Source organism: Pungitius pungitius, chromosome 2, assembly GCF_949316345.1.
Source record: "Pungitius pungitius chromosome 2, fPunPun2.1, whole genome shotgun sequence".
In the NCBI taxonomy this organism is placed as follows: Eukaryota; Metazoa; Chordata; class Actinopteri; order Perciformes; family Gasterosteidae; genus Pungitius; species Pungitius pungitius.
Window position 1 is genome coordinate 32750221 of NC_084901.1, and position 121913 is coordinate 32872133.

Below are 121913 nucleotides of genomic sequence, written 5' to 3' on the forward strand. Positions count from 1 at the left end.
CCCTTTTTGCTGGGTGTCTGGACTGAGCGTGTGGGTTTCCCTGCTTCGGAGGCAGAAGTGAAACTTGAAGCGTTATCCGAACAGACAGGATGTTTGTGAAGGCTCCCGGAGACAAATGGCGTAACCGTAGCAACAGTCGACCCAGTGGATAGTGAAGATGTAGAACCGTGGACTGCCGAGACCAGATGTGGCAGGTCGGCAGGAGTACGCCACACTCCTGCCGTAACATGTTTGAATTCATCAACAACGACGAAAAGGAGCCGTGTATATAATTCATTCAAAATGTAACTTTATTTATGTACAATCAAATGTTTATTTCTAAAAAAAAAACATGAACATTTATACACTAGAAATGATACTGATTCACACAGCAGATCAGAGCCCCATAGAATCCGTTTGAAATCAACAATTTAAAAGTGGCAACAAAAAAAAAGTGGACAGATGGAAGCATCGTGTGGTTTATGGAACATGTCACACATCACGGATTTGACGCTGCAGGGATATGGTCCCGCCGGCTGGACGCAGCGTCCCTCAGGGGGGTCGGAGGGTGTTCTTGCATTTTTGGAACGGAGTGCCCTTTTAATTTCTAGTGTTAACCTTTTCCCCCGGAGCAGCCAGGGGAGCATTCGCTCCGTCAGATCCGCTCTGGTGTAGACCTGCCTGTCTGCTCTGCAATAGCCATCCGTGTCGCCCGTGGCCTCTTTCTCCCTCCTCTACGCGGCCCGCTTTCTCTTTCTGTTCACATCTCTGCAAAAGAGAAGCAAAAAGAGAGAGAGCTCAACAAAAAAAACAAAAAAAAGCCTTTGTAAAGGTGCAGCAGTGGGTTACAATTCATTTGCAGCGTTGTTTCACTGTATTAAGACCCGATAGCAGCGGATGTGTGTGTGTGTGGGGGGAGGGGGGGGGGGTTTGTGGTCTGGGCGCATTGCACCACGCGTGTGTTCACAGGCCTCAGAGACAACACTGCTTTAGTGCTGATAGCAGAATCATGGTGCTCATGCAGTCAAGTACGTTATTATCACAAAAAGGTCGCGCAGATAGTCCACCTGAGTCCCCAGACATGGCATTTACACAACAAGAGGTGCTCAGAGATAAATGGGAGGGGTGTGGTGGTGGTGCAGGGTGGCTGCTGCTAGGGACTGCTTTTTAATGTGTAACAGAACATGCACTCCATTTGGGTCTCTGCTGCCTGCTACAAACTGCTGCCTGCTGGCTCGTCAGCTTACTCGCTCGCTAAAGGAATAAAGAAAAGACTGATTGGGGGGGGGGGGGGGGGTGTAATTTTATTTAATACGCACCTGCAAGTTCCCGGTCCAACATGTCAATAAAGCTCTCAAGTTCCCGTGTGTCTCCCAGCTTGGCTGCAGAAAGGAGACAAAAAGAAATGGAAGCTATGAAATTATAGAAAAGCAGAGGAACGTTTTTGTGGAGAAACACGGCTTAGTTTAATAGTAGACTTCTTTTGGACCAACAGCTGAAAACTAATCTAAATCACAGAATTATGGAAATGCTTTTTTTTTTTAGATTATTTGGTTCAATCTGAGATGAAGCTGGGAAACCCACTCTGGTAAATATATCCAGGTATTCTGCATAAACAGTGAATTCTGGTTTCGCAGTGAGATTTAACAGCAGTCTTCTGTGCATCTGCATGCAACAAAATGCAAAAGCTCTCATCGCACAAATAAGCCCTGAAAGAGTGTGGGGGGCCGGGGCTGCAGATTTTGGGGGGGGGGGGCGTCTGAGAATTCACAGTCGCAGGGGCAAGTGCTTTGTTGTGTAAAAACAAAAGAGCTCCCGGCGTAATGTTAAAGGGTTTTTTTTTGTGCGTGTGTGATAGTGATCTCAGCCAGAGTGATAGTGATCGATGTAAGAACGAGGGCTATCTGGATGGAGATTGGCCGATGGCTGCCTCTGGTACCTTTCGGTGCCAGCTTGGTGCCTGCTGTGTGAAGCTCTTCTTCGCTTGTTGTCAAACTGTTTCCCAAAGAAGCTTCGCTGCCTGAGGGGGGGGGGGGGGGGAGAAGGGGGGGAGGGAGGCGCGGTGAGGTTGAGCGGAGATAATAAACAGAAGACAGGCACTAAGGCCATGCAAATGAACATCGACAACAACTATAAAACAATACAGGAGCTGCACCTAATGATGATAATAACGTGCAGTAAAATTATAATCGCGTGTTCTCTGTTAGAGGCTCCCATGTGTCAGCTTTTGAAACGTTAGGGGGGCCAAAATGCTCTCAATAATGACAACGCATGGGAATAGAGATGCACATTTTCTTCTTTTATCTCATAGCCGTTGAAAAAAACGGCAGCAGCAGCAACACACAAATAAATTTCAGACTATTCCAGAAGATTGGTCATGCATAATTGCAGCTCCTTCTGGTACAACGCTATTCTCATGAGCAAAACAGCCACTTTAATAGAAGTGTACAGTGATGTGTCCTCTTGTAACACTAATTTCATGCAAATTAAAAGTGTCAAGCTGCAGTTGTTGGGGCTGATAAAGGGGCTCAACGTGCACCCTTGGGAGCTCGCTACAACCTCACTCTCGAGCATATGATTCACTAAATAACGGCCTTCCTTCGCGAGGTAAGAAAACCATCGTCCCGATGGCGGTAACTTTGTTTTAGTGTGGTGACTGTGTCGCTCACTGCAATCAGAGTCCTCGACGCCGCTGTCGTCGGCGCGTCCCGAGCGACCCTTGGCCTCCTGCAGCACGTGGTGGTATGCGTGAGGTTTGCTTTGCAGCGGCGCCTTCAGCTCCTCCACCACATCCTGGAACTCCTGCAGCAACTCGCCCAGCTCCAGCTCCAAGTCTGCGGAAAATGTGACGGCATTATTCCACTGACAGAAAATGTTCTCAATGTTTCTTCCGTTTGTTTTTTTCAGAAATCAAAAAAGTACAAAAAATGAAGTACATTTAAATGCATTTTAACTGCAGTGGAAGTTTGTTTGTCGGTTGAATCAGATAAGTTGTGTGTGTGCAAATAAACAGCCCATAAGGCACATGAACATCTGACACCCTGTAAAACACCTGGACTGCTCACCGTAATAGATCATGATTACATTTTAAATCCGAGCTGTAGGTTTTGGACGACAATTAAACATCCCTTTTGTCCATTTCCTGAAAGAACGTCATTAAATAACGGATGGTTACACCTTTGTTTAACTGGATAACACGATGTTATAGCTTTAACAGTCCTCTCTAGGGTAAAACGCAAGGGGAATAGTGAATGTTTGAAGCAGCAGGAAAAGTTCAGACACTAAAAAATGTTAATGTCTGGGTACGTTCTGAAAGAGGACAGCCTGACTTGGTGTTTTTAACGTGTAATGAAGTCCGTTCAAAATACATCAACAATCAGCAGAAAACATTGCGGGCTACAAAACCATAATTTGTATGAACTTTAAAAAAAAGGCATTTTAAAGAGGTTAAAATATAGTGCCCTTGATAAAGATATGACACAGGTCACTATCAACTTGATAGATACTTCAAACCAAAGGCCCAAGTAGCAGGACTCACCTGTGGTCACATGCGCGGTCATGCTGGAGCAGAGAAAGGAAAAACCGAGCAGCACAACAGTCAATGCGCTACTTATATTATGGAGCCCTCCACTACCACGAGCACACACACACACACACACACACACACACGCATGCTCAGCCAGCCGACACAGCTGACCAATCACGTCGCAGCAAAACTTCCGCGGTTTACTGTGGAAAAAGTGGGCGGAAAGTTAAAGAGGAAAATCTATCGCCAATAAGGCCGACTGACGAGAAAGAAGAAGTTGTTACGTGGGTTTTTGTTTTATTTCCCTTCATTGAAATTGAGAAGGAAGCTGTGTCCATAAATGCCAGCATTCGTTTAGTGTTTATAAAAGATGTCACGCTTGAGTCAGCCAATCCTATTATTGTTTATGGTGTACATTTTGATGAGGTAACGTTGTGCTTGTTTCTCTTTACTTGACTCTAAAATGGACTGAATTACCTTTGTGTTCAGTGCCATGAACGATTGTCTGGACATGTTTGTGCTGTGAGCGCTGCAGTGTTCTGCTCCATCAACAGAGGCCCCTCAAGTCTGCTCAAACTCCCACAGGAGTGGGACACAGTTGATTCACTTTGTGGGGGAAATGTATCATATTGTACTTATTAGATACAACTTGCATTGCGGGACAAATGAGTGTGAATATACAGAATACTCTATTCGAACTTTGATTGTGGGTAGACCTCCAAACCATCCAAGGTGAAAAAGCTGAATTATGTCCTTATATTTGTTTTAATCATCGCTATTTCGCAGAGCGAGTTTAAAAATATTCATTTCCACCACAAACTTATACAGCAAAGTAAAGGGTTACATTTTAAAAGGTTGTGAATATGCTTGGAGTAGGCGATACTACTTTTCTTTAGTGACTGTATTTTTTATAATAGCACACACACACACACACACACACACACTCAAGAGCATGTCTTAGCCTCAGAGAAGAGAAGCCACACAGACGCAAGGAGGACCAGGACCTTCTCAACCACCACACACCACCGTGCCACCCTCAACCGGTATATGGAATATTCAATATAAATATGATATGAATTATGTTTTGTGTCCATAACTCAGGAACAGACTGAAGAACCATAAGTCATGGTACAGTGTAGTATGTTAAAAATAAATCACAGGGTATCGGAAGGTTACAAAGATGAATAGTAATGTGTGTCTGACTAAACACTAAATGACTAAACAATTATATTTTGAACTATTTATATATATATATATATACATATTTATATATATACACACACCATACTTTGACTTGTTTTGTTACAATTAAACTTTAGAGACACAGATACTGTGCAGTGTGATTTTGACGGATTATCTTTCATATCCATTATCACATTTTTATGGCCTTCTAAACAATGATTATATTATTGAAATGTAATATTACACTATACTACTGACATTTATTTGTTATTGCAATAATACATCCTGTCATTAACCATTTACTCTACAATCTGTCTGTTATACAATATTTTTGCTTTTAATAAAACCCTTCATTGCATACTACAATATGATATTTTTTAGTTAAAATCTTCTTGCTCACTGAGATTTTATAACAACATACATTATGTTATTTTACTGTGGCATACGACACGTATTTTGTTGATACTATTCAATGACACTTCTGCTACCATCTGTCTGGCTTTTTAAATTGTGAAATTTCTCTTGACATACTATATTTACAATGATATTTGTTATGACAAATTAGATCAAAAAAATGATAACTTCCTTCCATAGGATGAATGCAGGTATATTGGGACATCAGGTAATTTGGGACAGCATAAGGAAAAAGCATTTTACTTCTGCCTTGAAAAGGCTCTGGTAAAGTTAGGGGTGCTGATACATTGCTTAGGACTAAAGTCACATGACATAACGTAGGTGACAGCACACAGGAGAAGTAAGATGCTTTTTCCTCATGCTGTTCCAAATTACCTGATTTACCCTACTCTTCATATTTTTCAGATTTTAATAGGCCATTCTATACTTCATCATACTTCATTCACTATAATAATTCAATGATAAAAGTAAAGAGTTCCTGCAGCATCCTCTGCTTGTCTTAGATCTCGTCTCCACTGAGTCCACCGAAGTGCTTCTGATGAGCCTCCCTGTGGTTCTCCAGCTGCTCCTCCAGCATTGTCTGGAGGATGGAGACACAAAAAAATACATTACAGACCGAAAATGATTCTAATAGAAGAATAATGTCATTTAATTGTTGCCGTTTCCAGCTGTGTTCACTTAGTAAATTACCTACATCTATGACATTGTGACCTGCCATCTGCCTACGATTCTAGAAATGATTGTCAGACTTTGTGGCTGATTAATTGTATTACATAAAAATGAAAAAAACTTTTGAATGTATATTGTAATGTAGCATACCATATCATACATATTCTGATTTCTGTCACTTTCTGTCACCAACTGAAGGAGAGGAGGATTCTTTTTTCCCCAAATGTCCAGGATTGGAAATGAACTGAGGACGACACAGAGAAGCCTCAACATGCTGTCAATCACGTTGATCAAATCACATTCTGAGACCTTCGGAGGAATAACGGGGGTCTCGAGCAAAATATTTAATTACCGGTGGAAGGAAATATGTGTGCTGGATGGCTTCCCCTAGTATGTATCAAACAATGACTCAATGTTTTTATAAATAAGTATAACTTTAATGCCCACATTTTGAATATAACTACAATCTATTTGGTTTGGCTCTAATGACCTGTGGTTTTCGGTTGCCTTCTGCTGTTTTACCACCAAACCTCATGTGAGGGCACACGTATATTTTATATATATTTGCTTGTCCAGGGGGCCTGTGGTCATTATAATCAGCCCATGGCTTGAACAGTTGTTAAACCAAAAAAAAAGAAGGAATCAGACCTGCCTTAGATATAATTAAAATATAAACAATTAAAAGATATTATTTAGTATTTGTACGTTAATGCTGTACAATGTGAATGCAGAAAAAAAAACTTTTATACTGAATTGGTATTATTTAACGACTTAATTTCTTAGCTATAGAGGCTTCTGGTAATTTGGACATTTGTGCAAAAGGGAACCAAAAACAATCTGAGACAGAAAAGCTGAACCGGAAACCATTATGAAGTAAACAGGAGGCAGGTGTGCTAATTCAGACAGGTGCGTTTGCACATTTGGCAATAAAACATTAATCATGCTGCATATAGTCTAGTTCTTAAATGTCGGCACAAACATCAGCCCTGTGCTTGCTCTTTGTTTTATTCTCGAGAACAACGTGTGTGTGTGTGTGTGTGTGTGTGTGTGTGTGTGTGTGTGTGTGTGTGTGTGTGTGTGTGTAAAACCTCTCCTGTGTCAGTCGGACAGGCTGTGTAAGTGTTGTAGGAGGAGCGTGTAATGAATCAGGCCTTCAGCTGTGCAGGTTTAGGTTGCTTCCTCTGTCCTCAACATTCACTCACTGCCGGTGGGACTTGGGTAACATGTGGGAGGACGATGGGCCATTGGATAATATGAACTGGGCTGGACTATTGCAGGTCAGTGAGTCAAAAGCTAAGGATTTTCCTCTCTGATGGTTTCTATTTACTGTGTCAGTGGTTCCGATGGAGAGAAAGAGTGTAACCGGACTGACATTCTTCTGTGCAACTTTGAATAGCTGATAAGTTTTTGATTTTAAACAGCTGACGTATTCCCTCGTAGAAATTAAAAACAAACGTATTGAAATATTTGTGAAGACGCAGGTGTGCATATGCAATTCTTGATTATATTCCTTTAAAGCCGAACCCATGCTTTGGCTTTTCTTTTTATACATTTTGTTTGTGTGTTAGTTGTCTGGAGATAGATGAGGGGTTTCAGATTACCTTCATTGTACAGCGACTTGCTTTCAAAAGAGCTCGCTGAGGCATAACGTTTAACCCTTATCACCACCACGGAAAACGTTTCTGGCATTTGGAAGTGCAACAAAAATAGAAAGTAAAAATATATATATATATATATAGTCATTACCCAAAACAAAAATCTTCAAAGAAATGCCGCTGACATTTGTGCTCTTCTCTTGTCAGAACCTTCTGCTGGTGATCCATCTGCAGCAGGTCATTTGTGGTCCGGTCCGATTTTCCGTCCCAGAGGAGAAGGAGGCCGGATTTCTTGCAGGTTCACTTAGCAAATACTTTCCCCCTCCTTACCAACTCCTGACCCAGGAGTATCTGCGGATGGACAAAAACACAGGGAATTTCTACACCACTGAGCAAAAGATGAATCGTGAGGCCCTCTGCCCCAAGGACACAAAAGCTGAGGAATGTATTATTTTACACACCGCCGTCATTGGGCCCTCAGGAGACCTTGTACAGTTTCCTGTGATCATAGAGGACGTCAATGACAATGCACCTCATTTTGAAAACAGTGATATACACCTCAGGGTGTCTGAGGACACGACTGTGGGGACCAGTGTCTTACTAGATGACCGGGCTCAGGACATGGATGCTGGACAAAACGGCGAGCTGCATTACCGCCTGGAAGATTCTGATGGCGCTTTCAGTTTGAAAGTGGAAGGCGACGGGCCTGTCATCATGCTGGTGGTGAGGACTGCTCTGGACAGGGAGACTAGGGACATGTATCACATGGCGCTGGTGGCCACCGACTGTGGCTCAGAGCCTTTGAGTGCTACCGCAACTTTAATAGTCACGGTGACAGATGTTAATGACCACTGTCCGAGCTTCGGCACAGACCTCCCCCGCAACGTCACCGTCCCGGGGGACGCCACGAAGAACACGCTGGTGGCTCAGGTCAGAGCCACAGACCGAGATTCAGCACCGAACGCCGCCATAGTCTACTCCCTCGGTCCCAAAGTCTCAGAGCAGGCCAGGAAGCTCTTTAGCCTCGACAGCCTCACTGGGTACATCAGACTCACACAGGACCTCCACAGCGACAGCTCCGAGGTGCTGCGGTTGAACGTGTTAGCCAGCGGCCATCACTGCCCCCCAGCAGACACTCGGGTAACCGTATCCATCGTCCCCAAGGCCAACCAAGAGCTGATGATCAAGATCGGGTTCATAGCAGATCATCAAAACCAGACTGTGGTGTTACCAGAGAACCAGCCCCCCACTGTTTTAGCTGTATTAGAGCTCCAGGGTGACGGCAGTTTTACAGGCTCATCTCTCGCCATCGAGAGTGAGGGGCCTTTCACTTTGAGTCCACAGAACGGCAAATATCTGCTTTCCACGTCAGAGCCCCTTGACTACGAGACGAAAAGCGCCCATCACGTTCACGTGGCAGCGCACGGGGGATCAGCCGAAGGATCTGTGGTCGCATCTTCGAGGCGGACGATCAGGGTGCTGGTGGCAGACGTCAACGATAACGCGCCACAATTTTCCCAGTCTCACTATCAACTGGAGGTGGAGGAAAACAACCAGCCAGGGATGTCGCTGCTGAGGGTCGCAGCGTCGGACGCAGACAGTGGACCCAACGGCAGGGTGACCTACAGGCTGGACAAACTCGCGTCTGCCGTCTTTAGCGTCGCCCCCGACACAGGCCAACTGTCTGCGTCAGCCGTCCTGGACAAGGAACAGCAGGGCGAGTACAAACTCACCGTGTTTGCACGGGACGGCGGCTCGCCTCCCCTGGAGTCCGCGGCCGGCGTTTCCGTTCGTGTCCTGGACCAGAATGACAACGCGCCGGTTTTTCTAACCCCTCACTACATCTTCTTCGTCCCTGAGAATGTGCCACCGTTCACCGAGGTGGGGGCTGTCGGGGTGACCGACGCAGACGAAGGCGAGAACGGGGACACGTGGTTGCGCGTCGTGAGCGGCAGTGGACCTCTGGTGGTGTACAACCCCGAGGGGACGCTGCGCACCAACGAGAACTTGGACCGCGAGACGGACGACCGCTATGAACTCCACCTGCTGGCCAGCGATCGGGGGCGTCCGTTAGCTCTGACTTCCACTGCCAGGGTGACCGTCTTCGTGCAGGACATCAACGACAACCGGCCGAAGGTGATCCTTCCCAGCAGCAACTCCTCGTGCCAAACCGTCTCCCCGGGAACCACTGCAGGCACCGTAGTAACAACGATATGTGCCATCGACGAGGACTCGGGACTGAATTCGGAGATTACCTACACTGTTGCGGCGCCAGAGTCGGGGCAAAAAAGCAGCCCTTTCCAGTTGGACTTAAGGTCTGGGAACATCACTGTAGCGCAGCGACTTCTGGAGAAAGACCTGGGGATGCATCACCTGTTTGTTGTGGTCAGAGATGGGGGGACACCAGCTCCACTTTATACCACCGTCTGGGTCAACATGTTGGTCAACGAGAGCGCGGGCCGCTGCATCTTGGACAAGGCGCCCACCTGGATGGGGACATCTGACTGGTATCAAACCCCCTCAAAGGCCCCCATCTGTGAGGTGGGGGACACCAGATCTGCTGGGCTGACACTGTTGGTGGGCCTGGGTATGATGCTGGTATCCACATGTTTCCTTTTGGCGACAGTCGTTTTGTACTTGAGACGGAAGAGAAGAAGTCTACAACTGAGCAAGAGGGGGCACGTTGAGGAGAATGAGATTCCACTCAGGCTCAAAAACAAATATTACTCTGATGATTAACAGATTAAAGCAAGCAATGTGTGTAATCCTCACTCGCACTTTGTCAAGGATGAAATCAGACTGTGAATAGAATACATTTGGATTATTTGAAGAAGGCGTCTTGCATTTTGATGATCAAATTCGTTAAAATGTTCAAACACTGCGTACCCAAACATTGTAAAACTGCAAGAATTCCGTCAACGAAGTTGATCCATTTTCTGATAAGCCCCCTGGCAGGCACATAAAAATGTGATCTGCAGTGCAGTATTTGAAGTTTCCATCAGATACTTTCAGACAAATGTAGACTGTTGGACATGTGATGTGTACAGTTATCCTACGGTGAAGCACGTCAGAGTGAGGCATTGTTCAAATCCCAGTCATTACCATCAGGGATTATTCTCCATGACCCCTGCGGTGACGAGAAGAATTAGGTAATGGTGGGCTAAGTTGATTGCATCTTTCTCAGAGGGATGGCGAGTCTAGAGCATTTAGACACACAAAGGGGTTGGATGTCCCTCCACTGGGGAGGTGAGGAAAGTCTCTCGATGGGCTTCTCCGAGACAACCGCAGGAGGCGGAGCACAGCTGTGGACAGGTGAGAGGCGGGGAGAGGGAAGGCACACCACCGTCTCAAGTCTCCGCCTCACACCTGTTACCCGATAGCGTCGTTTCTCCACCGACAGCGCTGGATGGCAACCAAAAAACATACTGTACTGCACCCAGTAATTCAACCAGCTTGTGGTTTTGATGTCAGCTGTTTGGAGTGAAATCAAACTGTGTTAAAAAAAAAATAATAATTACAAAAGGCAGGTGCTTCGGTGTTATACCGGTACATGCGTGTGCTGGGGAACAATTGAGGTATCAAAACCAGGTTAAGTGAAGCATGAAATATGAATGAGTCAGTGTTTACAAACCTGTGAACACGGTTACACAACGAGGGGAAAGTGGGATAATTGTTCTAGCTTTTACAAAATAAAATGTGTTTTTTTAACTTTACCATACAAATTATTGAGTGTACAACTGTGTAAGAGGAATGGAAGAACAGTCAAAGCCTGTAAAACACAATGTACAACAAGCTGGGTAGTAGAGATTAAGTGTGGTCTTGTGAAGGTGTTTCCCAGAGGATTTCCGACCTAGCAGGTCAAAAATGAATAATAGAATAGAGTTGTAGTGTGACACTAACTGCATTAAATTAGAGATAACAGGTCGTGTGACAAATTGAAGAGGCATTTTGATCAAAGATTTGAAAGAAATCATATTGGATTTAATACATGTACAAATTAGTATGAAACTGTCGCTTGAAAAAAAAAAATCTATCATGTTTAAAATATGCATTTCGACACAGCTGGCTGTATTGTGGTTTATAACTTGTGTGTCTCGAACTGTAGAAAAGCTTTGGCAAGAGAAAGCGTGCCATCTGCTGGACAGAGGTGAAGCCAAACGTGGTCCTGTGTTTCTGGTGTTGTACCAGAACGTAGAGATGATTTCAGAGGACAGTCGCTCACACCGCAACAGTCAGGTCACCTGCGATTAGTGACGCTTCCCTGCGGCACGCTTCTCTGCTCTGCTCAAAGCACATCTCATCCTAATCAAATTCTCTCTCAAAGCGGAACATCGGATGGTGGGTTATGGGGTCGCATCGGCTGACAACGACCCAAATACCAGTGGATTATTTCCGAGATTTTTTTTTTTACGATCGCATATGACATAACAATTCAGTCTAATTAAAATAGCAGTGATGTTTTTCTTATCGGAGAAACGCTTTGTAGTGATGATGATGAAATATCCCTCTCTGCCCCTCAACTATAAGGGCTTAAAGGGCCTTATCACACTTGATCAATCCACATATTCATGGTCTGTGAATGCCACTTTAAACTAAAAAAAAAGAACATCCCCCGACTAAATAGACCCATTTAAGAGATAAATGACAAAGCTCGTATCAGCATTGCCAGCTGGGATTTCCTTGTGTTCACTTCTGTATCTCAAACACTGCAGTTACACAGATAGTATCTGACAATTTCCGAAGCCTGGAGAGCATCACCTGAGTGTCCACAGGCTCACATCGATCGCGTAACCTCGGGAGGGATCGTCTTCACTGACCGCAGTCGTGCAGCGTCATTGCCGTAGAGCATCTGCAAAATCCATCAGCTGTTTCCCATCACGTTCCATTAAACGGCGTGGACACGTGGGCTTTTAAAGCAGAAGGCCTCGGAGAACAAAGGGCTTAGATGCCATAAAACAGAGAAGAGAAAAGCGTTACTCATACGAAGACAACAAAAAAAAAAAAAAAAAAAAAAAAGAAATCCAAACGTTCCGTCAGTATTTTCGCGTGAAGCTGAGTTGGTCTCACTGTGCGCAGACATGCGTCAACAATGAGCTAAGGACATTCCAGCGGGCGCGAGAGCCTTGACCTCCTCATTATTCCGCGCCTCGGAGTTCATTGAAAAGCGACATTGTTTCCTTAAGATTGCACTCGCAGTCTTCTGCGGGTCTGTCCATTGTTGGTGGTGGTGGTGGTGGGGGGGGGTTGAGGTCGATATACGGGGGCCGGAGACCGGTTGCGCATATCATCAAGAGGAGCAGCTGCGGTGCAGGCAGCAGAAGCCGACCAGACGTGAACGCATCCTTCCAGACATGGGTAAGAACACTCCGGCCACTTCTTCGGCCTTGAGCAGATCGAATATGTCGCAACTTGAAACGTGCATTTTATTTCGTGTGATTGTACGCTGACGTATGAATGGAACTGTGAAAGGGCATCAGAAGTTATTATTATTATTATGATGATTATTTATTTGTCAGTTTATAGGTCGGCTACTCACCGGCTGATGCTCCACTGATATTGCGAGATTTATTTCATGCTTGAGGTGGCAGGGCTACTTTCAGAGGAGCCTTGTCACATTTACTCTCGTTCGCAATCTTTCTCAGATTTTAAAGCACCGAACTTGGCTCCAGCTTTGCATTTTCTAGCACGACGAGGCCTGTTTTCATTTGAGTCACCAGCGACAGGCTGCGCGCAGCTTTGGCTCGTAGGGTTTTAGCTCTTTGCTTCGTGCTGGTAAAGTCATGAATGTATTAATTGGCACAAAGTGGAGCTGACGGCATGTGTGCTACTATTGGTTACTTACAGGCCACGCGGTACTCGTGGTTATGACTTTTGACTTTTATTTAGCACAAAAAGTGTCTTGTTTGCAGGTTTTCTCACATGGTTTCAGTACAGTTCCCTCCTCCAAACCGGTGTAAAGTTTGTCCCCCACATCTATTTACCCCCACTGCCATCTGTGTTTACTGTAATGGTACCAACCACAGTCTGTCCGCCTCCACAGTGCGTGTCTGTGTGGCTGCACACATGCATGTGTGTAATGGCACACACTTGCATTGTTTGTTTATAGCGGGGCTATTTTCCCTATCCTTTTCTAGCACATACAGCTCCCCCACTATCACTTTCTTGTTCCTGTGGCCTTCCCAGAAGGAAGTCCACGAGTGTGTGTGTGTGTGTGTGTGTGTGTGTGTGTGTGTGTGTCCAGCACAGGGGTGCCTCCAGCCTTTTGTTTGCATGACATTGGTGGCCCTTGTGCCCCGATGATGCTGTGGGACAAAGACTGTTGTCTCTGCAGTCACAAAAGCTGTGTCTCTCTCTCTCTCTTTCACATTGTTTCTCCGCTGCGTCCTCCCCCTTTTTCTCACACTCTCCGTGGTGGGTGGTGAATGGAGTCAGGGTGTGAGCCGGGTCAGAGCAGACGCATCCCTGTGCCCTTGTCCCTTTGGCAGCCATTCAACGGGCACGGGACTGTCGAGGGGAATGCACTGCTGCATTGCTGGGAGGGGAAGCGTTAACCGCTGCAGCGCCGTCCGGAGTCCACGTTACGTCAATTCGGTTTTTAAATGAAAATATTTTAGGTGGCCTCGTTTTGAGGTATCCACATTTCTGCCTCGACTAAAGTTCAATGGATTTCGTGTGGCGCTCCCACCATTATAAATGACAGCGCCCCCCCAAAGAAACCACGTATTGACAGAGATTTGTGAATCATCCAGCAATAACAAAAAAATGTATTGAATAATTTATTTTTGAATCAACAGAAAATGAATCGGCAAAAGTATTTAATATATTCCTATTTAATTATTCATGTAAATTTGGCCTTTTAGAAATTGTGGTAGATATTTAATATATATTTTCTAGACTAAATAAACAGATCAATACAAAGTGACATCATTCGGTTGCAACCCTTGGTTTCTCAAAAGTGCAAAACTCAAGCTATTTGGCAAATGCCAGACTTTTGCCCAGCCCCTTTATTCTGCTGTGATGAGACTAAAGGACAACCTGTCTGCAACAAGATGATTAAAGTCAGACATGGTCATGGAGGGAGGTCTGTGGTTGGTTACCACATTTCGATCGATTACGTACCTCTACTTTGACAGCAGGAAGGAGATGAACGGGGGGGAACATGTGTTTGACCCTTCTATTGTTGACTTTGTGCCGGTCCTACAGTCTTGGTTCTTTCTCATGCACTCCCCACATGTACCGCAATTGGCCCTTCTCTTGTATTCTAGGACTCTTTCTGTACCATTGACTTGTTTTGTTTTTCCACCACAGTAACGTGTCTGTAAATTGTGTGCCTGATTGTCTCTTCCTATCAGGTTGCTATGACTGCTGTATGCGCTGTTTGGGTGGGGTGCCGTACTGCTCGCTGGTTGCCACGCTGCTGTGCTTCTCTGGCATTGCCCTCTTCTGCGGTTGCGGGCACCAGGCACTCACGGAGACGGAGAGACTGATCGAGAACTACTTTGCCCGTAACCTTCAGGACTACATCACCCTCGCCTACATGTGAGTGTTCCATTTGAAGCATTTCCCTCATCAACAGCTTTTTTTTTTTTTTCCACCCTGTCATGTTGTTTTTAAAATATTTGAACACGTTTTCCTCCTCCTCAGCATCCAATATTTCCAGTATGTCATCTATGGTTTGGCCTCCTTTTTCTTCCTCTACTGCATCGTGCTGTTGGCTGAAGGCTTCTACACCACAAGCGCTGCCAAGCAAACCTTTGGAGAGTTCAGGAGCACCATGTGTGGCCGCTGCCTCAGTTCCTCGGTGAGAGGGCCTAGCGCGGGACAAGTGAAAGGGATTGGATGGGATTAATGCACATATCATTCCCTGGTGGGGGGGGGGGGGGGGGGGGGGGCGGCTGAGTGGAAAATCTTAAGGTTGCTAAAAAAAACAACCTTTGGGGACATGCAAAGATAAGCATGCAGTGTGTGTTTGAGCGGTTGGGAGGAGGGCTGAGTGGTTGGAGGAAGAGGACTCTGAGTGAGATTAAAAAAAAAAGAGCACTGTGAAGTCACAGCTCATGGAAACACTCATTATGTGCATCAGTTGATGATGATGATGATGATGATGCATGCTAATGCGTCTTCTGCCCCTTCCTCACGCAGTTTATCGTGCTGACATACGTCCTCGCTGTACTGTGGCTGTTGGTGTTTGCCTTCTCGGCGCTGCCCGTCTACTTCTTCTACAACATGGATGCCACCTGCCACACCATCGATGTTCTGACCGAGACGCCCGCGAGCATCAACCAGCTCTGTGTCGACGCGAGGCAGTACGGTGAGAGGCGTGATGAACGAACCACATTCAGAGACTGGTTTCTGCCAACTGAGTGCGTAGCCACAGCGTATTCTTCCGTGACGCCATTGCTGTCCAAAAAAAAAACGCCTTCCGCCGTGCCAGGAGCTCTGTGAGGCTGCGCTTAGGGGAGGGTGCTAAATACTCGGCATGCACGTGTGTTCGTATGAATAATAATAATAATACAAATTAAAGGCTAAGACTGATTGTCACTAGATTATCAGATATTTGGTCAAAACTTGGACCAGGATATTGGTCAAAGTTCGACGTAATCCATTCAATAGCTGAAACGACAGAAGAACCAAAGAGTTGAATAGGATCCATCTTCTGGGCACCATGAATCTCTGTAAAAAGAGAAATGGTAGCAAGCCTAGGCATAGTTGTTGATCTTTCCCTCTGGGCTGAGGTGGTGGGCCCGACCAACGACGACGTCTACAGAGCTCCTAGAATTACAATAATTGTAACAATAAGCCGTTTGCCGCACAATGCGCAGCAATGTTTTACCGTGTGGCATGTTCTTTCATTACCATGCACTTACAGATTCAATCCCACATTCACTGTACTGATGACTTAAATATTCAATGCCTCATCAAATGTGCATTCATTTGCAGCTATAAGTATTTGCAGAAAATCCTCTATTTACTCACCTCTCAAACTGTTCTTTTTTGTTCTTATAAACCTACAGTACATATATTGATGTATTTGATAAAATTATACATATTCAATTGTAAGCGCAGCAACTTGGGTGAATCAGTATTGCAAACTTTTTGACACATGGATAGTTTCGCTTTTCATGGGATTTGTGACAAGTTTTTTTTTTTTTTTTTAAATGTCACGGCTTTTAAAGCGACCTGAATTTGACATTTTGAACAGGGCTCCTGCCGTGGAATGCGGTGCCGGGGAAAGCTTGTGGTATGACTCTGTCCACGGTGTGCAAGACGAGAGAAGTAAGAACCGGTTCGACGATTGAAGCCCTTCACTCACCTTCTGCAGTTTGACTGCCATGAAATGAAGACTCTTCGTCCCCACTAATGCAAATGTCCTTCCAGTACCGAACGACCTACGACCTCTACATTGCGGCCTTTGCCGGTGCGGGCATCACTCTCCTGGCTCTGGTGAGTGATCGTTCTTCCGATGGGGCTAATTGGGCTTCTCCTCCACAGTGGGGCACGATGGTGTTCTGGCTCATGTGACTCTGACGCCCCGAGTGTAGGCGGCGAGGCATCTCAAACCTCCATGACTGATGACTTTCATACTATTGCTCTCTGTTCGCCTCTCTCAGCTGACACAATCATAATAGAGCCGTAATGTCTGGTGGTTTTGCAGCCCGGCAAATGGGACACCCATTACACCAGCGTGCCCCATTACAGACTGCCATCAAATCCATGCCATTAGCAGTTAATCATATTTCTTTCTTATTTCTCGAGTTTCTGAATGTTACACGTTTGTATTTCTGCTCTGACGTGTCCTGCCTGTGCTTGTCCTTCCATAGCTGACCTATACTGTGTCAACCACCTATAACTTTGCGGTGCTTCGGTATCTGGGAAGAAAGGGCATAGGTGCACGGTGTTAAGCTCCCCGGCTTCCTGGCGCTCTCCCATCACCACTCCACCACCAACATGGCGACGGCACCCATTCTCGTTCACATCTGCACGGAACCACGTGTGGTCACGGACTCGTATTTTTACTTTTTTTGGGATGAATGATGTTTGTTTTGTTGTTGTTTTTTTTCCTTCTTTTTGTCATGTGCGGGTTGTGTACTGCTTTTACCTGCAGTCAGTCTTGTTTGAGTATTTCTAATGCCGTGTCCCCAAAATATTTGTAAACTACAATTTCTTGCTGAGGCTGGTGTCCTAAAATTAATTTTTGCTTCCATTTTCATTCAAAAATACAAAGAACCTTACTAATGAATTAACATATGTAAGAAATGGCTGAAAATGTGTGACTCGTGTGCTTCTAGACTGCATCTGATTATAGGTTACCGTGGCTAACGTCACATCTGGTCGCCATAGTGGCAGCGAAAGCATCCATTTGCAGTCTCACCGTGACCTCTGGACTTTTCTCACGGGGTCGAGAAAAGCCTCAACAATGAGTCACATCTGCTCTAAAATCTAGCCAATCAGGAGCCACTTGTGGGGGGCCACCTGCGCTACCAGTCTTTCCCCAAGGGTTATATTACATGTCAGGGGGGAGGGTCCTCCTGACAAAGGGCGGGTTGGACCCCTCCAAAGCCTCGGTGCGGTGCTTACGGGACAATGCTGTTGCATGACCCCCCCCACCTCCCTCCCAATAATGGAAGTGATGGATTCAGAGCGAGGGGACTGAAGACATTTTAGATGTTAAGTTGTTCCTTTCTGACAAAGGGACTTGTTTAGTTTTGATCTAGAAAAGGTCTAAAATAGTTTCATCATTTTGAGATGGCAAAAGCACTGCGTGCGAACTTGTCGAGTGACTTTCTATCATTAGACTTAAACATTGAGGTGTGGCTGTGCATGACTGAGGTACTTTTATAGAGCTAGGACAGCTTTGTTTTTAACTAATCCTTTTGGGGAATTTTGTCGTAGTTATTGTATAACAAACGCTACTTACTGTAGCTGAATTGGCTAATTTCTTTCGGTATTACTAACTATCTTTGACAGCATTCTAAGTAGCTATTTCATTTGGTGAAACTACCAGCTGTGAGTGGAATATTTGTCAAATGGCAGCTGGCTTTTTTTTTTTGTGTTTATCAAATGTGATAATAAAAATAAGTGTTTGTGCACAGCGCCTCTGTAAACGTTTGTTCCTAGTTTAGTGTCAGGGTTTAAACCGGAGCACCATCCCTGGCTTGCTGCCATGTGCTTTGTATTCTCTCCTCTGGTGTCCACAGGTGCACTGTTCCCTGCACTTGGCTGTGACCCAGTTGTACCTGAGGAGGCTGGGACACATGGACAAGGACCGGAGAGGCTGCGAACTGTATGGGACGGTGCGGAGGAACAGCGGGAGGACTCTGTGCTCCCCGTACCCTGCAAACACATCAGAAGTCTCCTGACGGTGCCTTTTCTTTTTTTTTTAAGTTTGGCTGCAGCAGCCTCACGATGACAAGCTAAATGAAGCTGTTTTGTATAGCTCTTATTTGGTTAATTGATTCCCTTCATTATTTTGAAGCTTTCACTATAAGCTCTCCTGTGTTCATATCTGGTGTTTAAAATAGAGGGATCCTTAACATTTTGTGCTTCTTTCCTTTTAATCTTAGTTATTCTTTGTATATTTCCTTAAATCAAACATTTAGTTTGAAAGGAAGACATGATTTTTACAGTACTCTGTGCATGTTTGGTTTCCTTTTTAAGGAAGAGGAAATAAACCGTGTACACTCTCTCCCGGCTTCTAACACATTCTTGGACCATTTGACAACATTTCCCCCCCCCACCCCCCACATTACTGAATTTCAAACATGATCACTTCTCCATTGGGTATGTTGCATGTTTTATTTGTTGCACTGCAGAGTATTCACGGCTTTGCCAGTCTGTGGGCACAACCAGTCCTATCCCCCAGAGAGCAAAGAGAGAGCGATGGAAGTCACATGATGAACACGTGATGGAGACGAACAGTCCAACTTTCACACCGCTTAAATCACACATCGGTGGGACAGATGTTCAGTGTCATTTTGCACAACGTTGTGAAACCAATGCCTTCGCCATTTACATGAAGCATTAATACGGACAGCGCAAAGAAATTATCTTTTACATTCATAAATATTACAGCAACATATAATCATCTGAAATAGACGGCATCTTGAGGTTATGCTACCATGTACCCACTGGTTCTAAGGTAAACGATGTGAAATGCTACATTTTATTTTAAAGTGTTACCAAAGTAATCGGTTTAAGCCAGAAAAAAATGATAAGCTAGCGGACGTCATTTCTGCTTTGAATGAATGTGGGCTTCCAGTCTGATTTAGTTCAAATGCCCACTTGGTTCACAGTTGATTAAGTTTCTCTCATCCTGCTTTGGGAACAAGTACTCAACACCTACAGTAATCACATGAACTTTGTTTAAAAGTATTATAAACCTACATTAAAGCAAAGCACCATCTCATAAGTAAATGTGACAGTACTTGATTTGGTTTGCTGTCACAGTGAAGCTCTTGTAACGTTCCCTATTGGTTGAGACACAAAGAAATGTGACTTAAAAACAAATATCAGGTTGAAAGGATACACAAGATATCCAACACTACCAGTGTGAATATTGGAGTATATGCAATAAACACCATTCCAGCCACAATCCAAATACTGAGAATTAATTGAAAACTTAAGTTTGAGGCATTGAATACCAGCATATCTTTGACATAAATAATGCCCTTTATATCCCTGGCAGTGAAGCCTTTATGTAAACAATGAAATGAAAGTACCACCACGGTGAAAACAAGTAAACATTGTTTAAGTTGTATGTTTAACTTAGAAATTAAATAGGAATACTTTATGAATGGACAGAGGAAATGACATCTGCACGACACTCGGGTTGTTTCACATTGAGCTCAGAACTAGAATAACCTGACAGACAGTACAAGCTGGATGTAATGCTGCAAAGCAAAGCACAGGAGACCTTCAGAAGAGGCCAAATATGACTGGAATGTTGAGGCCTTGCAGTCAACAAAGCAGCCGCAGGATTACAAACATGCCAATATTACTGAAATGATTGATCATTTTGAAAATGATAACCACCTCTATACATTAGTAAAACAGACTAAAATCAACCCTTAAACACCGTCATACAGTGTCAGCAAAAGAAATAACACGTTCTCAGGATCAAAAAGAGCTTCACAGAAAAATAAACCGCAGCAAAAGCAGCACTTATTTTTGAACTTTGAGAAACACTGAACCGTAGTAACAGGCCCATGTACATGGATCATGGGAAATAATCTGATGATGCCCAACTCGTACACCTGACACCCCCAGCTACACAATAGTGCTGCGGTAATATATATATTACACAAATGAACAAGGTCACCACGAAAGTGCGTACCAAGGGCTGACACTAAGCTCACTAGTCCTTTCCGAAGACAAAGAGGGTCATCCCGCTTCACTCTAAATTCCTCGTACCTTGAGTGATTTTGGTCCTCATACTTAACGTCTGCCTGGGTTGGAAACCCTGTCACTCACAGACCTTATCTGTGTCTAGAAAATACAATAGCTCTCCAGTGAAAGAACTGAGAACAGGAAAATATGTGTTCAAAGTCCCTCTGAAAGCCCAGGAAAAATGGGCTCATGCACAGACCGTGAGCAGAGCCATGTCTGAACGGGTGCTGCTTTGCCAAAAGGCAGAATGTGCTCTTCGAGAGAGGAGTGGAATATTCTCCCGTCCGCTGCTTTACCTAACATATTTGTTATTTAATTTAAAAAAAAGAAATGGTCTGAAAGCACTACTTGTTACACCTCCTGCAAAGGCCAAGCTGAAACAGGGACTAAATGTTTGTATGCAACACCACTGAAAGCAGAGAGTACAGAGGATGCGTGTGCCTGTTACATTGTGCCTTGACTTGACTCCAGCTGAGTCCTTGTCACATCCCTCCACATTAGGTGCACCGCACCGCGTACCTACAGTAGGTTCACCTATGAGACAGTACCTGAAGTAGGCTTCAGAAACCGCCCAAGGCCGAGTTTCAGCCGGAGATGTTTTGACAAGGTGGATTCACACCTGCCCGATCAGCAACAAGACCCACGAGAGCTTTTGCGGTTGCCATGGAGATCAATAGTACTGCTCAGCAGCGCGTGGTCAATCTGGTCCTCGGCAGCCAGAACTTCCCTGACAGCTGCCTCGAATGCAGCTGTGACATTAGTGTCGTCCTTGGCACTGGTCTCAAAGTAAGGGCAGCAGCTGTTCTCCTCACACCAGGCCCGTGCTTCGTCCTCGCCAACCTCCCTCTGCTCCATGTCTACCTTGTTGCCTAGCACCACGAAAGGGAAGCGCTCCGGGTCTTTAACATCCGAGTAGTACATGAACTCCTTCTTCCAGCAGCCGAGGTTTTGGAAGCTCTGCAGGTCGTTCACAGCGAATGTGAGCAGGCAGCAGTCGGCGCCTCGGTAAAAGGGCGTCCGCAGGGACTTGAAGCGCTCCTGGCCGGCTGTGTCCCATATCTGAAGAGTGACCAGGCGTCCGTCGACCTCCAGGTCCCTGTTTAGGAACTCCACTCCGATGGTGTGAAAGGACTGGGAGTCGAAGCGGTCCGTGACGTAGCGGTTCATTAGCGAGGACTTGCCGACGCCGCCGTCCCCCAGCAGGATCACCTTCAGGAGGAGGCTCTTCCCGCTCATCATGCTTCCTTCCAACCCCAGCAAGGCCGCCACACCAGGTGGCAGACCAGGGTCAAATCAACCTTAAAAAAAAAGTAGCAAAACAACACATTCAAAAGAGAAACTAAATCAACAGCAGTCTATGGGGCTCGGTTTCGTTGGGTATTCGGTGTAGAGAACGAATGGGAAGAGACTGATGTTGTAGCAACATCTGTATTGAACCTCACATCAGTCTTACTGACGACAAATGGAAGGGGATGTCTAATGGTTGACTAGTTCCAGGGACACAACAACAGGGGTGAAGGACCGAGATGTCTGCCAAAAGGTCTCTGTTTGCTCGTCCTGTTGTTTACTACATGACAAACTATCACTGACACCTGGTGACACGCGCATGAAATGAACACTATGGTACAGAATGTCATACATTAACGTTAGTTTTATCCTAGTTTTTGTTTTGTTTTCCTCCTACGCCACAACCACAGAGGCGAGTCAGGATCACGAGCGTGCTGCGGCCACCGCACATGCGCAGATCAAAAGATGCAACTTGACATGTTTGTTGTGATTTAACGGCTTCACCGAGGCTCTCTGCGAAACCGCGAAGTGCTTCAAAGCAGAAGTTAACGGGGAACCGAAAACCGAAAGTAGAAAGGGGCTTTCTTAAAACCTCAACGCGCCAGAGTATCAGTGGAGCGCAGCATCCCATCCAGCCGACAAGCTAGCCGGCTGCTCGGCTTGTTGACGTTCCGTCCCGACCAGCTAACCGTTAGCTTCGGTGCTTATGCGACTCGAAACTAAATCTAAAGCGACCAATGAATACATGTTGCAAAGAGGTGCTGTATCTATCATTGAGTTAATGTAATGAAAAATATCCGGGGGGGGAAAGGTGTATGTGTACTCACCCTGTTCCTAATAGCGTACCGTGCGCGGCTCGTCGTCCCTGCATCTGTCCGAGGTTTGGTGTCGTGACGTGCGCGCCGCCATAACGGGGAGGTGCACGCGCACGTCCTAAAACCCTAAAGTTTCTGAATAAATCATGACAACAAAGTGTCACTTTGAGGCCTGTTTGCTCAATTGGTTGAAACATTTCACCTAAGCATTTTTCTATTCTGTACTACGTTATACTTACTGCACTACATTGTATTTCAGAGGGAAATGTTTTACTTTTCACTAAGATGTAAAACCTTTAAATAGTGAAATAGGATGTCTAAACCACCAAAGTGTATGGATTATGTCTACCTAAGCAATTTCTAATACTAGTGTACAACTCTAACAAGGGAAAATAACAAGTAGCCTACTACTAGGCATATTTTGATCATAATGCCTCTCTTTAACTTAAGTAAGATTCCCACATATGTTTTAAGCAGAGTGCAACGGTTACACTGGAAAATACATACAAATGAAATGTTCAACCATTTAGGATTACACCTTTATGGAATTAGTTGAACCACTTTCAAATCATATCATTTACAATTTGTAATTAAATTCAAATTAAGGAATTACATGAATACCCGAGAGGCTTTATATGTATGTATTCAGTGGATGTGCCTCTATTGGTATTATAAGTATGGACTTATGGCTCGGTTAATTAAAAAAAAACACATGATGTGTAAGGTAGGCTTTTTGTCATCATACCGTTACAATTCGCATATTTTTGGTTTTATGCGCCGTGCAGTACACACCTCCGAGCTGCAGGTGGCGTGCGTTAGCTCGCTACCCGAAGAAGAAGAAACTCTAAAGCTCAAACGTAGAAGAAGAATGCGGCTGTTTTGATTCCCTCTGTGCGGTTGGTTCAACAGAGCATCACTTTGTCATCACTGCTCTTCAACAGGACAATAACTCTATGTTTCCGTTGTGAAGACTCGAAAAAAGCTCACCTTCATGTGTCGCTCATGGTAGGAAGCAGTGTAATATATTGTTACGATGTTTCAATATTAACGTTAGTTCTGCTTGGATACCACTGTGACACGTATGATTAAATGTTGGTCAACATTGCCGATGTTTGTCTAAAAACTTTAGCTGCGAGGAGAATTCACTAACATCCATACTTTAATGTGGCTTACGATGATCGCCACAAACAGACTGTGTGATTATTAACTAGGCTAAGAAATCATAAAACATCTGATGGATCTGTTCGGGGCTGACCTACTTGTCTGCATTGTGTGTTGTTGTCCCCCCCCCCCTCCCTGTAGATGGCGGGTAGGTGCAGGCTCGTGTCCTGTGCGTGTCTGGGGCTGTTCGGTGTCCTGTGCTGGGTCTGGGTCTCTTTTGCCTCCTTTCCAGATGACCGACTTCCCCTGGAGGCCTTGGATGCACTGGACCGAGGAGCCTTCCAGCCCCAGAGTGCTCTGTCAGAGATGGAGTTCGCCTCCATCGGTCCGTACAGAGGACCTGGCAACGGTGACCGCCGCAACAACAAGGAGCTGCCCATCCTCCTGTGGTGGAGCGGGGGTCTGTTCCCTCATTTCCCTGGGGACTCTGAACGCATCGACTGTGCCACATCATCCTGTCTGGTCACAAGCAACCGCAAGGTACTGGATAACGAATAACTCCATGAAGTGTTTTTACTGAAACTCTTGGCTCAGACAGAGCGAAGATGCTCACTCGCACTGATAATAATCACAATCTCAAGTTGTTCCGACTGACAGTAATCCTGAGTTTGATCTTGAAAGGTCCAGCTGTACAAACGGACCGCATCCATCATCTTTTATGGAACAGACTTTCGGGCATATGAGGCGCCGCTCCCTCGTCTCCGCCACCAGACCTGGGCCCTGTTCCACGAGGAGTCCCCCATGAATAACTACATCCTCTCCCATGGACCGGGAATCAGCCTGTTCAACTACACCGCCACGTTTCGCAGGGAGTCAGACTATCCTCTGACCCTGCAGTGGCTGCCTTCTCTGGATTACTTGCTGGCGCCTGTGGTCGTGTCCCTGGAGGAGAAGAACCGGCTGAGGAGGGAGGGTCTGGGTCCTGTGCTCTACATGCAGTCCCACTGCGATGTACCATCTGACAGAAACCGCTATGTCCAGGAGCTCATGAAGTATATTCAGGTACAGCCCAAAGATGCCTTTTTTTTTTACTAAGATCCATGCTTGAGGTGTAAAGCTTTTTCCAGTTTAGGACATCGTTTTGTACTTTTTTATAAAAGGTGTATTCTGCATAGGAAGCAGCAATTTTCCAATTGTTATGACCGGGCCGGATTATAGTTCCACAATCCACATGGTTTAACATTGCACATTGCATTGTACATAGAATAGTCGGTATCCACATGTACTTGGCCGTGGGTATCAGTTATTCCATCATTTAAAAAATAGCGAGGGTACTAGGGTAAAGTTTGTTAAATTTATTTATTTTTATTTTTCTCTCGTCCGCCAGTATTTGTTCTCCAATAGAATGCTTTTTGTCTTGTTTTGCCTCTGCCAGTCAGAACACATATTCTGCTTGGTGGTGAGTAGCATTTTCAGCAATGTCCTCAATGTTTAACCCTGCCTTAGTCGTTCTTTGCAACAAACAGCATCCGGATCACATGCACTAGAAATATGTAGCTGTTTAGTCTTCCTCATTTCCATTTGCACACACTTGTGCATACAGGTCAAAAGGTCGAAATGATTCTTTGTCACGCCCCAAATCCCCAACGAGGAATGAAATGTTGGATTATAATTAGAAATGTGGGAGGATTTTTTTAAACGTGTTACACAAATAACCTGATGATGCTCTCTAACTCTCTCCTTTCCCACTCGTCATATCTCTCTCCATAGGTGGACTCCTACGGGAAATGCTTGAATAACAAACCTCTGCCCGTCCATCTGGAGGACACCGCCACAGCTACCGGCGAAGAAGCCGGCTTCATGAATTTCGTTGCGCGCTACAAGTTTCACCTGGCGCTGGAGAACGGCCTGTGTCCGGACTACATGACGGAGAAGCTGTGGCGGCCTCTCCATCAGGGCTGTGTGCCCGTCTATCGCGGCTCCCCGGTGGCGGCCGACTGGATGCCCAACGACCACTCCGCCATCCTCGTCGATGACTTCGCGTCCCCAAAAGCTTTGGCTGAATTCCTCAAACACCTCGACGAGAACGATGAAGAATACGCTAAATATTTAGAGTTCAAAAACCCCGGCCTCATCACCAACCACCGTTTGTTGGAGGCTCTGGAGACCCGTGAGTGGGGGGTCAATGACATGAGTAAACCCAATTACCTGAATGGATTTGAATGTTACGTGTGCGACCAGGAGAACGCACGGCTGGCAGCGGAGCGAGCACACAGGAAAGCCCCTCAAAGGAACCTGCCGCCTCAGTCTAAAATGGCCAACAACTCTCACATGGGGTGCCCGCTGCCCAGCCCCGGGTACGGACACGTCAACGACCTACCTGCAGACGATGGGTGAGTTTTGTCTGAGGCGAATAACAACGTCCCGAGGGGGAGACAGTCTATTTTAATGGTCTAATTAAAATATCCTCTGTGACGAGTCTAATCTGTTGGCGTATCTGTCCCGCAGATGGTTGCAAATGTGGCCTCAGGATTACTGGCAGAGCCTGGACCAAGCGGAGGGCCTGGAGTCTTTGATAAGACTCAACGAGTCGGACCCTTCGCTGCTGTGGAAGCACATCCAAAGCCTTGCTGTGAGCAGAGCCAGGGGGAAACACTGACACAGACCTCGGAACCAACAGGAGGCTGGAGCATGTCCAGGATTACAGAGGTGTCCCACATTATGCACCCTTTCTGTTTGAATTTGAAATTGAAACGGAAATCACTGACACTTTTGCACCTGAGCCAAAACTTTACCCATATGAACAATTTCGTTCTATTATATATATATATATATATTTTAGCTTACTTGATTCGTTCGTCCTTCATCCAAAGTTTGGTAATGGGAAGATAATGCTCCAGCTATTAAGTCTTTTTCTTACTATAACAGAGGTGCCATCATTGCTCTAACGCCTTGTTAACATTAACTGCTTGCAGTGCAATCGTTCCACAGAGGCACATTCTCACCGGAGGGGGATTTTTGTTAAACTGGGGCAGAGCCAAGGGAGCTCTGCCTAACTGTGTGTGAACCCCCATCAAGCCTGTAGCCGACAATATGCATTAGCCTCTTTAGTCACTCAGCAGGTAGCTGATGGTTGTTAGCTCATTTATGTACACAGCTATTTTAAATGTCGAAGCCAGGGAGGTTTCACAGAGGAGGGAAGAAAGGCAAATGTAAATCTGACTCAGGACCAGCTCACCTAATGAACTTCTTTGGCTGTTACTTTACAACTTTGTCCAAACATTTTCCTGTTACGTGATGCTATTTATGTGCAAAAATGTTAGTGTCTAGAACACGCAACTGCTCGAGACTCCGTGACAGTCCTGTGTGACGTGACTTTGCATCGCATTTTTAGAGGCATTGTATAAATCATTTTATTTTTTTCAACAAAACATTCATGGGAACACACTTTTGTATCAAGAGGAACAGAAATACACTTTTTAATAAAGTCATTTTTAAATGAATTATATTGTTATTCATCTCCAGTAGTAGTTTGTTCATAATACATATCCTTCAAAGTTTACATAGAGATATAGCTGTCACCACCAAGAAGAAAAAAAACAACATCAATACAAGTTAGTACAACATGTTTGAGCTCCAACTATGAAATCACCATCCTATTCACTACAACAACCCTTTACCACACAACTCCTGAGTTCAAACCAGACACGATCCAAACTACGAGAAAGATGTGAGTTCTCCACTTTAAATGCAAATGAACAAGAAGGGAAGCGAAGGAGAAGAGGCTGCAGAAGGGATTTGATAATCAGTCCAAAGCTTCGCTGTAGCACATCTCGCAGTGGACTTTCCCGCCGTGTAGGAACATGCTGTCGAGAAGGTCTCCCATCGGCTTTTTACACACACCACACTGGAACATTGGGAGGATTGAAATGAAGATGGATTCATGAGTAAAGTGCAGTGTTTTTATCCTTGAATTTCTGTCGCAGCTTTCAAAGTATTGAGGTATATTAAAACAAACTGTCATTATGAAGCTACAGTGATGAGCTGATTAGCGTAGCTTAGCATAAAGACGGAAAAGGGGGCAGGAACATGTTATAGTGACACTTTTATGACGCATCAGCTCTGTTGGTAGGTTTCGAACAATGGATGGAGTTTACATTTACTAAATCTGTAGCATCATATTTACTCTCCAGACGTTAGAGACAAGTATCAATCTCCTCTAACTCTACAAACAAAAGCTCACTTCCTCCAGGTCACTCCCTTCAAAGACATTTTATAGTGCAATAAATACCAAATTGCATCTTCATGGGAGCAGGACCGATGGATTACCTTGAAGCAGTGGGGGTGGCAGTTGATGTTGAGGTGCTCGATGGTGATCTTGGCTTCGTCACCCACTGGCTCGGCGCAGAAGTTGCAGCTGGATGACGGGAGGCCGCTGGGGAGACACAGCGATTGAGACACGGAACGTTGGCCGCGGCTCAAGCAGCTCGCACACAACCGCAGCTCCGTCTGGAGGAGTGACCTGTGACCCTTTCTGTCCCGAGTGTAAATAACCCTTTGATTATTATACCCGCCTTGCCTCCTAATGAGCTGGCTGGTGGGTTTTTTCTGCTTAAGTGCTTATTGGTGGAAATGACACGGCAGGGGGAGACAGGGCGTAGGCTCAAGTCTGGTTTAAAGCAGGTCAGGGAATCGTGTTGTCACCAGGAGTAAGTTGAGGCGCCGCGTAAGAGAAACGTAAAATACAGAAAAAAGGAGAATCTCAAGACAACATTTGTATTCTCGCTGCTGGGAATTTGCCCTTGAATCATTTGAAATAGCAGAAGTTGGAGCTGAAAGTGGCGGTCCCGACGCAAACTGTGCCAATGAAATGACAACTTAAAATAGAATTGCGAAAGCAGAAGTGTTACCGCTGAAGAGTAAAGTTTTGTTTGGTATTTAAGCTGAAGTGAAAATGCTGAAAGCAGCTGAAAGTAATGCGGGGAAAATGAAGAGTGTCAATTGAAATGTGACTGAGAGCAGTTTATGTGAACTGTGTGAACAATGGCAGTTGCAGAAGTTGGAAGAGTAGACATTTTTATTTCCAAAGGAGAAGTCCTGGTAAGGTTTGAGGTGTGCGTTGAAGAGTAAGCATTAAAAGGAGCCAATATGTCAGGTGAAATTGGTGAAAGCAGTCGAGTTGTCATCTAGAGAGCATTACATGTCAGAGCAAGAGACAAAAGCAGCTGAAGGCAAGTATAATGACCATTAAAGGAGTTGGGCTTGTACCTCGAGTAAGTGGAGGGGCTGTTGTAAGAGTAACTGGTGGAGCTGGATGTCACATAATCGGACCCACTGTAACAAAAAGAGTAGTCAGTAAATCATTGTGGAAAAAAAAAAAAACCTTCATTCTGTCATTTCGACATTCTTATTGCGTGACCCGTCGCGCACTGGTCCTACCAGTCGGGTGTGTCTCTGGCGTTGTACGAGGACAGCTCTGTTGCATTGACGTACTCCTTCAGGAACACGAAGCCCCTTTGAGCAGCGAGCACGCGAGAGAAAGATTGAGTTAATTGCGCCCCGGCACAAATATTAGCTGTCACTTTGATTTAGAGGTCTCGTGTGTTAATATCGCTCACCTCCTGGCCTCGGGTTCTGGTGTTAGGACCCGCCGGTCTTCTTCTGTCACGCTCCTGGAATAGCTTTCATACCTGGAGACAGAGTGCAGCGGCGTAAGCCTCATCTTTCACTCGCTGACAGAGGGGCTCCACATCTGTCACGCGTAACTCAGGAGATAATCATTTTCCGCCACCGCGTGTTAACGGCGTGCTGTTTAACGGGCTGCGATTTGACAAAAGGACATTCCTAATACACATCATTAACGTGACATCTGGAGACTGATAATTAGAGGGAAGGAAATGAGGGCAAATTGAAAGACAATGGGAGAGCAGATCTTGTCATTTAGCTTCAGTAACGTTCAGGCGTCCGTCTAATCAAGAATAACAGGAGTTGCCGGTAGCTTTGCATCCAGACTGCAGTCTTCTGATGACATTCCCACAGGGATCCGCCTAAACTCCCTCCCTCGCTAACTAACACGGATAAAGGGGTGTGTAATAAATAAAAGAAGGTTTATGTCTATGCTCACATTTCATTTACATGCAGTAGCAAATCCTTGCTTGGATTAAAAGACACAAATGAATGAAAGCCTTCTTTACAAAAGTTTTTTTTTTTTTTTTTAAATCAGCAGACCAGAATGTATTTTTGCATGATGATGTGTCTGACATTAAGACGCTAAACTTACCGATCCGTAACAGACTGTTCTTCACTTCTCTCCCTGAAAAGTAGAGGAAACTGGATTTATTAAGCAGGTGTGATCTGTTTTCTATTACTGCAGGGCGGCCTGGTTCCGGGGCCTCTGGTCCCCTCGCATTGTGATGGTAAACATCACACATAATGCTCCTCACGCTGTCATTTCCCTCTCATTTCATGAAGGATTCTTTCAAACCTGAACGTGGTGATGGTGGTGACCGTCTGAGTCTGAGTATACTCCGTGCTGCAAAACAGAGGACAACGCTGCATCATAAAAAAGTCTGGCAGTACGGGAGAAGAAGTAAAAATATTGCAAACCAGTTGATTATTCTCAGACTGAGCTGAAGAAGAAGAAGTTTGAACTTGTATTTGTATTGTATAGGCTTTAAGATGCTGTAATCACTACCTGCTGGAATTGTGAAAAATAAAGTGGTTAAATGGCTTTTAATGAGCCCAGCCACCAGGGAGATACCTTTCTTCTTCTTCTTCTTCTTCCTCCTCATCCTCCTCCTCCTCCTCTTCTCCTGTAGTGACTGGGAGAGTATAGACGGTGGGGGACGTCCACTTGTCCCACGGGGAGTCATTCTCAGCTGACCTTGAGCACAAACAAAGACATGCCACATTAGCACGAGAGGATAACACATGGTTACTCTTTGTATGGTGAAGGGGGAAAAAAAGCCTTCAAGGGGATGTGTTTACCGCAGTTGTGGAAGAAACGTTGTAACAAATATGTGTCTGACCTATTTTAAAACCCGGCACCCGCGCACAATGGGGTTTTTTTTTTTCCGGCTCAATGGGTAGCCGCCGCAAAAGCCTGGTTAGGAGGTTATAGGAATAAAAGGAACAAATACACAGGGGGATGATGAAGATGACTTACTTTCTCTCAAACCTGACCAGCAGCTCTTGATCTTCCGTCCGGGCTGCTGGTAAAGCTTCTTGGCTGAGAGGGGGGGGGGGAAATACATTGAAAGGCTTTTAGCCCATAATGGACGTGGGTGGGCGCGCACGTAGACGAATGAATCATTGCGGACCATATTGTGTGGAAGTGTAAGAGTAAATCGATGCGTTTCTTCACCTCTCTTCCGTGTCGGCCTCCCGAGGTGGGCCGGTTTGCCATGAGCGCGCCCATGAGCGCTGAGTGCTGGAGAGAGAGAGAGAGAGAGAGAGAGAGGATGCAGAAGTCATGACAGACAAGCATTATAGACCGTAATGTGTGCACTTTGAGAGAATCATTTTGATTTTCCTCCACTCGTAACACAATTATGCACCGAACTCCGTTTTAATACCTTGTGGCGTCAGTGTTGATAGAGATTAGGTTTGAATGGGAATCCAACACATTACTGCTAATACTGTCAAACGGACGCACACACACAAGTAAAAGGGGAGAGTGACGTGAAGTAAAGCATTAGAATTTCAGGAGATTGGGTTCCCTGGGGTTTGAAGGGCTGATAATGAAACACAATGCCCGGCTGGGGATCTTTGACGCTTGCTGTTGCTCATTTTCTGTCTTCACTCAACTCAATAAGAAAGGCATAAGGTGCCAAAATACACTCTAAAAAAAGTACATACACAAACAATACATGGATAAAGTTATAGCTTTGGTTAGTTTATTATTGGTTAGTTACTAGACAAATAGAAAATGAATTCTCAGATGTTAGATATTGTTGCCTTGGATCACAATTTCAACAAATTGAGTCATGGACAGATTAACCAAGTTGAAAATGTCACCTTGGCCTTTTTATTTTATTTGCACTATTTTTTTTTACTGAATTGGTGAAGCTAATTGGTGAAGAACACAATTATTCATTTCAGGGAGGCTTTACTTCACGGTTAGCTGGATAACAGAGAAGATGTTTCATGTGCCTCCCCCCCCCCCCCCCCCTATTCAGATTCTGGACTCCTTTGTTGTCCATGAAAGTAAGTGATGCACTAAAGAAACACTATACTTATTCAGAAAGTGGAGTCTAGATTAGTGCGTCAATAAGGACGGACCCACACTGCTCAGTTTATCTGGCATAAAAGCTGCTGATTACAACAAAGTGAAGCAGTTGCCCTAGTTCTAATATTGTGTAGCAACATGATCATAACTGTGTTACAAACAAGGAATGCAATGCAGAAAACAGGTCATTTGCATTGTAATTCGCATTGTCATTCCCAGTACCTGTTGCTGGAAATATCAGAGTCAGGCTGCAGCAGGTCAGAAGAGCTGCAATAGAGAAAAGTGGCTCATAATCACAAACTGCTGCATTATGCATGCCGAGATGCTATCTGGCTGGCTGGAAAACAGTCAAGGCTCCAAACCAATATGATTACCTGTTAGAGGATGTGGTCCCTATCGGATATGGATCAAAGGGATCAGCCGAGCTGAAAAACAATTTCACACTGATTTCACTCTCAATTGTCAGCATGGCCCATCTTGTGTCAGAGGAATTTTGATCACATTGACTCATAATGGAAAGATTTAATGCAGTTTGAATGGTAAACAGAAACACAGAGGAGCCCGAGGCCAAACTCAATCAAAATCAGAATCTGGGTGTCTTTGACGAATGGAAAGACGATTCTGCAGCCGAATGGCAAAATCAGTGTAGTTAAAAGTTTCCTTCACCCCCAATGAACCCTGTCTTCAGTCTATAACAGTTACTGAAAACTGAGTAGATCGTTGATATGAACAAATCAGTTTTCTCATTGTTTTTAAACAATGAATCATTGTCGAAACAATTTTTTATTAAATTCACGAAATCGAATTGCCAATTTAACCGGGATGAGAATCTATTTTACAATTAAATCACATTTTTGAGAAAATTCCTGCTTCCGTTTGGTGTCAGCAGAGTGTGAACTATTCCCGAAGACCTTTCGCAGACCTATTGCATCCGCTTTGACACAGACACCCATGTGACGTGGCAGTGAACAGACTACCTTGATTCAGTCGCCGTGGTCTGCTCCTGTGAGCTCCATGGATGGCCGTTGTCCCCCTGGCTGCATGCGCGCGGGATGGAAACAGGCAGCGAGGAGAGCGGTACGAACGAACGGCACGATGGGGACGGGAAAAGAGGCCAAGCAAAGGTAAGTGTGGTTCTTCTCATGCACTATTTACAACGCCGGTCCATTAGAAGAGCTTGGAAGCCACTGAACAATTTAACAAGCGGGAAAAACATCTGAATATGCTACGGAACAGACTCTCTTTTTGTGTGTGGGCGGGTTCTCGTACCTTTTGTCAGTAATGATCACAGTTTTGGTGGTTATAGTGACTGTCTCCGTGAGGCTGGCGGTGAGGGAGACGCAGCACAGTTAGTATAAATGACCAAGACATACATGTGGATGGAATGCATTTCTTAGCAGGAACACCTCTGCATGGACAGATAATATAACCTCCTTCTACCTTTGTGTTCCTCTGGCTGTTTCATCCGCCTGTTTCTCCACCTGCTGCGTGCTGAGGCTGGCGGAGACCAAACAAAGCAGCAGGACTAATCAGTACAGAACACTTTCTTCCATTTCCAGTTGCGCCTCACGATACAAGACGTGGCTTTCTGCTTCAAAGCGTCGCTCGGTCGCTTCAGGAAGCTGCCGCTGTGTTTCTATCTAAAGCGGAATGCTGCCAGTAGCCCCGATTCATGGATCAAACTTGAGGCGGATGGGGTTTATTAAAAATCTCACGCCTCAGCGAGCCGGGGACGTTGGTATTGATGGTACACGAGGATGGCGAGCAGAGGCCGTCACAAGCCCGTCTCTTTCTCACCTGCGTGCCTCCGTGTTGATTGGAATGACATCGTTAGCCAGGAAATCCAGGGGGCCACTTGTCTTTTTCGGGTTTGACTCACTAAAAAAACAACAACAAAAAACAGACACATTAGTCCAAAACAGTGCAGAGTTTGTGCAAACCTTCTCAAAGTCATCTAAAGTGAATTCCTCTGCTTGCTACGGACAAGTGAGCTGTTGATTTCCTACTCATGAACCATGATGATGTCATCATGTTTTCGGGGGCTTGGGTGAGAAAGAGTTTTTTCTTCCTGTACCTGTTTAGTCCACTAAGCAGATCCTGACTCCAGCGTCCTGGACTGGGGGGGGCGGGCTCTGCTCGGCTCTCCTCGGGACTGCGGCGGCAGGAAGGATGAGAGGAAGAGGAGATTGTGGTGATAAGCAACAGAGGCTTTGGGATTCAGAGGAGATTTCGGGGGCAGGAATAGGCCAGTTGATGCAGGGGATGGGGTGGGGGGGTCATTAGAAGTCCAGCAGTGCCACCTTGTGGATACTATTAGGAGAATGTCTATTGTGAGGCTTTCTTTAAACAGAAAGGACGTATTTCTAACTGACCCATTGGTGAAAGCCAGCAGATCATCTGTAATTGGTTGCCTGCTGCCGAGCTCTGGAGCCGGCTCCTCTTCATCGCTGCACACGGGAGGAGAAAACAAATTAGGTGCTTTGGCAAGTGTGCGTGTGCATCTGGATATTACATTTCTGAAGTGCTACGCGTAATCAAGTCCAACCGGGGACGTACTCTCGTGTGAGGGAGTTTAAAGCACCTGAAATAGAGAGGCGGGTTGTTTTGGGATTACTTTAAAGTGAACACAGTGGCAGCCATTATCTCTTTTCTTGCCAATCCTGCTATGACATGAATGAGGAAGTTGTTTTTATATTTTTTGTATTCATACCCATTCTCTGAGGTGTGACTGTTTGCTGAACCTGCTTCTTCCCCTGCCAACACTGGCGCATCATCCACAAAGCTGGAGAGGAAATACACTCTTATTATCAGATGCTTGTTGAGGTTGGAACATAAAGATCTATTTTTTCTTTTTTATCCTTCTTTCATCTTTTTTTTTTTTTTTGTGGTTATTTTTCAAATACCTGGATGAACTTGAGTTGAAAGTAATGAGAGTGTTGGACAAGTTGGTGAGCGTGTCAACCCTGGAGCTGTGAAAAGAAATGCGTAGCAAACACATGAGATTCCAGGGCAGCTTTGAATCCTACACATGACAAGAATGAGACCAGACCACACAAAGGCATATAGGCACATATCAAAGCTTCGCTTATATCTTGGCAGACATTATGCTGATGTTTGAGGCTTACCATCACTTTGTTAGCGTTAAAGTACATTGATAAAAATACTATGCATGTTTAGTGGGAAACTCACCTCGGCTTTGGAACTTGTTTCTGTACCAATTCTGGTTTTGCTTCGGTCTTCACTGCGGACACTGGGGAAGGCGTCAGAGGGACGGGCGTGGACGGGACGGGGGCTGCTGGAGCAGGTGACGCCGGGATTGGCGCCGCTGGGGTGAGGTCAACCAGAGGAGTGCTGACTCGCCCAGAAATGGCCGAGGCCTTTGGTGCTTGAAAACACTCTGGGATGAGAACAGGGAGAGGAGTGGCCCCCTTGGTGCTGCCCGGTTCCTTGTCCTCAGAGGGGTCTTTTACTGCCACAGACCCCGGTGGGGGGTCATCCTTCACGGGCGTCACCGCCTTTAGGGCCACCGGCTCAGCGACGGCTGACTTAACGCCGGCGTCGGCTCTGTAAAGAATAACCGTAATGAATGAATTTGAAGCCGTGCGCTTGCTGCTCTGGCTGCAGGAACGCGGCCCAGGACCTACACGCTCGCTGGTTGGGGCTCAGGAGCAGAGGCAACAGATGTGCACACACACACACTCATGAATGCAAGTAGGGAGTGGGGCGTGCACACACACACACACAGTTGATGGACAACGTTACATTTTAAACTAAAGGTAAAGATCACAGGATTCCTTTTTGCATTAACGCTTTGGCAGAGGGAGAGTGACATTAGACATACATTCTCATATTTCCTAGCAGCAGAAAGCATATAAGACCGGTGCCTGACTGCAGGTTAAAGTATTCAGATCCTTCCCTACTCAAGTGCAAGCATGTATTAACTATATTTTGTTATATTAAAACACAAACTACTTCCCCACTGACACTTTCATGTTTAGTGGGAAACTCACCTCGGCTTTGGAACTTGTTTCTGTACCAATTCTGGTTTTGCTTCGGTCTTCACTGCGGACACTGGGGAAGGTGTCAGAGGGACGGGCGTGGACGGGACGGGGGCCACTGGAGCAGGTGACGCCGGGATTGGCGCCGCTGGGGTGAGGTCAACCAGAGGAGTGCTGACTCGCCCAGAAATGGCCGAGGCCTTTGGTGCTTGAAAACACTCTGGGATGAGAACAGGGAGAGGAGTGGCCCCCTTGGTGCTGCCCGGTTCCTTGTCCTCAGATGGGTCTTTTACTGCCACAGACCCCGGTGGGGGGTCATCCTTCACGGGCGTCACCGCCTTTAGGGCCACCGGCTCAGCGACGGCTGACTTAACGCCGGCGTCGGCTCTGTAAAGAATAACCGTAATGAATGAATTTGAAGCCGTGCGCTTGCTGCTCTGGCTGCAGGAACGCGGCCCAGGACCTACACGCTCGCTGGTTGGGGCTCAGGAGCAGAGGCAACAGATGTGCACACACACACACTCATGAATGCAAGTAGGGAGTGGGGCGTGCACACACACACACACAGTTGATGGACAACGTACGGTGGCCGAGAAGGTTCAGACAAATACAAAAGCAACAACACAACTGCAAATGCCACAACACAACACGAACGCCGCAACACGAAAATACAAAAGCCACATCACAACCGCAAATGCCACAACGCAACACGAACGCCGCAACACAACGCGAAAGCGAAAACGGAAGTAGCTGCCCACGGGAGCGAGCGTATTTTGGAGGAACGGAGCTGGAGGATGGCAGATCGTTTAAGAAGTAAGTGAAACATGATTCCTTACTTTAACTGTAGCCGCAAGGAATCATGTTTCACTTACTTCTTAAACAATCTGGCATCTTCCAGCTCCGTTGTTACGTGCCTACTGGTTTTTGAACCTACTGGTTTGGCTACGCGTTTAGATGTTATTAAGAGAGTAATCCTACTTGGGCAATGTGCTAGAAAACCTGACAGAACTATGTATTTCACGCTACGCCACCAAAAACCAGTTGTCTTTGCTCACCCTGAACCAAAAGATGTTCTTGCCACTGACGATTTGCAATTTCATGATGAGTAGTTAAATCAGTAGCGGCATTTGACAGCTCGGTTGGCCGACGGCGTAGCGCCGCCGTCTCATAAAGTTTTGCTATTTTGCTCGACTGCGAGTTCGAATCCAGGTTGTGGCGATCTTTTAATAAACGTATGTTCTTTTATTTATTTCTTTATACGTAGCAGTGATGTAGTGCTCACTTATACAATCATAACCGCTGCATTGGATATGGGATACATTTTGAACATTTTCAGCAATATGTTTGCGAATGTGTGACGGATCAGGTGACCGAGGCAGACAACATCTGCCGCTGTCGGGGCAAAACAAACACGCACGTGTAGGCAAACCAGTAGGTTCAAAAACCCAGTCGGCACGTAACACCGGAGCTGGAGGATGCCAGATCGTTTAAGAAGTAAGTGAAACATGATTCCTTACTTTAACTGTAGCCGCAAGGAATCATGTTTCACTTACTTCTTAAACAATCTGGCATCCTCCAGCTCCGTTCCTCCAAAATACGCTCGCTCCCGTGGGCAGCTACTTCCGTTTTCGCTTTCGCGTTGCGTTGCGGCGTTCGTGTTGCGTTGTGGCATTTGCGGTTGTGATGTGGCTTTTGTATTTTCGTGTTGCGGCGTTCGTGTTGTGTTGTGGCGTTTGCGGTTGTGTTGTTGCTTTTGTATTTGTCTGAACCTTCTCGGCCACCGTAACAACGTTACATTTTAAACTAAAGGTAAAGATCACAGGATTCCTTTTTGCATTAACGCTTTGGCAGAGGGAGAGTGACATTAGACATACATTCTCATATTTCCTAGCAGCAGAAAGCATATAAGACCGGTGCCTGACTGCAGGTTAAAGTATTCAGATCCTTCCCTACTCAAGTGCAAGCATGTATTAACTATATTTTGTTATATTAAAACACAAACTACTTCCCCACTGACACTTTCATGTTTAGTGGGAAACTCACCTCGGCTTTGGAACTTGTTTCTGTGCCAATTCTGGTTTTGCTTCGGTCTTCACTGCGGACACTGGGGAAGGCGTCAGAGGGACGGGCGTGGACGGGACGGGGGCCGCTGGAGCAGGTGACGCCGGGATTGGCGCCGCTGGGGTGAGGTCAACCAGAGGAGTGCTGACTCGCCCAGAAATGGCCGAGGCCTTTGGTGCTTGAAAACACTCTGGGATGAGAACAGGGAGAGGAGTGGCCCCCTTGGTGCTGCCCGGTTCCTTGTCCTCAGATGGGTCTTTTACTGCCACAGACCCCGGTGGGGGGTCATCCTTCACGGGCGTCACCGCCTTTAGGGCCACCGGCTCAGCGACGGCTGACTTAACGCCGGCGTCGGCTCTGTAAAGAATAACCGTAATGAATGAATTTGAAGCCGTGCGCTTGCTGCTCTGGCTGCAGGAACGCGGCCCAGGACCTACACGCTCGCTGGTTGGGGCTCAGGAGCAGAGGCAACAGATGGGACCGGCGCCGCGGGGGAGGGGGGCGGTTTGCTGACAGGTGCTGGTGTCGCAGCACTCTCATCATCAACTATCTCCACCCTGTATATTTGTAGCAGAGCACAGATGTGCACACACACACACACACATGAATGCAAGTAGGGAGTGGAGCGTGCACACACACACACACACACACACACACACACAGTTGATGGACAACGTTACATTTTAAACTAAAGGTAAAGATCACAGGATTCCTTTTTGCATTAAAGCTTTGGCAGAGGGAGAGTGACATTAGACATACATTCTCATATTTCTTAGCAGCAGAAAGCATAAAAGACCGGTGCCTGACTGCAGGTTAAAGTATTCAGATCCATCCCTACTCAAGTAGGCATGCATGTATTAACTATATTTTGTTATATTAAAACTAGGGCCTGGACTCGATTAGAAATATTAATCTAATTAATTAGAGGCGTTGTAATTAATGAATCGAAATTAATCGCATTTTAATTGCATAAATATTTGACCTGAGAAAAGTGAGAAGTAATTTTTTTCACATGGATTTTTATTTTTGTTCAACCAATTCCAGCAGACAAGTGTAGCAATAGCATATTTAGAAATATAGTACTTTCAGAAATTCAGGTAGCCTACAGGTAAGTAGACCTTCTGTAAACTATGTTTTTTTAAGTAGAACAATACTTTCAAGTACATTGGTTATTTTTTCAGACGTGGGCTTAGTTACCCTGGTCCTTAAACCAGTCATCTGGTGCAGTGTGGGTTGGGTGTGGGTCCTTGTACGTCCACGCTAGCTGCTAATTGTGTTGCGTTGAGGTGATACTTGAGGCTCGATGTGAATTCCTTGTTGCGTAGCTTGCACACAACCACGCTCTTATCGACGCTTCCATCCGTGTGTTTATTATAATAAGATGTCCCATTCACGGGGCCACCCGACACGGTCTCGTCAGCTTCTTCGTTCATGTTCACTGTGGTTTGTTGTTGTCTGAAGTCATGAACGCTAGTTGGTGCTCCAGTATAATCGGTCCCCCCGAAACTCATCCAGTGAGAAACGTTCCGCGGTGCAAAAAATAAGTGTAAAAATGCGTAAAAAATGTTTAATGCGTTATTTTTTGTGCAATTAATTAATCTTAATTCACATTGTAATGAAGTAATCTTAATTAACGCGCTGAAGTCCCGGCCCTAATTAAAACACAAACTACTTCCCCACTGACACTTTCATGTTTAGTGGGAAACTCACCTCGGCTTTGGAACTTGTTTCTGTACCAATTCTGGTTTTGCTTCGGTCTTCACTGCGGACACTGGGGAAGGTGTCAGAGGGACGGGCGTGGACGGGACGGGGGCCGCTGGAGCAGGTGACGCCGGGATTGGCGCCGCTGGGGTGAGGTCAACCAGAGGAGTGCTGACTCGCCCAGAAATGGCCGAGGCCTTTGGTGCTTGAAAACACTCTGGGATGAGAACAGGGAGAGGAGTGGCCCCCTTGGTGCTGCCCGGTTCCTTGTCCTCAGAGGGGTCTTTTACTGCCACAGACCTCGGTGGGGGATCATCCTTCACGGGCGTCACCGCCTTTAGGGCCACCGGCTCAGCGACGGCTGACTTAACGCCGGCGTCGGCTCTGTAAAGAATAACCGTAATGAATGAATTTGAAGCCGTGCGCTTGCTGCTCTGGCTGCAGGAACGCGGCCCAGGACCTACACGCTCGCTGGTTGGGGCTCAGGAGCAGAGGCAACAGATGGGACCGGCGCCGCGGGGGAGGGGGGCGGTTTGCTGACAGGTGCTGGTGTCGCAGCGCTCTCATCATCAACTATCTCCACCCTGTATATTTGTAGCAGAGCACAGATGTGCACACACACACACATGAATGCAAGTAGGGAGTGGGGCGTGCACACACTCACACACACACACACACACACACACACACACACAGTTGACGGACAACGTTACATTTTAAACTAAAGGTAAAGATCACAGGTTTCCTTTTTGCATTAAAGCTTTGGCAGAGGGAGCAGTTACCTTCTAGCTACAAATGCTGGAGTGTTGTTGGCTAAAGAGGTTTCGGGCACCTTATCTTCAGACCTGAGGACAACAAACATTTTAACATAAGTTAAAGTCCGTTTAAACTATGTAACTCACGTGGACTGAACATTAAGATTAGCATTTGGCAGAGTGACATTAGACATACTTACTCGTATTTCTTAGCAGCAGAAAGCACATAAGACCTTTGCCTGACTGTAGATTTCATCAGAACACTGCTGGCAGCCTCCGTCCTGTATGAATGAGTCATTATGACGTCAGGCTGATCTCTTCTCAGGGGTCACGCAAGTTCAAATTGGATGGCGTGCTTTTTGCGTGAGGACAATACCGTTTCTCCTGCTCCTCGCTGCTCAGCTGGGCCTCCTGGCTCTCTGCGGTGGGCCTCACAGTGTAGGGGGCTCTGAGGACCAGAAGTGCAAAACATACACCTCGTCAAAATGTGTTCTCACTCGTCTGATGGTGGTCGACTGGGAATCGGATTTGCGTGCGCTCACATTTTCTTGTAGCTTTCTGAGGGTTTCTTGGGGAATTGTGCCGCTGTTTGACTGTCAAACCAAAACAGATCACGTTAAGGCGGGAGGGTCTAGTCACAAAGGGACGTTCGTTTAAGCAGGAGAAGCTCTTACCTCACGCCGTTACTTGTTGAAGATGAAGTAGAACTCTCTAGTTTAGTGACAACACTTCTGAAAGTAGAACAAAAAAACGTCAATAAAGCCTATAGTTCAATTAAAAAGCTCAGCGCTGGGTGCTTTAATAGATCTACAGTTTGGTTATCTAACTGTGCACGTGGTTAAAATGATCAGCACATAGTGCAGAGGGGCCCGTATCGGCTCTGTGACGTTAGAAGCCCGTGTTTACCTGTCGGCGTCGGACTTTAAGGCCGGCGGAGTGGAAGTTGTTGGTGACGGCGCTGGACTGGTCTCCACAGGTTCTCCGTTCAAACGCCCCGCCCTCACTTCTGCTAACCTGCGTGTTACCAGGGGAAACTTGGTTTTGTCGATTCAAGCGACCATTGCGGCGAATGATGCGTACGGAACCCCCCCCCCCATCACCACCACTTGAACTCGAGGCCTCACCATGGCTTCTCCTCGTCGGTTTTATCCTGGGCCTCGCTGCGGCGCTGCAACCAGCTGCCGTCTCCCTTTAGCTTGGTCCGCACTTTGGTCGTGAGGAACACAGATTCTTTACCCGCCTCTGAGACACAAAACGGCGCATGTCACAAACCCACGCACCGTCTGCGGCATTCCACGCACACACACACACACACACACAGACACACAGCAGGCCGCGTCCGTGGACATCTTCATCACTGTGTGCTTGATAGCATGGGTGATTCTTTATTTAATTATTTAAGGATTTTTTGCGTCTCAAGGCGATGACAGAAGCTCAGAAATGGCCGCAGGCGGACGCACCGTGTCTCACATTCAGATCCCCGGGGAGCCGTATACTCACGTTTTGACATGCTTGTTCCGGGGGGGGGGGGAAGTCTCTCAATTTGTTGCTTTGTTATCTTTACAAGGCACCTGAAAATGACATTGAAATCCTTGTGAAATGATCTGGTTTTTAGATTGCCCTTCCCTCGTCATGTTCCCTCCTAGTTATGTGTAAAGTAAAAGCATTCCGTGGTGTCATCATTTAGATATGCAGACGATCCTGTCCTACCACTTTCCAAAAAACACTAGTGTTGGTTGAGTGCAAATGGACTCACTCACACCTTGACATATGTGTATATGATCCTTTGTGTTGCAATACAAAATACATTTTGCACCAAATGATAATGATGAGTAATAAAGATGACTTCCGTGAGTACATATTAAAATGAAATGACTACTCAGTTATTTAAAAGGTTAAAATGAAATTGAATGACTCCCGCTGCTCTTGGAACTAAAGAAGAAAGTAGGCGCCGACCACAGCTCATGCAAAATTGAACCGAATGCAAATCTAACGCTAAGACTCCCGAGGCTCTGAATTCACTCACAATATCTGTGGTGACACAACGAATACACAGAAGGCCTTGCGTTTAAGACCAACAAGGAGCAGGACGGACAACTCCACTGACGAGCAGGGAAACACCCAAAGAAAACACCAGCACAAGCGCCGCTTCAAACTCTTTCATGTATCAAGATTGCTTCCTCTTAGATGCTTCTGTCCTGCTGATCACTGACTGACCCCAATACAAAATCCAACCACATACTCTCAATCATGTGGACAAGAACAGCCGGAGCACCTACCTGCTTTCACTTCACTCCTAGGAGGGAAATACGCACGCCGCTCCGTCAAGAGTCTGTGACTTTAACGTCGCTGAGAGAGGCGGGTGTGAGCAGAGTCTTTCTCTGTGGGACAGGTGTCTCGGCTGCAGACAGGTACGGGCGTGAGCACTAACAAGCCAAGCCAGTTAAGGAAGATAGATGGGAGGGGGGGGGGGGGGGGGTGGAGCAGAGTGTGCGTACATGTGTGTGTGATTGAGGTTGCTAAGATCTCATTTTTGTGTTTACTACATCCGCATTATGTTTACAGGAGTTGGCAAGAGCCTACCTGCCGTACAGGTGGCTGACAATTACATTTCCGAGAAGGAGGGAGGCGACGGGAGAGAGGGGGGGGCCGACGTGCACGAAGCAGCCCGCAGCAACGTCTCTCTGGTGGGGATGCTCCTCTCACGCTCACTGGGCAGAACACAGCAGGCACACACGCACCATTATAATGAGATCGAGGAGGACAACACGCAGCCGAACTGGGACAAACAGAAGTAAACACAAACGTCAATAAAGATAACAGAGCCCATCTAATTTGTAGTAGTAGTAGTATTGACATTTAATTTAATATTTGAAATAAAGAGACATTTTGCCTTCAAACTGGAACCATCACGTTGAATATGAAATATCTCTATATATAGATATGTCTGGCAGAGTCAATGGTGACGTTTAATCAATGTGCACGTCTGCCCCCCCCCGTTTGTTGAACTGAAAGACAAGAAAACGGATAAAGATTTAATGTTTTTCACCAAATACTTTTCAAATGATGAACAGATCTTGTGCTGAGCTAAGGGGGCGGAGCCGGAGCCAGTTTCACCCTCACTGGAGAGTGTAAAAGCTCCGGGCTTTTATCTCCCTGGACGCCTCGAGCTGCTGAACAAGGAACCAGTCCGACGGCCCTCCAGCAGTGAATCATTAGGGTGCCGCGGAAACTACAAGAGAATTCAAACCATCTGAACTGAACCCCCACACAATGGCAAAAATGCTTCACCTACACAAATAGTTGCGCAAGGAATATTTCACACATTTGCTGTGACAATGAGTCATTCAGGCCTTTAGAACAGTTTTACAGATTCGTTGTAATGAAAACAGAACGACAGCTGGAACGTAAGAATGGGATTAAGAATTCTTGTGTTTTTTACCTTCACCGTTGTATTATTTTATTTGATGACGGTCTCGGAATAGTATTTTAACACATAACATAACTCTTGGTAACGCATGCCATTCAGAGGTAATCCGGTATCGGTATGAAGCTAAGAGGGGGTTGGTGTATGAAGAATGTGAGTGAATTGTTGAAATGGAAAACACTGTACGACAGAAAACAGTTCCATATGTTAATTATTGATTGTTGCAATTATTCCCACTGTACTTTGTATCACTGGAAAGAACCCCCTCACTCAAAGTTCTAGTTCTGCTCTGTGTAAATTGCTTACACAGTTTCAGTGTTTAGAAAAACATTTTAAAAACAATATCAGGCAAGTTGTTCTGGGAGAATTGTGGTTTAGTGGAATATATTAAGGCATTTTGACATACAACATCGCAATGTGTGTACAGTACATGATGAACAAAATACAAGAATATTTCAAAGTAATTCCATTTTTCACAGTGTAAGATCTGTACATGCGAGTTACTTAACTGTTCACCAAGTGCTTTAAAACTTGAAATAAACCAGACCGCGGTGCGATGACCAAATTCATTAAAGGACTGGCCGCCATCTGCTGGTGGAAATGTGCATAACGGTTGAGAAGGCACTAAATCGGTGTCACGCTGGGAGCTTTGGATAAACATAAAACTTTCTGTTGCCTCACTTTGAATCGTCCGTGCCGGTTCTCCTCATTTCTTGAGTGCGAGTAACTGTTCGGCCTTCTACCCTCAGGCTCCTTGTCTGAGGTGAGGGTAGCTCTGCACTGTGCGCGCTATGCCGTCCTTCAGACTGACCAGCGGCTTGTAGCCCAGGTCCCGCTTGGCCCGGTCGCAGCTGTAGTAGTGATGGGTTCCAGCCAGAGCCACTCTCATTGGTGTGAAGGTGGGTTTAAAGGACACTAGAGGGCGCAGGATCAGAGCCAGCAGCCAGAGGAGCAGGGCCAGGCCGTACACTAGGGCGTAAGGGAGGTGGTAGCGGGGAGCGGCGTATCCTAGACCCACCAGCACCTCGGACATGAAGTCCCAGAACCTAACCGGCTCGTCGTTGGTGATGTGGTATGGCTGAAAGTAAAGCGGGAGGTACAAGATGTATTAACTTAAACTCCAGTTTTAAATGATAAAGCGTGCGACGGGTAACACGATCGTACGGAGAGAATTCTTTAAAACGCCTCAGCTTTGGATTTTTTTATTCCCACTCACTTTGCCACATATGGGAGAGTCTGGCCTCAGGCGTTCAGCAGCAAGGATGTGGCCATGAACTACATTCTCCACGAAGGTGAAGTCCACCAGATTGGTTCCGTCACTGCAGAAAACAAAAAGGCAGAGAATTAAATTAAGAAATATCCCATTAGGTACTAGGAATATATTTTTTTAAATGAATGACTAGTGTGTAAAAAAAATGAATATATGTGTGCACCACTTTATGCACCTCGACACACATTTTTCCTCATCGGTCTTACCCAATGATGAACTTCATCTTGCCCCTGCGAGCAGTGTCCACTAGAATGGGAACCAGCTGTGGGTCCCGAGGGCCAAAGATGCCGTGAGGCCGGATGGCAACTGTGAGGAGACCCTTCCCCTTGTCACAAGCCTCCAGGACCAGCTGAAACACACAAAAAAGAGAGTGGTAAGAAAATGTCCCTCTGGATCCCAAAAGAATACATTTGATTACTCCTCTCCTCTCATCCCTCTTGTGTTTGGGACCGATTGTGAGGAGCATCAGGAATCAGGAAATATTTATTGCCATAATATGTTAGACATACATGGAAATTGTCTTGGCATGAAGCAAATTACATAAAAAGCCTGAGGAAGGCCTTTATTTATTCTCAAATAAGCTTCGAAAAAGGTCACAGATATTAATGACAAATAATTGAATCCATCAGGCAATAATTATTTTGGGGCGCAACAGCAGGAACAGCGCTACGCTGGTAAAACCCGATATTGAAGAAGCGCCACTCCAACCTTTTCTTGCTGAATCTTGGTCTGAGTGTAGTAGTCGATGGGCTTCTTGGCGTATGGTAGATCCTCCGCCCCGTTCTTCACATCCGTCCCTTCGAACACCACGCTGGCACTGCTGGTCAGGACCAGTTTCTGGGACACATCACTCAACGGTCAAGCCCCGTTCAATGGCATCTTTTAAGCCCCCTGCATCAAACAGCTTGCAAAAACATAGGCCCCTTACCTGCACTCCAGCCTCGTTGCAGGCGTCGATGACGGTGCGCGTGCCCTCGATGTTGACCCTCTCAAACAGCCTGCGGTCATCGCTGGCGGGGGCCGGGGAGGCACAGTGGAAGACCAGGGACACATCCTTCATAGCCAACAGCAGAGCCTGGAGCAGAGTGTGACAATGAAGAATCACTCCACGTCTAGTGTGTGTGTGTGTGTATGTGTGTGTATACATGTATGTATGCATATTGTGTGTGTGTGTGTGTGTATCAAGAAATCAGGTGTGGAGCCCGTTATATAAAATACTTAAGGTGCCACCCGAAGTTGCTTTCTTATCTGTATTGCATCAGTTTTTTTTTTTTTGGGGGGGGGGGGGGTTGTGTTTGGTCAAGTCTCCACGTGAGTGCTGTCCGTCGGACTGGACCGGAAGGGGCTTCTCACCTGTTTGTCGCAGAGGTCTCCCTGGTGGAAGGTGACTCCAGGGAGTTCGTAGCTCTGACGGATGTCGAACACATGCACGGAGTAGCCTCGATCCACCAGCTTCTCCACCAGGTGTCTGCCCAGGAAGCCGGACCCCCCGATGACTGCGCAGCGTTTACTGCTCTGTGCGACGGACAACGAAAGTTAGCTGGATAAAAAAAAAGAGAAGTTTAAAGCTGATCCGCACAACAACAAAAAACTCACCGGTCGAACCCGCGTTGCCATAACGATTGGAAGGTGAGTTGAGTGTCAGGGATTGTGGAAACGTGTTTCTTTCAACGTGGAATATTAAGGGACGAGTATATACAATACGGGGCGTAAATGTGACAAACATAAGAAGGCAACTGCATTCACCTGCGGCGCGTTCACCGAAAACGCATCTTAACCGTGAACCGTGTGAGTGAGCCGAGCGGTACGTGGTCTGTGATTGGTCGAGCCGAGGCTGGGCACGTAGAGGACGTTTCGGAGTGGCCAATCGTGGGCCAGATACGTCAAAGAACGCCACTATTTAAACCAATCGAAAAACGCAACCGGATTCTTTCCGCCCCCTTGACTGAAAACCACGCCCCCGGGTGTAAGTCCAACCGACGATATGGACGCTAAACTTGTTACTGTCGCTTTATTTCGTTTAACCAGCAAACTTTAGTGATTTATATTAACTATGTATAATCCATGCATATATAATAAAACAAAAGATACAGAGGCAGATATGCCAAGTCGGTATGATCGCCAAATACCAATTTCTAGTCAAATAATAGTAAGTAGAATAGACAACTGCATTTTCTAACAAGTGTATGAACACCAGCCACGTAGTATATGTACTCCGGATCATTACAATAACGATGTTTTCTTCAGACATGAGCACAAAACGTCAGATGCTAGCAACTAACATTCTTTAGTTTCTAACATCTGACGTTTTGTATTTTACTATTTATTTATTTTTACTTTACATTGTCAATAAAGCCTATATATCCCTAAAATGTTTCCCCTTTAATTTTCGCAAGTAGGAGGAATTTAACCATTCCTCATGTCTTATTACCGATCACAGGTCTGCTGCCACTAGAGGGTGTATTGAGACAATGCCACAGATTTTCATAAGCAAATTCACCATTTATATTATACAATATATATTATGTTTTACAATGAATACGAGACACATTCTTGTCAATGCTTCTTGTTGTCTCTCTGTATTTTAATCTTCAACAGAAAAAAAATCAAAGGTTTCATTTCGATCGCTGAATTTTCAGATCGTGCCTTGCAACTCGTGACCTCCAGAAGCCAATCATCTTTTCGCCCAACTGATGCGCTTGTTATTCTCCCCGGCTTGTGCCAGACTTTATGCTGCGTTAGTTGCCGAATGGAGCTAAACGAATCACCTCACAAAACGGCCCACCGGGTGAACAAATCAAGCGCTTCATGACGGCAGCTCATGAACAACAGAACCTGTGCATGTCGTGACCTAAAAACGTTACATTTCAACGGGTTTTAACATCCGTTCCTCTGGAATACAGAGACGACTTTGAGGAATAGGATATTATTTTATCGTCAAGGTAAATCAACGGGTGATGCAAGCAACTGATGCCAACAATTTGATCACCTCCTCCTCCTTAAATTATAGGGAAACAGTTTGCCTCATAAATCTGCAACTCGTTTTTGTCAGTCAACCCGACAGCAACTGATGGTGAGTTTAAATGTTTAACGTTAATTCTAACGTGATGTGTTACATCTCAGTCTGTGGTGAAGGGGCCAGGCTCTATTCACTGTTTAGGTCGCGGTCACCTCGCTGATTCTGTTGCCATCACAACGGGACTCGCACCTGGTTTGATTTGTCTCCCTATGCCTCCCTTTCCTTTGTCGCCCCCCCCCTCTCCCCCCCTCCCCAGGCAACCGGTGCCAAGAGACCATCCCTGCAGGGTCCTGTGCCCCCTCCTCGCAAGAAGACGACTCCCAAACCGGAGCTGACCGAAGAGCAGAAGCAGGAGATCCGGGATGCCTTCGAGCTGTTTGACACCGATGGATCCGGATACATCGATGTCAAGGAGCTCAAGGTAGAAAGGGCCTGGAAGCTGATCTTCTGGAGGAGAGAGGCAGCCTCCTACGTGTGCTTCATGCTCTCTCGCTCGTTTCTCACACTCAGGTTGCCATGAGGGCTCTGGGGTTTGAACCGAAGAAAGAGGAGATCAAGAAGATGATTGGAGACGTGGATAAGGACGGCACAGGGAAGATCTCTTTCGCTGACTTCCTCTCTGTCATGACGCAGAAAATGGTGGATGTCTTTCATGAAATATAATTAATATACAACCGTGGTGGCCACATTTCCATCCTCCTCCAGAACGGGAGATAGTGGTTAAAACGACTCTCCCCTTTCTCCGGTTTTAGGCCGAGAAGGACTCCAAAGAGGAGATCCTTAAAGCTTTCCGCCTATTTGACGACGACGAGACGGGCAAGATCTCATTCAAGAACCTGAAGAGAGTTGCAAAGGAGCTGGGAGAGAACCTCACGGATGAAGAGCTGCAGGTAAAGCACATCATCGTGGAGCAAAACACTAAGATATACAAATACTCACAGGCCCATCAGGCAATTGTGCTCATGAATACTAGTAAATTAGCTTCTTTTCATCTCGTGTTATGTTGCGTGTGTGTGTGTGTGTGTGTGTAAAGGAAATGATAGATGAAGCAGACAGGGATGGAGACGGAGAGGTGAACCAGCAGGAGTTCCTGCGCATTATGAAGAAAACTTGTCTGTACTGAGGGAAGTGAATGACACCGGGAGGGGTCCAGTGGTGGTTTCTCTGCTCATATATCGAATGTACCGTTCCTTATTGTGTTTTGGCTTTCAGTTCCACTCCCAAAGAATCAATCAAATGTTTAACTGCACTAATAGAAAGTTGTGTAAGACTTAAATGTCATCCTCTGATTTACACGTTAATCTACATTCACCAGAAAACAAGAGAGCTCTCGTTTTCTTGCTTGGAATTCTACATATTTTTCTGAAAAGAGCGTTGATAATATTAAGGATAATATGTAGGTTACTCATTGTCAAGTAATCTGTTTCTATGTCCATATGGTGACACATTACATTCCAATGCTTTGACAATACAATATGCACATTACATCTGGTTTACACTGGTAACTTCAGTGTCTCATGCTTAAATAACCTCTGATTGGAACCCGCTGTCTCTTATAGCTTTGATCATCTATGTATCCCTCAGTGTAGAACTATGTATAATAGACCAAATACGCTGTATTCTTGAGTGTTTTGTAAGATGAAGTGATTTTAATGAGTAGATAAACAGCATATACATGTTTTAAAGTACAAATTAAATATCTTGAAGCAGTTTTCTTGTTTTAATCCCATCATTCATGTTGCTGCTGCTGCTGCTAAATGCTTTACAGGTAGATACTAGTAACTTACCACAGCCTAACGACTCACCATCCAACCAACTAGTACGTGAAACAATCAAGTAAACGCAAAGCATGATGCAATAAATGTCGAAAAGCTGCTGTGCTAATCAACCAGATGCCGCTTTTCTCTTTCTGGCAGAGGTGTGAGTGACACCCCAAGGTTGTAGATGATGGTGTTTGCTAAATCAAGAGCATCACTGTGCAAGTAGCCGAGGATCAGGTGACCACCGGAGCAGACGAGAGGACAGTCTGAGCCAACTGGAGGCTCAGCATCACACAGCCTTTCTTGGTCCTGCACGCATGTCCCTGCAAAGACAGAAGCATCCACAACAGCAGTTCCCACTGTGACAACAACAAAGTTACTAAAAATCAATGTACGGACACAAATTTAAACTTTATTTACACAGTTTCTATCAAAAGATTAAACAATTAAATAAAAAGGAATAAAATCATACGTTGAGCGTAAAGTACGATGCCAATCACAGGAAGATTCCAGGACTTACAGATACCAGAGATGAACGTCATCGCCAACGTGGCTTTATCTTCAGATATACACACTACCAGTAAAGTATACACACTACCAGTAAAGTAAACTCCATATTAAGGCTCAAATTTCCTCAGTAGATCCAGTCTATTCCACATGGTGATAATCACAGAAATACAAAAAGGGAGCTGAATGAATCCCAGCTGCTCACTTATACATTAGTTCATAGAGGTGTTTCTGAATTTCAGCAGGTTTGAACACCTGCGAGTCCCGAGAGAATCGCGCGCTCAGCTCTGACTTAGTTTAGTCTTGGAGGCGAAGTCTACGCTAAGTTTCCGCATCACGTCCCCGTGGCTCTGCCCGGACAGCTCCTGTCGAACAGTCCCGTAATTCTCTTTGACAAAGTTGGCAAAAGGTGTGGGCGCACGAGGCTTGGCAGACGTCAGCAACACAAGAGGCCCTTTGCAGAGGGCACAAACAAACTTCTGCGTGTCCAGCGACTTGGAATGACGCCCGATCCTGTGAAGAATCACATTCTGCGTTACCCACACGAACAAAGGAAGGCGGAAACGGGGGAAACGGGAAAAAAAGACCTCAGACGTACGTGTTCTGGCAGCGGGAGCACTGGTACTGGAATTTGTATTTGATGTCGTAACTGTGGCAACGGGTGACCATGGGCAGCTCGGGATGCGCCAGGGTGGACTTGCGGGCGTACAGCTTCCAGAAGTTCCCGTGGCCGTCCCGGACGCCGTTAATCAGCCAGGTCGCGGCGTGACACATCTCGTGAATCAGGGTGTCCCTTAGACGGTCTGGGAAGGGGACGACGGCGAGATTGCGATGAAGCGATTCGATCATGCACGACATTCATAATGAACGTACGTTGAGGTGCTTTAAAGCAGACAATTGGCTACTTTTGCACATCTGCCTTACTTAAGCATTACCTGCAGAATCACAGACTTTCTCTGACAGTTCAATGCGGGCGTAGCGGTTCCCCCCCCCTCGCTCCTGACCCGTGATACAGTAACCGGCTGTTTTCCTCATCTTCTTATTCCAAGTCACTGACATGTCAACGGGGAGCTACAAGTCACGTCAGACGAGGAAAAAGAACATATATTCTGCACGTTAACGAAGCGATTACCCGATGCAAAACATCAATACATTCAAGTCGGTTAAAAATACCGAGATATTTGACGGAAACATGGGGGAGGGGGGGGGGGGGGGGGGGAAAACACTGCTCTTCATCACCTTACTGTCAAACACACTGGTGTTGTACAGGCGGAACAATCTACTGGCGAGTTCTTCTTTGTTCTGCTTGAAATTGCGGCCGTAGCTGGAGCCAGGGTGTGTCAGTGACTGCAAGAAGCACCCGGGGGTCTTACACAGTGCCACCCTGGAGCGGAAAGAACAGCCGAATCGAAGACAAGCGTGTGAGTGAGTGAGTGAGTGAGTGAGTGAGAGAGAGAGAGTATATGAAGTACCGAATAGACGTACCTGCTGGTGGGGCCGTGTCTGGGCTCCGTCTGACTGACTGTGGGCTTCGGGATGATGGACTTTCCGGGTGTCTTCACACTCAGAGGCGTTTCCCGAATTGATTTCGGGGCCGGTGCTACAGGGGCCTTTACGGGAGGAACTGAGAAGAGGCCGAGATTCAAATCCCAAACTATTGATTTCAACTAGAATAAAAACAAAAGGTTGGACACGGTTTAAATGTGATGACACAAATGAAGCCATTACCAAGGGTGCTCTTAGGTGAGAATGTGATGCCAGCCAGCTTGTTTTTATTTTTCAGCCTCTCCAGGAGGGACGTGAACTCCTCCTCGGAACTGTCCGATTCCTTCAGCTTAGACGGTGCAGAAAGGGTGCGTTTTGGGGAGGCCATTGGCGTCGTAGTTTTGTCGGGAAGAAAAGAAAAAGGAGAACAGACGGAACGGAAGGGCAGCGACGGCGGGCTGTCCCGATCCTCACACGGCACAACGCTCTCCTTGCTGAACTTTGCCGGGGTTTTAGGTTTGAAATGGCGAGTCCTCCAAGTGCTCTTGACCACAACATTATCGTCACCCTCATCTTCACTGTCACTAACAAAGACTGGGGAGTCACACAGAGACAGTGGTCTCCTCGGTGGATGCTGTGCTGCTGGAGTATTCCTCTTCTTAGGCACTGCGAAAGAGTGAATAAAAAAACGTAATATCACCTTTCTTTAAAATATAAAAAGAACTTCAAGACGGAGCGTTAAAAGGTACCTTTAAAAGTTGATTTGGTCATAATAAAGTCATCATCTGAGGAGAGGTCACCCACAATGAAGTTTTTGAGGCTTCAGAATAAACAAAAGATTGTTATTTTACTAAAGAGAATTTTCCAGACATTGACAAAAGGAAAAATGACATTAAACACACTCACCTATCGTCACTCCCACTTTCTGATATTTTCTTAGGCTTGACATTTGGGGTTTTCACTCGTTGCAGAACTTTAATGTACAAAATTAGAATTAATGAGGGAAAAATGAAGTATATAAAGATGTTCTCCTGACCATCTAACTGATAATGACATATGTATTTATAGTCATTGGTTACAGATACATCTGTGCCCAGAGGAAACAGGCTCCTTACACGTCTCAAAACCGTCCTCATCGTCCGAGCTCACCACCACAACATTTGACCTAAAATAAAAGTGTTTAGAATGTAACTTTGATGAGAGAAATGAGGCGTAAAATTGAAAGCAGAAAACACAAAGAAGAAAATTTGTAACACACACTTTTTACATACCGATCTTTCTTTGCAACACTCCGTGGCTTAAGTGAGGCGGGTTTAGATTTCGGTGTAGCCACAAGAACTAAGAAATAAATAAGGACAAATTAACACATGTGTATTTGTACATAGTCAAATTCAGTAATATTAATTCATACAATTGAACTCACGTTTTTCAAAATCATCATCGCTGGACTCAATCAAGGGCGTATTTCGGTAATTGTGTCTTTTGGACTGGTTCTCCTTCTCTGGATTATCTTCTCCATCAGAGAAGCAAAGCTGGACTCGGGAGGACGAGTGATCCACAGATCGATGCCCTTTAGTGGCAGCATGGCGAGTTTTGCCAATCAAACTTTTCAGCTAGAGACAATGGAGACAGAAAGATCATAACACGCCCAAAAGTTTAAATAGAGCTGCTGAAAATTAGGATTATTTTCATCATCAATAAAGTTGCTCCTCATTTCAATTAATCATTTAGTAAATAGAATTAGTATTTTATATTATAGGGACAAATAGTTTAAATGTATATTCCCTTTGCCATGATTTATGACAACTCACACTATTCCCACAAATAACAATCTGCAAACAGCTTTCGATTGAAAACCTACAGATGTAACAGCTTCTTCTACTTTTCACACGAATGCATGTACACCAACATTAAGAACTATTGCAGAAAAACACAACTGACAGCGAGTTCACGAGTTATAAAAATGGAATAACCCTACATACTATGTGATGCGTAAATGGTGGTGAAGACGAACCAACCTTTGTTGCCGCGGGGTCCGGTCCTGCGTGCTCATCGCGGGCCATCTTCTTAACGACTTCAGTCATTGTTTCCCCTTCTCTGTGGAAACGGTTGACGGTCATTTAACGTTTAAAATACAGCACTAAAATCAAACGGTTATAGTAACGTAATTATTCATTAAACTGTCGAAAGGCGTAGGGTTAAAAGCGGTTTGTTGTTGTTCCGGTTACAGTTGTAGATCCAGATAGATTCGCCTCACGTTGACGTAACGTAAGTTAATATTAACGTTAGTAAAAAACGATAGCATTAGCGTTAGCTCCTTGCTAGCTAACACATGTTCGGACTAACAACATTTTTCGGAAGTGGTTCGGGAATTTTCGTGCGATGCATGAACTTCCCATTGAATATGAATAATTTAAAGAAGAGTTTTAATTTGATTTGACATTTTACCGAAAGCGCTTCTGTTGTTAAACCGAGGTAAACGACGGCGAATTCAAAATTTGTGCTCCGTTAGACCGGAAGTGGTTAAGAAGACATTCGACCAATTGGAGCGCGCTTCCAGAAGAAAGAGCTCGTGACCACGCCCACCATCTAATCAGATACAGAGATCCTGCTGTTTGTCATGTAGTGTCAAAGCCACAACGAAACGATTACATTCTGTCTGCCGAACTTAAAATCCCACCCAGCGATGGCAAAGAATACTAGACTGCCCTATGCCAAAGAAAAGAGCCTCAACTTAATATAACATTTTTATTCAAGAAACATGTCAATTATTTTATAACCTGCTGAGAACCGCGGTTTATTCCAACGATTTCATTTAAATGTATAAACTGAAAAATATATTTTATCAGGGTATGGCATGAATTCAATTGCACTTCTACGATAATGATTTGGTCAGTTAGGTGTGTAAATCAACAGCAGGTGCAGTAGGAGTGGCATCAATGTGAAGACCCCTAAATCTTGACTGGTTCTGCAGGTGGGGGCCAATTTATGTTCCTCCCTCTTGATCTCTTTTCTACTAGTGTTTAGCTAGTCCTTATCACTAGCTCGATCACCATTAAGACCACATACCTGCTACAACACAGATTGATCATCTGTTATATACATGCAGTTATTTCAATAAATAATGCCCATCTATCAAATTATCATTTGGCAATTATCAGAGCAAAGCAAGAACATCGTAGCCGTTTAAAAAGTCAAGCAAGCACAAAATACAGTTAAGAGTTCTGCCATATCTTTATTCTTTTTAATTATATTTAGAACTTCTCGGCATCATTGACAGCATACAGACAATACAAAAAATTAAAAAAAAAAAAAAAAAAAAAAGCTTAGAAAATACTTACCTAGGCCATTCCGGGTTTGTGTGATGAAAAAAAAAAACAACAACTTTGACATCTAAACTGAAATGTAGGCCTTTTTTCCAAGGAATTTAAACTTTCACTGGCTTTGTCCAATATTTTTTACAAGCATGGTGTGACATCAAACAGGACAAAAGCCATTGAACATATTCCTTAACTGACAAATAAAATCTGGCATTTGGTGAAGGGGAAGCAGTCCTTATCTAGACTACATTCCTCATTTCACATTTACTCATTGTAGTAATTATACAGTTTAGGACAAAGAGCACTCTGATGCAATTTAAGTTTTACAATCGCATGTTAAAGCTTAAAACTTAGGAGTTACAATTTCCATGGTGCATCATTGTCCTTTTAAAACCCACTCATAATCCATTTATAAATAGATCAACAAGAAATGACGGCTGAACATTCTCTCCACAAGCTGCAGACAATCCTGTGCACACGCGCACACACACACACAAGCACGGGAGCGGAAAGAATATCCACTAATCCAAGGACAGAGGGGTTAGCAGGGCATTCACAATCCTCATGCTCACCAACTATACTGGGTTTTAGAGAGTCTCAGACGAGATGCCTGAAAGTCTCAGGCTGCATCTGGCTCAGGAAATGCAGATGTGTGATGAAACAACGGATGGGATAAGGGTGGGGTGGATGTGTACATCTGTAGGCTCCTTCACAAACAAGAGTCCCATTTATAGCAGAAGAGCGCAATGAGACCATCATTGAGGGAGCAGACTGGAGTGCAGATCGACCATTCCCAACAAGAGTGTCAGTTTTAACAAAAACAAGAAGAAAAAAAAATGGTGGGAGGGTTGGAGATGATGGAGGTATAAAAAAAGGGGAGAAGAATTCATCGTGCCTCCAGTTCAGGCATTCTCACTGGCCTCTACGGAGTGGATATTGACCAGAGGTTCAGGCTTTTTGCCATTGCTGTAGTGATCCCACATCTGCAGGTACAGCCGCTCCAGGTCCATCGTGTACTGCTTGGTGTTGAAAAGAGGGCTGCAGATTCGCTGCTTCCAAACACGTGCTCTGACCATCTTCAGGCTAAAATGGACAAATAAAGAAGTCAGACTTCAGTTTAACAAACATGTTCTCTTCAAAATGAAGTCTATCATCAAGTTCTACTTACTATTCCATGTCAGAACCCAGTTTGACGGCTATGTCCTCGTAGTCCTGACGACTCAGCGCTATTAACTCAGGGCAGCCCAGGCAGTTGAGCTGCGAGGCAGCCACACGGGAGGCAAGGGTCTCACCTTAAAAAAAAAAAAAAAAAAAAAAAAGGTTTTACAATCAAAAAGCAGCCTTCACTTAAAATGTGTTCTGCATACTTGGCATTCAACATGGGATACTGTAGGCGAGGTTAAATAAAACATTGGTGTTGAATTAGCAACCGACCGCTGTGGGTCTGTCTGAGGAAACCCTAGTTTCCTCACCTGGCATGGTGACCATGGGTGTCCCAGCCCAGAGGACGTCCATGCCTGTGGTGTGACCATTGCACAGAGGAGTGTCAAGGCACACGTCAGCCAGCTGGCCCCTTCTCACGTGCTCCTCCTTGGGGGCCACAGGAGAGAAGATGATGCGGGAGCCAGGCAGACCCATATTCAGGGCGTACTGCTGGATGTTGGGCTCGCCAACAGCCGGGAATCGAAGAAGCCACAGAACACTGTTGGGCACGCGCTTCAGGATCTGCAGGGAGATGAGAATGTTTAAAAGGAGAGAAGAAAAGATGCAGCGACAGCATTTATGAGTTCATCCAACTTACATTGGCCCACATCTGAAGAGTAGGGGGGTCAATCTTGTAGAGCTGGTTAAAGTTGCAGTAGACAATGGAGTCCTCTGGGAGACCGTACTGGGAGCGGGTCGTCACGACAATGGTGCGTGGCACCTCTTCCCCAGTGGCAGCTTTGTTGTTGATCTAAAATGGGGGACAACGCAGTATTGCTTAGAGGAGTAATCTAACTACTTACATCCTGACAAGTTAAAAAGTGTGACTGTGGAGACCTCAACTGTTTGGCCCACCTCATTTCACTGAGGCAACACCAACAGCTCTGTGCTTCAACCCGATTCCCATAAGTCATCACACCTGCAAGGCCACAGTCTCACGGACAAAAACCTCCTCAACTAAACCACCCAAAAAGCAGCTGGCTACGTTAAAACGGCTGCACCTGCCTCGCTTTTGCATTTCTAGACATTTTGTACCCATTGCGATTTGGACTTCGATGGAGGGATCAAGTGTCCGAGTTGAAACGTACCTGTGTGGTTGCCAAGCCGTTGCTGACCGTGAAGCCGTTGATTGTGACCTGGATTTGCCCTTGATTGATCATGTTGATGATTGCCTCGGCCGCGGTGTTCATGGGGATTACAGGCATGGACAGAGCTCCGTTTGTGTCCCCAGCAGCTTCCTGGTTGTTGTCAACCTTCATCTAAATCAAGGTGAACAATTTCAACTTGAATTCAAAACCTTTCAACATTGTAGGTTCACAATTCCCTTAAGTCAAAGATTTCCCCGCAGAAAACATAACCAAATGAAAGAAATGAAAGATTTTTTTCCATTGAGTTTTGTTCTAAAACTGATTCACGAGGTCATAAACCCACTTATAAGGATTTCCTCTTCAGAAAATGTACTTAACTCACCTTTATCACTTTCACATCTGGCAGACTGTCCAGGTAAGCCTTCAGATCAATGCCATTGAGAACAATGCGGTTGTCAAAGATGTGTCCATTGGACTTGAAGTCAATCACAGCTTTTTTCTACAGGACACAAAAAATATAAAACAAAGGTTTCATTCTATTTCAAATAGTTTCCTTCTTCTATTTGTCCGTTTTTAAAAAAAAAGGCTCACAGAAACAGATTCTGAGGATAGACAAACCTTGAGGTGAGGGAACATGTTGGCATGGTCTCCGATGAAGAAAGTATGGGGCATGTAGGCCAGTTTCTCAGAGTACTGGTCAGCGACTTCCAAAGGTGAAGTTTCCTTGTCAGAGATGATGTAGTCCATGAAGGGGGCCCCACTGGTTCCAGGGTAACCCAGCCACATCGTCTGTTGAGTTAAGATTAGACAACTGTGAAAATGCAGTTACTGTTTTTCACAGTGGATGTTTATCCCCAAATAACAACTCTGTTCATCAGAAATCACAGGTATTGCCCACCTGAACGGGGGCAGGGCGGAGAGCGAACAGCTCATTTCGGGCTCCCTTTGTGTATCCATTCATGTTGACCAGAACGTGGATTCCATCCTGGTGAATTCGATCAGCTGCCTTGCCATTGCAAGGAATCTGAAAGGGGAGAGGTGCCGGTTTCAGTAAAATTGTGTGTTTGGCATTGCGGGCAGCAGTAAGACCGGCTAATCAAAAAGGCCCTCTTTTAGGAACAATAGACACACATGAAGCATCTCCAGGTCAAACCAGTTACCTGTGAGAGGTCTGTGAAATGATGAGCCTCTGCTACCACTTTCACACGGAAGTTGGTGCTATCATCAGGACTGAGTGCGTAGCAGAACACCTTAAGGAGAAAAAAAGTATTGACTCATATACTCACATTTATGGAATATTTCAGTCTATTAGATCAGACATTGTAAAATGCGTGGTCATGGCAAGCGTGTCATTTTTAAATTTGAGTTGGAATTACAATGAAGATACCTCAAATTTCTCTGGATTGTGCATCCCAGGAATGGACTGCATCAGGTGGGAGGTAGGGTGGTTGCCAAAGTCAGAGCTGACGTAGCCAACACGCAGACGACCACCGCTGGCCTTCAGGTCCTTTGGATGCTCAAAAGCAGGTTTGTGTAGTGCATTGATCTGTGGAATTAGCAATAGTTTAGGAAAACAGCATGATTGCTAATTCTGGCAGCACTGAGTGACACATACTAAACCACGAATAAGAATCATCGATTCACGTCAAACCACCAGACCGTCATCCCTGAGAGCAACCCAGTCACCACCGATTGTCCCCCCCCGTTTTCTACATAGTAGCTTAAAAATACATCCAGTATCCTGCCCATCCCTTACCTTCCCCATATACCTGCAGGCAGCCAGCGCCATCACCCGCCACCTTCCTTCCCCTCCCTCCCCCCAAAAATGAAATAAAGTTTACTTGCTTTGATCAGTGCGTGTACCTTGTCCAGGCAAAGGTTTCCGTGGCGTTCAGCGATGGCTTTGCGGAAGCCGTGGGAGAGCGGATACAGCATGCTGTGGTGAGGGTGCACAGAGGGCAAGCGGTTCTTATCCAGCTGGTCGGCCACGATGCTCACAAGCTTCTTCATCCGCTCTTCGTAATCGGTCCAGTCACACACAATCTGGGAGAGTGGCAGAAATTAGCCTTAAGAAAAATGTGTTTAAACTAATGAATTGCCATATATAAATATATACATGTACCTGCAGACAATGTGCCAAGTTGCAGTAAGCATCAGGGAAGTCCGGCTTGAGTTTTAAGGCTGTGCGGTAGGACGCAATGGCCTCTGGGATGTTTCCAGAATCCTAACAGCCAAGCGAAACATTAATTAGACAAAATAAATGTCATCACACAAACAGGTGGGGATGAATGAATGCGTAATCTGCATGCGACTCCAAATAAATCCTGAACACTGTCACAGCAAGAATCCTTCCTACCTTGTGGATAGAGGCCAAATTACTGTGAGCATCAGCAAAGGCAGGGTTGATCTGGATAGCACGGGTATAGCACTGCAGCGCTCCCTGTACATCTTGCATTTCCTTCAGTGTGTTGCCCATGTTGGAGTACGCATCAGCAAATGTAGGGCTGATTCTAAAAAAAACCCCAGAAAATCTGGTTTAAAACTTGCATACCACATAGACCCATTCATTTTGAACATCTACTTTAGAAAAGACTGCACATTAAAAAGGTAACCCCCCAAGGATAAATGATACAGAACATTGAATATATCCAAACATCATTAGGTTCATTGATCATCAGCATAGGTTTGGCTTCTACTATTGCTAAATATATTAAGTACCTCTAGCAAATGTTTACAAACCTGATGGCCTCCTTGTAGTGCATGAGGGCCTCCTGGAGTTTGCCCTGTTGCTGCAGGACACTGGCAAGGTTAGAGTGAGCTGCTGCAAACTCTGGGAACACCTGAAACATTTTGAAAAAAAGGAGTTACCAAAGAGAATACAGAAATGGCCTGCTCACTTCTCTCCTGAAACGGACCCATTCACAGCAGAGAATGAGACAACTCTTAACTCACCTCCAGTGCTTTCCTGTAAAGCTGAACTGCATCTTCAATGTTGCCCTGCTCACGCTTGATGTTGGCCAAGTTGTTAAGAGAGTCAGCGTGGGTTGGACACAAACGCAAGGCGGTATTGTAGCACTCTTCGGCTTCAGACACCTGGGAAAGACATTGGGAGATCAAAAGTTCGTTCACTAAATGCTTCCCCAAGGTCTACAACATCGCAGGGGGGGGGGACCAGCCGGGTGGGGTGTTAATGTTGGGAATAATGTTGACAGGGGAACACACAGAGTGCTGCCTTACATTGCCTTTCTCCTTCAGGGCATTTGCCAAATTGCAGTAAGCATCTGGGAAGTGGGGCTGCAGTTCAATCGCACGGCGGTAGGTGTCAATAGCCAGATCAATGAGGCCTTGCTCGTAGTAGACACACGCCAAGTTCCCATGTACAACCGCATGGTTGGGGCTAAGACTCAGGGCCCTCAGGTATCCTGCCACAGCTCTGGAAACAGGAGATGGAGCAGAATTGTTTTGTAGTTTCTCATCTTTTTAAATTTCTTCTCACAAGCCATTTACATTCCAATTGCAGCATTTTACACAACTTCCAAATTCAGTTCTGAAAACGCATGATGGCAGTTCTATAGGTAAAATAGAATTGGCCCCACCGTGGCCATATGGTATGCGAAAACAAATATAGGCTCAACAGATCAAGTGGGATGAGATTGACCTGTTTGAAACTCAACGCGGTGTAATGGACCGGAGCGTTCAAAAGACAAATGATAATACAGGACTCTATAAAAAGGGGATCGTACTGTCTACTACTTTATGCTTTGAACTCACCTGTCAAATATGCGGGCTTCTTTCAAAACATTTCCTAAATTGATGTAGGCGTCAAGGAAATTTGGGTCCAGCGTCACAGCCTAAAAAAAGAAACTAAGCTTAAAAACGTGGGACAACAATATGGACCAGAGAGCAGCACTTTCAGTAATAAATCCAACTGTATTCAGTACATTCTACTGCGATAGGATTCGTTCTTGTATTTAACCTCACCCTATAAATTTATATCAAAAATAAATGTCAGAAATTGATGTCAGAATAATAAACAATTACCAGCCAGCAGTGAGTATTGTTTCAATTTTAATGAATGTACATTATTCAAAGTTTAATGTCATGTGCCACTATCTGACACGACGTGTCGGTTTCCTCAGCAAACCCAACAGCAGCCTATAAAAAAAACATAACTGTCGTCCATTACCCTTTAAATGGGAAAACTGAAAAGCAAAACTCACCTTTTCAAAATGGTGTATGGCCAGCCATATCTCTCCTTGAGCATTGAACACACAGCCAAGGTTGCTCCAAGCCACTGCAAAGTTGGGCTGAGTCTCTATGGCTTTCAGGTAGCAAGCCTTCAAAAGGTTTACAATGAAAAACCATAGGAAAGGAGAAGAGGTAGAATGGGAGTGGTATAGCGTGTAGAGGGGAGGACAAGGGATGGTAAAATAAAAAAAACAAATAGAAGATTGAGAATAAAAGTAAGAAAAAACAAAAAGGGCAGAGAAAGCAAAATTAGTGACTATTCTCCGTCATGGCAAAAAGTGAGTCTGCAGCATGGGCTTGCCTGCGCTCTATTCTGCCGCGCTAAGCTGCATTGCTTTTTCCTACGCTGCGCTGATCCGACCAAAACCCACACGTATGCCCCCCTTCCTTCAGTTATAACCACATTCCCAACGAATGTAGTGGTCCCCACATAAGGATTTATTGAGAAAATCCAACACTGTTTAGTTAAAAAGTACAAGATAGTACATTTAGATTAAAGAAATGAATGTGGGTATGGTATCTCAAAACCTGGGAGGCTGGACATTTCGTGCAAGTGATGGTCCCTGTAATGCATGCGCAACAAACGCCAGAGCGCATGGTGTGTCTATTGCCACCACCACAATGCCCCATTGCACGCCGTTTGCTCGACCTTGCGCCTGGCAAAAGGTCATTTATCGCTGCCGCGCTCGCTGAATGGCCTGGTAAGACAGGTGCAGACCAACAACCCCTGGCAGAACACCTGAAACACCAGACTAGCACACACTCAGCACCCATAATATCTCAGATTTAGAGGGATTGTGGGAGGTGGGTCAACCAGTAAATGGACTGGGACGTTGACACCGGGGGGGCATTTGGAAATAAACCGCCAATAAACCATTTTGATCGAATTGTTAAGTGGTTTGTGTGGAAATAAGTGTTTGAAAATCCAATTCAGTCTGAGATGGAGGGGCATTTGGGAGCGAGGCTGGTTGTGATTGGGGAGAGGTCCGCAACCAACAGGCCAAAGGGAGTGAGGGTGTGTGGGTCGCATGCTTGCGCTTTCCGCCATATTGGTTGCTTGGAGGATATCGCTGCGCGGCCCCTGCGCTACTGCAGACTCACAGCGCACTACCTGCATCATCAGAACGCTGCAACTCCAAATCAAAGAAGGAAAAACGGAACAAAATAGGAAAAATAAACAGCACGTAGAGTTAGAGGGTTCTTACTTGTTTTTCACGATTATTGCTTCCAAATCCTAGTTTCTTTTTACTTCATACAGAATTGGGTTATTAGTGTAGCATATTGTAAGAAATGCGTACTGTAGTTTGCTTTGCTACTTTTTTTCCATTTTTTTTGCTCTTCAAAAGGAAGCCACAAGACAGAGGAGCATGAAGTGAGGTGGTTTTTCTTTTGTTGTCAGTTACAAACCCGTTACCATATTTTTGGACTTTGTCAGAGTTGTGGCCGCAGCTGGCTGGAAGAAGAGGAGAGGACTGAGGCTGCCCTAGTGTTCCTTTCCGCCAGGCACCTACGCAGGAATAGTGTCACCCACCTGAAACCTTCTAAATAACAATATCAGTTGTGGAAAAACCAAAAGAGACAAAATCAGAAAACAAGATCGTTAGTAAAAGTATTCAAACAATACATTGTCTTTTAAATATGGAAATAAAACGGGGTCTTCCAAAACACAAACATAAAACAGACTATACTTTTGGTTTTCATCCATGCAATGACCGTTTCATTTCAAAGAAAACAAAAGAAATGCTTTTGGGTGAGTGGGAGGGAAGAAAGGCTTTGATATGTTGAGTTATACCAGTGAAATATAGGTTGAAGTCAGATTTCAGGCTGTTCATCAATTCAAGTCTTGTTTCAAACTACTAGGAGGGCAGTTACTGGCTTGATCTTGGCCAAATGAACGGATCCCATTTCTTTGGGAATAGTATTGCATATTTGAAGGAAAAGGGAAGAAATATTAATCATTGTCTTTCATGCTTTTGGCATACTCATGGAATATTTTCAAATCTTTGTTTTCTTTATCCTGGCTTGTTTCTTGAGTCCTGGCCAATGGGTGGGGAGAAAAGTCTGTGGTAGAATTATTGGCATCTAGAAGCCTCCAAAGCTCTGAAATAAAGAAGTCATCGCTGTTGCTGCGCGAGCCTGTCTTTCTAACCCAGCATCTGACGCAGGTGGTGGAGTACAGATTGTGAGCCGTCTGCCTGACAACACTTTGAACCCCGTTAAGGCAATTTGAGAATGAGAACTCATTCATAACCCCCACACAATTTAACACTATTCTACAGCGGTGGCTATCAGATTGATAGCCAGCTGTGTACACATTATTTTTAATCCTAGTAAAAAAAAAAAAAAATACTAATGCATGTGTGCTTGAGCACTGATGGGGCAAAGCTGAAGGGTCAGGAAGGCAGCTCTCTGCGCGCACACTCCACCAATCCTTTGCAAGCGCGCGGGGGGTGGAGCGACAGAGCAGGGGAGATGGTGGCTCCCTTATGCTCCTCCCCACTCCTTAACCCCCCTCTAGCACGAAATAAGATGGCCTGTAACCACTGAGACAACTCCACATCTCTACATTTGACTAAACCCAGGGAGCCCCGTTACGTAGACCGAAGTCTTGAAAGTGACAGAGGGACGTGTAACCCACACTGGCAGCAACTGTACTGACAGCAAACCTAGACCAAAAGCGTGTCACTGGGCACTTGATAAACCGTATTGGAGTGTAGTGGTTAGGTTAGAAACCATCTTACCTTTTGCACTGCAAAGATAAACTAGCTTCTCATCAGTTCATATATTCTTCAAAGACCGAGCCAGCATTTTCCCTCCAAAATCTATATGAAAATGCACCGGCCAAGGTTCAAATTTGGCAATATGGATCAAATGTTTGGATTTAAAAACGCCAGCCTTTCTTCCTGAAAGGAGAGGGGCTGACCATTGGTAAAAGACTGGGCTAATGCAAAGGACGTTGGGACTAAAAAAAATAAATCAATTTTTTTTTTAAAAAGGTCAGCGACAAATGTATTACTTTTACTATACTAAAAAAGGGAAATGGATCCAGCTGTTTGAAAAATAATCAATGGAAACTGTATCAGGATTATAAAAAATAGTTTAAAAAAAAACCATTGGTTGCCTCAAATGGGTCGTGGGGTGAGAAAAAGAAAAAGCTACCATGTCCTGTCCTTCACTGGGCCATGGGGTTGAAGTTGAAAAATCAAGGCTGGAGACAAGAACAATATCTAGGGCCTTTTTTGTGGGGGAGGGGGTATTAAAAAGCAAAATATCCAAAAAGTAAAATCTAAAGCATAAACCCATGGGCCAATGCGCTGTAACATACCTTGGCCTCTTCCAAACGTCCAAGAGCTTTGAGCAAGTTACCCAAGTCACTACGCACACAATAAAGATCCTAGAGGGGAAAACACACAAAAAAGACCCTTTAACTGCTACAATAAACTTGATTTGTCAGAATGATCAGTGAATAGCTTGCTGGGAATTGAAAGAGTAACTGGACACCCTTGCAAACAGCTCCGGGACAGCAATTACTTGGCAAAATTGGAAATGTGATTTTGAATTGATTTGTTTTTAAGAAAATGAACCATTTGGATCAGAGGGGGTTAACCAGAGCAACCTAGCCAGCCTCTGACAACACCCAACTTCTCCTACCAGTGATGGGTGTGGCCAGGGGTGAAACAGATAAACAACATGTGTCAAGTTACTCTTTAGGCATCTCACAAAATGGCACAGCACTTACAGGGTTGTACTGTAAGGCAGACACATAAGCCTGCACGGCTCCCTCCATGTCCCCCGCAGCCACCAGAGCAGCTGCCAGGTTGATGTATCCATCAATAAAATCGGGTTTCAGTCTCAGGGCATGACGATAATGCTCTATGGCCTCCTGCAGTTGTCCACGCTCCTTGTACACGTTGCCCAGGTTGGAGTAGGCCTCTGCCAACATTGGGTTCTGTTTGATGGCCAATGTGCTGAAGTGTGCAGACCTGCAGGACCAGAACGGGTACAGAATGGTCAAGATCCTGAAGAGGGGGGGGGGGGGGGCTGACTGCATATGCTCAATTGCTCGTGTAGAGGCAACAGGACAAAGTTTTGTACTGCTGGCATTGGGCACACTAGTTAAAAAAAAAGTAATCAAAGTGACATTTTTAGACCTGAAACCCACAACACCTGAAACCTGTAAAGCAAGGCCGTCCACACAAACCATTTAGAATCACGAAGGAACAGAGTGAGACCAAAGTCCAGCAAAAGGGTTTCCAGAGGACCGCTCAGTTGCCTTAACTGGCTCCGCAGACCGGCTACGAGCACTTAAAAGCTCAGTGTGCGTCCAGTCAGCTCCCCACATCTTACCTGTCGAGTCTTCGGCACTGAAAGTGGATGGAAGACAGGAGCAGCAGCACGCCTGTGTTATCAGGCTCCTGTCTCCATAGCTGCATGCAGTGGCGTTCAGCCGCCTCAAAGTCCCCTGACTGATACTCCCGGTGCGCCAGCTCAGCCAACCCTTGGAAGGAAAGAATACGTTTTGTCGGTTCTGGAGCACCAACACATCCCAAGGAGGAGGGGGGGGGGGGGGGGGAACAACACGTTAGATGTGATGAGGAAATTAAAGCAGACAAATGAAAGCAAAATAAAAGATGATGACATGGTCAATGACAAATGAGGGCTCTCAATTTGAACTCAACAAGGACCAAATCAATTGGGGGAAAAAATAGAAATGGTGGGCACTGAAGTCAAATGTTGCAATCAAGAGGTAAAATGAAAACCATTGCAATTTCAGTTTGTAGCCTGTAGATTTCAGTGAAGGCTAATGCTTTGCTCAATTAATCTTCTCTACGTTACAGTGTGCTCGGTTTCAGGCTCAGTTTCAACATATTCTACTAATTAAAAAAAAAAGATTAATTAAGATACTATTTTAAGTAAACTTGAATCAATGCACGAGAAAAATACAAATTGTGAGTGGGATGATGTTCTAGCAGCACTTTGGCTTAAAAAATAAATAAAAGCATTATATTTAAGTGCTTTTCAATACCATAAAGCCTAATGTAGCACATACTTTGGGATGTAAATTATGTTTGCCCGCTCATCTCTTCCATATGTTTGGATCGATTTTCCTTTAACACAATGGTGTGCATTACTTAACGGTTTTATATTTGTGCTTTCCAAATGCTATTGAAGTATTTTTAAGGCTCTCTGCCGAAAGAGATGAAACGTTCCATGTCATATAAAGTCATATAAAGCTACGGAGACTTGAAGTCAAATTATTCAGGGTGTGGCATAAACAACATACCACATACACATCATGTATGGGTGGTGTAGCCCTGGGTGGAGTAGCTGTGTCGGTGCATGCACACATCCAACCCATAAAGCACATTCAGATAGCAGTAGAACAGGTTCCATGACCATTTCTACGTAATACTGCTTGCATGTAGAATGGATCGTTTCGATTACGTAAAGCATCCTTCCAAAATGCATACAATCCTCAGCATTTACGCAAAATGCCCTATGGATTATATTGCGAGGTCCGATCAGTGACCGTGAGGATGTATTTAGAGGTGGTTTAGTCGTCATTAACCACGGAAATCTACGAGGCGTGACGCTGCGAAGCCCACGTTGCCTTCAAGGCGAGCACCTTTCTCCTGTTCGCATTTAACAGTAATCAGAACCTGAAGTGCCGCGACGTTATTAAGAGGACGTGTTTAAGTTCATTCAGCGGTCAAAAAAAAAATGGTAACGCCGTTCGAGTTGAAGCTGCACGGTAGCTAGCAAAGCCCCGACGCGGCAAAACCATAGACGCCATTTACATTTTTTTTTAAACGGACGTTTGCACCGTAATTTGTGTCGGCGAAACGCATTTTAAGATATCCTTTACAACATGCGACGAATTAGCAATGCTAGCATACGACAAAATAGCAGTAGCCTGAGCCCAAAGCACTCTTTCGACGGTAGAGGCCCTGTTACTTTGCCAGTGCAACCGTGTTCAGATGTCTTTCGAGTGCAATGGAGATAACACAACATCCAACGTTAGTCCCTTTTCTTCCAATATTGTACGCTAGCTAACACAATATCAACCAACCTGTGCTATCAGCCACGTTCCCCACGGAGGTAGCCATCTCTTCGGTCTTCGTATCTTGCACGGTGGTCGTCAATGTGTCCTCTGGTAGATCGACGTTTTAGAAAAAAAGATGTGCGACGATCAGTCGTCTTTGTCGGTGGCGACTAGCTAACACGTTGCCAGGCGAGCTAAGTAACGTTAGCTAACGTTACGTTACCCTTACTTTGATGGGATGGATACAGCAAGAAACGAGGCGCTTGCAGTGTCTGTATAGCTTTGAGCCGGATACTAAATAATCATAAAAACCTAATTAAAGTAACTAACAACTAACCTTTTCACTAAAATTAGGCGTGCTGTTGCTTTATGGGTCAAGGTGATTTCTCCTCACAACAAAGCTGCTACGGAGCATAAAATGGCGGAATGGGTGGAACTAGTTTTTGAGATAAACTAGTTCCGCCTCTCGTCATTGCTTAAAACATGCATGTGGAATTGCAATAATTTTCTATTGGCCAAAAAATAGTTTATTGGATGCGGGCCTGAAGTACTGTGTGCTAATTGTGCATTCTACGATTCGTGACGGCAAATACTTTGATTAGAAAAGTATGTTGCGCGGAGGAATACACTGGTGCAGTGAGACAGAGTGCAAGTAATTTCCATATTAGTGTGTTTGAGTCATCAGTGCTCAAAGATTCATTACGTGGTTTATTTACCGACTACAACGTGGAATGTCATTTAAAATATGTCTTCCATACCCAACGTCGGGAGTCTATATAATGCCACAGATATCACAGCTATAACGAAAAACACCAGAGAATTATAATAATCCATAAAGAATGCAGGATCTGTGTAGAAAGTGAGTAATGCAAAACGGTACTTCATTTAGTTTTTTCGTTTTTTGTAGCACATTTTCCATTCCAATGTCCAAAGATATACCGTTTTTTTCAATTCAATTATTCTTCAGAATGGGTTATATATCAGAGAGATTTCCATAACACTAGCCTGTCATGCAGAACCCTCATCAGGAATCAGGAAACATGTATTCCCAAAATGTGTTAGACATACAAGGAATTTGACTTCAGACAGAAAAACAATGTACAACAAGACAGATAAGACAACATGGTGCAAAGAAAATGGCATGTTCAATTAAAAAATTTACAATTTGACTTTAATATATAGCAATCATCTTTTTGATCTGTTATTGGAGTTAGTATGAGGCATATGTAGTGTGACCTAATCAAATACAGGCATACAATCAAAGTAGGCAAACTCTATTTGGTCCTCTGTAATGATGTGATGCGAGATTCAGAATTACCAACAGAGGGCAGCCCCTTTAAAGTTATATAAACGGAAGTTTGATGGAGAAATTCTAAGTGGCTCTGAACATGATTTATCCTTAGATTTTCTTTTTTGCAGGTCCAACATGCATAAGATTTATTTATCTTTTGTTAAAAAGAGAATCCCCTGTGGTTTGCTATAATGTGGCCTTTGCATTCAGATATTAAATAGTTATTGCATATGTCATACCTCTGACAGAGTACCTTCTTCAGTTTGTTAATAAAACATTTTGCCGATTACAAAGCTCCATCACAGACCTTTGTCAATAGTCATTTTGAAATATTATATTATTCTCCCATCGTCACAGAATATTTTAAATAAATGGATGGTCAACCTGAAGCCTGAACCCTGAAGTGATAGTAATCAACGTGCCATTCTACCCTGAAGAATTTGATGAAAAGGGGGCTACTGCTTGCTCCACCCCAGTTTTTCCCATAGTCCCTCTATGGGAAAGTAGTTGACATCATTGCCCATGTTGGCTTTGCTCTGTGTGCTCAGAGCGTGCCTATGGTGCAGGGTTTGTGTACTCTTCCTCGCGTTCCTCTCCTTTGCGCGCTCACTCTCCACACTGCTTAGCGGTCACTTGTGCACAGAATGATGTCATGGCCACTGTGTGTCTATGACAATTGCATCTGACATGCTTTATCTTTGTGCAGGCTGCAGTGACTATGGAAGGAGGTCGGGGTGAACGCATCTTCCCCCGCCCAAAGGGATGGTGACAGCTCCCCACAACAGACCTTGCTTTCACACAAGCTATTTTAGGAAGCATGCGAGAGCAAGCGGTTCATTTGGCCGTTATTAAAATCTCAGCATGGCCACCGAGGTATTGGGAGTTTGTCGTTTAATTGCCAGGCCAAAGAATTCAAAACGATTTCTGCCCATTTTGGTTTTAGATGATCGAATGCAGGCTGATGAGCCACATTGTTTGAATTGCATTGGTATTCTTTCCCAAAATACTTCAATTGGGTTTCTTTGGGATACGAAGGGAGTCAAATGCTCATTAGTTTGATATTTTTTTACTCAAAACAGAAAGCAGTCTAGCAGCGCATGAGCTCAGAGAAAACATATATCACTGACATTTTCCACACTGGCACACATCTGGATTTGCCATCACGGATCTCAGTGTTTGTGTTAGTACCCGTCTACGGTTTCAGGCCTACAGATCAATGAGTCCTCCAGATTTCATACTGTGTTATTAGTGTTTTTCCAGAGGTTTAATACCTAAATTATGATCCAACCCTGCAGGGCCAAATTCCTTGGATATAAATAGACACAAACCATAAACTACAAAATTATGCTTCACTTCATGAGGCTGTCTTGGCAAGATCTAACTGAAGATGATAACACACCTAATGGCACTGAGTGCACCTTTCAACGAAGGGCCAGTATATGGACGATGTGATTTTTAAAATGGTCACTTTCATAATGTTTAAATACATTGTAAAGAAGAAGATTTAGATTACATTGATGGTAGAAAAGTAAACAACCATCATGTCTGCACGAGAGCAAAACTTTTGTAGCCTGCAGAAACGCACACATTTGTCACTATAGAAGCTTAGAGAACAAAGACCTTTCCACAGGAGCATCTTTGCTGTGGTGGTAAAGGCAAGCGCCCCTTCTGTGACTCTTGACACACTAACACGGTGAGTCACTTTTAGATGTGAGAAGCTGTAAAAAAAAATATTGTGGTTGATGGTATTACTGCCCCTATTATGTCAGAGTTGAGTTTTGGATTAATTGAAGTTTGCTGAGCATGACTCTATGGAAAACTAGGCATGCAGATGTTAGACCTCCAGGTGCCAGCCATGTTAATCAGCACTTTGATTCATGCCCCATGGCCTTAGTTGAAGACATTTGTCAGGTGCAGCCTGATGTTTTACAGCCATATATTTTGTGGTTGGAAGTTTTGTCTGATCAGCAAAACCGTTCCAAAAAATGCACCGCTGTAAAATGTTTGTTTCTGTTTGAAGTTACATTTAATCTCTCTGAGGCTGGTGATCCTGCTCAGGGGGAGGGGGGGAATACAGATGCTCTCTACTTTAGGTTACTTTCACGCTGAACTCGACCAGTGGCATTCAAGCTTGTGACCTTGGTCCTCATCGTTTAAGGCCCATTACCAGCTTTAACCCCGTGTGTTCCTGTGTCCGGCGGTGTCAGAGAGCAGGAACGTGACAGCTCAGGGCTGCTTTGTGCATGGAAGGTGCCAGAGCCTGCCTGGAGCGCCCTTTAAATCTCTGCATTCATCACCTCCCTCCCTGACCCCTTTCATTTCCTCCTGCCCGCTCCTCTTCTTACGCGTCCCCCTGGACGGGCAGCGTGTAGGACCCGGTGACACCTCTCATGACAGCATCCGTCAGGCTGTGCTATCAATTACACTCGCTGACTGACACCCTGATCCCGTCAAACATTGCTTTTCTTCATGTGATGTTTATTAGGAAGCAACCAGTGCTTTTTAATAGAGAATATGTGACTTCTCCAGGAGTTTAGACTAAATCCCCCATGCAAAAAGTTCCTCCTGATCCCGGCTTTGCCAGATCTCATTTAGATCCACCCGAGGGGGCATCCATGATGGCGTGCGATCCCAGAGACGGGATGTCTGGGGTGAGGAAGGATTAGAGGAGACTCCCTCTGGCTGGACGGGGTCCTTGACTATCTGAGAACGCCGTCCTGTTTGCCAGTGTGGATTTGTGTTGAGCAGATGATTGTCTGATATTGTTATTCTTCCCTGAACCAGTGTGCAGCTCTACATCAGACAGTTTGAGGCTGTACCAACACCACTCTTGTGTTTAAATTGCGTGTCTTTCATGTCTTTTACTATCTTTTTCATACCACCAGCTTTTTTTTCTCTAGACTTGCTTTAATGTATTTAATGAGTGTGAGGGTTTCTTTCACTTGCTTGTTAAAACACGTTGTTTATCTCCACGATTTATCCACAACCTTTTTTATAGTGTTATTAACTTGTTCGTTTAGATACTCAGCATTCATTTTATACCCGTTTAGTTGTTTTATTGCAGGTTCTAATCCCAAATTGAATGGACTCTGCACCAACCAGGCGCCTTGTGTCTCCTCTTTCTCACTGTAAACAGAGAACTTGTTGTGGCCTGTCCCTTCTGTTTGTGTAATATCTAACAGAAGTGGAAACTCACATTAAAAACACAAATGAGATGTCAGAGGTTAACCTATAATTAGCTACTGTGCATGCGAAACACTGTAATCTCAGGTTGATTGCTCTGTGGGCTTGAAGTACTCGCACACAGTGATTCCAGCATTTATGTGATGGCTCATCTCTGTTGATGGATGGGGCTCGTCTTTCACCTTGCAGTTGCTGCCTCTTTCATTCCCCCTCTGCATCATTCAAATGGCTTTCCTCACCAGTGACAGTTAGAGCATAATTGACTCGCGACCAGCAACGCGAGCAAATAGGCCTCGTGTTGCGTCCCGTTCTCACGCAGAAGTCCACCACTTTTTCAAGCCATTTATCCAGAAAAATCACCCATCACTAACCCCCCCTCCCCTCCCCTCCCCCCCCCCGTCGTAGCCCCTTTCCTCCCACTGGTTGCATAAGCGGCTGTACCTTGTGAGTCAGCCACGGCGGGGGAAACATTGTGTCCGGGAAGAAGGTCACTGCCGGAGAGTGACAAATCTACCCTCTGACCAGGATCAGGCCCCAAAACCCCACTGTTCCCCCAGAAAACCAAAGGTCTCTCCACCTGTGGTCTGAGCATAAGCTGCTAAGGAGGAAGCCCCGCGTTTGAACTGTGCTCATTGCACCTGTTTGCTTTAGAAGTTGACAGTTCATACTTTATGACTGACTTTGTGTGAGAACTTTTCCCCCCTCTGCCTTAATGATGCCGTTCCAAGTTATGTAACCGCACACTATGCCACAATAAAGGATTATACCAACTTTGAGGAGATAAGCTTCATAAAAATAATAAGCAGTAGCAGCACAGGGCTGGTGTTCTGAACTCTTGGGTGTTTATGTTTGATCTATAATCTCATTCACCCTCCCCAGTCACAGAACCCGGCCATAATTCATAGGTTAAGCAGTTTAGTCTGGAGTCGACTCCTCTTATGATTCAGTTTTTTTGTGTCCATCTCCCTCAAAGTGACTTACTATTCGTAATCATACAGTAACTGTAAAATTATTTTTTCATGCAATTGTTTGAACAGTGTCTTTTCCCACCCTGTTCCTTTCCTCTCTATATATCCTGTTTATATGACACACACACAGTTGTAGAAATATTGCGGAAACCGGGAATCGTTTCAAGATACAATACACACTTGTTCGAGTGTGTCTATGAATGCAGTTTGACAAAAATTGGGTAAATATTGTCACTCTAATCTTATTTTGTTCAGGGGTTGCGTCTTTCCATTTGCCAGTTTGGATCTTCATGAGATTGCAAGAGTTACTTTGGAAAATACGTTTGTTTAACCTGATGTAGGCGCAGGAGTGTGCAATCCTATCTTGCCCATTTGTGTGTTTATTCTGACTCTCTGTAGCTGTGTGTGCGACGCATAGGTCGGAAACGGGTTGGACCTCAGCGGCCGTGTGAGGAACGGGGAAAGAGAGGAGGGAGGAAAAGGCGTGACTGCTGGCTGTCGACCACCGTTTTCACTGCCCCTGCAACGGGGCGCCATAAAAGACAACGTCTCACTCCCACACACCCTTCTGCTCAATCATAAAAAGGGAAACCATAATGACAAAAGTATAAAGCTGACCTCCACTTAGAAAATGTAGTGTTTCAGAATGGATGACACAGATATGTTAGGGACAAATCCACAGAGTGCTTGATGTGGTTTTACTGTGGATGTGAATGGCGGAAGAAATTAAGCAGACGGTTGGAGTAAAACTAAGAATCTACTTGAGATCGGGCCGCAGTTTAAACACAAGACTTGTACTGTAGTCACCTCCAATTTGCACTGTTGACCATATGACTTTTGATCTCTTAGGAAAAGTGTGTGTGCTATTCTTGTACCAGGTCTCTTGGTTGGAAAAAATAATTTTAAACATAAAAGAAACATTCAGACGTAGCTGCGGTGGCAAAGTACCACCAAGAGAGAAGAATCTAAGGGAAACTTCTCCCTTTAATGTTCACGAAAGAGATAACGTTATTTTCTGCATTGTCACAATATAAATGAACAATTCCTCTACTTATCTGGAAGCTGTTTGGATCCAGGGGAATACAAGCTGTCGTTTTCCTGTGTTATCGCTTTTAGAACAATTACAGGAATTGTGTGAAGGTTTGTCTTGCTGGATGCATGAAGGAAAAGAGAAAGTATAAAAACCAGGTGCAAGGTCCAGCACTCTTTTTCAACTATAAGTTCATGAAGAAGCAGCATAATTGATGATCTTGACGTGTGTCTTACCTCCCTTGTATGCACCTATGTACTCTGAAACGATCTTTAACCCTCTCTCCCAAGCGCTGGGTCCCTCCTTAGAGACAGGCTCCAGGAGATGGGACCAACCCGGGGGGGGGGGGGGGGGGGTAATATAAGGGCTGAAAGGTCAGGGGTTGCTGATGCAACAATAACAATGAGTGAGGGAGTGGATGCGGTGGTAACCTTTGACATCACAACTGAAAGAGTCACAGTCTCCAAATCTTGAGCCAAGCAATGATGTTCAAAGGACTCACTGTGTGTTAGCAAGTCGGACTTCATTGCATTGTTATTTATAGGTAGTTTACAGGCACTCAATGAACTGAATGGACATAGTTTGTTATGTATCCACTGAAAAAGGCCTAATAAGGACAATAGGGCAGATTTCGGCGAGCATTTAGGTACAGCACATGTATCATTAATCATGACTCTGTATTTACACAACAAATGTTAAATACTTTGACCCTGAAAGTGACACACTAAAAGGAACATTATTAATGTTATTAATTAAACCTGTGCTTCTCCACATCATTCAAAACCAAGGCTGGCCCACATTGAGTATTTAGGAAATTGATGAAATGTCCTCATATTGGAAAAATAATGAAGCATTAACGAAAAAAAATGTTGTTCTCCCACTTTCTCAGAGGTGGGAGAGAGCAGAAGAGGGGAAGTGCATACAGCATGAAATGGATCTTGGCACAGAGCACTGACTTAATCACAAGTGAGCATGTTTGTTCCAGATAAGGGCCATTAAGTTTCAGCTGAAAATAAGAGAAAATCACAACCATGCGAAGGATCTGAAGGATGTTGGCTGTTCCAGCAACTCCAGATGAGGACATAATATATCAACAGCTGTGTGGAAAGGGCCGATAACAAAAGTTGACCCAAATGTTTAGTCACTTTCAAGTATGGCAAAATTCAGGCCAAAACAAAATGAGCAACACTTAGCTGAAGGACAATAGAGACCTGCAGCAGAGTTGCTCTCATGCTACCTACCGTGTGGTTGACTTTCTTTCCAACTAATTCCTACAGAGTGAGACAGGCTCATAAGGAATGCAGGGTATGTTTTTAAGGATACAGATTGAAGGTAATAGAGCAGTTGTGAGGATGATGTAGACCTATATATAATAAAGAATTGCAATCATTGTCTTTCACTGTTTTCTAATCGAATCTAATAATGAATAATAATGTAGTGTGTTCTTTCTATAATATTTACATCGTGTGCATGTTTCTTATCTGGCATTGCTTTATTAACAATTGTAAAGCAACGTTTTTATGTGTGCCAGCTGTTGCTGTTGGTGTCATATTTCTGTTTATGTTGTTGTTAAACGGGCGGCACAAAAGAAATAATGCAGTGACGGAACCAGTAATTCAAACATCTCGGCGGCTTACATGCAGAGGCTGCAGGGCTGTTTTGTGGGCACGGCCTCAGTTGAGAGCAAATCCCCTTTGTGTTGAACACAATGCTGAAACCAACTAGCTCATAATTAAAATTGCTTGGCGAAGACCTTCCCAGTGCACCTGGGGAAATGGCAGTGGAGTGGGACGAATGGAAAAATGGTTATATGGGAGTCACACAATGGTTATGGTCTTTCACATCCTGAAAAAATATAAATGGTTTGTGCAGGAATGGTTATGGTTTGGTTATTTACTCCGCAAGACCACATGCTACTGCTCTGCATAGTAGATGTCATCTTGGCTCTTCAGCGGTAATAAGTACCCTTATAGCTTATCTGCTGTCTTTATGGGAGCACTATGTTATTATGCCCGGTGAGCGTTGTAGCTGCACAACTTGTGGCCCTCCCTTATTTTCACACCCATGTCAAGCACCTGTCGGGCAATAGGCTAATAATTCACGTACAGGTGGATTAAAGGATCAAATTAGGTCATCAAACTCCTCGTGTATGCCTCTCCCCTGTACACTTGGATCAGTGGAACACAAACATGGGCCGGTACACGAGGTCATCTGTGGTCATCGAGTGGGAATAAAAAGGATCCATTTCAACACGTGAAACCAGCTTTGGAGCTAAAGCCTCACCGAACGTCACTTCAAAGGAATTTCCATGTCAGTCAGGGTTCAAAGGAACGACGAAAGACCCACTCCGTGCCCAGATCGGTGCCCCCGGAACCTGCAGCTCCGATGTGCCACATAGTGGCACCCTGCTCTACTTTGATGCCCACATTGTCACGGATTCCTATGGAAGTAATCAGGCGCGCCCTGTTCACGCTCGATCACAGCACCAGCGAGAGCGGTGGCATTGCGACTGCCGTGTTTCATGTGTGACTGCTCTGCGGGTCACTGGAGATGAGTTGAGCCCCAGATACACAGAATTCATTGTGGGGTCTCCTGTGCGACAAGAACCAAAACAACGATGACGCCAAGGCGACGCTGAGAAGGATGTCTTACATGGACAGGCCCGCTGTGTGCTTGTGTGCTTGTGTAGTGTGTAGCGGTCAACTCTGCCAACCGACAACCATTACTGTGCATGAAAGTACAAAAAAAAAACAAGCTTCAGTCAAATGCACTCAGTACAAGCTCCTTTCATTTGTCTTTGTCATGGAACCAAGACAATAAACAAATGAGTGAAGTGTCTTGGAATTAGAGGACGACACAGTTTTGAGCCAATGCCTTTTGTTCTAAAGTGGCCTCACTCTCTTCTTAACAGGCGTCTTACCTCCTCCTCCTCCTCTTCCCCCTCCTACACACCTCTTGCTCAGGTCACAGATGGAAGACCTTTAAGAATACCCTGTAGTACATCCCCCAGCATGCCGAATAAAGGGGGCGTTAAACAAGAGCCCGGCCCATTAGCTTTCACATCAGTGTGTGTTTGTGCACCGGGGGTTTATTGTCGTGTCTGTTGGGGTGGTTTGTACTCTGCCAAACCTTTGGGTCAGTTGAGATGAGTTATTTCAATGCCCTATTTAGGCTATGGTAAAATCAAGTGGTTCCTCTCTGTTGAATTTCATTGGTCACAAACGTACACAGCTCTTTACGCTCTATGGGAACAACAGGCAGGTGTGACCAGTAACAACAGGATGACAGGGTTCAACACCCGCCCCCCCCCCCCGACTTCCTCTCACACCCCTGATCCAGATCCAACCACACCCAGAGCAACAAGCTGCACGGCTCCCAGTTTGTCTGCCGATGTACATCTGTGTTCCAGCAGATGTGGATGCACTCTGGTTTTAATCCCTGAATACCTTCGCTGACTTAATCCATTCGACTGTAGGAGTGCTCATCGACTCAGACAATTGTAGCTAACCCCCAAACAGTCGCTGATAACCCCTGAGCCTAACCTGTGACCTCTGACCTTAACCTCGGCACTCTTCAAACGAGACATTGGCCTCTAGGGATTCAACACGCATATCTCTAACGGGTCTCCCTTTTCTCTCCCTCTGATTCGCCTTGTCCTTCTTGGTTCACACTCTACCTGGTACCCGGGGATCCCCTCCGGTTTACGTTGAAGGCCGGCCCAAGATAATCCATTGAGCCTGTTTTCCTTCGGAGCCCGGTTTTCACAACACAGAGCCAGAGGCGGCTGGGGTGTACACGTGAGGAGTAAACAGCAATGGTGTTTACCCAAGACTCTGTGGGCCGGCCGATACTTCTCCTGTGTACACAGCATCGTTTTTCTACCCAATTTCTCAGTGTCAGTCATTGACAAAATAGATGTCTATTGTTTGCTTAATTTTTCTCCAGTGTGGCCAATTTCGATGATTTAAAGCACATGGCTTATGGTGATAGTAAACATTTCTGGTAAAAATGTTAAGGGTGTGTTATGTGTAAGAACAATGATTAGTTTGTGCGCTGTGTTGTCCAAACATGTCAAAAGGCAAAAGTGTCATCATCGAGGGAGTAGGTATAACACTAATCTATAGATGAGGAGGAGACATTTATATGTTCGCACTCGGTTACTTCAGATGGAACTTGACAGAAATAGTCGGAAACAAATTTAAATAAAAAAGCTTAAGTTTAAACCCGGAATACCTTTGCTTTTGCTTTTTAACATACCGTATGTAAATCCATCACAACATATAACTAATGCATTGCCAGTTGAAGTAAGAGTTGAGGTGGAAGTAGAGATGAAAAGAAACAAATGATCACGCACAAAGTCAATTATTTATGTATCTTTCTACAATACAATAAAACAATATAATGTATGATTGCATGTATCGTTTAATCAACCAATCGCTCCTGCCATCCAGATTATTAGTTGTTTCTATGGATGCAATCAGAATTATCAGGGCGAGACATGGTTGTGATTTGTTCGTCGTATGAGTTGTGTGTTTTGGGTGTGTTGTGCTTTGGCGGTCAGGGGCCGGGAGGCCATTGTACCGAATCTGACCTTTGATTCGTTATTATGAAAATCTGAACCGCTTCGATTCCGTACCTTTCCATACATCCGTGGCATAGTATATTTCCTATTGTCATTGTATATTTCCACCCATCACTCACTGCGTTGTAGGTTCTTTCTAAACTCTTGGAAGTAAGTCCTCCAGTTCCTGTTCATTATATAAAGTAGTTCATGAGGGCTCAAAGCGAGTTACAGGAGGTAGTAATGATACTAATTGGTAGTGATTGCAATGGTTCTTGAGTGGTATATCCGTGTGAGTAAACAGAAGCCTGGTTCTTTTCAATGAGCTCTGCCAGGGTGCTCTCTCTTTCTCTCAGCAAAGCCTAGCAACAGCCCGTCCTTCCATTTTACTGGGTTTTGACCAAATAACTCAGCTGGTCATCGCAACTCTGCATTGGTCACTCATCCTTTTGTTTTCTCTCTTTTCGGCCTCTGCCAAACATGCCAGGACTCCGTGTGTCGGGGAGAGGGAAGGAGGAGGAGATGGTTTGCATGTGGTTTCCATAGTGCAGAATAAACCCCATGCTGTCTTCTCAATTATCTGACCCACATTAAGTCATTTTTCCTTGTTCTGCCTTTCTATGTTACCAGCTTTGAGATTGTCTGGTCATTTTGAACGCTTTACCCAATGAACACGTCAGGTTTAAGGTGACTTTGTGTTGAAGAACACTTAGTATACCCTTTGCAATATTAAAAGGTATTTATCTAAGTATGCTTATTCACTTTACGAGTTAGATGAGAAGATGGATACAAATCCTATGTCTCATCTCACTATATCTCACTATGAAGACTAGACCAGGAAACAGCGAACCTGGATCTGTCCAAAGGTAACAGTCTGCCTACCAACACCTCTAAGCTCACTAATTACAATGTCAGATCATCTTTGTTAAATATTTTAAACAATTTATGTTTAAATCTGTGTTTCACTGGGTGATAGAATGCAATTCATTTATCTGCCTTTTTGCAGAATTTAAGCCAACTGGCTGATGCCTTAAATTGCATATTAAATGGATGGGTTGTAGAGTCTATTTACCACATTTAGCTATTTCTTTAAACTATTACATCATTTACACGCCACTTATTATTTCCTGCAACCACTTTAAAGTAAGAGGCAAGCTCAAACAGCAGGGGAAAGCATTTCTTTTCAATTCTGAGCTGATAACCAAACTCCTTTGTAATAACATAACAGTGGGAACAGAAGTGGGATGCTGACATTCAATACATGCCTATATTCAGGAAGCATCTTATCCAAAGTCCATTTTAGGCTAATTTAATTTCCGTAGGTTTAGGTAAAGCATTTTGTTATCATGCAACTTCCAGTAGAGCATGGATCAATGGAGTAGCTTGGTAACAACCAAGTTGTCAATTGAACCCCTGGTAGACATCAGGCGCATTTCAGCCACTGGGTGCACATTTTGGCACCAGCACCGATCGTTTTCCCCTCTGGTTGACGTGGTATTCAGAGTACGATGCACACTGTCTCCATGACGTGTGGCCCAAATGTTCAGTCGCTCACACAACTTCTCCGGGATCCAAAGCTTCCACCACAACACAAGAAACTGGGCATTTGGATCAAGGGTTCTGGAGGCCCGGAGTGTGCCTTGTTTTACCAACAGCTCCAGTGCTCGCATTGTTATGCAACAGTTTAGTGAGGATGAATGGGTTCCGGCACAGGCCCAGTGAATGCCAGGAGAAATGATGGAAAGAGAGTAGCAGCTAGGTTAATCCAAGAGGAAGTTTTTCCTTTCAGCCTTAAATGTGTTGGTTGAATGCGAGTCGTAGCCACAGACAGAGCAGAAAGGAGGAAGTGAGGTTCTGTGGGGGTGCAGCAGCAGGGCCAGCTAAAACTGTGGGCGCCCTCGGGCACCAAGCCAACAGTCCCACCGACTCTCTCTGGGTGACATCACTGGTTGGCACCGAGAGGCAGGAGGAGAATAATTAGGTCTAGATGGTTGAAGTAACCATGTGTGTACGTGTGTGTTTACGTGCATCTCCAGTGTGTGTGTGGTGATCTGGAAGGGAATTTGAAAGTGGTTACTCGGAATGATGCACGTAGGCATACCATACCATTTCTATTCCAATGGTGATACATCAAGAAAATCAGCATACTCTCATTAAAAGACTATCGATACACTTAAAAGTTATAGGCAACACAATACACTCAATTTGGCTCTCATACAGCAACATTTCAAGTATTGTGACAAAATGATGATGCATTAAAGCCAGAGTTGCATGAATGTGTGCTTTGCATGGTGGGGGAGGAAGAGCAGGAGGCCCTGCTTTAATAGCTCACTATAGACTCCATACATGACCACCCCAGCAAAGCCCATCCCTTCACTGCCCTTGGTGCTGTATACACAGCCAACTTAGAGAGAAGCCTTTGTTTGTACGACGCGCTTTGTCAACCTCTATTTAGTGGGATCTTTACAACAGACCTGGCCCTTTGAATATTAACTGTGTGATCACTCTTGCCACACAAGCAGCCGCTTCGGACCCCCTATCAGCGCTGCCTGGCTCCCCAGCACTCTGCTCGAGGGCTTTGTGCCCAACCCCAGTTTGGTACACAGACTCGTGGTCTATCATCAGCCAGTGAGGCAGTCGTTTAGTTCCTATTGCTTCGATGAAATCGTTGATGGAGCACGGATCCAAATATGAGTCCTTCAGGAGATTCAGTGAAGATGTTAATGTGTCATTGTGAGCCTCTTCTGGAGTGCGACTGTAGCTCTAGCCGGTGTAATGAACATACCAGCTGGGGCAGTAAGGCGACTCAGGGTGAAGGGGGGGGGGGGGGGGGAGGGGGGTCTGGGCTGGTGTTTATGCAGGCTAATAATCCCCTTTATTGAGTCTCAGGAAATCCTAATTGGAGTTGGAAGTGACTCTAGTGGCCAGATGTGCAAAGACAAACAGGGTGGACCCAACCCCCTGCTGACCACATGCACCTCGGCCTTCCTGCCAACGTGCTGAGCACACACACACACACTCACGTGCACACATACGTCCAATGCAGAAAATGTTATGATAGTAGAAAGTTTAGTGAGTTTACCGCTATCAGTGCATATTAAAGCAAGAGCTCTAAGCCAATAAGGCAACAAAAAAACAAAATCTAATCTAAAAATAAATGCACAGGACACCGTTAGAAAAGGAAAAAAGAAGAAAATAAACGCCTCTCAACTCACAGCCCTTCCCAGAAAGAGATGAAAAGCTCAACAAGTGAAAGCTTCCACAGATAGCTCTTCGTCGTGTGATTTGTTTTCTCCACAATTTGACTCACATCCCTTTCAACTTTCTGTCTCCATAAGGTTTGTATTGTGGTCTAATGGCACTGTCTGTGAACCCCTCAAGTCACATTGTGCAGCAGCCGCCTGTGTCTTTTATTATCATGTATAACATATGTATGTGTGGGGGGGCGGATACACCCAAAGCACTCACGTATGGAGCGGCCAAGTGTGAGCGCGTTTGTGTGTTTGTGTGCCAGAGAATTTGGGGAAAAGAAGGGGCAAGACGCTGTCTATGTTGTATTTCCCTTGCTCTCTCTCTCTCTCTCTCTCTCTCTCCATATCAAGCCGGCAGTCTGACCGAAGCCAGAGATCCCTGTCAGCCTGTTTTGGATAACTAGATGTGATCTGAGTGCAGCCAAGAAAGGAAGAGAGATCCGAGGAAGCTGGGTTTGATTAGGAGTACCTCCACAGACCTCACTGTCTGTGATCAGACCCAGGTGTGCGTGTGAATGCTTGTTGTTTTAAAGCACTCATACACACGCTTTGTGTGTTTGATACTCCCGCAGAGCTGCTGTCACACTGACCTATTTGCTCCCCCACAGAAATGGGCAGGAGACCCCGCGAGGCCGACCAGACTGGCAGAGTAACACCAGGCCCCCATACAGTGACATTGATAGTTTCATATTGAATAGTTTTAACAGGACACTTTTACACTCTTTATAAATGGGGCATCTGGGCAAAAAATCTATTGTATCGATTTTTACATCCGGATTAACTTTCTTTCTGCAGTGTGAAAAGCAATTTGCAGCAGAGGCCACTGCATATAACCTGATACCTGGAGCAAAAGCACATACATCCGTGCCACATTTTTGTAATTCTTGTGGGTTTTTTGGCGGTGCGTCTGATGATGCGTGTTGAGTTAGGGGAGGTAGGAGCTAATAACCTTCCCCTTCACCTAACCCCCCCCCCCCCCCCTTGGACTTCAAAGCGACATTCAAAACTAACACTTGATGCATGGCTGCAGCCGCCCCACCAGGGCTGAGCGCCTAGAACCTGTTGCTGTCTTGTGCTAAACCTTTTTCTCATATATATTTTTCTCGGGCCACGTGATATTCATAAACTACCAATTTTGGATTAAATCCTTGATAAAAAAACAACAACTGCCATTTCTTACCGAAACGTCTATGCAGCGGAATTTAACGTGAATTGCATGGATTCCCGCACTCACACAAGTTCACACACAAATCTTACACATGAGCACCCTCATGCACATTCATTGACTAAAGAATAGGCTGAGTGAAGTGCAGTGTCTGAAGCTCACTGTTATGCAAAGGGGGGTACCAGCTGGGAGTGGCCCTGTAAACACATAACAGACTGGTTTGTCTCCTTGCAATCTAAGGGCCTTGCAAGTGAGTGTTGCCAAGTTAATGCTGGCGTAATATGTGAAGTTGTGCAGGGTTGTCCGGGCCCTTTATGGGATTAAAGCTTCCGTCTCTCACCAGTGGCATTTCCTTGTATTCTGAGAAGTGCAATGCACTCCGCGAAGTGAGTGGCTGAAAAGAAAGTGAAGTTTCCTGAGAGAAGTTTATCCTGGCAAGGGTACACCATAACACGCTGCTGCACAGGCACAACCCTAGCCAGATCTCTGGGGTCGTAACCCCCATAATTACTGCGGAAAGCGGACGCGATGACGACCGCCTGTCAGCGCGGCCTGTGAACTGGTCCACCTGAGCCGGACTCTGGGGTGCACCAGGGGGACATGGGCCATGAGCGCTCCAGCACCTCGGATGAAAGGTCGGTGTTGTGGGTCTACTTCCTAGAACGTGGGCCATTTCAGCACCACCGAGGACTGCTGGTCTTCTTGGCTTTCAGCTGGGCTCTGTTTATGGTACAGGGAGGAGATGCAGACCTCAATTCCCATATCTGATAGCCATCTGCTCCCTCTCTCAGGTTCTCAACAGTATACTCCTCTTAGCCTGATCAAGGTTTTCTGCACCAATTAAAGATCAGAGTTCTGCCCACTATGATGATTAGCCTGAAAAGGAGGCTTATCATGTTGTCAGTACAGCGCCTGACAGCAAGCTTTCATTCAGAATCTTATCCCGACAAACTTTAGAGGAAAGGCATTATTTGAGGAATCACTGCCATAGAAAAATTCCTCTAAAATATTTAAGAAAACAGGAATTACAATTTGCAGGTTCATTGATTATATATATATTTCAAAATTGCAAACACACCAGACAATTAGTCCCAAAGTCGTCACAGTCTAAAACTGGTCTAAAAGGAGTTTAAAGTGAGCATACTCCAAACTGAAAGCCCCTAAATCCGCCCATGGGAAAACTGGGAGGATACAATCAGGCATACGGGCACGCGGGTGCGCGCCTGCGCATTCCCGGTGGACTGTGTGGAAGTTTCCCCGCAAGTTGAGAAAGAGAAGAGGACTGCAGAGACTAGAGCGGCACAAGTCACTGAGATAAAGGGGAAACAAAAAGCTGAGATTTACGCGTTAATGTGTCGAGGTCTTCCGTACAATTAAACCAGGAGCTCTTGTTGGCGTTTTGGGGATTAACACCAAGAGTAACTTTAGTCGTTATGGCAGGTAAGCGTTATAATTTAATAACTTGGGGTATACTGACATGAGAATAAGCCTATAGACAATGTTACGCCAACTTTTAATTCAAGTGTAATGTAAGGTGTACTTTAAATTCACAGGGCTGTGAGAGTATCCCGTGTTAAACAAAATGTTATCCTAAAAAAAATGCCGTGAAATACTTCAATTAAAAGTTATAGCCGGCGTTAATTCTGTTTTTCATTTCGTTTCGTTTCGTGATAAGTTGTTGTGTTTTGATTCCCTATAAATCCTTGGGCAACATTATTAATCAAAGGGGGTTTCTTTCGCTTGTGAAGATACAGATCTCCTGAAATGATGCTGGGTGAGATCACGGGGGGGGGGGGCGGTTTTAGCAGCGCGCTCGTGCGGCGCTCCGTGGAACAGCGCATCGCGGAAAACTTTCCCACAAGTCTTGGTTCATGTTACCAGCGCGAGGACAGGACGAGGTGTGTTTTGGGGCCAAATGCTAAGCCCTGTCGCCATTAACGACTTTTCCTTGAACCAGACGCCTAAAACCTCTGAGTCACACTAATTACATCACTAATCCCGTTTGAAACGTGCTCGTGCAGGAACGTGCAAACGGCGAGAAGAAGTCACGGTTCGGGAGTTGCAGACGCGCCAGTCTTCATCTTTGTGATCACCTGCGTATCTTACATTGCGTGTGGTGTCATGGTCCATGTATTCTAATTAGAAAGGAGGTGTGTGTGTGTGTGTGTGTGTGTGTGTGCAGTGAAGTGAATCTGAACAGGATGGGACAAGAAGTTCAAACACCCTACAGAGGGGGCGAGCTCATCTAGCTCAGCTCATACTTTCCCCAAAACAGCTTGAACCTCATCTGAAGGTCACAGGGGGTCACACTTGTTAGTTGTCGGCAGTCAGTGAGAGGAGCAGTGAGGCCAGGTGTCATACTGTCTCAGGTGAGGTCATCGGCCTCAGTTAAAGTGGATGTCTCGCTGTTACGTGGCTTTGGGATAACACTGATTTCCTGTGTCTCCCTGTTATCAATAATACTAGTTTTTTTTCCCCCCAGGCTACAACTATTGATGGACTTTTGAAAAAAGACCATTGACTGACTGAGTGGAGACCCCCCCCCCCATCCCCCCCTCCTCAACACATACAGCCCCTATGCTCATCAACCTGACGGTGGCCATCAAGGAGTCTCGGGCCTTTCATGGAACGCAGCCTGCCCACCCCGCCGTTGCCCCTGACACTGCAGGAGTGACAGCCATGGAGTCGCGTCCGCCGCCTCCCCAGGCGACTCCACCACCACCTCCACCACCTCCCCCTCCGCCCCCTCCGCCACCACCTCCCGGGTCCTCCTCGCCGTTCAGCCGGGCCGACAGCGCCCGTCGGAGCCGGCTGAGGAAGCTGAACTGGGAGCGCATCCCCAAGGAGAAGGTGGAGGGGAGGAAGAGCGTGTGGAACGGGGCGGCGCCGGGCGAGGACGAGTTCCCCATCGACCTCCACTCTCTGGATGAGCTCTTTAGTCAGAAGGACAGCAAGCCTCCGGACAGAACCAGCACCCTGAGGCGCCGGTCTGCTCTGCTGCGCTGCCGATCCCCGCAGGGCACCTCAGAAGAGGTCAGACCACCAGGATGGTCTCTTTCAGCCTCTTTTTAAAGACAGAGGGATTTGTTGCACTTTTCTTTGCCTTAATTGTGCTCTCTGCCTTTTTTTTTCTTTTTTTTTTACAGATTTCCCTGTTGGACTCCAAACGCAGTATGAACATTGGAATATTTCTACGGCAGTTTAAGATGTAAGCTCCTTTGTTGTCGTTCTTGGCTGTTTTGTATCATTGTGAATCGAACATGGGCGGCTAGTCAAATCAAGACATTTGAAGACGTAGCACCGGCCTTTGAGAAAAAGTGTTATGGTGTGATGTCTCATCGGGGGGGGGGGTAGAGGATGTCTGGTGTCAGAGAACGGACATATTGCAGGGGACAGGTGCAGGGGAGGCTGCACGCTGAGCAGCAGCACTGGGGGATTCTGTTGAAGGGTGTATAGCCCGAGGAGTCAGTTGAAAGAGTGTCTGATGTCAAAGCGAACCTCTACACAAAGAGACTCCACCGGTGGCCTGGCTCAAACAAAGCTTCCCCTCTTTTAAAGAAAAGGACTTATAAAAAGGACTTGAAATCTGAAATCACACTACATGTAGTTCAGTATGGAAAAAAAAAAGATATATGATTACTTTTGCTATTTGGAAAATCATGACATACGCAATATTTTGCAGGCTGTAATAATGATACTAAGGCGTGGAAAAAAAGTGCTGAGTTGCCGTATTGTCACGCCTCCATAATATGCGTGCATGAAATGTTCACAGAGATTCAATGGGAGAGCGGTTCTTTTTCTGCCCAGACTTGTAGAGGAAAGCCGTTGTGTGAAGAGAGCTTCTCGTACACACAAACATTTGTCTTGTTGGGAGCGCATTTGCAGGCAGTTCTGAATACAGACACAGCCGCTGCTGTATTGTGGGAGTAGCTTAAACTATATATGGTTTTGTATTGTAATCATTTTTTTTTTTTTTTATTTCAGGGTAGTTGGGTAGGCAATTTTCTCTTGCATTTTGTTTTCAGCATAAATAGTTGAAACGGAGAGCAACACACGATAGGAGTGTTTGACCAAGCTCCAGGGAGTTGAAAGGAAGTTCTTTTTTGAATAATTGATCTAGATCCCTCTAGATCTAGAGCTCTCAGGCCCCGACATAGACTTGTTGGTGTCAAAGAATGAAAGAAAAGTGGATGTGACCTTTGAATGCGGAGAGAAAGGCATCCACAGTTGCTTAAGGGAGTACGAGCATGTGTGATGGGATGCAGGATGAGGGAGGGGAGGGGAGGGGGGGGGGGGATAATGGAAAAGTGGGGGACACAAGTGTCACTCAGAGGCAGTAAGTCAGAGGTCAAACAGTCAGTTCTGTGTCTTTTCTTTCACCTTGACATCCCAGGTTCTTTGCATGTCTGCCCTTTATTTGCCCAGTGGATATGCCACTTTGTGCCGCCGGCATGGCGTCAGCTGACCCTCACTCCCCGACACTTTGCCTGATAAGAATGGGGATAAGCCTGAACGCCGTGTGATCAAAGCGAAACAAAGAGCCAACGCTGCCCGTGACACGAGTTTCCTTGAGGGTTGTCGCGCTAAAAATCCCAGGTTAAATGCCAAAAACACGTCTGCTGTCCTTCTTCCACAGGCCTGCAAATGAGATAGTGGAGGACATCAGGCGTGGTGCTGGAGACCGCTATGGAGCCGAGAAGCTCACAGAGCTCTGCAAATTGTTGCCTGACAAGGAGGAGGTAAAGGGCCTTTTTTTCTTTTCATTGCAAATGAATAAAACAGGAAATACCCCCCCCCCCACCTACCCCTTCCCCCCCCCTCCCCTCCACTTGTCTTACTCATCATCTGGCTGTGGTTAGGATGATCAAAGGTTACCCATCTCATATGACGTGGCCTGTTTCCGGAAAGTATCACGAGGAAAGTTTTTGTAATTGACTGTTAACACCCTAATGTTTATTTATGTCTTACAGTCGAAGCCCGTTTTTCTTTTTGTTTTGACTCAGCATCTGTTCTCTCTCAGGAGTCCCGGCTAAGGAGGTTCAGTGGGGAGCGGAGTTGGCTCGGAGAGCCTGATCTGTTCCTGCTGCTGTTGGTGGAAGTCCCCAGGTAAACCTTTAGACACCCTAGATCGATCAAGTGACCCGAAATATCCCTGGTACTTTCCAAATTCTGTTTTTGGGCATTCAGCTTTAGTTTCATTTTTTACGTGGCACGTTTTCCCACTCACTCTTCCCTGTCCATTCATGCATGCCTCTATTCGTCCTCACCCTCATCCATTAGTTTTCGGCTTCGTCTGGATGCCATGATCCTGCAACAAGAGTTTGACCCTGCTGTGACCTCTCTGTGTGTGGCAGCCAGATGTCTGAGGGAGGCGGCCAGAGGTAAAGTCAACAGCAGGGAGTTGTAAACACCACATTAAACGCTTCTATTTAGAGGTAGTGCAGAGTGGTAAAGTTTGTACCCAGAATACTAATGTGATTTGCATTCGGAATATTTTTGTTCTGATGAAAGAGGAACCTGCAACCAGCTACATGTTGTTTGTTCCAAAAGTTTAATTCGTCAGTAAGTTGCTGACTCATCTTAAGGCCTTGATGCTTCATGCATGCACGTTCCGCCTCATTGTGCCACAACCTTAAGGCACAATATCGAGTCACTGTCTTCTCTCCTAGAGCTGCTGAGTTGTCCTGAATTACACTCTATCCTTCGTTTGGTGCTGAAAGCAGGGAACTACATGAACGCGGTGAGAGCATTGTGTCTAACAGCCCTTTTTTCCATGTACAATGGAGGTCTGGGTCTGGGTGTGTGTGCTCAGAGGCGTCACTCTGCACCTGGGTTTTGTATTATTGTTTGTTTAAAGCTGTCACATGTTGTGTGTGTGTGTGTTATTCTGACCTTGCATGTGACCCTCTCAGGGAGGATATGCAGGGAACGCTGCTGGTTTCCGGATTTCATCGCTGCTCAAACTGGCTGACACCAAGGCCAACAAGCCGGGTATGAATCTGCTGCATTTTGTTGCAATGGTAAGATCAAACAAACAATAACAACAGGTAGTAACCAATCAGAGAGGTATTGAACACTATTCCTCATGAAGGATGTACATGTAAATCCTTCTTCTTTTTTAACTCTAATATGGTTCAATGAATTTGAGAAAATGTCATTTGAGGCCTAATGCAAAATAATTGGCACACTCTTTTTTGAGAACAGTAAACTGTCAATCCTGCTTCGCCAAGCACATTATTGGGTCAACATTTACAAATGAAGCATTGCTTCTTTTGGAACAATAGCTGGATAATCATTTGTGTTTGTCTCCCCAGGAAGCTGTGAAAAAGGACCAGAGTTTACTGTCGTTTCCCAGCCAAATAGACCATGTTGGCTCCGCCTCCAGGTCAGTCTCTTCCCAAAACTCAGATCCTAAAGAGCTTTTGGCTAAGGGAATATCGAAGCCCTGCTTAATACCATTAGTACACATTGGGAAAACAACCATAACGTAAATCTATTGTATTCTTGTATTCTCTCTCTCTGCAGGTTGAGTGAGGAGTCTGTGGTGGAGGACTTGTCCAAGTTAAAAAGCAGAATGGTAGCCCTCAAGGCAAACCTCCAAACTGATGCAGAGATTCAACAGTACACAAAGCTTTTCCTAGAGGTATGAAACCTATTCTTTAAAAATAAAAACCATGTCTCATGTTTTGATTCCAAAGGTGACTGTGTTACATGTGTGCAGGTGGCTGAGGAGCGTCTGAAAGAGGCAGAGGATGAGGTGGAGGGCATGAGGATGTCCAGTCAGGCTCTGGTGGAATTCTTCTGTGAAGATGACACCTTCAAACTCGAGGAGGCGTGCAGGGTCTTTAATTTATTTTGCCTGCGCTTCCAACGAGCTGTCCAGGTTAGATTTACAATCGTTTGTAAAAAACGTGCATATTATCAAAAATAGAAAAGCTTTGACTTTACACTGATTCATCCCCTTTTCTTCAGGAGAATGCAGAGCGGGAGTTGAAGGAGCAGAAACGTCTGGAGCGCCAACGGGACATGGTGGAAAAGCGCCGCTCCCTGGCTGTTTGCACGGGTCTGGATCCGGGCCTGAGCCTCGGCAGAAAGCCTCAGAGTCAGGAGAACCAAGGGGAGCTGGAGAAACTGTTGGAGAAGAACTTGAGCTGCACCTGGAGTCGGCGTAGCCTGAAAAGCTCCGAGTCCCGCAGACATCTCCATCACCTGCACGGCGACGGCCATCTCCACAACTCATCGGTGCTCAAGAAATTCCCCGAGCTCGGCAGCAGCCCCACGTCCACCGGTTATGACTCCAACAGCTCTTACGAACACGAGACCGCCGCTGTACTTTGTACCTCCCCAGAGAGTGATGGCACATGCTTCCCCATCCACCAAGAACCCATTACGGGTCGAGGGAGCAGGCCAGAGGTCAAGTGGGCTGCCAACAGAAGCATGGACGCGGTTCCGGACCCGCACATCGGCATGTTTGGTCACCCTCCGCACAGATGTGGCTCCACAGTCGAGCAGCTCGGGCCCGAGAGCATTTCTTATGGACTAGAAGGCCAGTCGAAGACACCGGGACTTCAAAAAGAAGCCGAGATTTCACACGCGTTTCCGGCGACCGGTGAATCTTGTAAAAACTCTGCTGCTGAACCAACCGATGAACCCGTCCTTTGTGTTAAAAGCCAAACCCCCACCCATAGGCAGAGGTTTGGCCTGCCAGGTACAGACGAGACTCGGACCGTTCAGGGTACACCTAATGGCTCTTGTGTGAATGAGTCCGTACATCACTCTCCTCACACACTTTCTCACGGTGGCAGCAGGTCTCGATCATGTGTAAATGCTCCAGAGCGCCTTCGGCCCCAATCGCAGGCGAGCGAGACGCCAAGTGCAACGCCAAGCGGTGTGGCGCCTTTGCCCGGTGTAGGTTTGACAAAGCCCCCAAACACAGAAGGGGCGTGCACACCTGCGGAGGGAGGATGGACGCCCTCCAGTCAACCGGAGTTCAGCGAATCGCAGCGAGAGGGGTACTCTGACTTGCCACGTCCCGAGAGGGAAGCGGTGGGGCCGTACTCCCGCGTGGGCGGAAACCTCGAGTGCCACACTCTGGTGAGAGGCCTCCGTTCCTACGACGCCCTGTCACCCGCAACCTCCCCGCTCCCACGAGCCGCCCCGAGCCACTGCTCCAAGTGGAGGAGAGAGAGGGAGGGTGACCTCCGAGCGGAGCTAACGCCGGGGTCTCCTGCGTCGAAGGAGGAGACTCGAAGCGTGAAGATCCCCGTGCGAAGTGGAATAGGGGCCAAAAGGGGACTGGTGTCCCGCGTAGGACCTTCCAATAGCAGTAGCATTCCCAGGGCGCGCTCCAAAACCGAGCCTTCACATGGAGCTCCGACCTCCGCGAACCCACGCCCTCCCAGCAGGCTGTCTGGTCCTAGCAGCGCGTCCATGCGCTCGTCGGTGCCTGCGGCGGCGGCGGCGGCTCCGGCAGATGTTAAGCGGAGCAGTAGCACGCGGGAGAGGACTGTGCGCGAGCCCCGCGCCGCAGGGACTCCCGCCGTAACCCGCGGGACCTCAGACGGATCGGAACCGGAGAAGGTCCCGGGCGGCACGCGCCCAGCGTTCGTCAGAGGAAGCCCTCTCCGCGTGTCGAAAAGACTCGCCCCGACCTCGGAGACGCAGGCGCCCTGCCAGCCCCGCGCCGCCCACAGCCCGTTCTCTGCCACGGCCAAGACCGTGCGCACGGCTGTCATTTCTGCCGCCCTGAATAAAACTGCCAAGACGACAGGCACCAGCCCCTCTCCTGCCATCTCTAAAATCCCCACAGTCTCTAGGATGCCTGGTCCCAGAATGCTGCGAGCTACTGCAGCTTCGCCATTGTGGCGATGATGATGAATACGTGCTTCTTATCTCTTTTAAAGGCCTTTTCACACTTTTGACGCTCTCATCGACTTCAGCCTAATATTAAAAAAAGTGTTGTTATTCATGAGTGTGCATCACATTTTAATCAGAACTTGGTTAACTTTTTCTATGAAGTTCCACGTTATATATTTATGTAAGAGGGAGCCGCACTTGGGGCACCGGTGACAATGAATCTCATGTGCTTCTCTCAATAGCAGAATAAATCCTACCTCCTTTTTACACACACATTTGTGTCCTTTGCAGGCAATAGGATACCACAGGACCAGGCGTCTTACAATAACTCTTCACACAGATAAAACGGCATCAATAGGAACATTAGTAAATAGGTCCATATTCAACCAGTCAGTTGAAAAACATTACATTTGGGAAACTGTTTCATTCTCTTGACAAAAGTAGTTTTGTCCAAATGTTTTGAATGATGTGACCCCCTCCGCTAAGTGGGACTGTACAGTCTCACTAAACTCAACAATGGACTCGGTACAATATTGACCTGTTCATCCTATTGTGGAGAGGGCTCATTGTTCTAATGCACTTTAAAAACTGCAAGGAGATGATTACTATAATTTTTCTAATTTTGTATCAAAAGATTATATAACTTAATTGAATAGCCTTGGTTGTTATTCACTGTTTTATCTGGATTTATTCAAAAATAAGAGAAGATGAATAAAGATGGTATTCAACGGTTACATTTGTGTGTGTGTTTTTGTGATTTTTACGTTTTGGCCTTCAGGCGAACACTGCTTTCGAGGTCTTCACTCCTCCATCAACTGCTTCTCTTGCATCTCGCTGCATCTCTTGACACGGTCACCCCCCACTCGTCAGTTGTTGTTGTTGTTGTCATGGAAATGCTCCAGACGTCCCGGGGAATCTCCTGGCAGAATACTGGGGTGCAAGGGTTGGGGCGGATGGTGACTGTGGGTGGAGGCTCCCAGTGGGAATTCTCTCTTTATAAGCTGCAGTGACGCCAGAGCCTCTTGGGAAAAGCAATAAACAGGTTCCTCTTTGTGTTTCTGAGTGTCCGGTTGTCGGTCAACATTGGCCTCTTAACCTGGCCCGGGTGTATAGGGGTGACATCATAAACGGGTCTCCGGGGGTGCAGGAGAGAGTAGTCTAAAGTGGTTCCTCTTTTAGCTGCCTTTATGAATCCCTCATTGATCTGAAGCACTGGCTTAGTGAAAATAATGACTTGTCTGAAGGTGAATGAGCTTCAAGACCAGTGTTCCCCAAACAGAGGAGGAGGTCCCCAAGACCTGATTGTTTTGTATGTTGTATATGTACGCATACACAGTGACCAATAATTCAGTTCAAATAATTGTGGCCATTGTGAATATAAAGCCATATTCATAAATCTCGCAGTCATGACAATGTGACAAGACTCAACTTAACAAGTTACATATAGATCTACTTTTGTTGAGTATCTCCTGATTCTCTCTACTTATCTCAGTAGCCTATTATGTCGTATTGTTTACGTTCTGTCTAATCTGAGCTTCCCTTCCCAGCCTTAATATAATTAATATAATATAGTATATAAAAGTTGAAGTTTGTATAACGGTCCTGTTTTCATGCAGATCCTTGCTGCTGCCCACTGTTGACAACACAGGAGACATTACAGTTGGAGCAGTTTATCGTCGTCACCTAGCGTTCACTGAGTGTCACAGAAGCTGATGTCGCAAAACTACAAGTACCAGTTTGCACTGTTTCCGCACGGCCTCTTTTACGTAATGGACAGCTCCCCGGATGCGGCTGTGATTGACTATACCAGGCAAAACGAGATCGAAAGCCAAGTGGCGGTAAGTCACAAAACCCTTCAAATGTCTCCGTTACAGCCAGTAACTACTTGTGGGATTTCTGTTATTACATAATGTATAATTTTAGAGACACTTGTGGGAAGTTACGGGGACCGGACCTTCTTGAAAAGCGGCTTTCGAATCAACTTTCAACTTGTTTGCTAACTAGCTAGCTGTTAGCCACTGAAAGCGCTAGTTCCTTAGCTTGATGCTAGCCACTGGGAGGGGACGGGGCGGACGCCTAGCCTTGAAAAGTTAACCGTGCGAAATAATTAAACGCTGTGAAATGAGCCTTTCCCTTCCGATTCACTTGTCCTCGATTCAAAAACTATAACGTCAAGTTTATTTACGCCTGTACACTTCCCAGAAGAGGGCGGCTGTAACGGTAGCTTACCTTCGCGTTGTGGTACAGTTACCGTTAATTGTCTCGACGAGCTAACTCGGGCGGCGGGTAGCTTGTCTACCAACCTTAATCAATTGGGTGAAAAGTTGTAATACAGCAAATGGCCTCTGTTGCAAAGTTACGAGTGGTGATTTCCAATGATTTAATTTGAAGCTGAATAATCCGCCTACTATACACTGTTTTTGAGGAGACTAGAGAAGCGCCTCGGTGCATGGATATTATGAGTTACCCAGGTGCCCTGTTGTTGTTGTTGTTGTTGTCAGGTGCTGCAGACCCAGTGGTCGTAGGCAGGATGCAGACCATAAAGTGTGTGGTGGTGGGTGACGGGGCGGTGGGTAAAACCTGCCTTCTCATCTCTTACACCACCAATGCCTTCCCCGAAGAGTACATACCCACGGTGTTCGACAACTACAGCGCTCAGATGAGCGTGGACGGCCGCACCGTCAGCCTCAACTTGTGGGACACAGCGGGACAAGAGGAGTACGACCGACTGCGCACGCTCTCCTACCCTCAGACCAATGTTTTCATCATCTGCTTTTCCATCGGCAGCCCCTCCTCCCATGCCAATGTCAGGCACAAGTGGCACCCTGAGGTGTCTCACCACTGCCCTAACGTGCCCATCCTGCTCGTAGGCACCAAGAGGGACCTGAGGGGCGATGCCGAAACGGTGAAGAAGCTGAAGGAGCAGAGCCTGGCTCCCACCACCCAGCAGCAGGGAAACGCCCTGGCCAAGCAGATCGGGGCTGTCAAGTACATGGAGTGTTCTGCCCTGCTGCAGGATGGTGTTCGGGAAGTCTTTGCTGAAGCAGTGAGGGCAGTGTTGTATCCAGTCACAAAAAAGAATCCCAAAAAGTGTGTGTTGTTGTAATAAAAGGTTCCCAGATTAAGGGCTGTGGAGATGCAAAAGCTGAGGAATGAACGTCGTCGTCTGGCTGCCTCCACACCACCTCCAGCAGTTGAGACTTTGATTTCAGCTCCTCTGTAACTCCTCTCTTCCTGATTCATCTCCTGGAGGATTTCACTCCGTTGCCATCATGACCAAAGTGACTCTGCCAAAATGGGGGCAAAAGACCGGATTTCCTCCACTCTCCTTAAATTTTAACTTTTGATATTTACACCGTTCTCCAATTTTACATCCGTTATAGATTTATAGCTTCTCTGCTTTGCCTTTGCTGATCATGGTCGTCACGAGCCATAATAACATCGGAAACAATTCCCTGATTGACTGGAAAGAAGAGGTCTGTCTTAGTCACGGTGGAGAAATAATGACTACCTCATACTCTCACCTAGGTTGCATCTCATAAGTATCAAGCAACGTAACCATCACAATGCTTCGACTTGCCTATTTAGATGTTATAAACAGCCGAATAGAGGGTGAACAAGTTTTCATTTCAAGCAGCTTGAATCCAGACCTGACGTGGTGACTCCCAGACCAATGCCAGTACCCCTCAACCAATATGCACAGATTAGAGGTCAAATTTGTCGATCTGCAGTTCCCCATGTGCTCATTGTGGTATGTTGGAGCGGTCTGGCAGGCTGCCCTCCCTGCTTCTTGCACTGCTCTCTCACAGCCACACATGGAAGAGCCAGTAGGCCTTTTGAAGATAAGCGGGACCCATTAAAAGCAGCAGGCCTTTTGCCCTCTTCAGTAATGGTGTCACAAGGCCTCCGTCAAATTAACCCACGCTGGTACCAGATTTCTCAAGCTGGCATATCAGGAGGTCAGGGTGTAGTACAGCTCGCCTCTGACCACGTCTTAACTGTTGAGGCTCACACCGAGTGCCATTAAAAAAATGCCTAAGAATTACTTTTTGACAGGGTGGGGTCAAAAGGTCTATGTCGTCTAATTATGTTGAACTTACTCTGTAAATGATTTTTTTTCCTTGTGTTTTTAACCTACAAGTGCGGTTATGGCCAAAGTTGAATATATTTTTTGTAATAGCTTGTTTATTTGATCAATAAGATGTTTGTGTGTAACAGTTAATACTCCTATTTGATAAACCAGAACTCCATAATGCTCCCCATGTGAATTGCATTATTGCCTTACAGTTAAGGTGAACGGTGTGACTGTGTAACTACAGCATATAATCCCAGAATCTGTTGTAACCTGCATGTCATTTAATCTAGTACTAGCAGGTGATCTACTCAATATAAGCAGCCTGTTATTTGGTCAGATGCCTTATTGAAACCAAAGACCATAGCATTGGCTCTTTTGTTAGACCGCAAAGTTATTGTTATAGTGATTCAAGTGCCTCTATTCCAGGTCTAGACAGTTCTAGGTTTCGTTAGCGTCGTTTTTCTGAAGCTTTCCGCTTCCCTTTCTCTCAGTAAATACACCCTCACCCTTCCGTAAGACACAGATGTTAAACCGACAAGCCTAAGCGTATTTGTGAAACCGAGCACAAGAAGCAGGGTGCTCTTGGCCTGCAGATCAAGACGGTTTGTGGTTTACAGCGCTGCATTACTAGCACAACTTGCACGTACGGTTAGCACGAGCTGTGTTGCCTTGTCACATCTAAATAGTTTTGTGTACTTTTTTTTTAATAAAAACTGGACGCTCATTTGAGTTATTCAGCTGCCAGTAAACACCTTTCTTTTTTACTAGTTATTTCATTTACTCACTTGAGCTGGTTGTTTAAAAAAAAAATAATTCAACCTAGATTGTGGCTTGTGTAAAGTCTAGCACAACCGAAGCGCGGCAACAGTGATGTGACATGCCAAAGGATGTGTGAAAACTTCCCAGATGGTTGTTTGGAAGCTTTGACGTTTGGAAGCTTTGACGTAAGTGCAAAATATGTCAAAACTGTCAAACGTAGTGAGCGTCTTTTTTGTCCTACATTTCACTCTGATAGTGCTGTTGAAGTGGAACATACACCTGTGGGCTGTATGCTGCCGTGTGCGTGGTACTGCGCTTTTACACTGGGAACGTGACTTGTAGAAATCTGTTTGTAATGGTTTTATAAATAACAAAAGCATATTTGTATAAATTAACTAACAGTGAGAAGATTTAAATTATGCCAAATAAAACAGTGGTTTAAACCGGACATGTTTCTTTTCTTCATAGATAATAGTTTTATTAATAATTAATTCAATATGCTTTTCATTTGCATGTAGTGATGATATGCATAACCGGCACTGCGTAGTTGTATTATTAGGACGAAAAGATGAACTCGTGCTGAGTCACACAACTACACACTGATACTTATGTTCTTATTTAGCTCAGCAAAGCACACAACGTCCCTGCCCATATTATAACCTAGGTGTTACTTGGTTCATTTTCTCTTCGGTGTTGTGTTATTTCAATTACCATGTCCGAACACTAGATGGACACAGCGTCATAGCTGTGTCTCAATGAGGACGTCACAAGGACGTATGCATCGACCGCACACGTCACTGTGCTGCGACTCGGCTCGGGGAGGAGATCAGAATCCCAAATAGAAGGATTCTTGAGAGAGGGTTAAAGGTGATGGGAGAGAAGAGAGCGGAGAGCAACAGCAGCTTGATGAGTGAGTTCAGGAGGAAGCACGAAGGAAGCAGGAAATGAAAGCAAGAAGATGCAAATGCAGACAAATAAGTAATAATAAGTAAAAAAAACATGGTACATTTGACGTCAGAGCTGGTCACATGGTACATTGACGTCAGAGCTGGTCACATGGTACATTTGACGTCAGAGCTGGTCACATGGTACATTTGACGTCAGAGCTGGTCACATGGTACATTGACATCAGAGCTGGTCACATGGTACATTGACATCAGAGCTGGTCACATGGTACGTTTGAGATCAAACGTGGTCACATGGTACATTTGACATCAGACCTGGTCACAGGATACATTTGACATCAGAAGTTCAATCACAACTCCCAGGAGTTTCCCAGGACACACACATTTTAACAGACCGTAGCGGTATTGGCAGCCTTGTATTACACAGCTTACAATATCAGCATACTCAAATAACAACATATTATTACATTAATATATTGTAATATTACATAAGAACCACAAAAAGGTCTTTTTGTGTTTTCAATTTGTAAAATTTTACAAATGGCTGAAAAAATGTCTGAGACCCAGGATACTCCCGTTGCACTTGGAGACGTCGACCTGTGCCATGAAAATGAGGTCCTCTCCCAAAGGAATAAGGATCTCCAGCAAGAAAATGAGGACCTGCGCAAAGAACTTGAGGACATGAACTCAAAATACAAGTACTCTAGGAACTCAAACAAAAGGGCTCTTCAAACACAGAACGAAATGTTTCGCACCGAAGTCCAGAACATCACCAGAACCGTTGACTCACTACGCTGCGAAATATCGGCTTTGCTGAGCGAAAAGCAGGCTATGTTTCTTGAAAAGGAAGCAATGCTTAGCGAAAAGGAAGCTATGCTTAGCGAAAGGGAAGCCTATGTTACTGAAAGGGACAATAGGGCAAAAGAACTCGATGACCTTCAGAAACAGTGCGAGCACTGTGAAATTGAAAAGCAGGGCTTGCGTCAGGAAATAGCAGAGCTGAATCTGAGTTGTGGAGTAGAGAAGAAGCGGAATGTGGCCCTGTTAGAAGAGATTAGGAAAATGAATATTGATGCAATGGCACTGGAATCTCGTCATCTATGCCTGCAAAACCAAACGCATGAGCTGGAACATGATCTGGAAGAATTAAGGGTCGCGGTAAACAAAGAGAAGGAGTCTTTGAGCCAACAAAACATGTCCCTGCAGCGGGAATTGGAGGACGTTCAGAACCAAGTCAGGATTGAAGAGGACAAGTGCAACAAACAAGATGATGAATTGAACATGCTTCACGATTATGTAAGATTAAAAAAAAAGGAAAATGAGGAAGCCACGGAGAGAGTGCGGTTCCTCAACCGGCAAGCTTGTTTGCCCTCGGCCGGACTCATCAACAAGCCCGTCGAAAACTTCAACAAGACCACCGAAGACAAGCAGAAATGGACAGATTGGATTTACCACTGGATGTCGTAATCGGTACACTGCCCACTCCCGACACCCCATGTCGTCTTTGAGCAAGACCCTAAATTGCCCCCGTAGTGATTACGGTTTGTGCCAAAGATATTAATTAATTAATTAATTAATTAATAGCGGATGGGCAGGTCCCACTGTGTATGGTGTCTCATACACACACATATATAAACATATAAATATATATACACAAATATATATATAAACACATATATAAACCTATATATAAACATATAAATATATATATATATATATATATAAATATATATATATATATATATACACATATATATAAACCTATATATAAACATATAAATATATATATATAAATATATATACACACATATATAAACATATAAATATACACACATATATAAACATATAAATATATATACACACCTATATAAACATATAAATATATATACACACATATAAAAAAAATATACCGCCCTCCCCGCTGCGGCCCAGTGCGGAGGTCCAGGCGTGGGGGTCGTAGGTGGCCTGGAGGTGGGCGGGCCAGCTCCAGCACCTGCTCCCAGCGTGTGCTGAGGACTGTGGGCTGGACGCTGGCCTCCACCTTCGAGGCCACCTACGACCCCCACGCCTGGACCTCCGCACTGGGCCGCAGCGACCCCGTCCAAAACGCCTGTCTCAGCCCGACTCGGACCCAAGACGCTCGTCCCCAGTCCCGACGCCCGTCCCCAGTCCCGACGCCCGTCCCGCCTTCAAGACGCCCGTCCCCAGTCCCGACGCCCAGAGCTGGAGTCACATGAAGCAGCTATGCTTTCTGTCAACAGACCAACACCATGAACCCCCTTCTTTCTCCCCCCCAATCCCATCTTTTCAAAATACCCCCCCCCCCCCCCCCCCCAGAGGGAATTCTTACTCTAATGAGGCCTATATATTAATAACCTCTTAGGTTGGAATAACACACATTCTGTCTCCCTTATGTTATTTCAACTACCATGTCCGAACACTAGATGGACACAACTCCATATCATCCAGAGCAAGAGACCCTTTTCAAAGACAGTTTTTTTCCCCCCATACATTTGGAGTTAATGATCTATACCCATCTGGTTTTCAGGGCCATCATTCAACTCGCGACACCCACAAGTCCAATCAGTTGCAGGAGCCTAAAAACCCAGCGTGCTGCTTGCTTTGATAAATTCCCTTGACCTTTATGGTTGGTGGCTGTGACAAATGACAGATGTGTTGAACTCCACCCAAGACTCCTTACAATGTCACTGCAGCAACGTTTAGTGCCCTTTTATTCTGCAGTTTAAATGTTTTACCACCACAACCAAGCTGAATGAGCCCGTAAATGACATCCCTTCTGTAAACTCTGCCAAGTATGATATGGTATTGCAGCAGGCGTTCCGAAGGCACAGCTGATTAGTGTGAATAAGAGAGGATGAGCTAATGTTGCTGTCTGCGATGTGCTTAACTAAAGCAGGCAGATTAATAAGCCGGTTAAGGTGATCCATTTTTAAACGAGTGAACTTCAAAAGCATTCTCTGCGTTACTTTTTGTTTGTTCTGGTTCATCAGACACAAGCCTCAGTCTTTGTACGTGTTTTATAGGCTTCACTTCATTGTTGATGTTTTGGCACATGCCCGGATTTCTCCAAAATAAAACAGGGCGGAAATTGATCTGAGGCTGTTGTCATAGCAACAAGACCATTAGCCCAAAACCTCATTCACAGTTAGGTGAATCATGACCAGGTGAATCATGACCAAGACTGTTTAGGGTGAACAATACCCCACTTTTAATTAGAAATGTATGTAATTACAGATGTATTTGGTGTAATTAGCTTTTTTTTCTTTTTCCATTATACAGACTTACATTACCTGGACAAAGCTCAAACAATATGAATTTCTTTTTCAATACTCAAAAAGACGCCAGCAATTCACTGTTAGAAGACCAATTGAACAAGAAAGATGGATGTAACCATGTTATTATGATGAGACTTATTCATGTCAATATTAAAGTGTATTCTAAATTCATTCCCTTCGCAGGGCGTTCTTTGTTGCACTTAACAATATTTCTATCGTTACTGATAGAAACATACAGCCACTGGTAAGGCAACCAGTGAGTCTCTGAGTCATCGGCGTGGGGCGAGTGGGAGTGCTGGCCTCCGTCGGAACCTTGATCTCCGCTCTGTCTATCGCTGCTCAAACTCCCTTTATCTCCCCTCCCTCTCACTGTCCGTTTGATGATGTGCTGGGTGAAGCCAAGAGGGCCGGCACCTCTCGGCATTATTCAGTCAGAGAACTGTGGAGATTCCTCTTATGCATGACTAAAGAGGAACGAAGAGGAGGCCTTGATCTGGTGGACGGCTTGCAGCAAGACTGAGAATGAGAAAGCTGCAGTTCTGCATTCTAATCAAAGTTTTTCAGCAGAAGCAGAGGGAAAATTGCAAAAAGAACACAGCGGTGGGTAAAGGCCGCAAGTTGTGTTTGCAACAAAATAGAATTCAATGAGAGAGAAACAGTGTTGTGGGGAGACACTAATGGACAGACAGCAACTGGGTCTAAACAATGGTTGAGTAGAGAAGACGTTGGTCTTTAACTGTACATTTGAAGAGAGGGCGGGTGACAAAGGGAAAGAGGGAAATGGTTGTAGCTTCATGTAAATGTAATTGAATTGCCAATCTTATTCTCAGCGACAGAATCAATTAGCTTATTTCCCCAAATATAAAAAAAAACATTTCACATTTATATACACGCACACAGTATTCAGAACCCTTTAAACATTTCACTCTTTGTTTTATTGCAGCACATCATCTTGATGGAACATAGACATTTTTGCATATTTATTAAAAAAGAAAAACTGAAATATCACAAGTATCCAGACCCTTTTCTCAGTATTGAGTGGAAGCACCCTTTTGAGCTAGTACAGCCATGAATCTTCTTGGGAACGACGCAACGAGTTTTTCACCTGGATTTGGGATCCTCTGCCACTCTTCCTTGCAGATCCTCCAGTGCCATCTGGTTTGATGGTGAACGTGTCAGGAAGCGGGGGTGCAGGTTGAAGGCAGGCAGGACTCAAAGGCAGTTTCCAGAAGGTGCTCTTTATTCACCACAAAATCAAAAGCCAAAGGACGTGCACCAACGACGACTAGACATTGACAGGCACACGGGGCTTAAATACACGAGGGAGGTGCAGGTGATTGGACACAGGTGGAAACAATCAGGCAATCACAGGACAAGGCAGGAAGTGAAGTTACCCAGGGACACAAGAGACATGAAACAGCAAAATAAAACAGGAAGGAGAACCAAACCGTGACAGAACGTTGATGGACAGCCATTTTCAGGTCTCCCCAGAGATGGTCAATTGGGTTCAGGTCAGGGCTCTGGCTGGGCCAGTCAAGAATGGTCAGAGTTGTTCCGAAGCCACTCCTTTGTTGTTTTATCTGTGTGATCAGGTGAACCTTGGGCCCAGACTGAGGTCCTGATCCCTCTGAATGAGGTTTTCTTCCAGGACATCTCTGTACTTGGCTGCATTCGTCTTTCCTTCGATTGCAACCAGTCGTCCTGTCCCTGCAGCTGAAAAACACCCCCATAGCATGATGCTGCCTCATCATGTTTCACTGTTGGGATTGTATTGGGGAGGTGATGAGCAGTGCCGGGTTTTCTCCACACATACCACTTAGAAGTAACGCCAAAAAGGTTCAATCTTGGTCTCATCAGACCAGATTATCTTATTTATGGCAAGGCTAGACTATTCTGACATGCACTGGGAGCTGCCAATTCTTATATAGACAGGTGTGTGCGCGCCTTTCATAATCAAGACCAATACTTTCCATACCCACTGTATATACCCATTTGCTATATATATACACACACACACACACACACACACACACACACACACACACACACACACACACACAGAGGGGACAGAGTGGAACCAGCCTGAGGAAGTCCTGCAGGCACTGAACCATTATGAGCATATGCAGAGAGATGAAAACAGAGGAGCAGAACAATGAGAAAAAAGCCCACCACCCTGAAGAAATAATGATGTTGGTTTGCAGCTCGCAGGTGGGAAACTGCTGTCTGCAAATCACTAAAAGTAACAACACTCAAGTGCCCTCTCCATATTCTTTGTTCTGAGAAAACAAGCGAAGAATGAAAACGGGCTGATTAGACGTCCTGTTACGTGGCCATTGTTGATGGTGGTAATCCTTCAAAATACAAAAGAGGCTGTTCACACGCTGTCACTGGGCCATGTGGGTCAACTCTGAACATTACTTCAGAAGCAGGCTCACACCACAGGTTTTTTTTTTTGGGGGGGGGAGTGATGAGAAAAGGGAAGAGAGAAAAGGAGAAATCTTTGAGGGACAAGCCGTGCTTAGATGGAAGTAAAACCAATCATCAAGAACGAGCTTCGCGGTTCTTCATTAAGAATCGGATGGGACATACAAGAGACCACACGCAGAGAGCCTTTTGCCCTTTCCAATTACCAGCTCCATCGTTTGTTTTATGCTCTGTCGGAGCCGTCATAACTCTTAAAATGATGAGACGCTGCGAAAGCAAACGCTGTTCAGTCTAAACAAGCCGCGCTCGCACGCACACATTCCGCTCTTTGGTTTTGCTTCTCCTGCGTGCGTCAGTGTCGGCTCGCCGCGGGATCCGTCAGCAATGGAGCAGAACCTTCTCACAAACTTGCAAATTCCGGAATCGAGCAAAAGGTCGCTCGGTAATACAGGCTGCGAGGTATCGCGCCGACACCTAAAAGGTCACCCGACTGACTCAATGCGAACGTGACCACCGCTACCTGCGGGGGTGTGGTTATCGTCCCATGGGAATAGTTGGCCAACGACCACGGACCCACAGACGACCCAAACATGTAGACCACGGCAAAGCATTCCCCTAGAGTACAACATTTTATTTCAAAGAGTCTTAAAATATCAACCAGAGAAAAACAATTCCCATCAGCTTGCGGGAATATAATAAAACAAAGGGTTCAGTCTTGTTGGTGGCCCCGTCCGGATGGCCCCACCGCGGCCAGCCCCAAGCGCTCCTAAACAGAATCAGATCTTAGTAAATTTGGAGTTGGTGCTGTATAACTTTCTCGGGGGAAAAAATAAATAAATCACTCATAACAACTGCAGTGCTTCTGAACTTCACGTTGTCTCTCCACCTGGTCCGGGCCTCCCTGGGGCGCTGGGTCAGCTCAAGGGGTCGTCCGACTGGACTCCGACACGGAAAGGCACAGCATGCCCCTGTAGTGTCGGAAGGTGCAGCCTTTTATACCCAAACTAATTGGTAAACAAGGAAGTAGGAGGGTCCGGAACCTACGGCATCTCGGTAGGGACATATCCTCACTGTGCTGCACACATCTGCAAACCCTCAACCAGACAAAACATGCTTCCCCTGGAGTCTTGATGCTACAATATGAGCGAGAGAGCCATGTTGGGCTTTCTGGGACAGGGGCCCGTGCAGAGGAAGAACATCCCGTGCCGCCTTGATCACGGCTCTACCGCAGTGCCCGCGCCGGGCTTTGATCCCGCCCGTCGTGGAGGAGCAGATTTGACCGTTCTGCTCCCATTGAAGTAGATTTAGTGGCAGGTGGGAAATGGCTCCTAGAGGAGAGGGCGGCTAGTTTTTCCTTCCTATCTGGGCTCCGCGGTCAGAGGCAATATCTTTTCATTACACGGATCTCTGCTCTTTGAAATGCATATTTGTTTCTCTCATTGGCTCCGTGTCCTTTGTCAGGTTTCTTTTGTCATTGAGGATGACACTGTCACGGCACTTTCAGGTGCTATAAGCTCTGCGGGGGAATCCTCGCTGTCCAAGTGTTAATCCAATTGTCTTGGATGTCCCATGTGTGTAGAAGGGGATTGGGTTCTCTGTGTGCATGTGAGCTTGTCTGCCTTCCTGAGATGTTTCTGGCTTACTCAGAGGTCAGCCTCTGCAGCCGAGCCTCTTCTGGACGGGGAACGCGTCATTGCTTTGGAGGCTGTTGTTCTCAGCTTGTGACACGTGAACGTCACCTGGTGCTGTTGCCGCCATGTGAAAGCTGCAACAAAAAGACTGAAGGAAATACGATCTGATGATTTGAAATGGGCTGTTTCCCCCAACAGCGACTAATATCTGATGTTGGTCTCATTGTGTTGAAAAACAGCAGCTAGAGCTTCAACTGGGACTGTCATTAGTTGCTGCTTAAGCTGCTCTGGTGGTTGCCAATGAGGACTTAATCTGATAATGGAAAAATACAACTCTCCCCGGAGGGAGCAACTTCTCTTAAAGTAATTGAGAGGTTCTTTATTATCTACCCTCTTTTATTTTATCTCTCCCTGTCCTATTTTCTTTCCTTCTCCAATGCATCCCCTAACCCTAACCCTAACCACGGAGAAATGTTTGTATTTACATCTAGCTCTGTTTATTGGGGTTGTCCCTGATTTTAACTTGGAAACCCAAAGGATCCAGACATGAATGGATGAATATTTTTATCCTCCTTGGTAGAAGCAGGATTCATATCTTGAAAAGTTTTAAGGACACAAATAATTGTTGTCTATTGAGTAGAGCTTACAGAAAGATCTGGGTCAGATCTGCTGACGAAGATTGTGTGACATGCTGACTGTAAATGGAGCTTAACGATGGGTGTGTTTCCCTTAGTTACGACTTCATGTGATAATGTTTCAAGATACTACAGCAATAGAACATGCATATGATTTTCTCCTCCTTTGGCTATTAGGTTAGGCTTAATCATTGAAGGAACTTGGTGAGAGTTACGTGGAAAAGGAAAACGCTTTAAAAAAAAGTTCATGTGCAGTGGTATTGCAAGAAATATAATTTGAAGCTTAATTATTGCCTTTCTGAAAGCACATGATGATGCACATGATGTTAGAATATAGTAAATGTTTTGAATGATGCACATGAGCGCATTAAAAAAGGAAACATATATGAATGTGTTGATATATCTTGAGAGGGAAAAAAATATATATATATCCGTAACAAAGCAGCGAATCGATTGCAAAGGTCCTGCTGACTACTTTGTTCTGGCTTATACCGGCATCTTGGTTTATCTACAAATATAGTGCAATATCATGCTTAGTACCATGCTTTCTATAACTATTTATAGAAGATAACAAACTACATAGTGCACATACACACACACAGGCCCCCAATAGAAGCTGGAGTCGGAATAATAACTCAAATATATGAACAAATTAGTGATAAATTGCATGTTGTTGAAACATGAAAGATTGTGGTGCCAGACTTTTCAACATTATAATCTTTACTAAAGCTTGTATGAGATGCGCTCAACGTGTGTTTTGTCAGTGTTGATGTTTGCAGAAAGTGCATGTTTGAATGCTCTAATAGACGGTTTGCTTTTATAACATCTGACAGAATGAGACGGACAGCTTTTACTGTGACCATGGAAACTGGATATTAGCACGTTCACATGCACTAATCTGCAGGCTCACACTCGCTTCCGGAAGAGCGTAACAGATGAGAGGAAAGGAAAGGAAAGGCGAGGAGAGAGAACATTCAGAGGTAGTGGAGGAGACGAAAGGAGAGAGCAGAGGAGAAGGGGAGAAAATGAGAAGTGAGATACACTTCACATGTTGATATTTAAATTTGCACTTCCCATTTCACTCACAAATAACTCTGAGCTCAACACTCGATGTCACAGCTAAATTCCCGATTGAGCGCCACCTCCACGCGAGAGATGTCTCCCCCAGATGTGGTATCTGCAGATTACTAGTGTGCGGTTAGGCCGCCTCGATGGAAGCAAGCTGTGTGCAGTAATTGAAGCTGGCTCCCCCCTGGGGGCTCTGCACTAATCGGCAATAAAGTCTACCTCCTCCCCACCACCAGCCGACACAGTGTGCTTGACCCCCGCGCGCCTCCTCGGCTTGTTCCCGTAATGAAGGTCAGCACGACTGTACACTTGGAGTCACTCGCACAGCGTTGACTGAGGCAACAAGAGGCCTCTAGATGCAAATAGACAGGGCGGCGGTACGCACTGCACGCTGTATATACAGTATTTATAATCATCATAAATTAAAATGTAGCTCAGACACAGACACGATCGTGGTGCACGCCTCGCTGCGCACAGAATCGCTTGCAAACGCGAGGTCGGCCGCACACTTCCTCTCAAAACCTTGCTCTGACCCCCCTCCAAAGTACTTTTTTTTTTTCTTCTTCACAGTTTTAACTTCACAGCTGAAGAGAAGAGACAACACTGTCTTCCTGGCACAAAGCACATGGGTAAATTAAAAAGAGTTTTACTGAATAAAACATCCACTTAGAATCCCTAATGGCCACAGTTCAGGGTTGCATGTATGCTTTAGAAAGAAGATCAAGACAGGAATCAGTCCTGCCCTACATAATGTGTCATAGCGTGCCTGGTGCCGGCTCATCCTCGTGTAGAAGCTGTGACATTTAGAAGAAGGGTTTTTAAAGTGAATAATCCGACCCCACTTTCTTTCTCCCCATGTAAAAATGTTGTGTATCTGTGGTGGAATTCATCATGAAGGAGGGGGGATGAAAGGGGGGGGGGGGGGGGTGGTTCTCTGGAGGGCGGGCCTTAAAAGAGAAGCCAGAATCTTGTTTAATTTCCACCTGACGTATCCCACTGGATTCCCTGGTTACAGGCTCTTGAAATGACTTTGCTCTCCCAGAATCCCAATGTCTATATTATTGTACACTTGTAGGCCCGCGTTAAAGTGCAGATCTAAGTAATTGCTTAGTGTTTTTTTTTTCTTCACGAGTGTGGTTCAATCAACCTGCAGGGCTCCTCGTGTCGTCTCCATCAGACTTCCCGTCACTGACAGAGACGACTGTAATTAAACGCTTAGGGTTTCTTCTCTTCAGTACCAAAATAGATTCATGATTCACCAGCCCACGCGGTGTCTACACACACGTACACACGTACACACACGCACACACTTTACATACAGACATGCACAGACCTCCATGGTAATCGACTCTGATGGAACACAATTAATATCCAATTCCACCAGCCTTTGCTTTCGGCAGTTGATTTAAAATAAAAATGAGGAGCGCCGGTGGGAGTTGAATCATGAAAACCAATATTTAGTGTTGTGACATTGTCTGCCTGAGGTCAAGGATAAATGACTGTAGAGCTTGGGCCTAAATTGCCTTTGTGAGTAAAATGAGGGTTGGAAAGCAACACCAAAGTACCTTTGTAGTTTGTATAAAGATGTCATTGGTCCTTCAGGCCTCAAGTGTTTTAACAAACTGCAGATTCCAATCTTAAGCTTCCCGTCTGGCCCTTGATGACACGCCGATGGAGAGCCGGCAGACTCTGTGCCCCTGCTGGTCTTCAATCAATAGCAGAAGCAGCATGTGAGGCGTAGGTATCTTGGGTTCTCTCTGTGTCCCCTTTATATCAAAATGACTATGCAGGGACGAGAGACAAGCACTTCATCCTTTATCCTGCTGGAAAGACCAGACCAAGGACCGCCTCGAGGGGACCCGGTTTCTGACCGCTTTGGACTGACGGGGAAGGACAATGAGAATCGAGAGATTATGACTGTTTGTCAATAATGATATTCTCCAGACATGCTGAACTTTTACAAATGCCATTAGCCATTAAATACATGCGGTGAGAATATGATACAATGCAACAAAATGATAATAATTATTCTCCATCATTTTTATTTGAGTTTGCCAGCTTTAGCTGTTCACCCATATGCAGGGAAATAAACGCATAGATGAAAAGACAAAGATACTTACTCCCACCATCCATTAAACAAGACTCGTTGAGCTTTAACGCTAAAACTCTCCTTCGATTTATACGTCTGCCTTAACACCCTCTTTTTCCTTTATAGACCCCCCCCCCCCTCCTCCCGCTCCCTGTTGCCAGTGAGACGGATGGCCAATGATTCGGATGGAGGCGGCTGCCTCGGACAGCCTGATGGGGAGCGTGAGATAGCCATCACTCTTGTGATGAGTTGTTGGGGAATGAACTAGGTTGAGTAGGTAGTGGGGAGGGGGGGGGACAGGGGGGAGGGATCAGCCCATCAGAGGTCATCCGGGAGGTTAGAAGAGGTATAACGGGACGAGGTAGACCATTCTCACACTGGCGTAAACCCAAGAAGAAAAATGGCTGTTACAGGGGACTTGGTGAGCAACAGATCGAGGTCAGGTTGTGTGAATGAACGTGTATGGCTAACCCTTTAGGGGGAGGGTGGGGCAAAAGTTGAGGCGGGGACAGCTGAGCAGTTAAGGGCAAAAGCGTTTGGTTGTTGTCGTATGAATATGTCAAACTCTTCAGGACCTGCTGCGAGGTGAAGGTTAATGAGACCAGTTGTGTTTGTTTAGTGGGCCCCAGGAAGTGTCTAATTAATGCCATCCCAGGGGCCCTGGTGAGGCCTGACCTTCTGTTCAAAGCCCCGAGCGGCTTCCACCGCCTCACCCGGCCCCGGGCCGCCATGAGTGAGGCTTGAATTATTGATAACACTCAGAGGAGAAGTAGGGGAAACTGTGTGTGTGTTTGGGGGGTGAGGGGGGGGGGACGGATCAGGAGTTCCACGTTGCATTTGTGCAAGCAAATAAGCTCACAGGAAGTTTTTAATAATCCATAAAGGGCGGGTTAGAGGAGACTGACCCCACTGGGGTCGTCCTTAGGGGGAGGAGATCAGCATCCTAAATAGAAGGATTCTTGAGAGAGGGTTAAAGGTGACGGGAGAGAGGAGAGCGGAGAGCAACAGCAGCTTGATGAGTGAGTTCAGGAGGAAGCACGAAGGAAGCAGGAAATGAAAGCAAGAAGATGCAAATGCAGACTAATAATAAGTAAAAAAAAAAAAGAAAAAGGTGTAATTTATCCAAACATTTAGGACTGCCAATACGGGAAATTCAGCGAAAGGGAGCCTCAGTACAACGGAGAGCGCCGCGACCACCAAATCGGGCCGCTGAATCTTTCCAAATGCACCGCTGTTATTTTGCCGCAGCTGGAGTTGGCTCACAGGAAACAGATGGAGGCAATAAAGCCCCGAGCTGGGGTGGACGCTGCTTCCCAGCGGGCTGTCTGCCTGCGAGCAGGCACTCCCCATCCCGGACATGACACACATAAATAGCGGCTGAGGATTGAGCAGGAGCACGAATGGCTGGGGGGGGGGGGCGATGTGACCAACGGGGCAGGGATTCAATCTGGAGCAAACAGGCCGTGTTTTAAGCTCGAGGTTAGAGAATGATTCACGAATGGAAGTAATACACGGCCTGGGTCTTAAACATCAGCTGCAGACTCACAGAGAACAGAAGGGGGGGAAAGGTGGCGCAGAGCGGGATTTAAGTGGGTAAATCCACACGCAGTACATGAAGATGGGTTATATGTGAAGGAATAGTTTGATTTTATTGTCAAATCTGGCAAAATGTCAAATCGTTTGTTCGTTTTTCCATTCTGACTTTGTATCAAACAAATGAACAGTTTCTAGTACTCGTGCTCAACTAAGCTAACAAACTGCAGACCTCCAGCTTCACACAGTCTTCAACAAACAGATATGGGACGATCCCATCAAACTCTTGAGAAGAAATTCACTTAAATAATTAAACAAAATGCACAAGCACCATTTTACACATGACATTAAAATGAGTCAGATGCAACAATAATTTCACAGTATTAAACAAAACTGCGTTGAAATCACACGCGTGAACGAAATATCTTCAGACCACAAACCTGAACACTTTTGCATGGATTTGAAAGACTAATTAGCCTTCGGTGATTCACTTCTATTTGTGGTTGTATTCCCTTCTCCTTTAATCCCAACCCACCCCAAAACCTACGCTGTTTCTCAGCTAAGTCATTAATGACAAACCTCCTTTGGGAACTGAAGCTACCTTCAACGAACAAGAGCAAATACGAGCTTGTTTCATGCATCAGCCGCCGGAGCCCCTGAGACTGATCCAATAGCAAGTCGGGAGACGACTTATTCTCACAAATGTATTCTTAATCACTTGTGTACACTTCCTATTTTCCCACTGTGACTGGAGACCGATTCAGTAAAGCCACGGATTCACCTTTCCTAATATTTGACATGTTTTTAAAGTACATTTGCATGTGTTTAAGCCAAAAACAATACATAAAACAAATAATGAACACACACTATGCAGAAAATGAAAAGTGGTGGTGGATGTTCCACAGGTGTAAAAAAACAACGCTGGGTTTCTTTTAATTCGCTTAACAGAGCCCTTGTGTTCTCATACAAACATGTTCTTTTCTGTCTCATGCATCCTTTGGCCTTATTTTGTTTGGCAAGACATCCTGTTTTTGACACACCTTAATGCAAAAGGATCCAAGGATCCCCCCCCCCCCCGCAGCTTGTGGTGAAAGGGAGACAGAAAGTAGCGTAGCAGGAACGCAGCAAATGAGCACGTAACTGAGATAATGTACGACGAGCGACACCACAAAGACGACGGAGCGGGTTTGAGGCCGTTTCGGCAGCAGCAGCCCGAGCCAGATGTGACAGTCTGCATTCTGTCGTCCCTGACCGAGCGGTAGTGATTGCCGCTTTGATCCAGCGCAGAATCTGACATCTCCTATCCGAGGCACTCAGCACATCCCCACCGGCATGCAAACCCCCCCCCCCAAAAAAAAAACACGCGGTGTGTTCGTTGGCGAGGTAGAGCGGCAGCGTTCTCCAAACAACTTTCCATGAAAACACTTGACACAAGACAGATGTGATGCCATGTGATTACAAATTGTTCCATTAGCACTCATCCCCCGTTTTTCCAAGTTTGCCTTTAGTGCAGCAGGTTCACGTCAAGCGATGATTGGCCAACACCCCACCTGCAACTGAGTAAATGTTATCGTTGTGTCGCTTCCCAAGCGGAAATCCAGAGTTAAACAGTGCGAAGGCCCTCTGACTCTCTGTAAACAGTGGATAGGTGCTCCGGCCTGGGCTTACATTTAAAAGCTGCTTTGGATGTATTGTTTGTCTCCTGGTTGACAGGAGGTATAAACTATGTCAATAAAGCAAGAAAGAAAGAAAGGCCACTTTTAACGGTGAGGTCGGACGGAGTCGACGGACTGACCTCGTGACAGAGTCTCTAATCTACAAACTGTGAAATTGAGTAAAGAAGTGTTTAACCTGTTTAACCTATTTTTTTTATAAGAACAAATGACCATACAATGATTGAACGCCCAAACAATGAGAAGTTTAGGTGGTTGGACTATTTACCAGATTATTCTGATCTTGAATCTTTTTTTAATCCCTTTATGTCCAAAATGGAAGAGCTGAAGCTGTTTTCTGAACCTCCTCGTTTTTTTAACAAGCCATCTCTTCTATTAATTTCCCTACAAACACGTGATGCTGTGAGCCTGTGTGACTGTGAGACATAGAACCTGCGGGCATCTTAAGTGCCTCTTATCAGCGGCATCTGCCTCATAAAGAAACAAATTGGGCTGCGGATGCACACACAGCTGATCCCTCACCCTCGGGGGCTGGAACTAAATAAGATGTTGCAATTCTGAGCCACGGATTTAGTCAGTATAGTGTTTATCCGCCAATCTGTTTGGATTACTGAATAGCACAGAGGATATTGTTCAGACGCCGTTCCCTGTTGCACACAGCGGAGATCTGAAAAAGACTTTTTTTTACATTTTCTTTTATCAAATACTTTTTGAATATTTCTTCCATGACATTTTTTGGGCACGATATGCAGTACACTGGAAAAAAAAGATCCTATTTTTACAGAAAATAACTACATTTTTAGAGTAATGTTTTTTCAAATTATGTGCAAAACACTGGAAAAACAAAGCTATTATCTGTAAATGAACAGTCCAACTGGACATTTAAGTATTATTCTAATATTGACTGATTATTAGCATAATAATTATAAGCATAATAAAAATGATTAAATGTTCTTCTCATTTTTTAACCGAAGAAATACTGTATTTATTCTATTTTACTTAGTTTTCTTAAAATACATTAAAATCATGTAAAATAACGGTCAAATGACTGGCAGCAGCGGCTGCAAAACAAAAAATTAAGGAATTTTCCCTAACAATTTTACAGAGAAAAACATTTATTTTATAGATTTTTTCCTGTAGTATTACGATAAAACACATTTAATAGAGGGTATTGTGTATATATACATAAATCAATACATACATACATGTTTACATGTACGTGCAACTTTGTGTCGGTTGGGATGTACACTGTGTGCATTGTTTTTTGTGCTCGTGCATAAAAGATGGAGAGAACGATTCGGCGAAATGGCCAGATGTGTTCATTGCAGCTCAGTGGAGCGGAAGCTCTAGTCCAGGAGTTCATCAGCTCTAAGCAGCTCCAAAAACCCATCCTCCCAGCCAGAGGCCACCCTCCTTCATTCTCACCATCTCATATGACGTCTATTCATGTTCGAAATTTAAGACCAATTTTGCTCTGCAGCGGCCAAATGCAGACACAAATCAAACTGGTGTTCTTGAATCGTTTCCTCATGGTTTCACTTTTATAGTTAAAGTGGGACTCTCTCTGTCTATCTCTCATCAAACTCTCCACCAGGTTACAGCCAGCTAGTTAGCAGTTAGAGCAGATGCAAGAGCGACATTGCAGCGTGTGTCTGTGTGTCTGTGTGTGTGTATACAGTATGGATTCAGCATTGCTGGCAGTGCAGTGATGAATCACTGTAATTTGCACAGCCTGCAGAGGAGGCGATAGCACCGACTCTTAAAAAAACAGCAGCACTGCATTGATTACCACAGCAGTTAATTGCTTGGCAGAGATAAAAATCAGTGCTAATCTTGGGCTTGTCGTCGGGTTTGGAAACAAGAACAACTTTTGATCTCCCCGGCTGGTACGTGAAAGCACGGCCACGCCGAGACAGATAAGCTGAAGTGGACCAAATCAGTTTCTGCAGTGGGTTAATTGCTTTTCTGTGAATGTCTACCACATTTCAAGAGTGAGTGGGGATTGTTTGTCTATTGATTTAGTGTACAGGAAAGATTTGAATTTCCCTAAATATCTCTGGCAGGGCCGAAAGGCTGAGGTTAAAAAATCCAATTATCTGGGCTCGCCCCAAAAACTCAACTGAAGGCGACCCACGACAATTGAAATGACTGACACGATTCAACGGGCCTTTTTGGAATTTTGAATGACTTCAGATACGGATCAGCAGATCAAGGTTGTGTTCGTTGAGATAATGAACAGGTTGAGGAAGGCTGGTGACCTCTGTGGACGAACTTGTCCTCTGAACGGCGTGGTTGTGACTCACTGAGCACAGACGCAGCGCTGCTTGTGCTCAACCCAAATGCAGTTTTAAGCATTCGTCGATACCGGAAGGACAAAAGGAAAAACAATTATCATTGCAAGCATTATGAGATTGTTTTTGAGCCAAGCATTGATGGACACTATTTCCGACAACGCAATGAAAAAACAGATAGTAAGGAAAGATAAATTCAATATGACATGGCTCAGGCAACAGCTCAATATCTCGTTTCTTCCGCGTCTGCATAAGAAGTACTGACTGTGCAAGTATTCTCCCGACTCGGCAACAAATTAATCAAGTTCTACAGAGCTGAGAAAAAAAGTTCCAGCCTCCACAGTTTGACTGATGTCTGTTGGAGCGTTGCTGTCAACAGTTTTCAGGGCTGTCTCAATATGGAGATACAGTATGTGCACATAAAACACCTGAAATCCAGTTTTTGAGAAACAAAAGTTTGACCATAATCTGATGGGAACTCTCAGATATGGATTTTTCTTGTATTTTGTTTGGTTGAGAGAGTGATGAAATGGAAAGCTAAATCTCAAATGTATTACATTTTAGAGTTTTAAAACAAAACCAAAGCTCTAATTGCAGTCCTGAGAACACGTGGCGCGACGGACATAAATTAGCATTTTGCTCTTTCAGCTCTCCATTAATCCATTAATTCTCCTTTCCATTAATTGGTTGCATTCGGCAAGAGAATTTCAGTCCAATAGACTGATTAAATCTCAATAACTCCAACGTGTTCTGTTAGTGGTGTTTCTTAATTGAATTCCGTCTGTACATTGTGTTAGCCGTGGCTGCAGGGCGGAGCCAATCTCCTCTCTGCTCACCTTGATGTGTTGGAGACACACAGCCACGGGCCATAATAGAGACTTCAGGAAACTCTGGGAGAAGAATACGGCTGTGTGATGATCACTTCAAAGCCGGCGGAGGGTCTTTACATAATGGATGACACAGGAGCGGTCCGCTCTGAAGTGCATTGTTCTTCCCTCCCAATTAATTTAGGAGGTAATTATTCCTTAGGCACCTTAATACGTTGAGAGGCCCCCTTAGAGAGGCCGCCGCTACTGCTTGATTTAGAAGAGACATTCACAAACAATAGTGCGATCACTGCAACACGCTCTGAAAATCATGTCAATCTCACTTTTTTTTCGACCACACTGTTCGAAGGCATTTCATTATTTTTGAGGAGGAGCAATTGAAGTAACTTAAAGATACTTAAAAAATATCCAGAATCAAAGGTTAAAAATCAGACTTCCATGTACACTGGATTCTACATTTCCGCCACTACAATAGCTCAGCCGCTGTGACTCCTTATCAGCGTTTCTCCGTCCATCTTTTTCCTCCCAGCAGAGCTCCACTACTGTCTTTTTTTAAGGGGGGGGGGGGGGGACACGATCCACCTGACCCGATGCAGCTGAGGGCAATTACGACCTCCACCTCTGGCACAGTTCCCTGGGCCACTCCCCCCCCCACCGCAGCGCCCTCGGCATCCGAGCCAAACCACGCCCCGCCGCCACAACTGGTCCGAGGGAATTGTCCCTGAAGCTGTCACAAGCGTGACGCTCTCTGACAGGGTTTCAATGGCGTCCGCGATTCCTTGCGTGAGGCACAAGCGTTCCGCTGGTTGATGGCAGATGAAAGGAGCGAGAGAACAAACTGTCAAGTGAAATATGTTTTACGTGCACCAGCTGCTAAGAACACTGTTTTGAAGTTTGCTGCTGTTTGCAGTTGAAAATTAAATCAAGAAATGAACCCGACATCAAAAGCAATTCCCCGCCGTTTCATAGAAAAACTTCCTTTGAGCCTTTGTTGATAAGAATTGGTCCTAATTCCTTTCACAGCTGGACAAAGCACTAAGTAACATCTATCATGTGAGTTGTGGTTTTTCCAGTTTCCATGTTTTGAGTGGTGAACTTGTGCTGGGGAGTAGTGAGTGATTGGCAGTTAACAAGAGAGTGAGCAGCATCCCTGATGCACGAGGCCCGCTTGGATGCAAAAACAAAAGGAGCCCGACGGTGTCCTCACTTTATTCAGGAGCAGCGATGGGACTCGCGTGGGCTCTGTTGTTCCTGCAGTGGGCTTGTTTGTTTGCTGCTCTGGAGTACGTGGAGCCTCGTGAGAGACCTGCAGACAAGACAAACACACACACACACACACACACGCAGTATGCGTAGGGACTGGTGATGATGTACAGCCTCGGTGTGCCGAGGAGCCTCCTCAGCAGCACACAATGCCAGCAGAGCGCAGTGACTCAGGCTGACGCAGCGGGAGTGACCCGCCAAGGAAACTTCTATCTGGTCCCAGTGCACCAGGCACAGCTCCTCCTCGGCCTCAGTCTCGCTTTGCAGAATTTCCAGCCCGCTATCCAAAGTATCCGTTGTTTCATGTTGTCCGTCTGCTCCCTGAATGTTGATCATATGGAAGCTAATAATCTCTTTATTTTTCCATGCTGTTCTGAATGAGTCAGAAAGCACGTCTGGTCCTGCAGAACCTCCGCAGACATCCGGTAATGACAGATACATTAGTGCCTGTAGTGCAGCCTAAAAGACTTATATATATATATCTTTTATTTATTATGGGAGTTGTTCTATTATATTTTGTAATAACGTCAGTATCACACTGGAGATATTTTTAGACAATAAGGTCAGTATTCACAGAGAATACCGCAGCAGTAGGCAATGTTTTAGAGCTGTCCCTTTTTCATTTGTTTGTCTAAAATATTTGGCTTAGCTGTCCAACGTTGCATTGGACAGTTAAAGAAAGCATGAATTCTGTCTTTGGGCAGACTTATTATTCACTTCTACAATCTAGAGCATTTTTATGCTTCCCTCTTGTTTTTAATGATCAAAAAGCCTTTCATGGCATTGGAAGGAGTAGTTGATGGCGTGGGATTAATGCTCTGCGTGGGAGGCTACAGTGTAAGTAACAACACAATGTTTCATGCTTGTCAAAGATGGAACTCTTGTCACATGTATTTCCTTTTATAGGCCGAATACTTGTAGGCAGGTAAAAATGCATCAAGGGAATCTACTTGCTGAGCACTTGTGAAACAAGGGGAGGAGGCCACAGCTAACAAGGGAACTGCAGGTGAGCTTTAACACGTCTTAAATATGCCATTAAAGGTATAATTGTGTCAAATAGGATTAACGGCTAATTGGTGTTTTAAAGGAAGCTTTCTCTCTGGATGTCAATGGTCTTTCCCCCTGAGAGCACTGTGTTCTATGGAGAAGTTTTAAGCTCTTTAATATCGTACAGTAAGTGTGTTAGCAGTCAACATTGGGTTTTTTTTCATAACGAAATGTACTCGGCCAATAAAGCGAAACAGTGCATCTTTTTTCGCACGACGTTTTCTACTAATGCCTTTGAACATCATGTACATCATTATCATTAGAATTCCCGCTGCTCACAACACTATCAGAGAGTCGTGCTTCCGTCTCCTCCAAAAAAACGCGTATTTTTAATACGGCTCAGAATTCGGCTAAACTGCAGCAGTTGGACGCCTTGCCTCATTTGAGCGCACGCAGTGCAGTGGTGTCTCTACAGCCCACCGCCTCTCCACTGAGTAACCGCCCCGTAGTTCATGAGACACAGAGACACAGAACCAGTCAGAGGACGGACCGGGCCAGACGGCTTTGATGCTGTAGATTAAACTTGTGTCAAGCTGCGTTCCCTTTCCCCCGCTCCATTCCACGTTAACAGCAGATGGCCTGCAGGCTAACGTGTCAGCAGGGCACCCGTTGCTCCGAATGAAAATGCAACTCTCTGCAAAACGGAGGAGAATAAAATGGTGTAAGGGGCCGGGATTTGCAGCAAGAGAGCTTGGGTCAAACGACTGCATTTTAATCAAAGCTTTGAGGGACATTACACCCATGGTTACACCATTATTACAAGTACTTACAAATATATACGACTATCCTGGATGAGGCTTAGCATGTTGGATATTTGTTTCTATATTTGGTTATAATTCCCATGTAGAGCAAAAGAGGCTGTTCCAATAAGGCTCCCTCTCTGCAAAACAGCAACAAGGCAGTGTGCCTATCTGAATGAAAGGCCATGTCATATTTTCCACAGAGCAGAGTAGCGAGCCAGGCACTTGGCTCACAGATCGTACCGTCAGGCCATCTGCTCACATATTCGCTCTCTTGTGTGACGCTTGGTAATCAAGACATCTAATGCTTCTACTTCTACTTCATGCCACTGCCTCGTCTCCACATGCCACATGCTTCCCTGACGGCATGTGGCACCACCCATGTCGTTGCTGTGCATCCTCTTACACTCCATTTATCACGTCCAGGGGTCCACAGTGATGGCGTGTAGTGTGTGTGTGTGTGTAGTGTGGGTGTGCAAGTGCGCATGGTGGAGGGGCTCTGAAAGCTTTCACTCTGAATCTATGGAAACACATGATTTAGGGAGAGAGAGAGAGAGAGAATGGGATAGGACAGTATGTAGAGAGAAGAGGGTGCAGAATTAGGAGATTAGAGTATCTGCAGGATTAGGGCCCAGGTTGTTATGATGGGAATGGAAAGGCTGTAAAGGGAGTCTGACACATTCTCTCTGGTCCTCCTCTCCTCCCTACTGTCTCTCTCCTAAGCATGTGTCTTCTGCTGATTGCATGGACCGCTTGCGGGGGAGAGCCAACACTGCTCTCCATTAAAGAGCACATTGTTTAGCATCCAACATTCATGTGCAAGCACGTGTTTCCTAAAGCAAACAAGTTGCTCTGTGGATTGCACATTTCTTTGCACATTGCACGTTGACACTTGCCTGCGCAGATTCGCCTGCAGACACAAACATGCATGCATGGCTATTTTATGTTTGCATTCACAGGCATATATCAAACACTGTAAAGGACTGGATTAAGGTCATATTAAAGCATTTTCGTGTTTCATTGTATTCAGAAGCCCAGAATAATCCGAGTTTACATGATCAGTTCAACCTTTTGACGGAAATGTGTTCAGACATCTTATTAAATTTTACACAACACCACTAGGCCTAAAGTGAAATCTGTTTTTTTCTGTCAGCCAAACAATTTCCCCAACAATTTTGAATGCGATATGAATGCTTTGTTTAGATGAGAAAGGAAGTGCATGTATCAACACATTTATTACCATTGAGCATCTACAAAGACAAATCCGACGGGGGACATAATGTAGTGTTTAAGACTTGGATTAAGTTTTTAATAACATTGCAGTAACTGAAGTCTTATAAAAACAAATGCAGGTAAATTTTCTTTTTTATTATTTCTGATCGTTCCCCAACACGGAGTGAATCATTACACCAAACTATTTATGATGAGAAAACTGCAGGCTGCCAGACACCATGATGAAAGGGTGAGTGTGTTAGACAGCTTGACTGGCCGCTCGTCATTCCCTTTTCAGGCATAATAATGAGGCCCCTGGTCTCTTATCTCTCCCAAAGCCACGATAAAAGACTAACAAATACCTGCGTACAAAGTCTATCTTTAAATGTGAAGGTCTTACTGACTGCTGAAACACTAAATATCCCAAGACTCAAACTGCAGCTGTATTTTATAAGGATCTCTTTCAGCGGCGCTCTAATTGTCAGGAGGGCAGACAGTACTGAAGATAACTCCTGCCCCGAAGAAATGAGATGCTAATGTATTTCTGGCCATTGGAAATAAATCTGCAAGGTGCTCTTTCATGCAAATGTAAGGCGCCCTGTGTGTCAGCAAAATGGCCAAAAGGGGTGTCCATTAGAGGAGACTGTGCCCCCTGTGGTGGGGCTCGATCAAGATTACCTCGTCCGCGCCTTGGGTGCCAATCTAGTGAAAACTTTAGGAAGTGACTTTAAAGACAGACCCCATGGTCAGCTCCACCTCTGACCAGTGATAATCACCACAGCTACACTTGGTAGTTTTGATCTGTGATGCTTAGATATTCTGTCAAAGGATGGGGGTTTTTCGGTCTGTTCCCACTAGTCTGCTTTACCTCATCTTTTCAAAGCACATGTATTCTCTTTATTGAATGGCAGAGCCAATTGACTTTGGATATCAAATCCTCATAGTGCATCCAAAATCAGTGAAAAGGCCATCTTCAAAGGGTTGCAAGGTAAAAAAAAAAAAAAAAAAAAGAGACGAAAGGTGAAAGAGCATAGAGAAGTGAACGGATCAAGGCACACGTGCAAATCAAGCACTGGCTTTGGACGGGGACGTCTGGTTTGTCTAACAGGACACAGCAGACAGCCACCTGACTCAGACGAGCCCTGAAGACTCTCCTGTGAGCCCGGGAGTCCGGGCCGGCGCGCTGTCGCTGCCCAAGCCGCTGCTGAAAGATGAGAAATGGGAGAAAAGGAGCTGATGAGGCGATACTCGCTAATGAGCTGTGAAGAAGAATCTTTCTATGGATGTCTCAGCCATTGGCGTGCCAGCTGGAGACGGCCTGAGTGTGGATGACGTTGTGCGATGTTTCAACAATGACTGACTCGGTGGTATGAATTGTCACTGCCAAGTAGTTTAAGAGAGAAATAGCCTGCTGTTCAGGATTGTGAAAAACCTTAATCTGTTGTTAATCCTCTTCTCAGAGCTAGACCGGGTCTCTGTTCCTTATTAGCGGTTACCAGTGTGCCTGATAAAACTATTGTATGTATCTGATGTTTAACGAGATAAAACTTCCCTCTCATGTAATTAATGTCTTAACCTCGATATTGACCCAGGCAGACAGACAAAGAGCTGCTGTCACAGGGCTAACAGAAAGTTCTGGGATAAGACAACACCATCAGGACTTCTAGCCAGAGACCCTGTAGATGGAAATGGAAGGTTGGTATTTGGTTCTTTTCCGTTCAAATGAAATTGTTAGAGAAAATAGACAGACCAAAACGGACAAAATGAGACAGCAAGGCTGAATTCAGTCCATCAGCGCTCATTTCTTCTTCTATGACGTTGGTCCGTGTCATGTTTGTCGCTGTATGGAAACTTAATGTGAAGCCAAAAGGACACCTTATGGTTTGGGTGATCTATTTCATTTAGTAGTGCCGCTTAGCATCTCAGCATAAAGACTGGTGGCAGGTAGAATAACAAGCTAAGATCTTTCCAAAGTAAAAGAAATACACCTGCCAAAAGATCACATCATCATTACTTTATATACACAAAGTGAACCTTCAAAGCTTCAACTTTGAATTTTTGGGGTAACTGTTTT

At 45.3% G+C, this 121913-nt stretch overlaps 12 protein-coding genes and 1 long non-coding RNA gene across 23 annotated transcripts; 6 read left to right on the forward strand and 7 right to left on the reverse strand.

Annotated features, from left to right (window-relative positions):
* Positions 1-264: 264 nt before the first annotated feature.
* On the reverse strand, positions 265-4753 carry si:dkey-27i16.2 (regulator of cell cycle RGCC-like). The gene is made up of 4 exons (XM_037461730.2): positions 3518-4753; positions 2649-2813; positions 1299-1361; positions 265-747 (listed from the first exon to the last, which is right to left on the reverse strand). The coding sequence occupies exons 1-4, from the start codon at positions 3537-3539 to the stop codon at positions 740-742; spliced, it is 258 nt and encodes an 85-aa protein (XP_037317627.1). The 5' UTR covers positions 3540-4753; the 3' UTR covers positions 265-739.
* A 16-nt stretch (positions 4754-4769) lies between these two features.
* LOC119211086 (uncharacterized) lies at positions 4770-12328 on the reverse strand. The gene is made up of 3 exons (XR_005119728.2): positions 12124-12328; positions 7517-7716; positions 4770-5681 (listed from the first exon to the last, which is right to left on the reverse strand). It is a non-coding gene; the product is annotated as an uncharacterized LOC119211086 (long non-coding RNA).
* pcdh20 (protocadherin 20) lies at positions 6467-10120 on the forward strand. Its single transcript, XM_037461731.2, is given in 3 exon segments — positions 6467-7013; positions 7016-7047; positions 7573-10120. Coding segments are annotated over 3 exon segments (2667 nt in total). The 5' UTR covers positions 6467-6910; the 3' UTR covers positions 10105-10120.
* Positions 12329-12571: 243 nt separating the features above from the next.
* Positions 12572-19051, forward strand: plp1a (proteolipid protein 1a). 2 transcript variants are annotated; one of them, XM_037461732.2, is made up of 7 exons: positions 12572-12720; positions 14718-14904; positions 15010-15166; positions 15508-15676; positions 16568-16641; positions 16744-16809; positions 18564-19051. In XM_037461732.2, the coding sequence occupies exons 1-7, from the start codon at positions 12717-12719 to the stop codon at positions 18723-18725; spliced, it is 819 nt and encodes a 272-aa protein (XP_037317629.2). In that variant the 5' UTR covers positions 12572-12716; the 3' UTR covers positions 18726-19051. The 2 variants fall into 2 exon arrangements, with proteins under 2 accessions (XP_037317629.2, XP_037317630.2); XM_037461733.2 differs by having other exon boundaries at positions 12574-12720; positions 17187-18703.
* Positions 19052-19147: 96 nt separating this feature from the next.
* On the reverse strand, positions 19148-22953 carry rab9b (RAB9B, member RAS oncogene family). The gene is made up of 2 exons (XM_037462329.2): positions 22866-22953; positions 19148-22049 (listed from the first exon to the last, which is right to left on the reverse strand). The coding sequence occupies exon 2, from the start codon at positions 21988-21990 to the stop codon at positions 21379-21381; it is 612 nt and encodes a 203-aa protein (XP_037318226.1). The 5' UTR covers positions 21991-22049; positions 22866-22953; the 3' UTR covers positions 19148-21378.
* A 769-nt stretch (positions 22954-23722) lies between these two features.
* fut11 (fucosyltransferase 11 (alpha (1,3) fucosyltransferase)) lies at positions 23723-27286 on the forward strand. Its single transcript, XM_037462327.2, has 5 exons — positions 23723-23858; positions 24156-24494; positions 24636-25016; positions 25725-26347; positions 26463-27286. The coding sequence occupies exons 1-5, from the start codon at positions 23856-23858 to the stop codon at positions 26611-26613; spliced, it is 1497 nt and encodes a 498-aa protein (XP_037318224.2). The 5' UTR covers positions 23723-23855; the 3' UTR covers positions 26614-27286.
* A 201-nt stretch (positions 27287-27487) lies between these two features.
* znf185 (zinc finger protein 185 with LIM domain) lies at positions 27488-43142 on the reverse strand. 5 transcript variants are annotated; one of them, XM_062560798.1, is made up of 35 exons: positions 42976-43142; positions 42197-42267; positions 41821-41938; positions 41603-41710; positions 41371-41427; positions 41239-41289; positions 41073-41144; positions 40897-40977; positions 40724-40786; positions 40406-40525; positions 39951-40325; positions 38678-38797; positions 38223-38597; positions 36192-36566; positions 35371-35745; positions 35085-35150; positions 34892-34963; positions 34554-34628; positions 34256-34333; positions 33979-34059; positions 33622-33678; positions 33451-33504; positions 33159-33218; positions 32556-32606; positions 32404-32448; positions 31318-31383; positions 31120-31182; positions 30715-30837; positions 30439-30486; positions 30235-30267; positions 29573-29644; positions 29394-29468; positions 29223-29288; positions 28284-28389; positions 27488-27861 (listed from the first exon to the last, which is right to left on the reverse strand). In XM_062560798.1, exons 2-35 carry the CDS (start codon positions 42204-42206, stop codon positions 27760-27762), a joined length of 3693 nt encoding a protein of 1230 aa, XP_062416782.1. In that variant the 5' UTR covers positions 42207-42267; positions 42976-43142; the 3' UTR covers positions 27488-27759. The 5 variants fall into 5 exon arrangements, with proteins under 5 accessions (XP_062416782.1, XP_062416784.1, XP_062416783.1 ...); XM_062560800.1 differs by lacking the exons at positions 38678-38797; positions 42976-43142 and having other exon boundaries at positions 42197-42566; XM_062560799.1 differs by lacking the exons at positions 33159-33218; positions 42976-43142 and having other exon boundaries at positions 42197-42566.
* A 1348-nt stretch (positions 43143-44490) lies between these two features.
* Positions 44491-47200, reverse strand: nsdhl (NAD(P) dependent steroid dehydrogenase-like). The gene is made up of 7 exons (XM_037462328.2): positions 46990-47200; positions 46747-46908; positions 46322-46468; positions 46102-46230; positions 45600-45742; positions 45340-45442; positions 44491-45201 (listed from the first exon to the last, which is right to left on the reverse strand). The coding sequence occupies exons 1-7, from the start codon at positions 47008-47010 to the stop codon at positions 44869-44871; spliced, it is 1038 nt and encodes a 345-aa protein (XP_037318225.2). The 5' UTR covers positions 47011-47200; the 3' UTR covers positions 44491-44868.
* Positions 47201-48156: 956 nt separating this feature from the next.
* cetn2 (centrin, EF-hand protein, 2) lies at positions 48157-50122 on the forward strand. Its single transcript, XM_037462331.2, has 5 exons — positions 48157-48466; positions 48669-48833; positions 48923-49051; positions 49165-49302; positions 49446-50122. The coding sequence occupies exons 1-5, from the start codon at positions 48464-48466 to the stop codon at positions 49533-49535; spliced, it is 525 nt and encodes a 174-aa protein (XP_037318228.1). The 5' UTR covers positions 48157-48463; the 3' UTR covers positions 49536-50122.
* A 659-nt stretch (positions 50123-50781) lies between these two features.
* gcna (germ cell nuclear acidic peptidase) lies at positions 50782-54679 on the reverse strand. 2 transcript variants are annotated; one of them, XM_037462326.2, is made up of 13 exons: positions 54613-54679; positions 54183-54261; positions 53588-53777; positions 53436-53502; positions 53280-53329; positions 53071-53137; positions 52914-52984; positions 52408-52830; positions 52165-52303; positions 51919-52063; positions 51615-51750; positions 51278-51482; positions 50782-51192 (listed from the first exon to the last, which is right to left on the reverse strand). In XM_037462326.2, the coding sequence occupies exons 2-13, from the start codon at positions 54246-54248 to the stop codon at positions 50961-50963; spliced, it is 1791 nt and encodes a 596-aa protein (XP_037318223.2). In that variant the 5' UTR covers positions 54249-54261; positions 54613-54679; the 3' UTR covers positions 50782-50960. The 2 variants fall into 2 exon arrangements, with proteins under 2 accessions (XP_037318223.2, XP_037318222.2); XM_037462325.2 differs by lacking the exon at positions 54613-54679 and having other exon boundaries at positions 54183-54584.
* Positions 54680-55379: 700 nt separating this feature from the next.
* Positions 55380-68480, reverse strand: ogt.1 (O-linked N-acetylglucosamine (GlcNAc) transferase, tandem duplicate 1). Of its 5 annotated transcripts, none has more exons than XM_037459870.2 (22): positions 68094-68480; positions 66371-66521; positions 65763-66006; positions 65349-65417; positions 61996-62112; positions 61547-61626; positions 61013-61208; positions 60728-60868; positions 60515-60615; positions 60132-60285; positions 59898-59999; positions 59639-59818; positions 59163-59321; positions 58936-59025; positions 58674-58799; positions 58394-58564; positions 58158-58274; positions 57776-57946; positions 57286-57438; positions 56957-57209; positions 56653-56776; positions 55380-56567 (listed from the first exon to the last, which is right to left on the reverse strand). In XM_037459870.2, exons 1-22 carry the CDS (start codon positions 68128-68130, stop codon positions 56387-56389), a joined length of 3117 nt encoding a protein of 1038 aa, XP_037315767.1. In that variant the 5' UTR covers positions 68131-68480; the 3' UTR covers positions 55380-56386. The 5 variants fall into 5 exon arrangements, with proteins under 5 accessions (XP_037315767.1, XP_037315766.1, XP_037315765.1 ...); XM_037459869.2 differs by having other exon boundaries at positions 59621-59818; XM_037459868.2 differs by having other exon boundaries at positions 66371-66551.
* A 16276-nt stretch (positions 68481-84756) lies between these two features.
* On the forward strand, positions 84757-93096 carry fhdc2 (FH2 domain containing 2). The gene is made up of 12 exons (XM_037462594.2): positions 84757-84955; positions 85998-86548; positions 86662-86723; positions 88152-88254; positions 88536-88621; positions 88796-88896; positions 89185-89255; positions 89428-89535; positions 89830-89900; positions 90041-90158; positions 90237-90398; positions 90488-93096. The coding sequence occupies exons 2-12, from the start codon at positions 86093-86095 to the stop codon at positions 92384-92386; spliced, it is 3237 nt and encodes a 1078-aa protein (XP_037318491.2). The 5' UTR covers positions 84757-84955; positions 85998-86092; the 3' UTR covers positions 92387-93096.
* A 971-nt stretch (positions 93097-94067) lies between these two features.
* rhogd (ras homolog gene family, member Gd) lies at positions 94068-97259 on the forward strand. Its single transcript, XM_037461701.2, has 2 exons — positions 94068-94209; positions 94873-97259. Exon 2 carries the CDS (start codon positions 94902-94904, stop codon positions 95475-95477), a length of 576 nt encoding a protein of 191 aa, XP_037317598.1. The 5' UTR covers positions 94068-94209; positions 94873-94901; the 3' UTR covers positions 95478-97259.
* The last annotated feature ends 24654 nt before the right edge of the window (positions 97260-121913 follow it).

Coding starts and splice junctions, on each gene's coding strand:
- rhogd (XM_037461701.2), top strand. CDS start 94,902: ATGCAGACCATAAAGTGTGTGGTGGTGGGTGACGGGGCGGTGGGTAAA.
- plp1a (XM_037461732.2), top strand. Junction 15,167..15,507: donor GCCGCTGCCTCAGTTCCTCG/GTGAGAGGGCCT, acceptor TTCCTCACGCAG/TTTATCGTGCTGACATACGT. Junction 16,810..18,563: donor GCATCACTCTCCTGGCTCTG/GTGAGTGATCGT, acceptor TGGTGTCCACAG/GTGCACTGTTCCCTGCACTT.
- cetn2 (XM_037462331.2), top strand. Junction 49,052..49,164: donor CTGTCATGACGCAGAAAATG/GTGGATGTCTTT, acceptor CTCCGGTTTTAG/GCCGAGAAGGACTCCAAAGA. Junction 49,303..49,445: donor TCACGGATGAAGAGCTGCAG/GTAAAGCACATC, acceptor GTGTGTGTAAAG/GAAATGATAGATGAAGCAGA.
- fhdc2 (XM_037462594.2), top strand. CDS start 86,093: ATGCTCATCAACCTGACGGTGGCCATCAAGGAGTCTCGGGCCTTTCAT. Junction 89,256..89,427: donor CAGGGAACTACATGAACGCG/GTGAGAGCATTG, acceptor TGACCCTCTCAG/GGAGGATATGCAGGGAACGC. Junction 90,159..90,236: donor ACACAAAGCTTTTCCTAGAG/GTATGAAACCTA, acceptor ACATGTGTGCAG/GTGGCTGAGGAGCGTCTGAA.
- ogt.1 (XM_037459867.2), bottom strand. CDS start 68,130: ATGGCTACCTCCGTGGGGAACGTGGCTGATAGCACAG. Junction 59,819..59,897: donor ACTTGGCACATTGTCTGCAG/GTACATGTATAT, acceptor CCACTCTCCCAG/ATTGTGTGTGACTGGACCGA. Junction 57,210..57,285: donor CTCTTCAGATGTGGGCCAAT/GTAAGTTGGATG, acceptor ATCTCCCTGCAG/ATCCTGAAGCGCGTGCCCAA.
- fut11 (XM_037462327.2), top strand. Junction 24,495..24,635: donor TGGTCACAAGCAACCGCAAG/GTACTGGATAAC, acceptor TGATCTTGAAAG/GTCCAGCTGTACAAACGGAC. Junction 25,017..25,724: donor AGCTCATGAAGTATATTCAG/GTACAGCCCAAA, acceptor CTCTCTCCATAG/GTGGACTCCTACGGGAAATG.
- si:dkey-27i16.2 (XM_037461730.2), bottom strand. CDS start 3,539: ATGACCGCGCATGTGACCACAG. Junction 2,814..3,517: donor GACCGCGCATGTGACCACAG/GTGAGTCCTGCT, acceptor CATTTTCCGCAG/ACTTGGAGCTGGAGCTGGGC. Junction 1,362..2,648: donor CGTCGAGGACTCTGATTGCA/GTGAGCGACACA, acceptor TCCTTTCTGCAG/CCAAGCTGGGAGACACACGG.
- znf185 (XM_062560798.1), bottom strand. Junction 40,787..40,896: donor TCTGCTGCTAAGAAATACGA/GTAAGTATGTCT, acceptor TGTTGTCCTCAG/GTCTGAAGATAAGGTGCCCG. Junction 28,390..29,222: donor AGCCCCTCCACTTACTCGAG/GTACAAGCCCAA, acceptor GTGTCTCCCCAG/CGGCCTCCCGTCATCCAGCT.
- gcna (XM_037462325.2), bottom strand. CDS start 54,284: ATGACCGTCAACCGTTTCCACAGAGAAGGGGAAACAATGACTGAAGTC. Junction 53,330..53,435: donor AGTGTTGCAAAGAAAGATCG/GTATGTAAAAAG, acceptor CTTTTATTTTAG/GTCAAATGTTGTGGTGGTGA. Junction 52,831..52,913: donor GACCAAATCAACTTTTAAAG/GTACCTTTTAAC, acceptor ACTCTTTCGCAG/TGCCTAAGAAGAGGAATACT.
- nsdhl (XM_037462328.2), bottom strand. CDS start 47,010: ATGGCAACGCGGGTTCGACCG. Junction 46,469..46,746: donor GAGACCTCTGCGACAAACAG/GTGAGAAGCCCC, acceptor ACTCTGCTCCAG/GCTCTGCTGTTGGCTATGAA. Junction 45,202..45,339: donor ACTCTCCCATATGTGGCAAA/GTGAGTGGGAAT, acceptor CTTTACTTTCAG/CCATACCACATCACCAACGA.
- rab9b (XM_037462329.2), bottom strand. CDS start 21,990: ATGATGAGCGGGAAGAGCCTCCTCCTGAAGGTGATCCTGCTGGGGGAC.